This window comes from Anastrepha ludens, chromosome X, assembly GCF_028408465.1.
Source record: "Anastrepha ludens isolate Willacy chromosome X, idAnaLude1.1, whole genome shotgun sequence".
Lineage (NCBI taxonomy): Eukaryota > Metazoa > Arthropoda > Insecta > Diptera > Tephritidae > Anastrepha > Anastrepha ludens.
Window position 1 is genome coordinate 11,031,538 of NC_071503.1, and position 144,179 is coordinate 11,175,716.

General features: G+C 37.6%; 1 protein-coding gene across 3 annotated transcripts; it reads right to left on the reverse strand.

Moving 5' to 3' along the window:
- Nucleotides 1-15,037: 15,037 nt before the first annotated feature.
- LOC128869295 (uncharacterized) lies at nucleotides 15,038-77,126 on the reverse strand. 3 transcript variants are annotated; one of them, XR_008455253.1, is made up of 3 exons: nucleotides 76,945-77,126; nucleotides 15,674-16,804; nucleotides 15,038-15,585 (listed from the first exon to the last, which is right to left on the reverse strand). XR_008455253.1 is itself a non-coding variant. In XM_054111823.1 (2 exons), the coding sequence occupies exons 1-2, from the start codon at nucleotides 76,966-76,968 to the stop codon at nucleotides 16,370-16,372; spliced, it is 459 nt and encodes a 152-aa protein (XP_053967798.1). In that variant the 5' UTR covers nucleotides 76,969-77,126; the 3' UTR covers nucleotides 15,622-16,369. The 3 variants fall into 3 exon arrangements, 1 of the variants encoding a protein (XP_053967798.1); XR_008455254.1 differs by having other exon boundaries at nucleotides 15,660-16,804; XM_054111823.1 differs by lacking the exon at nucleotides 15,038-15,585 and having other exon boundaries at nucleotides 15,622-16,804.
- Between the last annotated feature and the right edge of the window lie 67,053 nt (nucleotides 77,127-144,179).

Sequence of the window (144,179 nt, forward strand, 5' to 3'; positions counted from 1 at the left end):
AGAAGGATCTTCTGACGAATATTAAGATTCTGATAACGATGAAGATATAGTACCTGCATTGGAAAAGGAAAGCAGTGTTCCTATGTAATATATTAATATATTACAAGGATAGAGTTATTAAGTGGTCAATGGAACCAGTTGGGCACAATAGTGGCAGGGTCAGAATAGAAATATAATCCACGGAAGACAGGGAGTTACTGCATATCGTATTTCTACTATAAAGGAATCATTCGATTAATACTTTACGTACCAACTAAAGCAAATTATAATACAATTCAGCAATATAGAGGGCGAAAAAAAAATTGGACCTGGATATGAAAAAATAGATGAGATAGAACTCGATGCATATTTGGGTATTTTAATTTTAGCAGGTAGTTATATCAATATAATTTTCCGTATTTATGGCTAAGATGAAGACATAAATGTATTTTTTTACAGGAGTATATCGTTCACACGGAGAAAGTATTCGAAGCCTCTGGGATGAAGTGCACGGCCGACTAGTATTCCGAGGAATGAACGACACACTTGCGCCGATTCGCGATTTCTATGAGAAGTTGGTGGCTAATTTACCGCTACTTTTTGTTCCATACGAAAATATTACAGTAGACGAGCTTTTAATTCATTTTAGGGGCAGATGCTCCTTTTTAGTTTACATGCCAAGTAAACCAAGCAAATATGGAATGAAAGCATGGGTAGCTGCGGATGTGCGTACAAAATTTTGCCTTAATTTCCAAATGTATTTAGCTAAGGAGTCAGCTTCCGCTCCACCGGAACGGAACCAAGGCCAGCACGTTGTGTTGATCTCGTTAGTGGGTATGAAGGACGGAATATTACAACCGACAACTTTTTTACTAATCGGGATTTGGCACTGGAGTTGCCAGATATCATCAATTTCTACAACTCTACAAAATCTGGAGTGGAAACTAATGAACAACTTGTAGAAACATATACTTGCAAGAGACAAACTAATCGTTGGCCTGTAGCAATTTTTGCAAACATCGTAGATATCTCAGCGTTGAATGCCTTTGTATTATGGACAGAAATTAATCCTTCGTGGAATGCAGCAAAAACATATAAACGTAGACTTTTCCTCGAAAATCTTGACTTAGACCTTGTTCATGGGGAAATTGAACGCAGAAAAACGCTACCAAGAACTCAACCGTCAGCAGATATTGTACGCAATATGAAAGCGGACGCAGAGCAACCAAGCACTTCGGCAGGAACTGTTCCGAAAAAAAGAAAACCTAGTCAGCGAGCCATCTGTGCAGTTTGCCCTAGCTCAATTCGTCGCAAAACGTACGAAAGCTGCACGGTTTGCAAAAAACCTGTTTGTCCACAACATCGTTCAACGGTTACGGTTTCAAAACCCTATTGTTTGGATCATTCAAATTAAAAAAAATGTATCTAATGTATTTAAATATGTATATATAACAGCTTAATAATCCATAAAACTAATGAATTTTAAAAATCTATTAAACAAAACACAAGTAAGGTCATTTCGTGACCCGAATATCACATGTGTAAATTTTTTTGAATGTAACAGAAGGGTTAAAGAGAGAATTCATTGTTCTCATTTCTGTTAAAAGTGAACGACTTAAACGCAGTCCCCTGTCAGCTGTTACGATCAAGCTAATGAGAACCCCATGTAAATGAAAAATTCCTTCCTTCCGTATCGTAGATTTTATTTCACGATATTTAAAAAATCCCGTAAAACCCTGTCAGCTGAGTGCTCTCTCACCACACAGTGTTGCCAAGCAGTACATTTCGAAATCATTTACAAAATAAACTTAGAAAAATTATAACTTTTTGTTAAAATGGCTTAAAAATACTGTTGAATAATGTTAATTATAGATAAATGAACTATTTGCATTTGTTGGTTTTTGGCTTTGGTTTATTAAACAATGAAAAATTGTAACTGATAACGCTGATGTGTGAAAAAGAGTTTAAGCAAATATATCAATGGCAACATTGTGTAGATACAGCCAAACACATACACACACAAACCGATGTATTGTGTAAATATGTAATTAAAAGAACGCAGTTGTTCGCACGGGATGAGTTTTTGTGCTCGTTAGAGGCTGTGGTAAGGGACTGCGTACGGCGCTCACTGTTTTCAGCATTAGACTTAATTTTTGGCCATTCACACTATTCGTAGCCCGAGAGACTTCTCTATTTATCATATTAGCGTTCTCTGCACTGAGCAAGCGTATGGTAAACATACAAGAATGATAGAAAGAAGATTGCGCCCATCAGAGCGTACGTGACGTCACGTTTGCAGAGTTGTGCAGTATTGCCAACCATTTGCTCTTCGCAATAAATTTAGTGCTTTTTTATACCGAAAATGCGACAATTTTTAAGTTTGGTGTTTGTTTCTTTTTGTTTTTAATTTAAGACTACCGAGACTTTAGGTTGAAAAAAACTGTATTATTATACAAAAGAAGTTTAAAAAAGGCCACTCTGAGAAGATTTTAGTGCTAATGAAAATTTGTTTACTCTTATACAATAAAATTTGATAATTTGAAAGTGCAGATTTAATTTTTGGCTCCATTTAAGGCTATGCAAAAATATTAAATGCCCCTCTCTCAACTCTTTTTTAAGATTGAAAACCTTTTTACACATTTTAAAAAGCCTTTGAATTTATTGAATGCGAATTGAAACCATAGAGGTGTAATCGTTTCTTCCGGTCATCAATTCTTAGTGAGAGATAGAGCATCAAGAGGTGTATTCATAGTAAAAATAAGCAACAAAATACCAGAAAATACTAAAGAAACCATACTGACATTTTTACAAAAAGAGTACCTTATCTAGTTACATAACTTCAAATATAGCAAAAAAGTCGTTTCCTTAACAAAAGAATTTCGCTTAACAAAAAAAACTCATAAATTAAATTGTACATAAGCATAACACATTTATTTAAAAAAAACGCACATTCTACAGACAATTTGTCACGCATACAAAGTTCTTACTTAACACAATACAAATTTCGTGTTTTATTTTCTTTAAATGGGCATTTAGTGCGTTTTTATATCCAAAGCTAGGCAACTCTGCAGTAGCGAGATAGAGATTTGACTGCCGAAAGCAGAAGAACACCAACAATACCGGCAATCGCGGGCAATGCCACCAGATGCTAAAAAAAAGTAAAGCTAAATAAAACTGAGTGAATTATTTAAATAATTATTAAAAAATGTATATTTTACAAAGTTATAAACATGACATTTTAATTAGAACAGCTAGAAAAATGTCATGAAGAAAGAACTAAAACTCCGAGACAAAAAATAATAAAAATAACAAAAAAAAAAATGCTAAATCAAGTTACGAAAATGGTAATCTGGCCATACTGGAGCTAAAATCACGTAACTAGTTGTCAAATTCGCTGAGCGCAAAGTAACGGGACCACGATGGGCGCCATCTCATTATTCTTTGCATCATGGTAAACATACATACGTATGTGCATACATAGATATGTATATTCATGCGTATATTTGTATGTACGCAGAAATGTAACATATTTGATGATGCTCATTTTTGTGGGACTTTAATATAAAATATTTTATAGTTATTTATTTAAATATTTATGTTGCATAAGAGTAGATAATTTTATACCATGCATTACCATTAGACATCCCTTGCTCCGACTAGGAGTTAGGGGACCTTATATAAAGCGCAGAAAGTCTGCGTACACCTTACAAATGTTTTAAATTTATTAAAAACACAATATAAATTTATAGTTGAAAACATATTTATTTATTCTTTCATTACATTCTTAAGTTACATAACCAAAAGAAAATAGCGAGATTCCTCACTTCATTGTGTATATAGCGTTAAGTAATTGTAACAACATGTAAATATAGCAATCAGAAGGTCTGCGTACAATTTTGAAACATATGGAAAAGGTTTATAAGTAATGTTCGAATGTACGTAATGTATCATGTAATGTACTATAATAAACGAAAATTAATATTTTGTTGGAGAGCCACGATGCTTTAGGACTTCACTCAATCTTTTTGGCATTGAATTTACTAACTTCTCTGTTTCCTCAGTTGTAATCTTCTCCCATTCTGCCAGCATAACACTTCACACTTACTTGTCATTACATGCTAAATTTACCTCTCTAGCCTTACTTTCATCTGAAAAAATGATTTGTTTCGTAGAACTCTGGAAGTTTTCTTTTATACGCAAACTCAATTCGATTTCTTCTGTTCACAAGTGAAGTAAACTGCTTTCTTCGAACGACTCTACCATGATATCTGGCTGGTATGTAAAACTTTTGTAGCAGTTTCCGCACAAACACTTTTTTTTTTGATGTTTTTGATGATATAATTCGAGGGGTAATCTTTACCATGTTGATTATGCCCCGCTCTTCTTGGACGCCCAGACCTGGCCTTAGATTTAAAATACCGGGTTGCTCCAATTTTTGGAAAACTATATCCATCTTCCCACAACTAAGTTCGCTAACCGATCAATTATAATAATAAATAATGAAAAGTGCACAAAAGTTAAAAAAAACCTAATAAAGTTAAAAGAAATGAAATGTACGCAGACTTTCGGGTTGCTATTTGTACATGCTTCTGTAATTAGTTACTGTTATGTAAAGAATGAAATGAGGAATATTGTTATTTTGACTTTGTGACTTAAGAATGTAATTAAAAAATAAAAAAATAAAATATGGTTTCAATTATAATTGTACAGGGTGGCTGATGAAAGCCGCTACCAAAAAAAATTGAATAACTTTTTTTCTTTTTAAGTTATCTGTTCCATTTTTGTTTTAATTTGCAGATTGATCTTTAAAATTTATTAAAATGGATAACTGGGACACGCAAACAAGAATTTGGATAGTCCGCCGCTATCACGCACTGGAGTCCGTAGTTTTGGTACAGAGAGAGTACAGGCGGATGTTTGGCGGCGATCCCCCGAGCAGATGGACCATAATGAGACTGGTGAATAATTTTGCTGAGCAAGGAACAGTCGCAAGAAGGCCTTATCATCGAAACCCACCAGTTCGGACGGAGGAAACGATCGCTGCTGTAGCTGCAGCTATACAAAGCAATCCAAGGGTTTCAACAAGAAGCTTATCTGCTCAACTTGGTGTCAGCCGACAGTCTTTGCAAACAATAATGCACAAAGATTTAGACTTATTTCCCTACAAAATTCAAATGGTTAACAAACTGAATGCAGCAGACTTGCCGATTCGCTTGGAATTTTGCCAGAAGATCCTGCAAATGGTGGAAGAAGACCAAAACATGTTAAACTGCCTTTTCATGTCTGATGAGGCCCATTTCGATTTAAACGGCAATGTGAACAAACAAAATTGTCGAATATGTAGTACTTCTAACCCACTGATACTCCACGAGACGGAATTGCATCCTCTTCGCGTGACAGTGTGGTGTGCGGTTTCTTCACGCTGTATTGTCGGGCCTTATTTTTTTGAAGAAAATGGTCACACCGTTACGGTTACTGGATACCGTTATTTGAAAATGCTGAAAGAATTTTTCTATCCAGAGCTACGCCGAAAGAGAATTCCTTTCAACTCTGTGTGGTTTCAACAAGATGGGGCAACGTCTCACATAGCCCAGACTGACAGAGTTGTGACGAAAATTTCCGAATAAACTGATTTCAAGAAACTCCGAATTTCGTTGGCCCCCCAGGTCGCCTGACCTTACTGCACCTGACTTTTTCTTGTGGGGTTTATGTAAACAAGAAGTTTATAAAACAAAGCCAACAAATTTGGATGAACTAAAACAATCCATTCGGGCAACAATTGCGGCTATTCCTGTCGCAACTCTCAAAGCAGCAATGAACAACTTTTTACTAAGATGCCGCACTTGTGTCAACGAGCATGGGGGGCATTTAAATTCAATTATTTTTAAAACTAGTTAAGCTACATTTAATAAAATTTAATGACCTTCAACTTGAAAAAAAAATAAATGAATTCCATACACTAAAAAAAAAGTTATTTGAGTTTCTTAATGTAGCAAAATTCATCAGCCACCCTGTATATTAGGTTTTTAATCAATTTAAAAATATTTGTAAAGTGTACTTGTGTCGAATGAATTGAATTTTACTAAAACTTTGTTCTTTGGTGGGCTGAATCCTTAATATTCGGGTTCATTTTTTATTAGCACGTTGTCAGAAAAAAATGTACATGTAAACAAATATACTTATACACTGCAGATCTTAATTAAGTACTTATCTTTTCGAGAGAACAAAGAGGAATGGATTTAAAAGTTTTAATAGTACGAAATGTCAAAGACGTAACTTTGTTTTGATGATGTAGCGCAGTTGACACGCAGCACCTAAACAATCACCATTCGCTGCGACTGACTCCAGTCTGTCGCGCATTTAAAAAACATATTTACAAAACTTAACGGTTCACCACATATTTTTATCTCGTCTTATGAATGGCGTTTTATGACTGGCGCGTACACTTTTGTTAGGTGTTTTGCCGAGCTCCTCCGCTTATTTGTTGTTCTACAAATGGATCTACAGTTTTCAGCAGTTTCTAAATTTGGCAAATTGTTTTTACGAGGAGCTTTTTAATGGCAGAAAATCACTCGGAGGTTTGCCATTGCCTGTGGAGAGATGGCCGCTATAGAAAACACTTTTTCTAGTATGTGATGTTCACGCACGGATATTCGAACCTACGCACTCCCCAATGGTAGTCATGCACCATTCCATTCGGCTACGGCGGCCGCCAATGAAGTGCCTTGCTTTGAGAAATATGCACTTGTGTTTATGAATGAAATTTATTTAATATACTAAATTATTAATTTAAAGGTTAGAATCAAGTTCACTTATATGCAATAACTATGGTTTAAGTTATCTATCATTCCTCTTTATAATAGTATTCTAACATTACTGTTGGATCACCCTAATGGCATTCGCAACGAATATTAAAATGCTCAAATATTCACTCATAATGTAAACCAAAACATTAGATGACATTTGTTAATTACACACTTTAAGATTTATCAGCACTTGTTATTTGTGAAAATATGCAGGCTTTGTTTTTCTATAAATATAAGTAGGCTTTGATTCAAACATTTTTTGTATAGGGTTATTCATAGGTGCGCTTCAACTTTTTTCCGATAGGGAGGGCGAACGACGCAATATTTTTTATTTTTCGCTTGTCATTTGTAAACTTCATTAGTATACATTTCATCATGGAACGCTACACACTTGAGCAATGATTGCAAATCGTGCAAATTTTTTATGAAAATAATCGTTCTGTTGCTGCTACTTTAAGAGCATTACGGTTATTTTACGGTCCATTTAACAAGCCGTCCCGTTTTGGGGCTATGTGAAGTCATTGGTCTACAGTAACAAGCCGGCGACGATTTGTGAGCTCAGAGCCAATATTGAACGCGAAATTGCTGGAATTTCGGCCGATTTATGCAAAAGAGTGGTTGAAAATTGGGTTCAACCATTGGACTTCGTAAAACGTGCACGCGGTGGTCGTGCAAAAGAAATCGAATTTCATACTTAAATGTATATGTTCAAACTCAATAATAAAAAAAAATTTGTTAAAAAAGTCAAACCGTTTGTGTTTTATTCAAAAAAGTTCAAAAGTTGAAGCGCTCTTACTGAAAAACCCTATATATAAAGGGTAACATTTTTGAAAATATATTGTAAAACGTAATTTGAAGTGTTGTAAAAATCAACTACAATAATATTTGGTAATTTCTCCTCAAGCTGCAAGATTTTGGTGTCCTTAGGCGTTATTTTTCTCGTCGTTTCGTTTCAAGCTGCAATATTTTGGAATTACTGGCCGTCGAAGATCTGGAAGTACAACAGCGACTCCTTATCTAGTCAAATTTTCACAAAAGTCAATACACTTCGAAAGGCTACAATTCATCAAAACCACATAAGTATCTACATCTAAGCTAACGTTGCTCTGCTCTCATCTTCGCTTGTTGCGCTGCCTCCGTCATTACTCGACTAGCAGCAGTTCTCCTCGTTGCTAACATTAGCGTACTCCATGAGATACTTGAACAATCAATTAGGGCAAATGGCAAATAGGCAACATAAGGGACTATCAAACTCGCAATAAATGGAACGAGTCACTCGATTACAAATCGCTTCCAACTTCGTTCAAATGTACTCAGGTTTTAGAACGACATTGCCAATTTTTACATTCATCAGAATTTTGCAAGCAAAATTGTGGGTCGAATCATCAATCATTAATAATCATAATTTGCTGTAGCGAATTGAAGTTGTATTCTCTCTTCCTGCTCCAAGCATAAACTTACTGATTGGCCTCAATTTAAGGAGATGACCTCAAATCAGTGCTTCGACACAACGAAAAGCTACGTATCAACTGCCTAAACAATGGGAATAGGATAGGATGGCCCAGTGTCCATCAAAACATTGCTGTCGCACTAACTACAAGGACCACCACACGATGCTACATTATGGCAATTCGTCCCAAGCCACTTCGTCGACATAGCAACCAGCATCCATAACGCAGAACTCGTATTCCACTCGACCGGCTTGGCAACCACCAGACGTATACCGAAGCTCATTCTTCACAAGCAACACATTCGCATTTGGGAACATCGGAAAATGAGCAGGTGATAATCGCAACGGCAATAGTTTTAGTCAAAGACGTAATAGGCTCCTACAAACACGGCAGGACTTTGCTTGACTCTTGCTCACAAGTGAATTTTGTCACGGACGATTTTGCCCAAAAACTTCGTCTCGGTCGCGAAAGGCTTACGCCACTATAACCGTTAAGTCACCGACTTCGAACTTCATACTATTACTACAATTCGGTATAGAAAAAGCGGCGCATTGATCTCTTACTTGGAGCAGAAGCATTTTTCGAAGCATTGCAATCGGTCATATCCAGGTTAGGAGCCAGCTTACCAACATTGCAAACGACATTGTTCGGTTGGATTGTTTCTGGCAGATATAGGACAAGGTCAAGCAAATGCATCTGCTAACCTGATGTTATGTGAGGACTTAATCGGCGAAAATCTACAGCATCTTTGGAGACTTGAAGCTGTCGAGACACCAGCCAAACTGGTACAGCCTGAACACAGTATTTGCGAAGACCACTTCTTAGCCACCACTCATCAATACGAATACAAAAATCTTGGTCACATGTCTTTTGTGATAAACCCCAATATGGATGAACCTAATTGTTTTATATCACGTCATTGTGTTCTGAAATCAAGCAGCGAATCGACAAAACTTCGCATCGTGCTCGATGCTTCGTGTAAGATGACATCGCAAAAATCATTACATGATTTACTTTTAGCTTGACAAACAATTCAACAAGAGCTATACATACTGTTGCTACGATTTCGCTTATTTCGATACGTTATTACTGCATAACGGCGGTCGCCGTGGCCGAATGGGTTGGTGCGTGACTACCATTCGGAATTCAGAGAGTGAACGTCGGTTCGAATCTCGGTGAAAGAAAAATTAAGAAAAAGTTTTTTCTAATAGCGGTCGCCCCTCGGCAGGCAATGGCAAACCTCCGAGTGTATTTCTGCCTTGAAAAACTCCCCATAAAAAATACTTTCTAGAGTTCAATTGGGATAAGTCTGTGCCACAAAACCTACAACACGTTTGGGGCAAATATCTATCGTCACTCAATCCATTAACGAGGCTTGCGGTGCCTCGCTTTTGTCTACAGCCGACCATGTGCAATCTCCAAACTCACGTCTTTTGCGAACCATCTATTCGGGCATAAGGTTGCTCATTGTACATACGCACCGAAGACGCTGATGGAAATATTGGGTATATTCAGAAACGCATTATAATGCGCAGTAATTGCAGTGTTGGCAGCACTGCCAATGTGACAATTCATGCAATTGATAGATTTGCTGACATTTTGCAAATAAATTTGCTGCATGTAAGAACGCGCTCTGCAGTAAAATGGAATTATTACTAGGTTTAGTAGCCGACGAGATGCATGTGAGTCAAAAACTGATAATTTTTTGATTAAATTTAAGAAAAAACCGCGTAAAGCTTAAAAGAAGGACTTATTTTGTAAGAAGTTTATTATTAAAACGCACAATACCGAAAAACATATCTTTTTCTGAAACAATAAAATTATTTGCCGAGGATATATTTTTTCTCATTTTCGAATAACTTGGTCCACTTTTGAGGTAAGTAGTCGATATCCAGTTGAACCAGTTTTTAATAAAATCATTTTATGCAGTGTTTAAAAGCCGCCCTAACTGCATTTTGGTTAACTGAATGGACCGGTCGTTATGGGAAATCATTCGAAAAATGTTACATTATATTAGAAAAATGTTACATATAGGCTAAGTTCAGAAACGCATTATAATGCGCAGTACTTGCAGCGCTGGCAGCACTGTCAATGTGACAATTCATGCAACTGATAGATTTGTTGAAAAATTGCAAATAGATTTGTTGCATTTATGAACGCGCTGTGCAGTAAAATGGAATTGTTACTTTGGTCATGGACGATGTATGTGAGGAAAAAACCGATAGTCTTTCATTAAATTTAGGAAAGAAAAAAAAAACCGTGTAAAGCTTAAAAGAAGGACATATCTTGTCAAAAGTTTAATATCAAAACGGAAAATACCCAAAAATAAGTTTTTCGAGACTGTGCGGTTGTACGACTTGAAGTTTGTGGAGAATTTGATGGCTCAACATCATTAGGTTCCGTTAATATCGACATCGGCAGCTCAACTGAGCTTTGTAAATTTTGAGTGGGCACATTGATTGAGTGCCTGGTACCATACACCTCATCAAAGTCTTCGTAGTGAAGCCATGATGTTGACTATCTACCGGATGTATTGTTTCTTTTTTTATTCGCTTATATGTGATGAGTAAATTAGAAAATTTTCGCTGGGCGATGTTTCTATATATTTTTAAACCTTTATTAACTTTTACTTTATTTCATCTACGACCTTAGCCCAGAGCACGCTCTTTTTCCTCCTTCCCGACGTGAACTCGTTCTCCATGCTCAGTCGGACTCTGAGCAGTAATTTTATCTCCGATGTACTAAAGTAATCACTAAAACCAAGAAAGGTATAATAAAATAAAGCTTAAATATCGTATTTTTCATCAATTTTTGTATTAAAAGCTAAAATACATAATTAAATACCCACTTTTCATCAGACATTGTACTAGCTTATTTATTGGCAGTGTGAAAACTTTTGATACAAAAATTACGTTTAAGAACGCGTTGCATTTGCAGTACTGCCATATTTGCATTTTTGAACGCACTGCTCACTCTGAAATGGTATGTTGCGCATTATAACGCATTGTTGAACATACCCATACATTACATTATGGAAGTTATGTAATAGCAGGGCCACTTTCCGGCAGCTTTCGGATCGCTTTGATATTGCTAAGGGAGCTGCGCATTATCTTTTCAACAAAACATTTAAAGAAATATGTGAATTGAAAAGCGAAATAAAATAGTCATGTGTTGAAGAGCAACAAACAATTATGACTGAGTTCGAAAACAGCAGAGAAAACCCGTTTCCCTTTGTAATTGGTTGCTTAGAGGGAACACACTTTAATATATCTACGCCAAGTGAAGATACTATCAGGTACTATGACCGGAAAGGGAAATATTCCGTTCAAATGCAGGTAAATACTCCGAATTTATGACTCTCACCGTTTCTAAATCAATAGCGTTTTTTGGATGCGTTTATGTGCTATCCTGGAAGTTGCCACGATGCTAATGTCTGGAGAAGTAGCCCAATATTTAATGGCATAACATCCGGACAACAACAGCTAGCACCAAGTGCAATAATATTGGGTGACTCCGCATACCCTCTTTCAAAATCCTTGATGGTTCCTTAAAGAGACAACGGAAATCTCACCAGGGAAGAAAAGAGATTCAACACACGTCTGTCTTCAGCACGCGTAATTATAGAGCAAGGGCTTTAAAAAAAATTGAAGATATTAAATCATATAGATACAGTGCACTCGCGGTAACTCGAATAGCCGCTAAGTCGAACGACGTGCTAACTCGAACACATTTTTTCCCCTATTGACTTCTTTGTAACTCGAACAATAAAAAAGCGCTATAACTCGAACAAAAAAACAAATTTATTTGTACACACATTCTTTTCAAACATGTACATTTTGTACATACATACATATGTAATAGTATATGTATATAAATTATATCTATACTAGTGTATTGTCCATATGAATATTTCGACGTTAATATCCCGTTAGTTTTATGGGAACAACATCTTGCATTGACCAAATTGCTTTAAATTTGTCATTTGTAGTGTAACAGTGCACGTGAGTAATGGATCGTAAAAGGTTGAAGTGTTTAACATTAAAAGAGAGGGCTGAAGTCCTTAACAAAATTAAACGTGGACGTAGTGTTACTTCTCTAGCGAAGGAATATGGGGTAGCCAAGTCCACCATAAGTCTTATAAAAAAGAAAGATAAGCAGATAAAAGCAGTAAACAACACGTTTTTGGGTCTTGGGAAGAGGAGAACTTTAAAAGCTTCTGAGTTTCCTAAAATGGAAGCCGCTTTATACAAATGGTTTCTGTCCCAAAGAAAAAAGAATTACCCAATAAGTGGACTCATCTTGAAAGAAAAAGCGAAAGCTTTTCATACCCAGTTGTGTGGGGAAAATTCTACATTTTTTGCCAGTGACGGGTGGCTTCAAAACTTTAAGAAACGTTATGGAGTACGCTTGTTAAAAATTTCTGGAGAAAAACTGTCATCACAGCCAGAGCTGGTAGACCCTTTCAAAATGGCTTTACAAGAAAAAATAAAGGAAATGGAGATATGTGCCGACCAAATCTATAACGCCGATGAGTCCGGATTGTACTGGAAACTTCTTCCTGAGAAAACTTATGTTTCGTTGTCGGAAAAACAAGCACCGGTAAGAAAGTCTGAAAAGCAGCGTTTTACATTTATGGCATGCACTAACGCTACCGGCAACCATAAGCTTAAACTTCTCGTTATTGGCAAAGCAAGAAATCCTCGTGTTTTCAAAAATTTTAACTGTCCGGTGGAGTACAAAAATTCCAAATCAGCCTGGATGACTTCGGCGATTTTCAAAGACTGGTTTCATAATTCGTTCGTGCCGCAGGTAAAATCCAGATTCATTAAAACAATTTTTTTAACCAAGTTAAATGACTCTAATATTTAGGTAAGAAAATATTTGAAAGAGGGGGGACTACCTGAGAAGGCTCTTCTTCTAATTGATAATGGAGTCGGTTAGAAAAGGAAACTGTATCCAAATGTTGGAAAAACATTTTGAGTTTTGATAACTTAGGTGACTCTGATGAAGATAATATTCCATTGAGCGTTTTAAAAAAACAATTGTTGGAAGAAAACCAGATAGTAACAGACTCTATTCTTAATAAGCTTAACAATTTAGCCCCACAGGTATTCTGACTGGAATATATGTTTTAAAACTTTGACTTCTTTATGAAAAACATAATTTACAGGTCGAATTTACGCTTCATGATGTTAACAAATGGAATGATGGTGCCGAATTTACCGACACAGAAGAAATAATTGAAACTAGTGATTCTGAGTCTGAGTTTAACAACACAACTGAGACATGTGAGCGGATATCATCTGAGGAGGCAGTTAGCTCTATCAATAAGGTAATTCAGTGGGCCACAACTGAACAAGTAAGCCCCGCAAAGGGTAACACTCTTCAATTGCTGCGTGAAAAAGCCATATTCAACATTGCTGCAGGCAAGAAAAGACAAACACACATTACAACTTTCTTTTCGGCCTAACTTTTCTGTTAAAGCTGACTTTTTTGTGTAACTGACACAAAGACTGCCAAATATTTGATGAAAAATATTGAAACGAATTAATTATTTTAAACATATTCATGTTCATGTCCATATGTAAATAAATAAATAAATTTAATTGAAAAAAATCGATATCGAAGACTGTTTTTTTAACATAGCACACTCAATTGATAAGTCGAACAAATTCGATAAATCGAACAGCGCCTGTTTTAATTAGTTCGAGTTATCGCGAGTGCACTGTATTTCAAGCCTTACAAGTATATCAGATGTGAAAAAAAAGATACTAGCTTGTGCTATTTAAGGGAGGAAACCGGTTTAGACCGATCAAAAAATCGTGTTTCTTATTGCATAAATCGTTAGTATAACTACTCAAGAATATGTGGTAAAAATTTTAAAGCGAAATTCGCATTATTCCCGATTCTATGAGCACTTAAGTGACTGCCCGTCGGTTCCACACCATAGCGCGCGTTAGTTAGAACGACGTTCTTCTCGAAACTACTTTTTTTCAACTGGTGGGCACTCTATAGACCAATCGTTATAAATTTTTTTCGGAGTATTCTTTATTCAATCCTAATCCATATGAACCTAATTTTGGGATTGTATTATCATTAAAAATATTTTTTTTATGCAAAATAGATGAAAAAATATGGTGTAAAAAAACTACTTTGTGTTCAAGCGCCTCAAAAGCATGCAATTTTCAATATTTTTTTAACACAATTAGGTTCATATTCTTAGGAAATATGTTGTTAATAAAAAAAATTGCTGTTGATTTCAGAGAAAAATTGCAACTTCAGGAATTCCCACCAGCAAGACACTCGGATGGCGGTCGTCCATGGACAGCACGCTCTAACGCCACTATCTCCCGCGGAAATAGCTTCAAAAAAATTTAAAAGTGTACCCAAAAATATAAATAAAATATCTTCTAAACTTAAAGAATTTCTGATTATTCCTTCTTTGTTCAAAAAAGTCTCGAAAAATACCAAAAGTTTTGGCCTCCTAAGCCGGTTTCCCCCCTTATCACAATTTCATTTTAACGACAGGTAATCCTTCAGAACGTACCGATGAAATGGCAATAGAGCAACAAGGCAACATATAAGCCTCCAGTGAGTTGGAGACACATCAAAATTCTTCAACATGGTCCTCCGAGGAAGATATAAATGGAATCGACAGAAGAAGTTATTTAACAACTATTTTTTCCTCATAAACTACCTTTTTTTGTAATGAACACAGTATTGAATTTCTTAATGTACTTTAAATTTTATTTAATTCAATAAGACAAAATATATATTACTTCATATATAACGATGCGTTAATTCAATTTGAAAAAGGTACTTTTCACAGCTTCGTTCGATATAATAAGAAAATTAAAAATAAGGTAAAAAAATTATTTGTTGAGCCATTTTTATCGACTCATCTTGTAAAAAATTCATCATTTCGTTGTTTTCATTTCTTCGAGACTGTCCGTTTCTACGAATTGGAGTTGGTGGAGAATTTGATGGCTCAACATGATTCCGTTCCGTTAATGGCGTCATTGACAGCTCAACTGAGCTTTGTAAATTTTCAGTGGGCACATTGATTGAGTGCCTGGTACCGTATACCTCATAAAATTCCTCGTAGGGAAGCCATGATGTTGCTTCCCTACCAGATGCATTATTTTTTTTTATACGCTTATATGTGATTAATAGATTAATTTCGCTGGGCGATGGTCCTGTGGATCTTCATGTCTTTATTAACTTCTTTTATTTCTTCCACAACCTTATTCCAGAGGACGCTCTTCTACCTCCATCCCGAGGAGAACTCGCTTTCCATGCTCAGTCTTACTCTGAGCAGCAATTTCACTTCGGAAGTACTAAAATAATAGCTAAAACAAAGAAAAATATAATGAAATATAGTTTACCTATCGTGTTTTCCATATATTTTTCATTATGAATATACCCATTGTTGTTCACCTGCTTACATCGAAGCTATTCGTGCTCCAGTGAAGAAACAATCACTTCCGTAACGCAAGCTTTGCGAAGCACATCTTCTCGCTCAATTATACAATAAAGTAAGGAACATTTTTCAGCCAAACTCACTTTCACATACTTTTGGCCCGATTCGCAATTAGTCCTTCATTGGTTGCAACAACACTCGGCGATATTGTCAATGTTCAAAAGCCCGGTCGAGATTCGTACCCACTCAATAAAATCCCGCAGACTTGGTATCGCGTGGTTGCACTGTAGCTGACGTAAAAACATCGAACTGGTTTTCAGGACCTTCGTTTCTACGTGAAGATATGGCGATAATGAAATCATCAACGTCAACAAGCGAAAAAACTTTTTTGCTGTCGTTGTATATTAGAAACTAATTACATCCTACAAATAATCGAAAAATTAGATCATACAATCGCTGTCTACGTCTCGTTGCTTGGATGTTTAGGTTTAGCGACACATGCCGAAGGAGATCCCGACCAGCAACTTTTTCGCCAACATATCAGGAACTGCGACATGTTTTATATTCTATCATTCGGATAATTCAACAGCAGCATTTTACCGACGACTTTCATTTGCTAAAAATAAATCTTCAATTAAAATCAGCTTGCAATTTTTAACACTATTTTAAGGCAATTCAACCAGTTTCGAGCTTATTAAGGTTGGTGGTCGACTTTATAATGTCATACTCTCAAAAGCTTCGAATTGTGACAAAATATGTTCGCCATTTACATCTGTAAATTCACCATGCAGGTCCCAAGGCATTGGTAGCCTTAATAGGCACCAATTCTGAATAGTTAATAGGTCCGTCACAATGGGTCCGTTGCGGCATCGAATATAACTGACAGCGAAATAGAATATGTGTATTTGAATCGAAGACGCCACATACATGCCGTATGGAAAACTTTCCATCGGAACTAATTCATCCCCGGAGCAAAGAACAGCCTCCAGCATAACTACGAACAGAAACAAAAGGAAAAGGGACGAGGATCGTCTGGATGCATTGTGTGGTGCTGTTAGTGACTGGTTGAAGAAAGATGCAACTTCAGCACCGCAACGCTGGTGTTGGACACCTACCTGGTAAAGCATTCGGAAGATGTCCAAGACATGCTGAAAATTGAAATTTTAAATTTAGTATCGAGTGGTGGGCAAAATGTGTGAATGTGGTTTGCCTTTTATTTGTTTAACAATGGAATGTGAGTGTATATATGTACTATATGATACTGAAGTTTTTATTTTATTTTTTTTATTTAACATGTTTATGTGAATTGTATAAATGAATGAATTGCTTTTTATATATTTTATCTCATAATTTTTTAAAATTTTTTGAATTAGGTTTATAATGAAAATATCGCATTGAAATGATAGTAGTCTTAAGTAAATAAATGAATGAACATAAAATAATGTTTTAATAAAAAAAAGGAAAATTTCAATTGTAATAAATAGTATTTTCAAATACGCTGTATGAATGTGTTAAAAATGAAACTCCAGTCTTATGTTTCTAATTTAGTAGTCCAGTTTCTTTGATTATCTGAAAAAAAGAGGTTGTCTGTAAAGTCGGTTTACTGACGATAGTTTAACGTGACAACGTCATAAGAAAATACTGATGTAATGGTTGCAATTTTCAAAACAAAATTTTAATTTTATTTGTTTGATAGATATTTTGTATGGATATAGAGAAGGAGGTAAATCGAATCGGAATGGAATAGGTCGAGTTACATTTACACAAACGTGAAAAATTACGAAACATTTATCAAATTCATGAAAGATATGTTCAATTTCGATTGTGCATCAGACGTTAATAAGTCAACAACACGAAGAGGCACCATCATCGATTTGACTTTTTCAAGAAACATTACACTCGAAACACTCCCTTTCATATTTCCTACTTTTCCTCTCATCGTCCTATTCTTAACAGAGAAATGGTTCATTACCATGCACACAGGAAGAAGGCATATGCAAATACAAATATGTGAATTTATATCAGTGCTGTCCATCCCATAGATCAATTGATCACACGTATTCTTACTCTCCATCGTTCAGTCGTTAGCAAACCAGCAACGAATAAACACCAAGTTTGTCCGCGACACTTAGTGTATGCAATACAATGCCCTGTGAGAACTTTTTTATGCTGGAAAATGCCTTTGGCGACTTGCAATGCCTTTTATGTTACAAGTCGTTCAAAGAAGGCTATAGATGTAATATCAAAAGGCATTTCGATTCCTCCCACAAAGATATACAAATTTTAGACAAAAAAGCTAGTCAGGGTTATATGAAGGAAAAAAGTTAGACTTTTTGGAAAAATTCGCAAGATGTCGAACGTTGCCGAACGCGGAGCCGATTGTGCTCTTTGTCGTTCGTTCCGCGTTCTCGCTTGCAGTTCAAGCAATTTACATTAGCTTACATTTGCTTGCGTACAGAATGGATTCGTACATTTGATATGTCCAAATGACTTGTATGCATCTTTACATATAGATTTGTTATTTTTGTTTGAAAATTGCGCGAAATTGTATATGTATATGCATGTTTATCTGTATTGGCATAGGACATATGTATATTATATATATATATATAGAATTGGCGCGTACATATGTACATATATTAGTCTATGAAAATTGCACCAAAGTATGTGTATGTATGCATGTTTATATACATATATTAGTATACAACATATCTTATAAGGTATGTGGTAAATATTACCATACATTTTTTCCTTCATATATAATAATGAAGTAATAATAAAAACATTAAAACAACAGGTATTATTAACAACTAGTCACTAATTATAAATCCGGTAAGGATGATGATGATACACTTGGTTTTATTTTAAATTCTTCAAGTAAATCAAATTAATAATAATCAATACGAAGGCATATGCAAATACAAATATGTGAATTTATATATATAAATATGCGCATATACATATGTACATATTTATGTATGCTCACTCAAGTAGGTGTGCAGATGTCGAATTTTGCCGAATGCGGGGGCCGATTGTGCTCTTTGTCGTTCGTTCCGCGCTTTCGCTTGCAGTTCAAGCAAGGTAACGACGATGAGCAAGGTAACGACGATTGAGCAAGGTAACGACACATTTTTTCGTGCTTGCAGCCGGCTAAATCGAATTATAAGACGTTATCACGTCAAAAATATATAAATTTTAATCTGATATTATAAATTTGTAATATCTTGTTCTTAAAGTTCAGCTTACTTCTAATTTATTCGGTCCTTCTTCGAACTGGGTGGGATGCAACATATACCGCCAATTCATCACTTAATTTGAAAGAGTTTCGGGAAGCAGTATTTGATGTTGTTCGTCTTGCCCTTTGTAAAGGAGTCGAAATTTCGCTTCGGCACTTCCCATTCGTCACTTCAATGCCGTCACCTTGGTCTTCGTATTCTGGTTGACAATAACTTCCATCATGCATCTTCAGAAAATTATGAACAAGCTTTAACAATCTTTTCTGCGGATTTGGGACTCATTTGCAAGGGCAATAGTAAAATTCTCTACCTGCATGCTAAAATGCCAAAAGCATTTTCAATAACCCGACGGGCTCGTGGCAGACATTTATTAAATACTTCTCTTTCTGCTTGCAAGTTATTTCGTAAATGTGAGAAACAATTTTGTTACGTAATATGAAAACGGTAGTATAAAATCTCATACGAACCTGGATATGGTTTCATGAAATATTTTCTCAATGGGAAAGCATAATCCCGAATTTTTTTTTCCATTCATATGGTTTGTTTTTTTCCGGGGTTTCGGGGTTGTCTCTTCGGGGAGCCCCTGTTAGCCTTAAACGGTAGGCAGGGCAAAGTAGACGATCCTTCTCTGACTTTCGTCTGGCTACCAAAATACTAGAGCGCTATGGCGATCCAAATGTATATCAGCTATCTGAGAAGCATTCTCCAGGAGGATGTTTTCCTCGAAAAGAAGCCCAGGATTGGTGGCGGTCTGCCTAAAACGTTTAACGAAGTTGCTAAACAGGCAGGTTCCATCACTCTTGGAGTTTTGGACAACGGCAGGGAGGAATGGAAGAGAGTAGCGTCCGCCATATCTGCCGTTTTTATGAAGGTAGTAAGGGAAACCCTGGACCTTCCCAATGCTGTAAGCGTGCCGGATGGCATTACGGCACTTTTGAAACGATAATTTGCGCTGACAAACGGTCGGCTTCCATGTGCCGCGCTTCAGTGGCCTTGGTGGGAGAGGTATGGAAGGGAGCTAAGATGAAGGCGGTGGACAAAAACTATCTACCTATGCGTCCTCGAACATGTGTCTGGCTCCCTTCTGAACCCTCTATTTTAGAGAAAAATTTCCGTTATTGCAAGCCGAAACTTTCCACACACAATTGGAAGGTGGTTAAGGTGGAGAGGACTGAGGGACCCTATCAGCAAGCGCTTGTTTTGCTGAATGCAGATTTTCTTGGTCCTCTCGCTGAAACGAATAACCTATGGTTTCAAAAAAGTAGTCCTTAAGGTCTACCAAAGCGATGTCAGAGCGGATAGCCCTGCACATCCGGAGGTGCTGGGAGAAGAAAGGCACACAGTTGAGGAAGGTCCTGTGGACATGGAGATAGGATCCGTCCCGTCGGAGGTTGACAGTGCTGGTGACGTCCACTCATTATCAGTGTCCTTCATAAGCTCCGGGTCATTCTTCGACAGGGCGGAGGAGGAAAGGCTTCGCCTCGGAGAACGAAGACACCGACATTGGCGGGCTGGAGAGGATTATCGAAGATAATTATTCGTTAGATAAATCTTCAGCACTCTAAGGTACTGATCCAGGAGCTGAGGCTGAGCAGTAGCGGTATTTCTGGACTCAGGACGTAAAGATATAAAGTGATGGCACGTAGCGCGTCAGATAAACCAAGATCTTAATGCATTTATTTTGCCTAATTTCAGAAATGAAGACATCGAAACTGTGAGCCAGGGGGGCTCATGAGGTGGAGCCACCTCCGATGATGCTGAGGGAAGCCCTGGCTGAAGCGAGACGCAGGATAACCAGAGTTATTCTAGGCACAGATGCAAAATCCCACCACACCTCGTGGGGTAGTTGCAACATAAATGCGAGAGGTGAGTCACTTTTTGAATTTATTTTAAACAAGGACTTGTTATTTGTAACAGGGGCAAGGACCCACTTTTATTACTGCAATCAGGAAAGAGGATCTCACTCTGGCCTCCACTTTATTGTTACACTGAATCTCCGCATGGAGTGTTCCTAGCACCCACTACTTTTCGAACCATAGGTATATTCAATTCTCTCTCACTGAAACCCGGTCAAAACGATCTTCCTACAGGCATCTGAGAAGAAGGGACTGGGATACGTATAGCAGAAATCTGCCGAACCTTCTCCCCGAAGCACCAATGGAAAATCTAGATCTCTCGTAGAGAGTGACCAATGATCTGGTGGAGATCTTCACTTCAGCTTGTATTAAAGCTCTCGAAAGCTCTTGCTCGCTTAGAATACTCCCTACGAAGAAAAACCCGCCTTGGTGGATAGGTGAACTTTCTGAGCATAGGGCTTTGTGCAGACGTCTATTAAATAGGGCTTAAAAAATTAAGTCTCTCTCAGGATGGGAACTGCAGAAAGTAGGGTTAGGAATGTATAAGTCTGAAATTAGGAAGTCCAAGAGGGACTCTTGGAGAAGCTTCTGTGGAAGCGTGGAGGGCTGTCATGATTCTTCAAGGTTTAGACGTATACTCACGACGAGCTCCGCGCCCTTGTGATACCTGAGTGACGAATCGGGACGTTGGACGATGAGTGGCGAAGAATTCACTAAAATTACTTCTCGACGCTCACTTCCCGACGATCCAGCATCTAATAGCACCAGCCTAGGAAGTACACCAATCTTTCTTCGGAACCGGGGCTAGCTGCTGGATAAGCGTCATTGGCTCCTTTGGACCCTTCAAGTTGCCTGATCCTGATGACGTCATATCTCTTTTCTCTTTCTTGCTGAAACCCCTTGAAAGACTGATTGACTTGCACATAAGAAACGAAATTTCTAGGGGGCGCTTGTCGCATACCCAACATGCTTACTCTAAAGACAGATCAGTGGAATCTGCCCTGCATACAATTATGAAAGATATTGAGGGGGCTCTTAATAACGTCTTTCTGAGGTCAATCTCTAAATCTCTGTGATTATCTCGGAGATAAGACACCCTCTCAATATCTTCGTCACCTGCGTAGTCTAGTTCCATACATCAATGAGGAAGTACTAAGAGCAAGTTGGCTCTCACACCTGCCCGACTAAATCGATCAGATCAGATCAGATCGGTTTCTACCGCAAGTTCAGTTGGCAACATTTGCTGGTACCACAAAAAGTTTGGTAACCTCGCTCAAAAATGCGTACCGGTTTGCAAACTAGCGGAAAGCAAATCAGAGAGTCGTTAGCGGTGGAAGGCGTCTCTCTTCCGCCGTCGTACCGGCTCCTCATCACAGACCGACCCTCGCGCACTCAATTTGTGGTGGACACGGGCTCCGAAGTCTCAGTTTACCCCCACAGAGGTAGCACCACTACGAAGGCGGCGACTGGTTACCAACACATAGCAGGCAATGGAATGCCTATTAATACATTCGGTGTTCTAACAATTAATTTAAACATCAGCCTTCTCAGAGCACTAACATGGTCCTCTATAGTAGCACACGTTTCGCGCAAAATTATTCGCGCTGATTTACATTGACATTACGGCCTCCTCGTGGACCTGCAAAATCAACGACTTATCGACGAAACTACTTGACTATGCACTACGGGCACATCCAGGAGCGTTGATATGCAGTCAATTAAACTTCGACAACCAAATAAATCATCAAAATTCTGGCAACTGCTTGACAAATTTTCTAAAGTTACACGCCCCTATGGTGCACCTACTCACATTTCACATACAACGCAACATCACATAAAAACAACACCCGGTGTTCCAGTCAGTAGCCGCGCTCGTCGATTAGTTCCAGATCGTCTAAAGATTATTAGGGCTTAATTTGATAAAATTATCAAATTGCACATTGCAAGACCATCAGATATCCCATGGTCATTTCCACTACATCTTGCACTGAAAAAGTTTGGCGAATGGCGGCCATGTGGCGATTGTTTGGCTGAGCTCCTCCTCCTATTTGTGGTGTGCGTCTTGATGTTGTTCCACAAATGGAGGGACCTACAGTTTCAAGCCGACTCCGAACGGCAGATATTTTTTATGAGGAGCTTGTTCATGGCAGAAACACACTCGGAGGTTTGCCATTGCCTGCCGAGGGGCGACCGCTATTAGAAAAAACGTTTTCTTAATTTTTTGATCTTTCACCGAGATTCGAACCGACGTTCTCTCTCTGAATTCCGAATGGTAGTCACGCACCAATCCATTCGGCCATGGCGGCCGCCAAAGGTGTCGAAAATAAATTTCTACCAACCCATTTTATACCGGCTGAAAGTTTTTTCATGTATTGTTGACATTTAGTAGAATAAAAAAAAAAATAGTTAGCTGCGCGGTAGAGGGGGGAAACACGTCAGCTGAACAGGTGAACTGTAAAAAAAAATTGAAAAGTAAAACTACTTTATGCCGATTGAATATTTTTTACATAATTTTGGACACATATGAAAATATAATAATGATGGTCAGCTGCGTTTATATTGGTGTATAATTGCGTTCATACATCTCGGCGGCGCGCGGAGTTTTCAATGCTTCGGCTTTATTTTACAGATTCGCCTGTTCAGCTGACGCCTACACCCCCTCTACGGCGCAGCTGACTACTTTTTTTATTCTACTAAATGTCAACAATACACAAAAAAAATGTCAGCTGGTATTAAATGAGTTGTTAAACAATTTTTTTCGACACGTTTCGCAGCATTTCACGCACGTACATACCGCTACTGGACCAGCTGACGGTTGGTTTCGTCATCCATTGGATGGCGTCTGCCTTCAGAATTAAAATCAGTCGGCATGAAATGATGAGGTCAAAATGACCCCTGGCTCCCGGACTATATACCAGATCGGTATCCAATACGATGCCTTGTGGATTTTACGGCTAATTTACACGGTACGTCATACTCGTGACATGCCGTTCATTTTCGCATACATCGAATATCTACTAGTGGCATCAGAAAATGAAACCGAGAACAAGCAACACTTGCGAGTCGTACCCAACGTCTTCAACGATATGGATTAATCATCAATGCAACAATAACTCGTTTAGGTCTTAAAGAAGTAGAACTCCTCTGACTATTTTCGCACACGGTATAAAACCGCTCGCAGATCGAGTTATAGTAATCGTCGACTATCCTCGCCCTTCAACTTTATAGGAACGATAAATTTTTACCGCAAATTTACTAAGCGTGCAGCGGACCAATTGATTCCACTTAATATTGTAATTTACTCAAATAGTCCAGTCAAAAGAAGATTTAACTTAGTAATTTTAGGAGTATGCGAGTTTATGGTTTTATTATGTAAAGCCCATCACTGTGAACTTAAGTTTGAGTTTTCGGGGTCGGGGGTTGTGTCCCGCGGCCGCCATCTTGGAAATAAGGGTGCAACTGGTTTTTTGCGATTATCTCGTGAATTTCGAAAGTTACGAAAATTTTTGTTAAATACTTTTTTGTAGATAATAATATTATCTACAACTTTCATTCAAAACTTTTTATTGTAAAATTAATCATAAAGAAGTTATAAACAAAATTACGCGAAAAATTAAGGGATGAATTTTTTTCAAGCGTAATAACTTTTTTTTTATTGATTTTATGGAAAATATGCATCAGAGCTTTTTTATAGAGCATTCTTTTGTAAATATTTTTGTCCATAAGTTTTTTTCGCTATCTTTATTTAGTCTTATGATTTCGAGCTGCTAAGCGGAGCAACCATTACATTAGCGAAGCGCGTACATGATTACACAGGTCGACAAAATTTAACCAACATTCAGACCCAGAAACCAGACCATATATTTCCAAAGGTTTATGATGCGCTGAATCCAAATCTGGCCTCAGAATTGCTCTATCAGCTCTGGTTTTTGAGATATCCTAACCTAAAAGTGCAAAAAACACCGTTTTGCCCATATTTGAGGTTATGTAGCCTTGCAGATGTTTTCTTTCACCAAAATTAAAGGATGGCATCTTTAAACACAAGCCTTCTTTTTCAAATGGCGTTGAGTTTGCTCAAATATCATTTTTTTTCGCTGAGATATCGCATTTTGAAATTTTCATGTTTCTAAATTTTCCTACACCTGAAAATCGATTGAGATGGCATAGACATGATATAGTCGATTACTAATTTTCTTGAATTGAGTCTTATTTTTCTTAAAATTTTGCCTCACACCATAAGTGTGCTAACTCACACTATCTAACCCACGGGTACCGAGTCAGACACAGCCCTAACCCCTAGAAACCACCCCTACCATACCGCAAGCAAGTGTAGGGGTGTGGTGAGTCAGCATACTTATGGTGTGAGACAAAATTTTAAGAAAAATAAGACTCAATTCAAGAAAATTAGTAATCGACTATATCATGTCTATGCCATCTCAATCGATTTTCAGGTGTAGGAAAATTTAGAAACATGAAAATTTCAAAATGCGATATCTCAGCGAAAAAAAAAATGATATTTGAGCAAACTCAACGCCGTTTGAAAAAAGAAGGCTTGTATTTAAAGATGTCATCCTTTAATTTTGGTGAAAGAAAACATCTGCAAGGCTACATTACCTCAAATATTGGCAAAAACGGTGTTTTTTGCACTTTTAGGTTAGGATATCTCGAAAACCAGAGCTGATAGAGCAATTCTGAGGACAGATTTGGATTCAGCGCATCATAAACCTTCGGAAATATATAGTCTGGTTTCTGGGTCTGAATGTTGGTTAAATTTTGTCGGCCTGTGTAATCATGTACGCGCTTCGCTAATGTAATGGTTGCTCCGCTTAGCAGCTCAAAATCATAAGACTAAATAAAGATAGCGAAAAAAACTTATGGACAAAAATGTTCACAAAAGAATGCTCTATAAAAAAGCTCTGATGTATATTTTCCATAAAATCAATAAAAAAAAAGTTATTACGCTTGAAAAAAATTCATCCCTTAATTTTTCGCGTAATTTTGTTTATAACTTTTTTATGATTAATTTTACAATAATTTTACAATATATTTTACAAAATTTTCGTAACTTTCGAAATTCACGAGATAATCGCAAAAACCAGTTGCACCCTTATTTCCAAGATGGCGGCCGCGGGACACAACCCCCGACCCCGAAAACTCAAATTTAAGTTCACAGTGATGGGTTTTACATAATAAAACCATAAACTCGCATGCTCCTAAAATTACTTAGTTTGCTATTTTTTTTTGTCTCTTTTGACTGGACTAAAAGGATCAAAAATCAGCGGAAAAACGGATCAGATTGCCCGAAAACTCATTTGTGGCATGTAAGCAGGCTCTCGCTAACGCAACGTTCTTGGCACACCCTATTCACATATACTTTGAAAGTGGTCGCTAGTGGACGTGAATTTGAAAGTGGTGCTTAATTTTTAAAATATCAGTGGTGTGAAACGCTGAAATTAAGAAAATAATTGTGGGAATGTGCATCTAAGTGTGCTTTAGTGAGCCTGCTGAAATATGGAAAGAAAAATAAGCTAAGTATAATAAATATCATTTAATATTACTTTGCCATTTGTTCCCTCTACATAAATTGTTTTTGTATTGAAATGTTACCTATTTCAATTTCAGAGCCTTCACAAAGCCTCTCAGTGCTGAGAGAATGCATAACGGTGGTAAGTAAAGGCGGCAAACAAAACAAAAAAAAAACTAAAGTAAAACATGAAAAAAGCCAATTAAGCGGTCACATCTCTTTCTATATTTACTCCTCTCGCTGAACCTGGCAGTAGTAAAATTTGCTATAGCTTTCTTCAAAATTCTGTTCTTATTGAGCGGTCAATTATACTATTGTTGGTACTGTGTAGTCAATGTTGTGTTTGTTAAGTCAATACCTCACGTTTAGGCTTATGCTGAAAACAGTGAACACCGTAAACGCAAGCTCGACTCAGCTGTTCCGATCAAACTAATGAGAACCCCATGTAAATGAAAATTTCCTTCCTATCGTAGTACCGTAGATTTTATCTCACTATTTTGAAAAAAATCCCGTAATACCGACTCAGCTGATTGCTCTCTCACCACACAGTGTTGTCAAGCAGTACATTTCAAAATCATTTACAAAATAAGCTTAGAAAAATGATAATGAAAAATTGTAACTGATAATGCGGATGTGTGAAAAAGTGCGTAAGCAAAAATATCAATGGCAACATTGTGTAGATACAACCAAACACATACACACACAAACCGACAGTTGTTCTCGGGGGTGAGTTTTTGTGCACGGCAAGGGACTGCGGTAAGGGATTCCGTGCGGTGTTCACTGTTTTCAGCATTAGTCTGCCTACTTCTTGTTTGCATCCTTACACATACATAAGTTTGCCAGCATTACTATATACTCACTCTAAAATAGCATGATAACCAAGTACAGCTTGTACAGGGTGGACCATATAGCGTTTGCTTTTTGAATCACTATTTTTTTGAGAATGGTAACACAAATGACACTTGAAATGTGTTTATAATTTACTTAAAGGTTTGACATTTACGAAATGGGACGCTATACGCTTGAACAAAATTGGGAAATATTGAAAGCCTATTTCCAAAGTGGTGAGTCTTCTTCTTCTTTTCTGATTTTCACATCGGTGTCTACGTCAATAAGCAAAATTGTCGGATTTGGGGCTCAGAAAATCCACACGTTACTGTAGAGATGGAAATGCATCCACAACGAGTCACAGTTTGGTGCGGTTTTTGGTCTGGCGGCATCATCGGGCCATTTTTTTTCGACAATGAGCGAGGAGCCGCGGTTACAGTAAATGGCGAGCGTTACCGTGACATGCTCAACGAGTTGATTCCAAAAATTGAAGAGGATGACATGGACGACATTTGGTTTCAACAGGACGGTGCAACTTGTCCCACTGCCAAAGTTACACTCGAACTTTTGGCTACCGTTTTTGAAAACCGAATAATCAGCCGAAATTCCGATATCAATTGGCCGCCTCGGAGCTGTGATTTAAGCCCGTTGGACTATTTTGTGTGGGGAGCCGTTAAGGACAAATGCTATGCGAACCATCCAGAGACGATTGATGCTTTAAAACACGAAATCGAAGTTGCCATTCATGAAATTGGAGCCCAAACAATCGAAAATGTCTTTAAAAATTGGGTTGATCGAATGGCCTACTGTAAAGTCAGTCGTGGCAGTCATTTGAACGATATTATTTTTCATTCATAAATGACAATGTTCAATCTTCAAAATAAAAAAAAAAGTTTGAAAAAATATTGATTAGTTTTTTATAGCCGATTCAAAAAGCAAATTTTACATGGCCCAACCTATATTTCTATTTTAAAATTTGTTTCTCTCGTACACCCATACGTACATACGTAAATATGTTTATATACAGCAGTGCTGTCCAGAATGAAAAATGTGAGTGTATAAGTGAGAACGAGAGAATGGGAGCAGCCCAGTAGGAAATTTAAACCAAAATAAATAAATATTGGAGTAGAAAATTTGGAACGTTATGTAACTCCTCTTATATATTTGGGTTTGTAAATCTATATTATATCTCTAATAAAATCTTTGATATGAATACTTTCGTGGCAGCTTCTTAATAAAAGTACATTCGACAAATTCGAAAAATTTTTAGACAAATGTTTTTAACAAAAACACCATCTATAAAAGGCCGACCTTGTTTAGCAATATATAGGCTGATCATGGAAGAAAGCTAAGCTTTCATTTTTATATTTAATTGCTTAACAACTTCCTCATTTTCTACTTTAGCCAACCACCCTTAGAATTTTTCCAAAAAGTCTAACTTTTTTTCTTCATATAATCCCTGACTAGCTTTTTTGTCTAAAATTTGTATATTTTTGTGGGAGGAATCGAAATGCCTTTTGATATTACATCTATAGCCTTCTTTGTACGACTTGTAACATAAAAGGCATTGCAAGTCGCCAAAGGCATTTTCTAGCATAAAAAAGTTCTCACAGGGCATTGTATTGCATACACTAAGCGTCCCGGACAAACTTGGTGTTTATTCGTTGCTGGTTTGCTAACGACTGAACGATGGAGAGTAAGAATACGTGTGATCAATTGATCTATGGGATGGACAGCACTGATATACAGTGACGAACTGTTGTCCAAGTAACGCAGTAGGCGTCGTGCACGACATCCCGGTAGGAAAAGTAGCTAAAGTAGTATGCACTATTTATAAGATCTGCCTGTATACCGCTTATACCGCTTCAGTTACTGTAGTTGTGGTTGGTAAAAAAATATATATATTGTTCGTCTTATCGTCATCACCGTGTTAACTTAGTGGTCAATATTGGGTTTGTTGGGTTTTCTATGTAAATTCCTCACGTTAAGTTTAGTAGTACTAGGTTGTTACTTCTAACTCTTGATCGTGTTCATATGCGCACATAGCGAAGCATGTATACCGCTTAAGTCGCTGAAGTTGTTGTAGGTAAAAATACCATAATAGCGCTTTCGTGCAATCGAAAATAAATGGAATCAATTTCGTCAGCTGCTGCGCAAGACACAGTTTGACTACAGTGCAGTACGAACAACTTCTTCAAAACATTGTACTGGAAGCTAGTGGGAAATTGCCTTTAATAATAGCAGGGGATGTCAACGCAGTCATGCTATCATAATGGACATCCCTGAAAGGAGGCTTAAAATTGCACCAAAGCCAACACGTCCAAAGTGGAAAGTCGAGGTGCTTCATAGCGAAGCCCTAAAATATATGACTGAGCAACTTCAACCGCCTGCTGGTTCTGCCGAGAATAGGACGAAACTCCTAGTATGACCCAGGCGAGTAATGCGGCAACACACTACGGATGAAACGAAAACATCAAATCAGTAAGATCTCAATGCCTCCGCTCTAGACGCAAGTTGCAGCACAGTAGAGGGAAACCTGACTTTGTTGAAAATGTTCAATATCTTAGATCAGCCAGGCCTCAAAGATCGGAAAACATTTTGCCATCCTGCATACAACACGAAGCAGACGACATCCCTCGTGTCACCGAGCAAGAGCTCCAAGCAGCGTGTAATAAAATAAAGTCTAAGAAAGCTCCAGGTCCAGATGGCATACTAAAAAGAGCCCTGAAATTATGAATTTCTAAACGTCCAGACATATTTCAAGCAGTATTCCAAACCTGCCTTAACGAAGGCACTTTCCCATAGAGGTGGAAGAAGCAAACACTTGTGCTTTTACCCAAAGGCAACAAAAAGCTTGGTGAACCCGAATCTTACCGACCAATATGTCTACTAGACGCAATGGGGAAGATTCTGGAGAGAATTATTTGCGACAGGTTGTCGTCTTGCGTTGAAGACTAAGCTGTTCTATCCACATACCAGTTTGGTTTCAGGAAATCCCGCTCAACAGTAGTTGCTATCAAATGCGTGGTAGATTTAGCAAAGGAAGCCACTGAAGGCAAGAGATGGCGCGGTGGGAAAAAATAATACTGCGCTATGGTAACTCTGGACGTTAAAAATGCTTTTAACACAGCTAGCTGGCAGCGTATACTAAAAACCCTCGCAAAAATAGGGTCGCCTAGTTATATAATCAATATAATTGAGAGCTGTTTCAGGGATCGTAAACTGAGGTTTAGAAGTGACAAAGGCGTTGAGGAGTATATCGTATCAGCAGGGGTTCCTCAAGGATCAGTTCTGGGCCCACTGCTATGGAACCTAATGTATGACGGGGCTCTACGACTGGATATGCTCCCTAGAACTAAAGTCATTGGATTCGCGGATGACATCGCGATGGTAATGGTAGCAAAACATAACCACGAAATTGAGAGGATCGACAGAGAATCAGTAAGCAGGATCAGGACTTGGGTAAGGTCTATGAAGCTGAGCATAGGACCGATGTAGTTCTAATAAGCAGCAGGAAGATAGTAGAAACTATAAGTGTAAATGTTGGGTCTGTAACCATTAGTTCGAACCCGCTCTAAAATACCTAGGAGTGCTGGTTGACAGCCGTTTAAACTTCACCTGGAATACGCTGTGAAAAAGGCATCGAGTCTGCAGTCCTGCCTGTCGCGAATCATGCCAAACAATGGCGGACCTAGCCCCAGCAAAAGAATGCTATATAGCGGGGTAGTCAGCTCGGTTCTTTTGTATGCCGCACCGATATGGGCTGATGCACTGAACTTAAATAGCTTAACAAAAAACTGACAGCCGTCTATCGGCTAAGCGCTTTGCGAACTATCTGCGGCTTCCGTACAATTTCGGACGATGCTTCCTTCCTTATAGCAGGGCTAGTCCCCGTAGACATTTTGGCGAAAGAAATGCCAAGAGTGTATATAAGACTGTCTGAACACGACGGTAGAGCAAGTCGTAAAACTATTGCAGAAGAAGAAAGGTGTTGTTCGATCGCCCACTGGCAAGACCGGTGGAACAGATCACCGAAAGGTAGATGGACGCATGGGCTAATACCCATTCTTACGACTTGGTTAGAACAATGGGGAAATAAACTCCCACCTAACCCAATTTCTTTCAGGGCACGGAGTATTTTGAAAATACCTCCACAGATTCGGCCATGGCAGTTCCCTACTCTGCCCAATCTCCACGGATAGGTAAGAAGACGCGGACCACGTCTTGTTCCAATGCCCACGCTATGCTCCCGAAACTTGTGGTATATTAAACGGAGAAAATATTATAGATTTTATGCTTAAATCGAGCGATAACTGGAAGCGAAAATGCGCGCATTCAAAATAAAGGGTGGTTAAATTTCAAGGGCCGATGTTGAGTGTGAACCACACCTAAACGTCAACGACCCCGTTGGACTTCTTTCTTTGGGGTTATTTGAAAGAAAAGGTGTACGTCGATAAGCCAGCAACAATTCAAGAGCTAAAGGATGAGATATTTCGGCACATTAACGGCATAGAACCTCAAATATATCTCAGCGTCATCGAAAATTTGGACCATCGGATGGAGGTGTGCTGCCTTTTTTTCCATAAGTAATTGAGCCATACCAATAGTATCATAATAAAGAGAAATGACAATAATTTCTTAAAAAAATCGTAAAAAAACTGTATTTTATTTAACACAGGCCCTTGAAACTTAACCACCCTTTATATCCATATGTATCGAATAAGGATCCAGCGGCTACGTTGGCTGGGTCATGTCGTCCGAATGCATACAAACGCTCCGGCTCTGAAAGTACTCGATGCGGTACCAGCTGGTGGTAGTAGAGGAAGAGGAAGGCCTCCTCTGCGTTGGAAAGACCAGGTGGAGAAGGACTTGGCTTCACTTGGTGTGTCCAATTGGCGCCGATTAGCACGAGAAAGAAACGACTGGCGCGCTTTGTTAAATTCGCCAAAATCGCGTAAGCGGTTATCGCGCCAATTAAGAAGAAGATCTAAGACACGCGGAGGTTCGTACACGAAATAACTAGCAGCCTATGAGTTAACCAGCCCCGTGAGGTAACTCCTTCTTGGAAAGTTCCGCGGGGAGAGTGGTAGATAATGGAGAGGTGTTTAGTACGTAGGTGTAGCTGTGAGGCTACAAGTCGTGCATACTGCTCTTCCGGTATAGCAGTACTCATGAGAGTTCCCTCTTCATGGGCGTCATCCCAAAAAAAACACCGTATTCACCTACCTAGCAACCACTCGCCTTCAAACTACTTAGATCGTCAACTCAACGCAATTTATGAAGCAATTCAATATATCCGCCGCATTTTTTAAGAACGTTGCATTGTTATATACACGGATCACAAACCCATAATGCACGCATTCAAATAAATGCCGGCACGTGCCGCACCATGTCAATTCCGACGACTCGAGTTTATAACAAAATCGTTGCTGACGTCTTATCTCAAGTCGATGCCATTCACGTAGTAGTTACGTTCGTAGAACTCACACGCGCCCAAAGTAATGACGCAGATCTCCAGCAATTATTACGACGCACACTGGGCCAGAAGATCCGAGTGAGTTTCCAAAACTCTTTTTTCTTAGGAAAAGGCCATAAAACCGATTAAAACCACGTTTATTATAGTTTTTTAACTCTATGAATGCGAATCTGAAGTCAAAATTAAAAAATTCAAAATGGCGGATCCAAAATGGCGGACATAAATTTTAAAAAATCCGTATTTTTTCTTCAAACTCAGAATCTAGAGGTTTAGAACAATGCACATTACGAATATAATGTCAACTTTGAGAAATTCAAAATGGCGGATCCAAAATGGCGGACATAAAATTTAAAAAATCAGTATTTTTGTTTCAAACTCAGAATCTAGGGGTTTAGAACAAAGAAAATACGTCTAGAATTAGCTGTACTCATACACACAGGATACACCGCGAGGAGGATTCTAGTACGATTTAGTATCCCAATTTTTTTTGTAATTTTTGTAATTTTTAATTTTTTGTTGTTGTAATTTTTGTAATTTTTAATTTTTTTTAATTTGACTTAATTTTTGAATCTGCATTTAAGCTCAATTTATTCAGAATCAGAAGTTTCTTCTTCTGATAGTTCAAGTTCATCTAGAAGTTTGTGAACGTCATTAGACGCAATCATTTCATGATCGCGTTCGGCCTCTGTTTCATCTTCCGATTCATATTCGTCTTCATTTGCACTGGCACTGCTATGATCATTTTCCATATTTTGAGTATCTAACAAAAGTAACTGTTTAACTTCTGCTGAAAGTGGTAAACGTCTTCTGTTATTAGCTCTAGACAACCTGTTCATACTAGACAGTAATGGATCAGAAGTATCTAGTAATCGATTAAAGAGATCCTCTAAGTTTGTTTTCCTATCACATTGTCTACTGTGCCTGAGTCTGAAGTTTCTGTAATCTTTGTTTCTCGATTCAGATGCCTCTTCTCCATATACACCAACTGGTAAAGTACAATGTCTTATTATTTCTCCAGCATGAATCAAGATTTTATGAAGAGTTGCTGGCATTGGATACCAAGGATACAAGGTAACATACAAGCTGGCAGTGGTTAAGCAGAATTCTTCAAATTTTTCTGTGTTGATTGGTAGCTGACAAGAAAGGCAAACTAAAATAATTTTCAAATTATTTACGAACTGGCAATCAATCTTTAAGCATTCAGCAAAAATCTCTGCATTTTGAAATGCCTTACGTGCGGAATTTCCGTCGTTAGTTGTACCAGAACCACCTGCTTTTGGTATGTCAACTAATAGTCCCAACTTTTCACGTAGAATTTTTTGAATTTCAGCTTTCCGATCTGCAACAGGTTTTTTATCCTTAGGCGTACTTACCCTCCATTTCTTAATATTAATTCTGTAAGCTATATGCAAACAACATTCATAAAATCGAATCCACGCATGTAATGGGCTAATACCATATTGAAGTGCATTTTTATCTGGAAGGAATACGCTTGTTTTTTTACTAATATTTTTTAGATCATTGAATTGTTTTGGAGTTGCCTTACAGATTGGACAGCATTGTGATGATTTCGTTCCTGTTAAAATATTCAAAATCTTCCCATCAACTAAAGTCAAATGTAAAGAGAAGTGAACATTAATTTTGTGACTCATATTAATAATGTTTAAGACCTGCAGGCTGTTAATCTGGCCATCCATTTCAGTTTTTTGGGACAAAACAATGTCTGCTGATTCTTTAACAAATTCTAATTTAATAGGTCGACAAAACCGTGGAGATTGTGAATCATGATTGTACCAAACAATGTGTCCATTTTGAGATGTTAATTGTAAAGGGATGAGAGTAGTAGCAAAGATTCTTTCATCGTCAAAATTGTCGACTTCTGAGCTATTTTCAAAAGATTGCTTGTATCTAGAGTGTCCTGTACTTCCGTCAAAGCCCCAAGAGCAAGTTAAGATTAATTCTATTTCTGTTAAAGAATTTGTATCCATGATTTTCAATAAAATTTGTTCTTGCATTTCCACTATTCGACTACCAGTATGGTTCAGTAAAGACTGCAGACAAACTTTTGCCTCGTGTTCATTGATTTCAATATCATCTTTTGTAGGTCTTAATATTTTTTTTGCCTCTCTAACTTCATTATAAGCAGGCCAAATATCAGCTCCGGATAATTTACATTCGTGTCGCATACTAATATAAATATCCTTAGATAAATATTTATCAAGTAAATAATTTAAAGCCTGTAATGGAGTTTTCTTTATAATGATATTTTTTTCACTATTCACAATTAATTGTCTTATATTTAAAGCACTAGCAGAGCTCTTTTTAAGTTCATCAAGTACAGCTCTAACATCATGCTGTTGCATCTTATTAGCTGCATGTCGAGCAGCCAATATGAGTCTTTGAGGATCATGGCAATTAATAGAACTAATTGATGCAACCTCGCGTCTTTTGGATCGATCTGATTTATCAATATAATCCAGAGACATTCTACCAGTGCTTGTTTTAACTTTTTGTGGAATGAAATGAAGTGTCATAAATTCTGAATCAAGCCAAACTTTATTCTTTAGAATAAATCTGTCAGTCTTTCTACTTGCTGCATTATATTTACTTTTATATTTTGATTTTAAAGTTTGTAATTGGATCTGCATCTGGGGATTTTAAAATTAAATCAAGAATCTCTTTTTTTGTGATTTTCATTTTAATGAGAAAAAAACAAAGCAATTAAAACAGCGTTTGAAAATGCTCTACTCTGGCGGATTTTTCAATTTTGCTCTTGCTCAAGTCAAATTAGGACTCCAAGTTATGACTCTAACTGCGCAACAATCAGAGTCAGAGTCATAGTAGAAACATAATTGCGTCGTAGTTTTATACAGGAGCTCATAGTCACTAAAATAAAATGCGCAGTAGACCAAAAACAGAGATTGAACTTTGTTCGCTCTCGCTCAAAATATGACATCGCGAAATGACTTCGTAGTACTGCAAATAGTCGCTCCGCAGTTTTCGTGTACAAAATAAAAACGGGGGTGGGGGCGCACATTGACCGAACGATCTGCTGAGAGTCTCTCACTCTTTGAGGTACTGGACAGTTCTGGATCTTTCTGGACAAAGTTCAATCTCTGTTTTTGGTCTACTGCGCATTTTATTTTAGTGACTATGAGCTCCTGTGTAAAACTACGACGCAATTATTTTTCTACTATGACTCTGACTGTTGCGCAGTTAGAGTCATAGCTTGGAGTCCTAGTTTGACTTGTGCGCTATCAGCTCTACTCTGTAGCTGACAATGTTTAACTACATAGTTAGAGCAGAGCATTATTTGGGGTACTACTGCTGCTCTGAAGTAGTAAATGCAAACACTGAATTAAACTCGATTTTCCCTCGGTAGTTTTGGCTCAAACATTAATGGGTCAGAATTATTTGAGATTTCTCTCACACTAATATCGATATTTCAGACATGTTTATGAAAAGGCGCAAAAAGGCGCATATATACCTTATTTAATACTTCTTTACGAACAATTTGGCATAAAATTTAACTCATTTGATAGGGGAACTTCGGGGAACTTTGTTTTCAAAATGTTAAAAAAAAAACTTATTCAACATAAATACACATGGTTTCAATTATAAATTATTTTTTGATATCCATAAAGAAAAGTTATGGACGCTAATAACATCTTGAGTAGTATTTTTCACAACAACTTATTGATAAACATTGTTTGAAAGTGTTAAAAATCGAACTAAAACTTTGACTTTGAACTGTTACATAAAAAAAACTAATTGATAAAAACTAATGAAACTTCATAATTTGGAGTAAAAAATTACTCAAAATAAGATGATGTTATAAATTTCCTGTTTAAATTAAGTCGAAAATTTTTATTTTTGGCCACTCACTCGGGTCTTCTGGCCCAGTGTGCGACGCTGTAACATTTCATTGGAATTACACAAAATCAGAAGAATAACGCAGATGTTGCCGTCCACAGCGACATATCAACAGGTACAGTACGACCTTACCAAATTTTCGTCGCACTTCACTTAGGCGCACACCCACTTCGTCGAGCTTCCAGACGTCTCATAGCAAACAGCTACGTTTGGCCATCAATCAACAAGGATTGCATAAGCCAAAGCTTGCATTCAATGCCAGCGCAACAGAATTGTGCGCCATACAGTTTCACTGATCGCGATTTTTCAACCACCGTCGTGTTGATTCGAGCACATCCACATAGATTTGGTGACACTTCCGTTATCAAAAGGGCACATCCAATGCCTCTCAATCATGGACCGTGTGTAATCCAGCCGCCACACCACTTATTGACGGCTCTGTGGATCGAGTAGCACACGCGCTCAAGCAAACATGGGTATCCTATTTTGGCGTCCCACTTCGGATAACTACCGATCTTGGAGCACAGTTCGAGTCAGATCTTTCAAGAAACTCGCTGACCTTCTCGGTTTGAAACATCAAAGAACAACAAGTTACCACCCACATTCTAGTGGACTTGTTGAATGCTTTCATAGTCAACTCAAATCTTCTCTTATCTGCCACGGTGAAAGTTGGTACGATGCGCTTTCTGCAGTGCTCCTTGGACTACGTGCTGCATTTAAGGAAGACATCAAAGCAACATTAGCTGAAATGGTTTTTGGTTATCCTATACGACTCCCAGGTGAATTTTTAGCACCATAAACTAACTAATAGAAAAATACTTGCTTTACTTTATTTCCAACACTTTACTTCTAATGAAAACTGAATTATTTATTATGTTTCGTTTATTCGCTTACAAGTCTAATTTCCAACTGAATACTCCATGATTTCAAGCTAATCCTAGATCATGTATTGTAGCCAAAAAACATTTAAACATATTTTTAATCCCATCATATAGTTTACAGAATGTGACAGCTGTTGAGGTGAAGGCCGCTGACGCTGTCAGCATCACAATTGCTTCTATCTATATGGCACATGATCGGCCAGCACCGCTCCTGCTACCCAGATGCGACGCCAACGCGAGGCATGCTTTGTGGGGAAGCTCTGAGACGAACGACCGAGGTGAGGTCCTTTTCGGATCACAGTTGATCCTCTACGATTTGGATCTTAAGGTAGATCCACCCTTACCGTATCGAAATCCTTTAAGAACCAACTGGAAGAGGTTCGAAAATGTAGTAAACAACAGGATAGGAGAGATTCCTATCCACCAAATCACTCTCACGGAAAGCCTTGAGGGTAGGGTCATAACAATGGAAAAGGCAGTTAGTAGGGCCTACAAAACGTCCTGCCCCATAAAATTTAGTAAAAAAACTTTTTCTCTTTGGTAGAGCAGTGAGCTCTTAAAACTAAGGGAAAAATGTAAATCAACGTTTAACCTCAGCTACTCGACGGATGGGAATTGTACAGAGAAAGTCGGAGACAGTACAAAAAGCCAATTAGGGCCGCCAAGAAAGAGAGCTGGAGGGAATTTTGTTCGTCAATCGAATCCACCAGAGACTCTGCTAGGCTCAGCCGTGTTCTTTCCAACGACCATTCAATGGCTTCTTAGGTCAAGAAACCTGATGGTACTTGGACTTGCGACAAACTCAGTTAACCTCGGAGCGAACTGATTACATCGTCCCAACCGTAACTTTCAACAGGAATTTTGCGACTCCCTTTCAATCTAAGGAGGAATGGAATAAGGAATCCTCACTAAACAACTTCGATACTACAGTCTATACAGGAGGTAGTAAAATGGATTGCGGAGTTGGAGCAGGTATATGTATATTCTCACAGACTTGGAATTGAAAAATCTGTGCATCTCCCTAATACCAACAGTGTCTTCCAGGCGAAAGCTTGTAGGCTACTAATCGCAGATTTCTCTTTTAAGGGCAATAAAGCTATTCTTTTGGATAGCCAAGTGCAATCCAGGCACTGGAGTCGGCTACAACAACCTCTAAAGTGGTGGAACACAGTAGGAATAGCTTTACCACCTTGAATGAAAACCATAAAGTTACCTTAATCTGGGTCCCGGGACACCGGAACATTGAAGGTAACGAAAAAGCAGATGAACTGGCAAGAGGGGGATCTGCCAATAATAACGTTCTTGCAGTACCGGTATTCACACCACTAGATGCAGTCAAGGATATAATTTCCCTAAAATACCGTCGAATCGCGGATTGTAGGTGGAGAGACCAGACGAAATGCAAAATTAGCGGGCTTTATGGCCCATCTACAACCTCTAGCAATCGTCGAGGTTAATAAACATGAAACGACGGGAACGCCTGTAGACTAACGGCAGTCATAACTGGATTTTGGTCTATCGGAGAACAAGCCGCCAAAATGGGCATCCCTCACAGCACATACTATCATAGTTGTAAATAACCGGAGAAAAAGGAGACTACCTTCTATTTCCTCTGTGAATGCCCTGCCCTATAGAAGGACACAATGTTAACCCTGGGCAAACCGCTGTTCAAGAGTCTCGAGCAACTGTCTGGCTTAGACGTCAGTAGCCTAATAAGGTTCCTTAACCGCCCAGATAGGATATAGTCTTGCTGTAAATAACTGTTTAACAAGTTGGTAACGAGGATGTGGCAACAAAATGGTGCGGAAGCGCTAGTTGGATTCTGGATGAACTATCGTAATTTCTAGTCCTGGCAGCTGGTATCATCTGGCGAGTTCTGTTGTAGCAGAAGCTTACTAGTCACCTGTCGTCTTCGTCTAGCTCATATAGCGGTAGACCCAGAAGGCGTGCAATCTCCCTACTTGAGTTCGCCATCAAGTCTAATTCATGTTTTTGTTTTGGCTTCTCGTTCGCTATTGTTCCCGGTCGGTTCGCGAAACTTCGCGATTTTAACAATACTATGAAGTGCTATTTCATGGGAAACCAACGCAAATATCGATTGACCGGCTCAAACCAGTTTTCTTTTGTAGTGACGATAACAAACACCGAAGCAGTAATCTACCAGGAAATAGCCAAAGTTACAAAAATAAATCGGGATCGCTGATCCATTTACCATAAAACAAAGAAGTGAAAGAAAGAGTACGCTTCCAGGGTCCTCCAAAATAAGAATTCAAAAATCTTTGTTCACACAATTTAAAAAAGGAAAAAGATCAGGGAAAAATTTAAAACACATCGAAAAATTACCATTAAGAAGCCAAAGAGGAAATCGTAGATTTTCAAAGGCAAAAATTGAAAGTTTACGCCGCTAGACTAGCAAAATAAAAGGAGTCAAACATAAGGAAGAAACAAAACAGACATTGAAACACCAACTAAAGAAGAAATTACTAACTACTGGAAGAGAATATGGTCAGTACGAATGCAACACAATGAATCTGCCTATTGTATTCAACACGAACAACTAAGGCAATAGAAGTTGCAATCGCAACAAACCTACATGACAACAATAGATGATCTTAAGGAAATAGTAAAGAAAACACACAATTGGAATCGGAATCGATTTTATACACAACCACTGGTATAAATATCCCACATCCATACACTCTCAATTAGCAATAAATGACGAAATAAATCATCCACATAAATTACCCGACTTTCTAAGAATAGGTAAAACTTATATCAAACCAAAGAATACTGATACAAGAAACCCGTCCAATTACCGACCCATCACGTGTCTTCCCATATTATACAAAATAATATCTGCTGAGAGGCCTCCTTAAAATAACTGAGACAATACTGCAGATTTAAAAACGAAATATGGAATTAGTAAGTGCAGATCATAACACAAAGAAACGCCTTCTGAAACGCTGAAAGAGGAAACGTTAGAAAACATGGAAGCAAACGAGTCATACAAATACTTAGGATTTCAACAGAGTACCAGAATAGACTACATTTTAATAAAGAAACAACTATGCAGGCAATAACAAAAACGCCTGATTCTAATACTTAGAACACATCTTAACTCTAAAAATATTACCAAAGCTATAAATACATATGCTATCCCAGTACTAATATTCTTTTGGAATTTTAAAATGGTCCGACCATAAGATTTTAACAACATATATTAGAAAAAACCACACGAAAACACCTAACAAGTCATAGAAAATTACATCCTAAGGGTGCGTGCATGTCAGAGATGCGATAAGCGATAAGAGCGTCGATAAGAGCGAAGCGTAGAAAATTAATGAATGTATTTTAATAGAAGTGTGCATGTCGGAGCAGCGCGCTAACTCACTCTTCGCTCGCTATCATCGATAAGAGCGTAGAAATTGTAGGCTAGTAATTTCTTCGCTATTATCGATGATGGACACAGAAGATTTTATAAGTGCAGTATCTTTAAAACCAGCAATTTGGGATCAAAAAGATCCAAATCACCACAACAGGTTCATTTTGGATAAATTGTGGCAAAGTATTGTAGCTGACACATGAACTGGTTAATAAATCAATACCTATTTATATTGAATGTCACACTGAAAACACCACGGCTAGATGTGATGACAATGCACAAAACAATGAATATCCGATTTAGATTCACAATATTCTAAATGCTTAAAATATTTCATTTTTTTTTTTGTTATTTACCAATGAATATGTTAATTTTTCTCCAATAAAATTATTCGTACGTATGTACCTTATTGTAAGCATCAATCGCTCCTCTTGCAAGATTGGTCTGTTGTGGCAGTTTTGCCAATTATGCTGCAGTCGATCCGAAATTTGAGACAGAATATAATCGAATGTATCGCTTGTCATTCTCATATATTCGAAAAACTTTTTTGGATCCTGTCTCAAACTATTATAGAGATGGTGAAATTCTCGGAGTTCTAGTCTTGCTTGGTTTATAGGATGCGCCGAAAACTGGCGTTTTTCCCTTACAGTATTATGTAGATGATAATATGCAGCAGTTGGCGTCAACAACAACATATTTTCTTCCTCTGAATCACTCATTATTATAAATATTATAGCTCTTCACTTTTCAAAACTTAAATTGCAAATGCAACTAACGCTCTTATCGCAGCTCTGTTTTATACACCACACAAAACTAAAGCTCGACGCTATGCTTTTGTCGCTGCTCTTATCGACGCTCTTATCGCTTATCACAGCTCCGACATGCACGCACCCTAACTCATGCATACAAAGAATAGCCCTACCCACAACGGAAGGAGGTAGAGGGATCATAGATTTTCGCAACCTACACTAAGGCGTATCTATACAAGGTGGTATCACTAGAAGAACTGACTAATTCGCCTTGGGCGAATTGGCCTTGCTGTCAAAAATTTGTGCCAAGGCGAATTTGTTTTGTTTACATATTTCTTTGTTTCTACATTGTTATTCAAAATTTGTAACAGCTATATTGAAACGCAAAAAATAAAGATTATGTTAATTATTAATAAAGATCATAGTATTGAATTTTCATTTCGAATGAAAATATGGTGAAGTGTATATTGTGCGCAAAAACAATGGTAAGGAAAATGAGTTCTTTTTTCCAAGTACCCAAATTGTTGGAAGCGCGTTGGTGTGGAGTAAAGGCTTTTGCATGCAATCAGCAGCAAAACAGAGGATATGTGAAGTGATCTTAGGGCATCAGATATTATAACGTGTGGGGGAAGGAAGCACTTGTTGCCGGACGCTGTACCATACCCTCAACCGTTAGAAGGAATTCAAATAATGGATAGTTAAAGTACGCTCACAAATGCATTAATTACCAGTAAAACCATAACATTAATCTACCCGTTCACATATGGAAGATTACCTGCAAAATTGACAGTTAGCTGTCAATACTGTTGTGTAAGGTTTTTCTTCATAGGCATTATTTTGGTGGAATTATGTCTAAGAACGTGTTTTCTTTGTCGGCATCCATTTTATTTAGTTTTTACTTTGACGTTTTTCTTTACACGCGTAAAAATTACGATCTAATACACAGAAAACAAAGGGTTGCATGTCAAAAAGTATGGTTATTATCTAGGATATTTTATAATCTCAGATTTTAGGAGAGACATTTTGTATGGGAAATCTCGTTTTTTAATTACGGATTGGGAGTTATGCACGTAAAGTAGATCATCTACTTTTATGTGAATGTAGTATTAGAGTAAATGACAAAGTGATAAGTTTTAAGTTCACAGTTTTGATGTAAATATAAAATTTTTTTGAATTTAGTTCAAGTTTCTCGAACATTAACTTCTCATCCATACTCATGCAGGTTTCGAATGTTTATTCCTCTGCCAAGTATGTGAGTTAAAAGTAATACTTTGAAACGTGCTACATAATTTTTTAAAATTCAATTAGCCTGCCTGTTTTAGTTGCTGAGAAAACTCTAGTAGTTGTCGAAAATAATAAAAGACAAACTGAGTAATAATACGTTCCCGCTTTAAAAGCGCGATTTTGTCCTCCTTTTACTTATTATAAAATGTAATATAGAATTTCCTATGCGTATTACTGCCATAATTTCTTGCAATCTCAGTAAACGTCGCATATGGATTTCCTCCAGCTGTTTATTATTAGCACCCAATTAAATTAGCTATTCCTTCTCCTTGTATTTTCTTCATATTATTATATTAATAACTAGCAAACCCGGCCCCCTTCGCTGGGCACACTAAAATAGAATAGATATGGTTTAGAACAGAAAATATATGGTTTTCATATTATTTATTTCTTTATTCTTTATTCAAGCGCTTTGGCATAAACAATATTTTTTGTTTTCTATTTGTTTTTGAGTAAATATAAAATATAAATTGAAAATCAGGAAAAAAGAAGATTGTTTTTAAATTTCGAATCAACGCAAATGAATAAACAATCGTCTTTTTTCCTGATCATCCATGAATTTTTCGTTTCAATTTATATGTTTTATTAAGCATTGGAGCTTTTTTAACCATTATCCATTTATATTTTTCAAAAAAAAAAAACGAAAAAAATTGTTTTTTCCACGAACACATAATTTCATTCGGATTTCACATCAAATTCTCAAATTTCGTAAGAAATTATTCACTGTTCCAAAATCCACTCCAAAAAAATTCACAAACAATTTTTACATGTTGCACTTACGTTTTTTCCTTATGGCATCCAAATCAGAAAGAAATATTGACACATTGTAACTCACACTGTCAATTTGACAGTTCAGTTCCGCCCCAAGCGTTACAAAGGTAAACGACATTATGGCTGGCTCAAAAGAACGCTGTACCCGTTGACACTGCTCCGAATTACAACCAAACTTTACGAAAGCCATTTTCAATACTTACTTAACAATGTGCATAAGTTTGGTTTAATTCGGTGCAAAGACACGGCGGGTCCACGTTTTGGCATATATTTCGAGACCCTAGTCATCAATAGGTATGAAAATTACCCCGTATTAAAGCACTTATCAACAGCTTCCATTCGATACCCATATTGTACATACACATCCGAAGGTTACCCGGGTCAACGTTTTGACCTATATCTCGAGACCCCATCTACCAATAGGTATCCAAACTGTACGGAAACCATCTTCAATACCTCCTTAACAATGTGTGTAAGTTTGGTTTAATTCGGTGCAAAGACACGGCGGGTCCACGTTTTGGCATATATTTCGAGACCCTAGTCATCAATAGGTATAAAGATTACCCCGTATTAAAGCACTTATCAACAGCTTTCATTTGATACCCATATTGTACATACACAACCAAAGGTTACCCGGGTCCACGTTTTGACCTATATCTCGAGACCCCAGTCACGGAGCGGCATGAAAAATACTCTGTATTAAAGCATTCACCTACAGCTTCAATTTGATATCCATATTGTACAAACACATTCTAGGGTCCACGTTTTGGTCTCTATCTCGAGACCCTAGTCACGGAGCGGCATGAAAAATACTCTGAACTAAAGCATTCACCAACAGCTTCCATTTGATACCCATATTGTACATACACATCCGAAGGTTACCCGGGTCCACGTTTTGACCTATATCTCGAGCCCTATCCACCAATAGGTATCCAAACTATACGGAAACCATCTTCAACACCTTCTTAACAATGTGTGTAAGTTTGGTTTAATTCGGTGCAGACACGGCCGGTTAGCGAACACACACAAAAAGTTGACTTTATTTTATATATAAGATTTTTTTCAGTTTGTGTCCGAAAAATCCAAATATCTTACGGAACCCTATTTTTTTCCAAAATAAAATGTAATCCATGTTACTCCTGGATAATGTAGTTTTCGAATGGTGAAAGAATTTTTAAAATCGGTCCAGTAGTTTTTGAGCCTATTCGTTACAAACAAACAAACAAACAAACAAACAAACAAAGTTTTCCTCTTTATAATATTAGTATAGATAATTTAAGAAACCAAAAAGACCGAAGTATTCCACCAAAATAATTTCTATGAAGAAAAACCTCTCAAAGCATTATTGACAGCTAATTGAAGATTTTGCAGGTAATCTGCCATATGTGAACAGGTAGACTAATTTGGTGGATTTAAAGGTGATTAATGCATATGTGAACGTATTATAAGGGCACATTAACAAATGGGTGTAGCGTATTAATTACCCCCGTTTTCTTCAAACATGGTTATATCTTTGGTATTTTGGAATCCAACATGCCACTGGAAATTTCACAGTTAAAAAAAGAAATTAAACAGTATAATTATGAAAATACACGATTGAAGAGTCAACTAGAAGAGGCGGATACAGTAATGATAAATATAAAAACATATTCACAAAAGGACAAGTCAGAAAAATGGTCCCACCCAGTAGGTTTAAGCTTTTCCTCCTTTGTTGGGATAGAATACAAATTTTCAACTGTAAATGTATCTTTTTATAATAGCTAAAAAAGTGCAATGGTCGTGGAAAGACATTTCAAATGCGATATGCTTACATGCAGCAGGACTAAGGGCGTACAATCATTTGCACGAAAAGCGGTTTCCGCTTCCCCATGTTTCCACATTGCAACGATGGTATCGCACAAGCGATGTAAGCGAAGGTATTCTAACTGCGTTAATTGAGTGTATGAAACACATGTCTGAACTAGGTAATGATAACAAAATGTGTGTTATTGCTTTTGACGAAATGAAAGTAATCGAAGCATATGAGTATGACCAGTTAGAAGACTATGTCAGAAAGCCTGCAAATTATGTGCAAGTTGTAATGGCACGTGGGTTGCGGAAATCCTGGAAGCAGCCTGTATTTTTTTATTATGATTGTCAAATGACTGAGGACATTCTACGTTCTATCATTTTAGCAATGCACAGACTTTCGAATGGTAGCGACATGGAATCTACCAATCGTAGACTTTGGAAAGATTTAGGCGTGACAGAAGGTAAGATTCGTTATCAAACTAAAATGAATTAAAAAAAAGAGGTTGTCTGTAAAGTCGGTTTACTGACGATAGTTTAACGTGACAACGTCATAAGAAAATACTGATGTAATGGTTGCAATTTTCAAAACCAAATTTTAATTTTATTTTTTGTGTGGATATAGAGAAGGAGGTAAATGGAATCGCAATGGAATATGTCAAGTTACATTTACACAAACGTGAAAAATGACGAAACATTTATCAAAATCATGAAAGATATGTTCAATTTCGGTTGTGCATCAGACGTTAGTAAGTAAACAACACAAAGAGGCGACATCATCGATTCGCCTTTTTCAAGACACATTACACTCGAAACACTCGCTTTCATTTCCTACTTTTCCTATCATCGTCCTATTCTCAACAGAGAAATGGTTCATTACCATGCACACAGGAAGAAGGCATATGCAAATACAAGTATGTGAATTTATATACAAATGCACATATATATACATACATATATATGCTCACTCAAGTAGGACAGAGCCAGATGTCGAACGTTCCCGAACGCGGGGGCCGATTGTGCTCTTTGCCGTTCGTTCCGCGCTCTCGCTTGCAGTTCAAGCACTTGCTTACATTAACTTGCGTACAGAATAGATTCGTACATTGTATATGTCCATATGTTTTTTGTATGCATATTTACATATAGATTTATTATTTTTGTTTGAAAATTGCGCGAAATTGTATATGTATATGCATGTTTATAAGATTTGGCATTGGACATTTGTATATTAGACTATGAAAATTGCACCAAAGTATATGTATGTATGCATGTTTATATACATATATTAGTATACAACATATCTTATAAGGTATTTGGTAAATATTACCATACATTTTTTCCCTCATATATAATAATGAAGTAATAATAAAAACATTAAAACAACTGGTATTATTAACAACTAGTCGTCATGAATTATAAATTCCTTAAGGATGATGATGATACACTTGGTTTTATTTTGAATTCTTCAAGTAAATCAAATTAATAATAATCAATAAGAAGGCATATGCAAATTCAAATATGTAAATTTATATAGATATGCGCATATACATACATATATATGCTCATTCAAGTAGGACATTTAAACTAAAATTAATACTTCCTAAGCAATACTGCGAAATCTTGGAGTCGTACTTATCAGAGCGCTATTTTCGAGTCAAGCAAGATGATGCTTATTCAAGTCTTCGACAAATAAATGCAGGAGTACCTCAAGGCAGCGTTCTTGGGCCTCTGCTGTACCTTATCTTTACACATGACCTACCGTCTGATCCTAATTATGTCACAGCAACGTTTGCAGATGACACCGCCTTGATTGCAGTTGGTAAAACTGAAAACGAAACGACAGCCACATTACAAACCGCTTTAAAAAAGATCTGCCAGTGGACTTATACATGGAAAATTAAACTTAACCAAACAAAATCTGTACACGTAGTTTTCACAAACACAAAAATACAACATATTCCACTATACATAGATGATTAACAAGTCCCATACTCAAACTATGCGAAGTACCTAGGTATGACACTTGACTGCAAACTTCGATGGAAAGAGCATGTTAAGAAAAAGAGGAAGAATTGGACATCAAACTCAAAAACATGCAATGGCTCATGGGTAGCAGATCAGCTCTCACGATAGAAAACAAGCTGTTAATTTACAAGCAGATACTAGGGCCAGTATGGAGTTATGGTGCGCAGCTATGGGGGTGCGCCAGTCAAAGTACGAAAAACGAAATCCAACACTTCCAAAATAAGGTCCTTAGGTGCATTGTCAAAGCACCATGGTACTGCAGAAGTTCCGACATTGAGCGCGACCTCAAAATAAACTCCGTTAACACTGAAATCGCAAAGATTGCAGTTGCCCACAAAGAAAGACTATTAAACCACATCAATGAAGAAGCACTTAATTTAATTGAAACCAACGGATTAATACGAAGGCTCAGACGCACTAAACCTAGCGATCTCATACCTCCATGTAGAGTGAAAATTGTGTAATGTTATCATAATTAAGTTGCTTGTTAGTCATTTGTAAATATTTATGAACTAGTTGCAATAAAAAAAAACAAAAAAAAAATTTAAGTAGGACAGAGCCAGATGTCGAAAGTTGCCGAATGCGGGGGCCGATTGTGCTCTTTGTCGTTCGTTTCGCTTGCAGTTGAGACAAGGTAACGACCAATGAGCAAGATAACGACGATTGAGCAAGATAACGACGAATGAGCAAGATATCGACCATTGACTAATATAACGACACATTTTTTCGTGCGTGCAGCCGGCTAAATCGAATTATAAGACGTTACCACGTCAAAAAGAGCTATATTATAAATATATTATACTATACTAGCTTTAACCCACGGCCCCGCTCGCGTAGAAGTAGTTTTGAGGGATTTAGGATATGTATATAAAAGAATTACAAACAATAATTTCATAGAAAATAATTTTTTATTAATAACCATAATATTACAATACCCGGCATCCGTTGCTAGGCCTCGTTGAATAAAATCAAAACAACCAATCAGAAAAATATCAAGCAAAATTATTTTTATTAATTTTCTATCTCAAACCGTTTTTGAACTTTGCATTTGGGTCATAGTTGAACAAGCTTATGCGGATTACAAAGTCTAGAGTGTGCTATAAATAGTGGGAAATAGGAAAAACTAAGATTTTTTAGATTAAATTTAAGCAAATATTCGATTTATAGTGACGAATGAGAGTGGTGGCGCGGCCTGGGGGCTGTGGGAAGGCCTTTCCATCATAAAAACATGCCTATAACCTTCATTGGATGAAAATATGAATGTATAAAAGTTTTTAACGTCATTTGGTGTTGTCGTTTCGTAGTGATGCGCGGACAACGTACAGACATTCACCTTTATAGTATAGATTTAGATAAGCCATGGTTCCCAAACCCTGCAGATGACAACGCAAAAGTTTTCACGTTTGCGGATGCTCCAAATTTATTAAAGCTTATATGTAACCACTTCCTAGATACGGGCTTGTTATGGAAAGGTGATATCCTGACAAAGCGAACAATTTGCGATTTGATGATACACACAAAACAGACAGATCTATTCATAGCATTTTAGCTCACTGATGAGCACCTTTCAATGAAAAGAATAAGTATGTATTTAGATACACATAAGCCCACTACTTCATAAAACCAAAACTAAATTTTAGGTAGGCAAAAAAGGTATTTTCGAGCACCACAGACTGCTGAATTTACAATATAAAACTTGTTAATGATTGATTTGATGTCATGAATTCAAATATAAATACTTTTGGTTATCCTGGAAAGGTATTCCATATTATATAGGGATCTTGTATTTAAACATCCTTTTTAACAATTATGTAATTACTAAAGGAACCTTTTGAAACAGCCATTTCGAGCCAAGTATATGTAAGTGCTAGCAAAAATGAATAAACTCATGTCACCACCAGCTATTCCCTATAAAAAGGGTTTAGAGTGGTTCCAAAAAGGAATTTTAATGACGAACAGAGCGCTGGTTATGCTTTTCCGAGATGTTGGCAAAAACTCAAATATGGAATACATTTAACTCGCCGGCTGAATTAAGATGTACGCGAGCATTTCTTGGGGGCCATCCGTAGCAATGGCGGTCTGAACGATCACTCGACTCCACAAGAATTCAAATACAGACTGCGAAAGTACGTCTTACGTAAAATATTTAATGCCATTTTGAATTTTAAATATCAATTTCAATACTGAGCTTTTGCAAAGCACTGGCAATGATGCAGGCGACAGAACTGAGTGGTTGATTTCCACGGAATCCTCACAGCTGTCGGACACAATTGATAACCTCACCACCCAATTAAATTACTCAGGCGAACTTGCTGCAGACGTAGATGTGGATCACATCCGGATGATTGTGGAGCTCTTCAGGAAGACGCGCTGGAGTACATTTCTGGATACATCATCAAGAAACTGCACCTTGAACAGCATGAATGTACGGAACAGTGATTTACTTGGGTGGATCAGGCTCCGAAAGGATTCTTGAAAAAACCATCAGCGCTCTTTTTAAGCAAAATTCAAAATTTAGACTCCGTATTCCACATAAGTGGAACTCTCTGACGAAATAAAACGCTTTTTCATCAAATGCAGAATTCATTTTAGGCTTAAACTTTTGAACAAACAGCTTAAGATTAAAAAAGCAAAACAGACGATAATGGGTTACAAAAAATTTCTCAAAATTACCCTATGACGTGGTAGGCGTAATCAATTAATTAACGGGAAACGCCACTGTGAAAATTCAAAAAAATCGATTTTTTTTGCATAAATTGTTAGTATAACTACTCAAGAAAATTTGGTAAACATTTTAAAGCGAAATTCGCTTTATTCCCGATTCTATGTGCACTTAAGTGAGCGCCCGTCGGTTCGGCCCCGTAGCGCTGACGATACGATGCTTTATTTTAAACGCGTTTTTCTCGAAACGACTTTTTTTGATACGGTGGCAACGATTTCACGAAGGCAAATGAACCAATTTTAATTTATTTTTTTCAAAATTTTTGTTATCGCATTGGCTATCGTTGTAAGTAGCCGATTTTCGAAATTTTGAAAATAACTATTTTTTTGTGCCTGTTGAAAATCAAAAAAATGGTGAAAAACACACACCGAAATTCAAATCACCAACATTTTGTCCAAAAAAAAAGAGAAACAAAAACGGCTACGTAGAATATAGCCACTATTATGTAGATTAATACAAATTTTGGTTGTTTGATTTCCGATGATTATTCATTACTGCATCGCTGCCACCAGATGACGTCATTTTTTTTTAACGCGTTACGTTTATTTACATAAATTTGTCAATTTTCAATATTTTTTAATAAAAATTTACATCAACATGTTTAATACATATATAAAAAAATGCCTTTTGTACGATCCTCGAATACTCATTCGTACTTACAATGGACCATTTGAAGCGCAGTCGCGATCAACGTTTGCATGAAATAATCTTCAAACATTAAATTATATGGGCTGTACTATCGATTTAAATAAAAATAATTCCATCAGTAGTTCCATCAGTGTTTTACCTGCGTGGTAATGTGTGATGTGTAAATGTCGAATATAGAGCTCCACGAAATGGCATTTTCCCGGCAATAAGATAGGATGTTTATGAAAATCTGGCAAGTCTGCCAGCTCAAGACGCCCACCCACTAGTAGTAAAAGAAAGGCAACATAAATCTGCAGACACGGGTTGAGAAATTTAAGTGGTCAAGATATTGCTTTGTTTTGGTTGATCAGCCGTATTTCGTCAGCGAAGTGCTGTTGAAGTGCACTTGCTTCAAATCTTGAGGCGATAGAGTTCTTTTGTCGAAGTGAGTTTGAAGGGATATGCTTGTTAATTGATGGAAACGAAAAAGCCAGGATTTTTCTCGAGTAACTTCTTTGATGTAACATAAGTTGGATTTTTGTAGTCACGTCGTGCAGACGTGTTGAAATAAAGAACCACATATATGTATATGTATATATTAAGAAAGAAAAGCACGCGTGGATGGATTTACAACGAATGACTTAAACTTTATTTCAGGTTTTGACAAGTACATGAAAGGTTGCCAGATTTGATAATTACATCAATAGTTTTAATACAAATATTTAGTACTGGATGATGTTAGAATTTACATTTTGATATACATTCTCAACACCCCCACTATATCAAAATTCCAAACAATACAAATAGTGTTAAAAAGAAATCAATATGGAGCAATACCAAGAATTTGCATAAATTTATAGTGTTTTATTTCTGACAATCCCTTAGTTAATAAGTCTGCAGGCATGTTAGCAGTTGGCAAATATTTAGTTTCAACTAGACCGTTATTAATTACATCTCTGATAAAATTATACCTTACATCAATATGTTTTGATCGTTTATGAGATTGATGGTTATTTGCCAGTTTTAATGCACTTTGGCTGTCATTATACAATATTATCATGTTGAAACAACCTGTTAATTCATATTCTAAATTTCTTAAATAAATGGCCTCTCGACAAGCTTCTGACAAAGCCATATACTCTGCTTCACAGCTACTGAGAGCAACAGTCCTTTGCTTTTTGCTCTCCCAAGAGATGGCAGATCCAGATTTAGTAAAACAGATGCCAGTATAAGAACGTCTATCAATGCTATCACTAGCCCAGTCTGCATCTGCATACCCCTCTAGATCTGTTCTCTCTTTAGAATATCTTAAACAATAATGATTTGTTTTTAACAAATATTTTAAAATTCTCTTAGCATAATTCCAGTGAACATGTGAATAACAATTATTAAATTGACTTAGGTAACTGACTGAATAGGCAATGTCTGGTCGTGTCAAAACTGCCAGATACATCAAATTACCTATAAGTTTTTGATATGGCAAATGATCTTCACAAATATCAGATTTCTCAATATTTAATTTAGTCTCTATCGGAGTACTAACTGTATTACATTCAGACATGTTAAACTTTTTAATCAATTGCTCAATATATTGCTCCTGGTCCACTGTAATTACATTTGCATGTTTATCAATATTAATCCTCATACCTAAATATTGCTTTACCTGACCTAAATTTTTAATCTCAAATTTTTGTTCCAAGGCTTCAATTAAAATATCAGTTTCTGACTTATCATTTGAAAATATTATGAAATCATCAACATAAATTCCAACAAAAGTTTTCTTACCATTACTATGATTTTTTATAAATTATAAATTTTCTAAATTATACAATGTTTCTTCGACTCTCTGATACCAGGCCAGTGCAGATTGTTTTAAACCATACACAGCCTTTTTTAATTTTAACACTTTACTGGAATCTTTATCAGGAAAACCGTCAGGTAAATGCATATACATACTTTCTTTTAAATATCCATTAAGAAAAGCTGTTGTAACGTCTAAGTGAGTAATGTCCATATTGAACTGAACGCTTAATGCAAATAATAGGCGCAAGGTTGAATGTCTAATAACCGGCGAGAATGTCTCTTGGTAGTCCACACCAGCTTTCTGCGTATAACCTTTGGCCACTAACCGTGCCCGATACCTCACATTACCATCGCAATCATATTTTCTTTTTAGGACCCACTTACACTGCACTACACTAGCATTTTCTGGAGCAAAAACAATCTCCCATACTTGGTTGTCTTCGAACGACTCCAACTCCTCTGCCATCGCCTGCAACCACTGCTGCTTCTCTGGACCACTGATAGCATCTTCATATGTCGGCTCGTCCTCCCCTGTGGATCTAGTACAAATATTAGCAACACCGTACCTTGAAGGCTTTTTCCTCTGTCTTTTCTCTTTTATTTCATCAACTAGTTGAGGGGCTTGTTGTGTATTATTGGATTGCGAATCATTTGTTTTTTCAGGTGTATTATCGATTTTTTGCAAGTCATTATTATATTCTACACTCTCTGCATCCCGGAATTCTAAGTCACTAGAGCTTGATTCACTGTGATAATCTAATTTCACCACAGATTCAACCATTGAATCCCCCACTGAATCTGTGTTCTCTATAGAAACTGTAACTATTTCTTCTTTCTTTGGTTTTTCCTTAATCACAACATCTCTACTGGTTGTAATTTGTCTTTTGATTGGATCATAAATTCTATATCCTTTTACATTCTCACTGAAACCAACTAGTATATGTTTCTTTGATTTTTTATCCCATTTCGTTCTTTTTTCTTTTGGTATGTGAGCCATCACAGTGCTTCCAAATATACCTATATGTTCTAAGTTTGGTTTAATTCCAGTCCACGCTTCATATGGAGTCTTTTCATTGCCTGAAGCTACTGACCGGTTTTTTAAATAGACAGCTGTGTTCGCAGCTTCTGCCCAAAATGTTTTGTCCAAACCAGCATCGAAGAGAAGACATCTTGCTCTCTCTACAATGGTTCTATTTGATCTCTCACTTAGCCCATTCTGTTCGGGCGTATAAGGATTTGTTTTTTGATGTATGATGCCTTCTGATTTCAAATAATTCTCAAAATCATTACTGCAATACTCCCTCTCAAGATTTTTATATTTTTATTATGAAAATTCTCCACCACGCACTTAAACTCTTTGAAATAGTGTAATACTTCATTTTTTGTTTTCAGAAAATAAATAAAGGTCATTCTGGTATAGTCATCAATTAATAATAGGAAGTATCTTGCACCGCCAATCGATTTGGTCTCCATTGGCCCACAAATATCAGAATGAACAATTTCTAGTACATCTGTTGCTCGGGATCCAGTACTGAATGGCAATCTTGACTGTTTGCCTTCACAACATATCTCACAATCTAATTTGCTTATTGTGAACGTGTCAGGATAATCCAGCCCATTCACTAATCCGCAACGCTTCATTTTGTTCATATCATTGCTATTTATATGACCAAGACGCCTGTGCCACGTTTCACCATTCACTATGGTAGATGACGATGATAATAAACAATTCTGTGTTTTTAGATTCAATTTGTAAACACCATTAGTTAAGTTCGCTTCAGCAACCAATTCGCCTTTATTATTTTTAATTAAGCATTTATTCGTTTCAAAGACGACACTGTTTCCATTTTTTATTAACTCACTGACTGATAACAGATTTGTTGTAAGACTTGGCACACACAACACATTCTTTACTGTTATATCAAAATCGTAATTTGTTGTTATTTCTACGTCACCGGAACATAAAACAGGCACCTTCATCTTATTTGCAATTATAATTTCATGAAATGAAGATGAATACTGGGGATTTATCAACCAACTTTCATTCGCGGTCATGTGCGCACTCGCACCTGAATCAATGTAAAAATCAGTTCTACTGAATTCGCCGCTCAGAAATACAACACTAAAGGCATTACTTTGACTTTTGTTTTTGTCCGACCCTTTGGCCCATTTATCCTTTAATAATGGACACTGATTCCTGTAATGACCAGTATTTTTACAATGGTAACAAGTAACTGTTTTTGTGTTCCTTGTTTTATTTACATTTGAGGTTAAAGTATTGTTGCTATTTTTACATTTCTTCTGCCAGCCTTTAACGACAAATGCGGAATTGCGCTCTGTTTCACTCACATCAACTGATTCCATATCAAGTAATTTAGTTTTGATGGTGTCGGTAGTTATTTGAATGCCCGAATGTTCTACGGCCATAATCATAGGCATAAATCGCTCAGGTAAACCGGCTAGCAACAAAGAACCGATCCATTCGTCACTAATGGCGAATCCTGTTGCTCTTAAACGTTGAGACGTTTCCACTATTTGTGTCACATAATTCGTCATATTTTCACTGTTTTCTAACCTTATGGATATAAGATGACGAAGCAAACTAATTCTCCTCGAAAAACCTGAATCGTCGAACAAAGCACGCAGCTTTTCCCACAACTCTTTCGTAGTCTTAGTTTCCTTTATATGCACATATAAAGATGAATCAATCGTCAAAATCAGCTTAGCTCGTGCTTTTGTATCTGCCGCAACCGCTGCCGCCTCGGTTCCTTCTTCTTTGATGAATTTGTCAGCGCCTTCCAAAACTAATAAATTTTCTACAGCGAACGCCCAATCCTCGAAATTTTCGCGCCCTTTCAGCTTTGGCACATTTGTATGATAACTGGAACTCATTTTTCTGGCTTGCACGATATATTATAAATACCACTATTAACACGACTTTTTATTATAATATATTTTACTATTGCTCTGGCTTGCACGATATAAATACCACTTTTTATTAGATTTTACTTTTACTCGTAGCCCATAACCTATTAAGAAAGAAAAGCACGCGTGGATGGATTTACAACGAATGACTTAAACTTTATTTCAGGTTTTGACAAGTACATGAAAGGTTGCCAGATTTGATAATTACATCAATAGTTTTAATACAAATATTTAGTACTGGATGATGTTAGAATTTACATTTTGATATACATTCTCAACAGTATACGGCCCTTATTATGAGCAACATTCGATCTTCGACTGTAGTCGATAGTGCTGATCGAACGAATTTTCATTTGGTATTATGGTGCTCATTCGTTGAAGAATAGGACTATTGTGAATTTCGATCGCTCGACGCATTTACAATAGATAATTTTTTCTCAGCTGATACAGCAAATCAAAATAAAAGAACAACCGATTGTGTTGAAATTCTTTGCTAACAACATTTTTAAAAGCTAAAAAAAGTATTTTTTTGTGAAAATGAGTACAACGGAGTTGTGGTTCGACGATTCATCGGACTATGAAAGATTAGTGGAACTAGCTAGAAGTAGAGAACAGTTGAGGGGCGCATCCAACCCCCTAGAAATGACTTCCACTGAGTAAGATTAGAATTTTCAAAATGTGTTGACGTACTTAATATTACAGAAATTTCCTTACAGATTTTTATAGAACTTTAGATTATCTAAAGAGGCGTTTATGAACCTACTGTCCAGTAAAGAAAACCAGTTGCAGCAGTGCACCCGATACAAATCCATTCGAAATATGTTAAAGCTAGCCACAGTTCTGCGATTTTGTGCTCAGGGATCGTACCAATTGAGTATTGGTAATGAAGGTATGCTAGGACTTGCTCAACCCATTGTGTACGAGATGCTGAAGATATTGAAGTGGAGTCAAATAACGGAGAAGCAGAAAACATAAGAAATGAAATTTTGAGAATATTATAGAAAAATCTAAAAAGTATTAAATAGAAACCTTTACGCCACAGTTTCTGTTTTATTTTTGTTATAAATTTTCTTTATTCAATTATTCGTCATTCGAAAAAAATATGTATTTCAGTTCCTCTACGTATTTCAGCCCATACCTGGCAAAGGGAAAACAAAAATGTATTTCTATAAACATCACAAAAAAACCATTATTAAGATTAATCCATTTTGCTGCCGTTCTCATTGGTGGTCCCAAGCAATTCAGCTCCGTTGTAAATTCCTCCCATTTTTTTGCTGCTTGAACTTTGGTGCAAATCCCTTTTGCGAATTGTGGATTCGCCTTTCTAATTGTTGTTTGGTACTCACGACTTTCGACCTGCATAAAATTAACAAAATTAGTATATATTTATTATTTGGTTACTATAAAACCATAAATAATCGCAAACAACTTACACTTTAACAAGTTTTCCCACATTACGCTGCACAATCGAAAGCAAAATTGCATTCGACTCTAAATTCGGTAAACAACGAAAATTTCGATAGGGTTGCACCGCTCATAATACCAAATTGACATTCGATTTTCGATCTTCGACAACCAGCGAATATCGAAGATCGAATGTAACTCATAATAGGGGCCTACATGTATGCAAGATCCTCTGATTCTTAGTTGGGCGTCTAATGGTAATATGTGGTAGGTATAAAATTATCTATGTATGTTTATGCGATACACGTATTTAAATAAAATAATTTATATTAAACCCCTAAAAACGTCAAAAATTGGCAAATTCAAATTTTGCCTTAGCATCGAGTATGCTTTAGTTGTGCGTACATACAAACGTATGCATGAATATAAGTAAATCTTTATGTAGGTACGTTTACCGTACGCTTGCTCAGTGCTTAGGCAAACACATATAGACATCGCACTTGCTTTGTGTCACACTCTTTGTGTGTATATGAGCAAAGGCTACGTAGGCATAGATGACTAGATGTGAAACTCTTTTTCTCGTGAGAGCGCTGAAAAATGTGCATTTTTTATAACATTTTCCAATATTGCCACACCGGTAGAAACATGAATTGGGTATTTTTGAACCAAAGGTCTGGAATTTTTAGTTTCCACACCACCATTGAGGTTAGTATTTAGTGTGCGGTTGCCCAATAGCCTTATATCACTCGTAAACACCTACATATACTAAAAATAAGCTCAATCCGTATGAAATATGTACATAGATAAGCCAACAATTTAAAAATTTATATGTAAATGAAATTATTTAAAACTGATATACATAAGTAATTTAATAATAATAAAGTTATGAACCCAAAAACATAAGTTATAATTAAAAACATGACGTACTGCGATTTTTTAATATAACACAGAAAGTGGGTAACAAAAAAAAAAAAAATTCTCAAACAACGAACAGAATAAGTTAAAGCAGATTACTTTTAATCTTTGTAAAATATCTCACACTCAAATTAAATTCCCTTACCTTTTTTCACCTTACCGCTTTTCACTCATAGAATATTTACGTATATACAAATTTACAGACATAAACCAGCATACAGATTTCAATAAAAGTGCATGTATGTACGAGTAAAATGTATTCATATGCGTATGTGCATAAGACTAATTAAAGTAGAAGTTGAAAAGGATATAAGAGGCTTTGAAAAATTCTAAAACTCCCTTCAATTTAAATTATTACGTTTAATTGAATTAATTTTAAGACAATCGTTTCAATCGGGTAATTTCTCCATTAAGCAAAAACGAACTGCTTTCGTTAGTTATTTTTGGCGCGTTTTCGCTGGCAGCCCGCCATTTCGCCTAACAGCTGTTCAAAATCCCATAATGTGTGAATGCTGCCAAGTTTTGAAATGTCCTCATGGGCGCGCTCTCTCTCAAAATTAAGAAGTTTCACATCTTATTATCTATGACGTAGGGCTATAGTTCCTCGTCTGTACAGTTTGTCACCCCAATTTACCCTTCCTCTTCTTTCCACCCGACCGACCGTATCAACATGCCCATTTGCCACAGTATAGACAGATCATTGTGGCGAGTTATAAAGACGACCAATGATGGCTTTGCTCGTATACACAAAGAGTAAACGATGCAGAGTGCTGCGACTCAATATACAGTGAGTCAAAAAAGTATTGGCACAGTCGAAAAATCAAAGTTCTCATTGCTATAACTTTTTTTCTAATGAAAGTATAAAAAAATAGATAACGGTATTTTCTAAATGTATTTATTTCTTAGGTATCTGAACAAAAAAAATTCATATCGACATAGGTTTACAAGCTCAACCTTGAGAGGTAAAATAAGGCACAAATTCACATCAAAATAGTATTGGCACATTCTTTATGTTAGCTTATGCTTTGGCGTTGTAACGGTAAACTTCCGTTATTTTCCCTCTAGCTTTTTACTTATTCGTGCGTTTTAGGAATTGCATACGATCCGTTTTGATCACGATTTCAATGGACAAAGACCAAAATGACCCGTGGTGCTGAAATTTCTCTAGAGCTACTTCAAGTAATGATAAAACTGTATTTAGAAAAAAAAATCCTATCGCGAAATTGGCAAACTTGTCGATAAACTATGGTCCAGCGTTCCGAACATCGTTATGCATTATTGCTGTATTGGCAAAATAGCTCCGGAGAGCAGATCTGGCCGCCCAAAAAAATTAACCGAACGGCAGGAGCGAATTGTGGTGTCCACGGTGGCACAAAATCTCAAAACTTCGGCTGTCAAATTCTGCGAGATTTGAAATCAATTTCAACTTGTTCGGAATACACTATATAAGGCTGGGTATCATGGTCGTGTTCCTCGACGCAATCCCTTCATTTCGAAGGTAAATAAGAAAAAAAGGCAACAATTTGCTACACAGTATTTAAATAAACCCGACGCTTCAAGAGAACAACCTGCTTAAAACAGTTAAGCGCGGTGGAGGAAATGTGATCTCTTGGGGGTGTTTCGCGGCATCTGGTGTCGGAAAGCTCGTGTTCATAGATGAGATTATCGATAAGCATGTGTATCACGACATTCTTAAAGAAAATTCAAGTCCAAGTGTCAAATAACTGGGCCTTAATGGGACAACTTGGCAATTTCAACAAGATAATAACCCAAAACATTCGTTTTATCTTGTGCAGGAGTGGTTGATATACCATTGCAAACAGCTTAAAATAAAGTACAGATACCACGATATTCCATGCGGAGCTCTTCGCCATAATGGAAACAGTGGAAATCATATGCAAAAGAGGGTTCGAGAAAGTAAAAATGAAAATACTTTCGAACACCCAATCTGTTCTCAAAGCCTTGAATAGCTACACATTCAAGTCAAAAGTCCTAATAGAGTGCAACAATGCACTCAACAAACTAGCCACTCATAATCAGGTCTTACTGATTTGGGTACCAGGACATAAGGGGCACGAAGGAAACGAGAAGGCATACGTTTATGCCAAAAAAGAGACAGGAAACCAAAAAAAAAAAAAATATCCAAACAATAATCAGGGACACTGGAACGGTACAAGTGGCCTTAATGACTCCAATAAGCTTTTGAACTTCAATGCCAACAAAGCAAAATCTGCCCTAACCCTAGATAAAGGGGCTTCTGTGGAGCACTTACAGGTAACTTTGCCTTTAATATACACTTTAACACAATAGGGTTATCTAGTAAAAGATCATGCAGTTTCTGCTGTGATGAAGAGGAGTCTATGGAGCACTTAATCACCAACTGTGAGGCATTAGGCCACAGCTGACACAGTACCTACTAGAGGAGGAAGACCTACAATTGCTCCCTCCCAAGGAGCTGGTTAGATTCCTCGTTGCACTAAATAATTAAGTAATTAGGGGCGTCTAATAGATCAATCTGGTCGCAGTGCACAAAGGTATTAGCCTAACCCGAGCAACCATTACCATTACCGAGATATATCTTCACGTATGGGATTATTCAGTTAATAAAAAAATGCACGAAATATGTATTATAGACGTGAAGTTAGACTACTGCTTTTTTCTTTGGTGCAGTATTTCTATGTTTATATTGTATATATTGTATATATTATATATATATATATATATTTATATATATAATTGGCGCGTACCCCCTGTTTGAGTGCTTAGCCGAGCTCCTCCTCCTACTTGCGGTGTGCGGCTTGATGTTGTTCCACAAATGGAGGGACCTACAGTTTCAAGCCGACTCCAAGCGGCAGATATTTTATCAGGAGCTCTTTCATGGTAGATATACACCCGGAGGTTTGCCATTACCTGCCGAGGGGCGACCGCTATTAGAAAAATGTTTTTCTTAATTTTGGTGTTTCACCGAGATTCTAACCAACGTTCTCTCTATGAATTCCGAATGGTAATCACACACCACCCATCCGGCTACGGCGGCCGCCTTGTTGTGTTAATGCTGGTTCCTAAAGAAACGAAGTCTTTCAAAACCTCGAAATTATAACTGTCAACAGTGACGTGGGTGCCGATTCGCAAGTGCGCCGACTGTTTGTTTGATGACAGGAGGTACTTCGTTTTGTCCTCGTTCACCACCAGACCCATTCGCTTTGCCTCTTTATCCAGTTGGGAGAAGGCAGAACTAACAGCGCGGTTGTTAAGGCCGATGATGTCAATATCATCGGCATACGCCAACAATTGCACGCTCTTATAAAATATTGTGCCTGAGCGATTAAGTTCAGCGGCTCGTACGATGCTCTCCAACATCTGGTTAAAGAAGTCACACGACAGGGAGTCACCCTGTCTGAAACCTCGTTTGGTATCAAACGGCTCGGAGAGGTCCTTCCCAATTCTGACGGCGCTGCTGGTGTTGAGCAACGTCATCTTGCATAGTCGGATTAGTTTTGTGGGGATACCGAATTCAGACATCGTGGCATAAAAGTAACTCCTTTGCGTACTGTCGAATTGAGTTTTGAAATCGACGAAAAGATGGTGTGTGTCGATTCTCCTTTCATGGGTTTTTTCCAAGATTTTGCGTATTGTGAATATTTGGTCCATGGTAGACTTTCCAGGTCTAAAGCCACACTGATAAGGTCCAATCAGTTAGTTGACGGTGGACTTCAGCCTTTCGCACAATACGCTCTCTAGAACCTTATAGGCGATATAATATAATAGAAGACTAATCCCGCGGTAACTGGCACAGACTGCAGGATCGCCCTTTGTACGGATTGGGCAGAGCACACTTAAATTCCAATGTGCAGGCATGTTTTCATCCGACTATATTTTGCATAGGAGCTGATGCATGCACCTTACCAGATCCTCGCCGCCATGTTTGAATAGCAAAGCCGGCAGTCCGTCGGCGCCCGCGGCTTTGTTGTTCTTTAGCCGCGTTATCGCTTTTCTCTCCTCGCCATGGTCGGGTAGCGGAACGTCAATTCTGCCGTAGACGATTGGGGTATCGGGTTCTTCACATTCTCTGTGACATGCCCAGCTATCACTGTTTAGAAGGTTCGAGAAATGTTCCCTCCATAATTTAAGATTGCTCTGTACGTCAGTCACCAGATCGCCGTCTTTGTTCTTACAGGAAAACGCCCCGGTCTTAAAACCTTCTGTAAGCCGCCGAACTTTCTGGTAGAATTTTCGGGCGTTGTTCCTTTTGGCCAGCATCTCAAGCTCCTCGCATCTCTTTTCCTTTTTTAGCTCTCTGTAGCGATACCACATAGCTCGCGTTGCGCCCGATCGCAGCGTGGCTCAATAGGCAGCATCTTTTCTTTCTGCGGCAGCATGACATTCCTCGTCGTAGCAACTGTTTTTTCGGGCTCGACGGACTCCGATTTCTTCTTCGGCGGTGGTGCGTAGGGAACGAGAAATGTTGCTCCATTGCTCGTGTATGTCGGTTTGTTGGGAAGTGCTTTCTGAGAGCAGGAGTGAGAGTCGAGTGGCGAATCTTCTGGCTGTCTGTTGTGATTGCAGCTTTTCGTTGTCGAACATTCTTTGCGTTGGTAAATGTACGTTTTTTGCTGCACAGAGGCGTGTGCGCAATTTTGCTGCAACAAGGTAATGATCCAATTCGATGTTGGGTCCTCGGATCGTACGTACATCTAATACACCAGAAACGTGTCTTCCATCTATCACCGGCGAAGTCGATCAGACTCTGTCCGTTATCGGATGTTTCTTTGTGCAGGCTAAATTTTCCGACTGTGGGACCAAAAATTCCCTCCTTGCACACCCTGGCGTTGAAGCACGATTTTTATGTCGTGACAGGGCAGCGCTCATAGGAACGTTGCAAGCGCTCTTAGAAGGAATCCCGTCGGGGCGTGGGCGCAAATGAGCGAGATGTTAAAAAAACAGATTTTGATGCAGATTATTGCGAGACGCTCGTCCACCGGAGTGAACGACAGTACTTGGCGACGAAGTCTCTCTCCCACAACAAATCCGACACCGCCATTTCGTTTGCAGTGGTCGTCATCAGTAAAGGTAGTTCTCATCCGAGGCTTTGTTGCTGTTTTCATTGGGGGGGCTTTTTAAGTGGTGGGTCCCAAACCCAGCGTACAACCAGCTATCCTGGAATGCTTCGCCTTCTCACGTTAGCTCACTCCCGAACGGGTGTTCGGAAGATACCCAGAGGATGCGTGGGCTAATCCCGGACGTTGTGAGCTGCTGGAGTCGTATGCAGAAGAGTCGTCCTGGCCACCCCCAAGTGAATGGCGATAAGTAACTTTCCCCACTTGCGTGGACTTCTACACATGGAACCATCCTCCTTTATTGATATATTATGTGTTGTTAATTGATTTTAGTAAAATTAATAGGAAATTTTTGTTCCTGTATTATGTTTTCAAAACATGGGCTTGTTCAAGGTCATTGACTAATTAATTAAATTGTCTCATGACTTATTAATTAGAGGATTCCTTGTCATGTTGGTCTCCTTGCCGCGGGGATGAGGCTTAAGTGGTGATTTAACCCCATGTTATGGAGATTCATTTCCCACGAAGAGGGCAGCTTCATATAGGAATTGGGTATCCACACATCCGGAGAACGGCGGAATGGGTGGCCACCCAAGTACTATGTGGCACCCAAGTACTATCCCGACAACCTGGGAGAAGGTATAAAATGCATTTCTTTTTCGTAATGTGGAGGCTAACAAAGGATATTTCTGCTCGAGGTAACCCACTTTCGGGAAATCATCCCGTCGAGCAATCGACGGCTCGGGCATCGGATGGGCAGGCCCGAACCTCACACTCCCCTATGACCGGAACTGACACCCAGGGTTCCGGAGGAAGCGCACTACTAGTGGTGAAACATGGCACATTGTCTAGGCCAATGGAGAGCCGAGTGAGTGTGAGCGATACACCGTCACCGAAACGATCCGAAGCAACTGAACAAGTTGTGGAGGATGTGGAGATGGGGGACAATCTCTCAGTAGACTCAGATAGATCTCTGGTACCGAGTAAGTCTTTGACAATGGTCAAACCTGGTGCGAATCAGGTAAGTACCGGTAAAAAGACTGAAGTTATTGGAGATTCGAACGCAGGTGTTGGTCTATCCGCAAGGTAGATGAAACGAAGAAAACAGAAGGCGAAGAAAGCCGAAACATTAACTAAGGTAAGTACTCCAGCTCCGTCAACTTCGACCCCTGTAATGGAAACGGGAAAGCGTGGCAGAACAAAAGATTCCTCTGTAACGTTGCACTTTTCCGGAAACGAAACGGGGTCTGTGCCAACGACCGGGAAGAGGAGAAAGGCAAAGAAGAGGAAAGTCGAGAGACGGAACTCGGAAAGGCCTGCATCCTCGACCCAATCCAAGGCAGACAAAACTTTGCCGGACAAGGCAAAGACTAAGGGACCTCAAATGTCGAATGGAACTCTTCCGTCAACGTCTGGCGAATCATTCGCGAGAATGGCAGCAAAGGCAATGACGGTGGAGATACATACCGACAAACATGACGGTCTACTTTCGAAAGGGCAACAAGACTATATTGACAGCTATCTTTGGAAAGCTATCGGAGAGTCGAAAGACGCGCCGACTTTCGAGGGTAAAAGCGTGGGGGACGGCATCGTAAAGGTGCACTGTTCCAAAGCTTTTTCCCGAGAATGGCTGGAAAAAGAGATAGCAAAATTTCCAGCCTGCGAAAACAGCAAAGTTCATTCTTGTTGAGAGTAGCAAGGAAAGGCTGGTACGAGCGAGTGTCTGGATTCCGGGTCCTTCCTGTAGTTCAGCAGAACTCCTCACATGCATCCGCAAAGATCTTGACACGACTCTCTGGAGAGTATACTCGTGCACCAGGCAGAAATCCGCTACCATTTCGGAGGCGGGTTCCCACCTGGTACTGGGTATCGATCTTGGGTCCCTCAAGGTGCTGAAGTCGAAGTACGGGTGCCGCCCTCACCTATATCTGGAGCGAATCCATTTCCGTGTCCAGGAAAAGGGGGGGGACAAAGCGTAAATATACTCAGTCCCATAACTGAAGTAATATTTACACAGATAAATCTGCAGCATAGCGAAGCGTCTACGGCTCTCCTGTGCCGTAGGCATACAAAACTGCAAACAAACCCACACATAATACTTATACAAGAACCATGGGTATGTCACAAGCGTATCTGTGGTCTAGGTGCTATGTAAAGAGGAGGAGACAGGCTCATTGAGGCCTTGAAAAGGATCTGCCTGTCTTGCATTTGGTAATATACCATCCCAATGGCGACGCGTAAGAGTAGTATTAATTCCGAAACCAGGAAAAGATGACTATTCCCTAGCAAAAAGTTTTAGACCAATCAGTTTTTACATCGTTCGTGTTGAAAAGTCTGGAACGAGTGGTGGAGAAACATATTCCAGTGAAGGTGTAGCCGAGAAGTCCACTTAGTAGAAATCAACACGCTTACCAGAGTGGAAAATCATGTGAATCAGCCTTACACGATCTTCTTAGCAAGAAAGCTGACGAATACACAATGGACGTGTTCCTGGACATTGAGGGAGCTTTTGATGTTGCCCCTTTCGGCTCGATATGTTCTTCTGCCGAACGACACGGAGTTAATCAAACCATTGTAAAATGGATATATTCCATGCTCTCTGAGAGGCTGTTAACCGTGGGTGAAAGCAGTCAGTCACAGTCAAGGCCAAGCAAGGATGTTCTCAAGGGTGTGTTATTTCTCCGCTGCTGCGGTGCTTCGTCGTAGACTCTCTACTAGCGAAGAAGTAGGAACTCGGTTTCATGTCCAAGCATATGCGGACGATGTCTGTCTTTCCCTTAATCCGAACAAAACAACCATAGTCTTGTTTACGAGAAACCGGAAATTGAATGGATTCAGTCTTCCAAAACTGAAAGGTTTGACACTTGGTCTTACCGATGAAGTTAAATATCTAGGAGTAATATTGGATAAGAAGCTGACTTGGGAGACACACGCTTCACTGAAGATGAATCGCGCATTAAGTATTTTTCAGCAATGCCGTAGAGCCTTTGGTAAAACCTGGGTTCGGAAACCTGCTGTGGTCCTATGGATATACACAGCACTTATCAGACCAATCATCACTTACGCTTCTGTGGTCTGGTGGCGACGGAGCATGGTTAAATCTACAATCCGGGAACTATACAGGCTACAAAGAAGTGTATGTTTATGCATCTTGGGAGCCATGAGTACAACATCTGGTGATGCCCTAAATGCTATGCTTGATTTGCTCCCCCTGGATCTTAAGATACAACAGGAGGCAATAAAAGCAATGTGTAGACACCATAAATATGATTTCGGGCACGAAGACGAAACTTCGGGACACAGAGAAATTTTTAAGTTGCTATCTGAGCAGTATCCACTGTTTTTGGCACCTAAAGACGACCTGGTACCCACAGGTTGATTTGGAAATAAATTTGAAGTCAGATTTCCACTGCGTGAGCAATAGAGCAATCCAGAATGCATGCAGGGCGATTTGACGGATATTTTCTTTACCGATGGGTCCAAGAATGAAATAAGGTCTGGAGCCGGATGGTACTTAAACGATAGTAATAAGTGTCACTATGCTGCTATGGGGGAAATGGCAATAGTTTTTCAAACAGAAGTTTTTGCCATCCTGAAAGTAGCCGAATGGATAATCGAGATGAGATGGCGCGGGAAATAGATTGGAGTTTTCAGTGACAGTCAGGCTGCACTGAAGGCCCTGGAGGGTGCGAGGCAAACCCCAAAGATTGTTCAAGAATGTAACAAGAAGCTTAATTCTGTCGTGAGATAAAACAGGCTTGTACTTATATGGGTTGCAGGACACTCCGGTGTTCAAGGAAACGAAATTGCCGATGAATTGGCCAACTGTGGATCAGCGGTACCGCCACAAGGGATCAGCGAGTATGTAGGCAATCTACATAAAAAGCGATGGTCCTGTCTAGAACTGCAAAGTGTTTTGTGACAAGCCCGAACAGAAAACTGTCAAACATTCTACTAAAACTTAGAAGGAAAGACGTTCGGTTGATGGTCGGTATCATTTACTGGACACAACCCATGGGGTCAGCATATGACCATTGAGGACTCAATGTGCCTGTCATGCTTGGAGGAGGCGGATAGCAGTGGGCACTTTCTCTGTGAGTGTCCTGCCTTTGCTAGAGTACAGCTACGAGTTTTGGGTTCCGATGTAATGAGAATGAGTAATATTCATTCTCTAAAACTGGAGGATATTTACAGATTTGCCAAAGAATCTGGAAAATTTTAACAGGACTAACTATAGCTATCTCTGTCTCTATTCTTTCCTATCTCTTTCTCTGATGTTTTTATCTTTCCCTCCTTGACTATCTACCCCCTTTCCAGAGCTTTAAATACAATGGGCTTTTTAGCCTGAGTGTTTTAGGAGCCACCAAATCTCCTGGTGCTCCTTGGCTCGACCTTTTCAAATTTCAATTAGAGGATTAATAATCTATATATAGGTATAAAACTAAGTCGGGTTTGTTACAACACTTATAACTCGAGATCTGCTAAACCAATTTTCATGGTTATTGATTCGTTGGATTTGTCTCCGCCCTGAATAGCAGAATACATCTTAAAAACAATGAAAAATCGATATGTGTAACGAATACTTAATCTTAAAAACAATGAAAACTCGATATGGGTAATGAATACTTAATCATTTCAATAAATGCTCATTTGTTTATTAGAGTAGAATGGGGTAAGATAGGTATGGGGGCACAATAGGTAGGTGGGGTTTTCGTCGCACTGTTTTTGCAGAGGTCACTCGTCTTATGTGAATTGAATACGTGGTGGGGAACAACGTTCGCGACTGTCATTTCGGCCGTCACCATTGATTAGTTATCCTAGTTCTGGCGTCGTTTAGTTTTTTGTGAGCTTTTCTCCGACAAAGCATTTTTTTTATTCTACGGAGCAGTGCATTTAATGTATGTAAATATTTGTCAGGTGAGTTTTATTTTACGTAGAAAATAATGCTGAACACGAATAATGTGTTAGTTTTTTGATATTTTTGTTTTTAAAAAAAATATCGACACTAACATAAAACATGTGCTTGGGGGCACTATAGGTCAGCCGTCTGGGGGCATTATAGGTCACTACTTTTAATTGAATAAAATAAATTTTAAATGTTTTTGCAGCAAAATGGTGCATAATTATGTGCGAAAAACGCCGAAACGAAGTGAAGAGGACGTAAAAAACGCAATCGCGGAAGTCCGAGATGGCGCTAGTGTTCGATCAGCCTCTAAACAATTTAAAATTCCGTTCGAAACATTACGTGCTCGCGTGATGAATTAAAGAAAAATTTCTAACTTTTATAACATGTGCAGCGTTCATACTCTATAAATAAAAGTTAAAACGTTACTTTCCAAGCCATGTACATTGTTATTTTCCCCTCACATATAGTGACCTATCGTGCCCCCCGATCTTAAAAATATCGAAAAAAAGTACCTTTGTCTTATTGAATGCAGCTTCCAAAATATTTAGCCAAACATAGGTCAGTATAACCAGAATGTTAGCAGATAAATAACCTTTCAAAATCTTGCTTATTTTTCAAAATCAATGCAAAAACACCGTAGCAAGAGCTCTCCAAAAAAAAATGACCTATCTTACCCCATTCTACTCTACATGTCAAACATTTGTTGTCAAATCCTGTCAATAGTGTAAATGTCTTTTTGTAAATTGTCTTTATTGTCTATAATTTTTCTTGATAAGCTATTGTCTATGTCTCGAAAGTTCAGACGCTGTTATTATATTTGGTTGTTTTACGTGGTTATTGGAACAAAGAAGGGCCTTAATTCGTGCTTCTCAAACACAAAAGCAAAGGGAGGCAGCCAGTGAAACGGCTAGGTTAGAAACGAGAAATCGTCGAGCTAATCGTACAGATGAACAGAGAACTAATCTTCGAAGTGCAAGAAGAAATGGTTCAAGTATTGATTTGAATCGAGCAGCGTTTCTATATGATTGCGCCATCGACTACAGCTTACATCGTTTAGTTTGCATTGGTCCAATGGACGTTGTTTGCCAGCATTGTGGCGCATTGAAGTTTACTGGTGAAACGCCTGGCTTGTGCTGCCTAAGTGGTAAAGTGAAATTGCCATTATTGGTCCTGCCACCAGAGCCATTGTGTTCCCTGCTTTGTGGCGAAACACTGGAATCACGACATTTTTTAGCGAACACTCAAAAATACAATGTCTGTTTCCAAATGACTTCATTTGGGGCGGAAATTATCGAAGAATACGGATATAATCCGACATTTAAGGTAATTAAATTAAAAACTTTATTTTCGATGATTGTAAAAAAAATCTGGAATGTAGTTTGCTAGATTTCTGTATTTGTCTCTAAAATAAAAATGGCATGTTATTATTTGAAAAAAAAAAGTGTTTGTAAATCTAACTATAACTATGGCTTTGACTTTACAGATTAAAGGCCAGATTTGCCATCGCATTGGATCATTGCAACCTATTGAAGATGCACAGCATAAATTCTTGCAAATATACTTCATGGGCAATATGGAAGAACAACTTGACCGGCGTCAAGCGATCAACACAGCTACGAAAAGAGCAATTCTCCGAGATCTGCAGCAAATGCTTAATGAACATCATGCATTGGTCAGGCTGTTCAAGACTGCTTTAGAGCGCATGCCAAGTGATGACTATAAAGTTGTGATCAGAGCAGATAAAATACCAGCTGGAACACATGAACGCACATTTAATGCTCCAACAATCGATGAAGTAGCAATCCTGATTGTTGGTGAAAAAATGGAAACACGTGATATTGTACTTACACGACGAAATACTGGGCAACTACAAAGGATATATGAAACACACCGTTCATATGACGCGTTACAATACCCGCTGATGTTCTGGCGAGGAGGCGATGGATATCACTTTAATATCAAAATGATTAATCCATTGAATGGTAAGATCAATATCATTGTTTTCATTTTAACTTGATATACATTTTATTCTGTTTGCTTTTGGTACCCAAAAGAAGTTGTCACTCCTAATTTAGTAGAGAGTAAGAGTCGTTAACCTATTAAGGGTTCTAAAATACAATTTTTACTGTATTTGTTTCAGGTGAGGAAACTACCAAGAAGGTTAGTTCGATGAATTATTACGCATATTGTTTGATGATTCGTGAAAATTCTGACAATTATTTGTTGCGATTTCGTCGACTGTTTCAACAATATTGCGTTGACATGTGCGTTAAAATCGAAACGGAGCGCCTGACTTTCATTCGGTTGAATCAAGCTAAATTGCGTTCGGAAGAGTATATTCATTTACTTGATGCAATTAGCACAGAAGGAGATTCAGAAAATGTTGGTCGATTGACTATTTTACCGGCGGCATACATAGGTAGCCCGCGTCATATGCATGAATATGCCCAAGATGCAATGACATACCTATGTTCGTTATTATGGTCGGCCAGATCGATTTATTACATTTACATGTAATCCGAAATGGATGGAAATTATTCAGTTGCTGCTTCCCGGACAAACATCAAGTGATCGACACGACATCACCGCATGTGTTTTCAAGCAAAAAATTCGGTCACTGATGAATTGCATTGTTACTGGGATTACTTGGGATTACTCGATGCTGGATGTATTCAGTCGAATGGCAAAAACGAGGCCTACCGCTCAGTCATGCTCACATTCTAATTTGGTTAGTCGAAAGAATTCGGCCAGATCAAATAGATGACATCATATGTGCGGAGATTCCTGCTCCTGAAACCGATCCAGACCTACATGATGTTGTAATCACGAATATGATTCATGGACCATGTGGCACTATCAACCGCCAATCAGCGTGCATGGTCGACGGCAAGTGTATCGGCGTCGATCGCCCGATGATAATGGTAGAACTATCACAACTAAAGTGAAAGGAAACGATTTCGTAGTTGACAACAGTTGGATTGTTCCGTATTCGCCACTTCTTTCCAAAACATTCAAGGCACATTGTAATGTTGAGTATTGCAATTCGGTCAAGTCAATTAAATACATTTGCAAATATGTCACGAAAGGGAGCGACATGGCGGTTTTTCTTATCCAAACATCCAATATCAACGATGAAATCACGCGCTATCAAGTTGGTAGATATGTGAACTGCAATGAAGCAATTTGGCGAATATTCTCATTCCCTATTTACGAACGTCATCCCACTGTTGTACATTTGGGGGTGCATCTAGAGAACGGTCAGAGAGTATATTTCACAGCGTCGAATGCTGCTCAACGTGCCGAAACACCTCCAGCGACAACACTGACCAGTTTCTTTGCGATTTGTCAAAGCGATCCGTTCGCACGAACGTTGCTTTACTCGGAAATGCCACGTTATTACACTTGGAATGCTACATCGAAGAAATTTCAACGTCGAAAGCAAGCTATGCAGTTCCTTGTCATCCAGATATGCGTTCTACTGATGCTCTTGGTCGTATTTACACAGTTAATCCGAAGAATGATGAATGTTTCTATTTGCGGTTGTTGCTGGTACATGTTCGAGGGCCAGCATCATTTGAATCACTACGAACTGCTAATGGTATAGTGTGCCCCACATTTCGTGCAGCACGTCAAGAGCTGAATTTGCTTGAAAACGATACTCATTGGGACACCACAATCGCTGAAGCAATTATTTCTGCATCTCCAAGTCGGATGCGCACATTATTTGCTATCATCATTTCGACATGCTTCCCATCGAACCCACGTGAACTGTGGAACAAATACAAAGATAACATGTCAGAAGACATTTTACATTGAATTCGTGTCAGCTCAAGAAATCCCGATCTTGAGGCGAATGAGGAGATGCATAACCAGGCTTTGCTCTTGATCGAAGATATGTGTTACCTCATGTGCGGCAGTTTGTAAGTTAGGTTAGGAATGCCAACGCCAGATCGCGGAATGAATGACGCATTTAATAGAGAATTGGAACGTGAACGTGAATATGATCTACATGAATTAATCCAATCAGTTCAAACGAATGTACCACTGTTGAATCCTAAGCAGAGGGAAGTCTATGATACACTGATTAATGCAATTGATGATGGAAATGGTGGGTTATTTTTTTTGGATGCCCCCGGTGGAACTGGGAAGACATTCCTCATGTCATTGATTTTGGCCACTGTACGTGCAAGATCCGAAATTGCGGTTGCAATTGCTTCTTCTGGAATAGCGGCCACATTGTTAGACGGATGCCGTATGGCTCACTCAGCGTTAAAATTGCCGTTAAACCTTCAAACTACTGAACAACCGACATGTATTGTAACATTTCGAAACACTCCGCAATAGCCAAAGTTTTAGTAGCATCAAAAATCATCATATGGGACGAATGCACAATGGCGCACAAACGCGCATTGGAAGCATTAGACCGAACATTAAAAGATCTGCGCAATGACTGGAGATGTTTAGGTGGTGCAATGATTTTATTATATTTCGATTTCCGACAAACACTACCAGTCATTCCAAGATGTATTACTGCCGACGAAATAAACGCTTGCCTCAAAGCATCAGATCTGTGGCGATATATAAAGAAACTTCAACTGTCTGTAAATATGAGAGTTGCATTGTTTAACGATCTATCTGCTGATGATTTCTCGAAGCAATTGCTGACTATCGGTAATGGCCGTGTTCCTGTTGACGAATGGAGCGGTTTGATTTCATTTCCTCCAAATTTTTGCAATTTCGTCTCATCAAAAGACGAGCTTATCAATAAAGTATTCCCGGATATCATTGCTAACCACAAAAATACTAAATGGTTAAGTGAACGAGCAATTTTGGCGGCTAAAAATGAAGATGTAGATGACCTCAATTTTATAATTCAAAATCAAATCTTAGATACTTTGTATTTATTCAAATCTATCGACTGTGTAACAAACGAAGAAGAAGCCACTAATTATCCAAAAGAATTTTTAAACTCCTTGGATGTGCCTGGTTTACCACCGCACAATTTACAAATGAAGGTTGGCCCGGTGGTCATCATGCTTAGAAATTTAAACCAACCAAAACTGACCAATGGAACGCGTTTGGTGATAAGAAAACTGATGAGCAATGTGATTCACGCGTCGATACTTAAAGGAAAATTTAAAGATGAGGAAGTTCTTATTCCAAGGATTCCGGTGATCCCAATGGATATGCCCTTTGAGTTTAAACGAATTCAATTCCCGATTCGTCTTGCCTTCGCCATGACGATCAACAAATCACAAGGCCAATCCTTGACTATTTGTGGCCTCAATCTAGAAAATTCATGTTTTTCTCATGGTCAATTGTACGTGGCATGCTCACGTGTCGGGAAACCATCCGCTTTATTGGTTCTTTCGCCTGACCAAAAAACAAAGAATGTCGTTTACCACAAGGGGCTTGAATGAAAATCCGATTAATGAATTAATTCGAGTGTATCCCAATCTGCACAACATAGTTTTCAATTAATTTTTTCTGACATGTGTTTGAAGTACTTAATTATTATAATTTTTTTAATTTTTACTCTCTTTCATAATTTTTGTATTCATCATCATTCATCATTCATCATAATAAAATACTTTTATATTTCTACTATATTAATATTATTTTGTAACATTGTATTACGTTCATCAAAGCCTAAATTAGTTCAGCTAAAAGGTAACACGACATTCATTGACTGTTAGGCGGTACGAAGTTCGCCGGGTCAGCTAGTTTCTACTATATTAATATTATTTTGTATCATTGTATTACGTTCATCAAAGCCTAAATTAGTTCAGCTAAAAGGTAACACGACATTCATTGACTGTTAGGCGGTACGAAGTTCGCCGGGTCAGCTAGTATAATATAAAAAGTAAACTACTGTTAAAATTTGTCCAACTAATACATAAGGATCTTTTACAGATCGTGCTCCAATTCATGTCAATAGAATTACAGTAACTACTATTGTATAATTCAACATAGAATTTTATTAATAGGATGAATTTGAATCCATCCAAAGTTTCTTAGATGATAAAATAGTAGTATTGCCAGAATTGCAATTGATAGAACTAATGCCTGCTGATTTGTTAGGAATAGAACGTAAAATTGCATATGCAAATAGAAAATATCATTGGGGTTGAATATGAACTGGGGTTACTAAAGGATTAGCTGTTTAGGTGTTTGAGCTGTTGAAGTCACACCTAAGCTGTTTGCCTGAGGCATTTCTGCCTCTGAGGTCCCGTCTTTAGGGTCTTGAGTGAGGGTCCATTGGCTCGTTCCATTTGAGAGCTGCTCCTTCTTCCTTGATTGAGGTACTTGGTTGCTTCTTACGACCTCTTACATACCTTATCTCGAGGAAATTCTAACCTCTGACCCGCTGGGGAAGAGGTATATCTTAATTAAGTATAAATCTTCTATAAGGAAAGCAAAAAGGAAGGATTTGAAATTTTTAATAGTGCGAAATGTCGAAGACGTAACCTTGTTTCAACCTAATGACAGCTCATCATTGTGCGCGCATGAAAAACAGCAGCACACATATGTATGTAAATATGTCTTATAAGCGCCCACCAGAATGATGGCAGTCGTAGCGAATGCTGAATTTTCTTACGATAAAATTCAAATAAATCTCTTACAATAACTCTCCGAGTTCGATCACTGGATTGTTGAATAAAACACAAAAATTAATGGCAACACACTTGCTTTACTTTATTTCCAACTCTTTACTTCTAAATGTCCACGTTCAGCTTAAAACTGAATTCCTCTATTACTTTTCATTTATTTACTCACAAGTTTAAGTTCCAACTGAATACCCCATGCGCATGCATCTCGGCTTATATACATGTGCTTAATAATTATCGTAATTTCTAGATCTGCAGCAGCTTACTAGTCACTGTCGTCTTCGTCTAGCTCATATAACGGTAGACCCAGAAAACACACACTGTCTCACTATCTGCTGTTGCCATCAAGGCTAATTCATGTTTTTGTTTTGGTCTCTATTGCCAGTCGGTTTGTGAAACTTTACGATTCTAACAATTTTATCTACATAAATAAAAGTAGAGGTAGGTTCTCCCTTGCTTACATACATTTACATAAGTTAATAATTAAAATATTCACCTTCATAAAGTTCAATACCCCTGGTTGCAATTCAATTGCTGACACAAGTTTTTCATTTTAATAAATTTCAATACTTGTCGCAATTCAATTGCTGACACAACAATTGCTGACACAGTTTCGCTCGCTCCAGATTTAATTATTTTATTAACTCAAAGTACTGACGACCTAAAATAAGCTCTCGTTGCATTCAACGTGATGATTGCTGCTCAATAGGTTAATATAAAGTAGATAGTAAATAACAATGTAATAATTAGTATTAATGAAAAAGTCCGATTAAGAAGACATAGTCTTCCTGCAAAAATGTAACAATTAGTATTTATGAAAAAGTCCTATTAAGAAGACATAGTCTTCCGGCAAAAATGTAATAATTAGTATTAATGAAAAAGTCCGATTAAGAGGACGTAGTCTTCCGGCAAATAATTCAATAATTTATTAATAAAATATATAGTGGACATAGTCCACTCTTTTTAAAATAAATAAAGATATAGAGGACATAGTCCTCTCTTTTTAAAATAAATAAAATTAACAAGTATTTTATTAATTCATATAAATAAAATACCGCAAGGCAAAGAAGAGTACATCATTGGCCAAAGAAGTTTGGTATCAATGCTGGCAGCTTCAAAATCAAAGCAATTTGCTTTGTTGAAAGTCAGTCCCACAAATGAATAATCTAAATTGATAGCACTAGACAATTTACAGACATTCGTCCAATCAGTCCAAGGCATATTTATACAAGGTAATAGCAGTTGTACAAAAACAAAAAGTTACATGCATTTTGTTCTTGTTTTTTTGGGCACAAGTGTCAAAATAATTATTTCCAAGGCGAATTGGATTGTGAATAGTAAATAAACGCAAACAACTTTTTTCATAATGACAAAGTGTTCGATTTTGTTATTAAATGAATCAGCAGAGCAGATAAAAAGAAATTTGCGGAGAGATAAGTGTAAAAGTGTATTTTGAATATTATTAATATCTTGCAGACATAAACTATACATGTGAATCATCATCAACATTTGTGGGTCTGCGTTGGGGTGATGTGCATGTAAATGCAAGTAAGCAAGGAAATACTTCCTATATGCAGCACCTGCTATGAGGATTTTATAACTCCAAATTGAAAAGCTGCCGAAAAGCTAGTGAATAAAGGGATACTATAAAAATTTTCGTCAAATGTTATTTGAATAAATTAAAGATGAAAAACTAAATCGATTGTTTTTTCTATATCAGTTGTGAAATTCTTTATTACGTTAATATCGTTAAACTAATAATTTATTACAGACTGTGTATATACAAAGGAAAATAAAATGGTATTCTTAAAATACAAAAGAAGCACATAATTTATTTCTGAACAGTTTTTCGAATTAGCCATATTTTATTTAAGCTTAAAGGTTTACAAACTTCTTTTGTCTTTTTTATTACAATTTCTGTACTTAACTTATAGAATTGATGTTGACTATGATGAACTATACTATGATAACTATATGAATTACATTCGTTCTGTACCACACAAAGCTAGCGTTATAATAATATAACTACATGCACACATACATATATATATATGTACCAAATGGACACGTGGGTATGAGGAGAACACATATGTATATAAATTGGTTTACATGCAGGGGTAAACTGTTTGCTAATTTACGAATTAAAAGTGGATTTGTTCGCATATAAAAAATTAGTTTATTTCAAACTAATAACTATTTGGATTTTGGATGTAATTATTTGCGCTTCATGCTATCCTTACAATCGGGCACTGAATGGGGCCGTCTTTTGCAGAAAATGTGTCCTACTCGCAAATGCGGATATATTCTTTAGTGCCATAACATTGCGAAAAGATATTTCAATATTTTTTTTGTTTTTTCCGTCATCGTAAGCACCAATCTATTTGAAACAGTGTCCATTTACCGCAAATAAGCAACCAGCCATTATTAGTGCTTTAAATTGACATTTAAATTGTTCATCTTCATTCCGTTGATTCATTTGTAATGTAACCCCCAATTGAAGCCACTACACACCAAAGGACTTGCGTTTTATTCAAACGTGTTGGGACTAATTAAATGCATAACCTTCACTGGACAAGAGGCTCAGCCTGCTGTTCATATTTTAGTATAGGAAAAAGAAAGGAAAGGAAAAAAGAACCCATTTTGCTTACCATCGTTTTGCGCACAATACACATTTCACCATATTTGCATTCAACAATGCAATAATATGTACTATGATATTATGTACGGATAATCTTTATTTTTTGTGTTTCAATATAACTGCTACAAATACTTTGAGTAACAATGTAGAAACAAAGAAATATGTAAACAAAGAAAATTCGCCTTGGCACAAATTTGTGACAGACATGCCAATTCGCTCAAGGCGAATTAATTAGCTCTTATAATGATACTACCTTGTATAGATATGCCTTGAATCAGTCGTTGCTCAGACGAGAACGATACAACTTGATCGTAGATTATGTTGATTTTTTTCGTATATATGATATATCGATAACACCATCTCTTCTTGATTATCTATTTCAAATTACCTTAAAACCAGTTCACGGTCTGATATTGGCTAACCCTCTCAAATTTTTTCACCGTGATGGTATTGTGGGTGTCGAATGGACGTTCAATGATCGGCTGCCGGTCATCTTTGTCGGTATATCAATATATATAAAAATGAAATGATGTTCGTTTGTACGCATTTTTTTGGGCCGATACGAGGCCAATTTTATTCGTTCTTTTTTCATATTATAGGGATCCACTAGGGGAAGGTTTTTAGCAAAAAAAAAATTTTTTTTTAATATTTTCTTCATATAAAAAAAAAGAAAAAATCAAAATATTGTACAAATAGTATTTTTAGTGAAAATTGCCGCAGAACTTGCTCGATTCTTAGATTAAGTTTCGAATAAACATTCGTTTTATAGGTATGTACAACTTTTTTTGAATAAATATGCGAATTTTTCGTTATTGTGAAACGATTTGTGTCGTGTTGCTAAGTTGCAAATTTTTTTCGACGGAGAGTAAACATAAACAACAACATGTTTATTATACAATCATGAATAATGTTAGCCATGGAACTGGTGGCTTGTATTTCTTGGATGCTCCTGGGGGAACAGTAAAGACCTTTTTGATTTCATTGATATTAGCAACAATTCGATCAGATAATAACGTTGCATTGGCACTCGCTTCTTCCGGAATAGCGATTACCGAAAATTGAATGCACTGACAGTAGCGGACAAATACCCTATACCTGAAATAAATGAAATAATCTCGCAACTAGGAAGTAGCCAATTCTTCTCTGTTCTCGACCTGAAAAGCGGCTTCCACCAAATTCCTTTGAAGGAATCTGACATGGAAAAGACAGCTTTTTCAGTCAATAATGGGAAGTATGAATTTACAAGACTCCCATTCGCCTTGAAAAACGCACCAGCCATTTTTCAGCGTGCCCTTGATGACATACTTAGGGATCACATTGGAAAAATCTGTTATGTCTATATAGATGACATAATATATTAGTACTTGGTAAAGACGAACGTAGCCACTTGGAGAGTTTAGAAACCATTTTCCGAATACTCGAAAACGCTCGAATGAAAGTACAGTTGGATAAGTGTGAATTTTTTAAGGACGAAGTAGAATTTCTAGGTGTAGTAATATCATGTAATGGTATGAAGACAAATCCTAATAACCTAAAAGCCATCCAAGATTTCCCTTATCCCAGGACGTTGAAAGATCTGAGATCATTTCTTGGATTATCAGGTTACTATTGACGATTTATACGAGACTACGCTAAATTAGCAAGACCACTGACTTCGCTCCTTAGAGGAGAAGACGGACGAGCTTCAAAAACTAATTCCAGAAAAAAGTTAATCACGCTGAATAATAATGCCAAGCAAGCTTTCCACCAAATTAAAACTTCATTAATATCTGAGGAAGTTATACTCACATACCCAGATTTCAAAAAAGAATTCCATCTGACAACCGACGCATTAAACTATGGTTTAGGTGCTATTTTAGAACAATCAGGTAAACCTATTACGTTCATATCTAGATCCTTATCAAAGACAGAAGAGAATTACGCCGCCAATGAGAAGGAAATGTTGGCGATAATTTGGGTATTGAACACGCTACGGAATTATCTCTACGGTTCAGCCAAAGTAATAATTTACACCGACCACCAACCCCTTACGTTTGCTTTAAGCAATAAAAACCATACCGCAAAAATGAAAAGGTGGAAATGCATTTTAGAAGAGTATAACTATGAAATCTACTATAAACCTGGTAAAACTAATGTCGTTGCAGACGCTCTTTCAAGACCACCTAAATCTGAGGTAAATACCCTCACGACAACCGACCATAGTGACGAAAGCTCTGCTCATATCCTCATACCTGCTACAGAAGCCCCAATAAACGCATTTAAGAATCAGTTATTTTTACTAATCGGAAATGAAAACAACTACTCTTTTGAACTGCCTTTCCCCAGTTTTCACAGACATACTATAAACAAAACACACTATTCCACCCAGGACTTAATAGACATTTTTAAACAATGTTTAGACCCAGCTCTTGTTAATGGTCTCTACACAACAGAAAATATTATGGGTAAAATTCAAGAAATGTATCCACTACATTTCAGAAACATTAAAATCCGTTTTACACAAACTTTATTACAGGATATCACAAACGAAACCGAACAAGAAGATATAATATTAACAGAGCACCAACGGGCCCATAGAAATAGCCGCGAAAATAAAACTCAAATTCTAAAAAAATACTATTTCCCTACCATGTACTCCAAAATAGAGAAAAAGGTCAACTTGCCTTCAGCAAAAATACGATAGACATCCCCCAAAGCCAGAAATCCAAGCCACACCGATTCCACAAAATCCTGGAGAAATCGTCCATATAGACATTTACTCCACAGGAAAAAGGTTTATTCTCACTTCTGTTGACAAATATTCCAAATACGCACAATTAAAAATAATCCCATCCCAATCAGTAGAGCACATACAAGATCCAATACGTGAACTAATGATTGCATTTGGAATTCCCAAACTTGTTGTAATTGACAATGAGAAATCACTGAACTCTGCCTCAATTTCATCACTATTGAAGGATCAAATGAACATCGAAGTATATGTTACACCGCCTTACGCTAGCACGACAAACGCTAGAAACATTTTTCGGTACCAGAGATACCACAGACCCCCAAGAGTTAGAAAGACATAGACCACAAAATATAGAATTACTTACAAAGAAGCAAATAAAGGACCTTGGCTATCACAATAAAAACAGGAAAAAAACGAAAGATTACTCCGTAGGTGAAGAGATATTTGTCAAAATAAATGAAAGATTAGGCTTTAAACTATCATCAAGATACAAGAAAGAAATAGTTGCAGAAAATAATAGGACTACAGTCAAAACCCAATCAGGCCGAACTATTCACAAAAGTAATATCAGAAGTTAACCTTACCACCCAAAGCGTACTTGGTTCACCGTTAAATCCGTAAAATCGTTAAAAATGCCATAGGCGTTCGATCTTTAGATAGTAAGAAAAATCGTTAAAAATGCCATAGGCGTTCAATCTTTAGATAATAGAAAAAAACGTTATAAATGCCATAGGCCAACGATATAAATTTAAAAATTAGATAAATAACTATAGGTCTATAATTACAACCTTTTTACAGTACCCTTGCCGCCATGGCTTACGCAGAAACCCAAATCCTACAATAGATTATACGAACGCACAGCTTATAACCTTGAAGGATGGAACAGTAAGAATACAGGAAGGAACATTTAAAATTATTCATATAATAGACACGAGACAGTACGACAACTTAACGAAAGAACTTGAAAATACTATTGCACAAAATATCCAAATCAACCATCCATTACATCCTTTCCTTAACCACGAGATAATCCAAATTCACACACTTCTTTCTAAACTCACCCCTCGAATTAAATATAAACGTTCATCAGATTTTATAGGCACAGCATGGAAATGAATTGCTGGTAACCCAGACCACCATGACTTAGAAATCTAAAGCGTTTTTCAGTAAGAGCGCTTCAACTTTTTTTTTTAATAAAACACAAATGGTTTAACTTTTTTAACTAATTTTTTTTTATTATCGAGTTTGAACATATACATTTAAGTATGAAATTCGATTTCTTTTGCATGACCACCACGTCCACGTTTTACGAAGTCCAATCGTTGAACCCAATTTTCGACCACTCTTTTGCATAAATCGGCCGAAATTCCAGCAATTTCTCGTTCAATATTGGCTCTGAGCTCACAAATCGTCGCCGGCTTGTTACTGTAGACCAATGACTTCACATAACCCCAAAGAAAATAGTCTAGAGGCGTCAAATCATACAGCGCGGCGGCCATTCGACCGGTCCATTTCTGGAAATAATGCGCTCATCGAACTTACTCTTCAACAAATCAATTGTAGCGTGTGCTGTGTGGCTTGTGGCCCCGTCCTGTTGAAACCACATGTCGTCTAAGTCCATACCATTCAATTGCGGCCAAAAATAATCGTTTATCATGTCGCGGTATCGATTTCCATTCACAGTAACGTGGCGATCGTTCTCGTCAACGAAAAAATATGGGCCAATTACGCCGCCGGCATGTAAACCGCACCAAACAGTGATTTTTTCGGGATGCAACGGTGCCTCATGAATCACGTGTGGATTGCTTTCTGCCCAGTAACGCATATTTTGCTTGTTGACAAAGCCATTGAGCCAAAAACGAGCTTCATCACTGAAGATGATTTTTTGGAAAATCATGCTCTTAAAGTAGCAGCAACAGAACGATTATTTTCATAAAAAATTTGTACGATTTGCAATCGTTGCTCAAGTGTGTAGCGTTTCATGATGAAATGTTTACTAATGAAGTTTACAAATGACAAGCGAAAAATAAAAAATATTGCGTCGTTCGCCCTCCCTATCGGAAAAAAGTTGAAGCGCACCTATTGAAAAACGCGCGCACCTATTGAAAAACGCCTTATATATATAAAAATTTAGCCGAAAAAAAGTGTGCGTTTGTCCAGGGTAGTCTCAGCGACGCGTGTAAGGAAAACAATGAAACTTTCACACATTGTTGGCGTTGCTTGGGCAAAGGTTTCTGTGAAGGTTGGTTGAAATCCGATAACGCGTGTGTGTGCGGTGCGTCGGTTAAGTGAGTGTGTTTTTGCTATTTGTCGCACGTATTTTTTGTACCTCACATAGCATTCATTAGAATTGAATACATTTTGGTCGTGTGTGTCTGGGCCGATTATTATGAAATTTGGTATATATATATATTTTTCCACGGTGAAGGTTAGTATAATATGCTTATTGATTCCACTCACCACCAGGTGGCGCTACCGAAGGCCAAAAGAGGACCCGGGTAACCCTAGGATGTGTTTTTACATTGTGGGTATCAAATCAAAGCTACTGATGAGTGCTTTAGTACAGAGTATTTTTTAGATCTCGGAGTGACCAGGGTGTCGAGATATAGCCGAAAAAGTGGACCAAGGTACCCTTGGATGTGTTTGTACAATATGGGTATCAGATGGAAGCTGTTGATGAAAGCTTTTAAGTGAAGTAATTTTTACTGCCCGTTTCCGGGATAAAGAAAGGAGATGGAGCTGGAGATGGAAGAGGAAAAGGAATAGCTACAGGAAGAGGAAGAGGAAGAAAAAGAGGAAGACCACTTATTATTAAAAATTTAAAAAAATATTCTAAAAAAATTTTAAAATGTTACATATACGCTTATTATATAAACGTCAATCTGAAGTCAGTTATAGTGAAAAATTCGTTGTATCATTGCCGGCATGATTGTTGATCGTTTCCTTAATTTTTTGCAGAAAGGTTATGCTAATATGAGATTTTACCTATATCATTCATACATTATATTTACGTATTGCCTGTGTACTCACAAGTCACTGGAAGCTCTTGATAGGACATTACGAGATTTACGTGGTAAAAATGAAATGTTTGGTCGTGCCTTAATGCTGCTGGCAGGTGATTTTAGACAAACACTGCCTGTTATTCCTCGAGCAACTGTAGCAGATGAATTGGCTGCATGTTTGAAATCATCATATATGTGGAGACATGTTCAAATACTCAAACTAACTACAAATGTACGTGTTCTAATGCAAAATGATCCATCAGCTGCTGAATTTTCACAGCAATTATTGGATATTGGAAATGGCAAAGTTCCTGTCGATAATTTAACTGGCTTAATAACTTTACAACCAAACTTTTGTCAAATAAGTCAAACGAAAGAACAGTTAATTCAAAGTATTTTCCCAAATTTGCCTCAAAATTACAAAAGTCATGATTGGCTTAGTGAATGAGCCATCATGGCTGTGGTTTGGTCGTGCCTTAATGCTGCTGGCAGGTGATTTTAGACAAACACTGCCTGTTATTCTTCGAGCAACTGTAGCAGATGAATTGGCTGCATGTTTGAAATCATCATATATGTGGAGACATGTTCAAATACTCAAACTAACTACAAATGTACGTGTTCTAATGCAAAATGATCCATCAGCTGCTGAATTTTCACAGCAATTATTGGATATTGGAAATGGCAAAGTTCCTGTCGATAATTTAACTGGCTTAATAACTTTACAACCAAACTTTTGTCAAATAAGTCAAACGAAAGAACAGTTAATTCAAAGTATTTTCCCAAATTTGCCTCAAAATTACAAAAGTCATGATTGGCTTAGTGAATGAGCCATCATGGCTGGCAAAAATAATGATGTGAATGAAATGAATGCGGCTATTTTGGCTAACATACCATGTCCAGAACAAACATATCGATCCGTTGACACTGTTACAAATCAAGATGATATTGTAAATTATCCCACTGAATTTTTGAATTCCCTTGATTTACCTGGATTACCGCCACACATGCTAAACTTGAAAATAGGAGCACCGATTATTATGTTGAGAAACATAAATCAACCACGACTATGTAATGGCACTCGATTAACAGTTAAGAGATGAATGAATAACGTCATTGAAGCAACAATTTTGAATGGAAAATACTCTGGTGAAGACGTTACCGCATACCGCGAATACCAATGATACCATCGGATATGCCGTTTGAATTCAAACGTCTTCAATTTCCTGTTCGCCTTGCATTCGCGATTACTATTAATAAGTCACAAGGCCAAACTTTATCAATTTGTGGTAGTGATTTAGAATACCCATGTTTTCTCATGGCCAACTTTATGTTTCATGCTCAAGAGTTGGTAAGCCATCGGTATTGTTCATTTATTCAACAGCGCATGGAAAAACCAAGAATATTGTATACCAAAGAGCATTACAATAAAAAAAGAGGTTGTCTGTAAAGTCGGTTTACTGACGATAGTTTAACGTGATAACGTCATAAGAAAATACTGATTGAATGGTTGCATTTTTCAAAAGAAAATTTTAATTTTATTTGTTTGATTGATATTTTGTATGGATATAGAGAATGAGGTAACATTAACATAACATAATATACTTTAACATAACATAACATAACATAACATAACATAACATAACATAACATATATTAATATAACATAACATAACATAACATAACATAACATAACATAACATAACATAACATAACATAACATAACATAACATAACATAACATAACATAACATAACATAACATAACATAACAAAACACAACACAACACAACACAACACAACATAACATAACATAACAAAACACAACATAACACAACACAACACAACACAACACAACACAACACAACACAACACAACACAACATAACATAACATAACATAACATAACATAACATAACATAACATAACATAACATAACATAACATAACATAACATAACATAACATAACATAACATAACATAACATAACATAACATAACATAACATAACATAACATAACATAACAAAACACAACACAACACAACACAACACAACACAACACAACACAACACAACATAACATAACATAACATAACATAACATAACATAACATAACATAACATAACATAACATAACATAACATAACATAACATAACATAACATAACATAACATAACATAACATAACATAACATAACATAACATAACATAACATAACATAACATAACATAACATAACATAACATAACATAACATAACATAACATAACATAACATAACATAACATAACATAACATAACATAACATAACATAACATAACATAACATAACATAACATAACATAACATAACATAACATAACATAACATAACATAACATAACATAACATAACATAACATAACATAACATAACATAACATAACATAACATAACATAACATAACATAACATAACATAACATAACATAACATAACATAACATAACATAACATAACATAACATAACATAACATAACATAACATAACATAACATAACATAACATAACATAACCTAACATAACATAACATAACATAACATAACATAACATAACATAACATAACATAACAAAACACAACACAACACAACACAACACAACACAACATAACATAACATAACATAACATAACATAACATAACATAACATAACCTAACATAACATAACATAACATAACATAACATAACATAACATAACATAACAAAACACAACATAACACAACACAACACAACACAACACAACACAACACAACACAACACAACACAACACAACACAACACAACACAACACAACACAACACAACACAACACAACACAACACAACACAACACAACACAACACAACACAACACAACACAACACAACACAACATAACATAACATAACATAACATAACATAACCTAACATAACATAACATAACATAACATAACATAACATAACATAACATAACATAACATAACATAACATAACATAACATAACATAACATAACATAACATAACAAAACACAACACAACACAACACAACACAACACAACACAACACAACATAACATAACATAACATAACATAACATAACATAACATAACATAACATAACATAACATAACATAACCTAACATAACATAACATAACATAACATAACATAACATAACATAACATAACATAACATAACATAACATAACATAACATAACATAACATAACATAACATAACATAACATAACATAACATAACATAACATAACATAACATAACATAACATAACATAACATAACATAACATAACTTAACATAACATAACATAACATAACACAACACAACACAACACAACACAACACAACATAACATAACATAACATAACATAACATAACATAACATAACCTAACATAACATAACATAACATAACATAACATAACATAACATAACATAACATAACATAACATAACATAACATAACATAACCTAACATAACATAACATAACATAACAAAACACAACATAACACAACACAACACAACACAACACAACACAACACAACACAACACAACACAACACAACACAACACAACACAACACAACACAACACAACACAACACAACACAACACAACACAACACAACACAACACAACACAACACAACACAACACAACACAACACAACACAACACAACACAACACAACACAACACAACACAACACAACACAACACAACACAACACAACACAACACAACACAACACAACACAACACAACACAACACAACACAACACAACATAACATAACATAACATAACATAACATAACATAACATAACATAACATAACATAACATAACATAACATAACATAACATAACATAACATAACATAACATAACATAACATAACATAACATAACATAACATAACATAACATAACATAACATAACATAACATAACATAACATAACATAACATAACAAAACACAACACAACACAACACAACACAACACAACACAACATAACATAACATAACATAACATAACATAACATAACATAACATAACATAACATAACATAACATAACATAACATAACATAACATAACATAACATAACATAACATAACATAACATAACATAACATAACATAACATAACATAACATAACATAACATAACATAACATAACATAACATAACAAAACACAACATAACACAACACAACACAACACAACACAACACAACATAACATAACATAACATAACATAACATAACATAACATAACATAACATAACATAACATAACATAACATAACATAACATAACATAACATAACATAACATAACATAACATAACAAATTACCCCGTATTAAAGCACTTATCAACAGCTTTCATTTGATACCCATATTGTACATACACAACCAAAGGTTACCCGGGTCCACGTTTTGACCTATATCTCGAGAACCCCGTCACGGAGCGGCATGAAAAATACTCTGTACTAAAGCATTCACCAACAGCTTTCATTTGATACCCATATTGTACATACACATCCGAAGGTTACCCGGGTCAACGTTTTGACCTATATCTCGAGACCCTATCTACCAATAGGTATTCAAACTATACGGAAATCATCTTCAATACCTACTTAACAATGTGTGTAAGTTTGGTTTAATTTGGTTCAAAGACACGGCGGGTCCACGTTTTGGCATATATTTCGAGACCCTAGTCATCAATAGGTATGAAAATTACCCCGTATTAAAACACTTATCAACAGCTTTCATTTGATATCCATATTGTACAAACACATTCTAGGGTCCACGTTTTGGTCTCTATCTCGAGACCCTAGTCACGGAACGGATGGAAATACTCTGAACTAAAGCATTCACCAACAGCTTCCATTTGATACCCATATTGTACATACACATCCGAAGGTTACCCGGGTCCACGTTTTGACCTATATCTCGAGACCATATCTACCAATAGGTACCCCAACTATACGGACACCATCTTCAATACCTCCTTAACAATGTGTGGAAGTTTGGTTTAATTCGGTGCAAAGACACGGCGGGTCCACGTTTTGGCATATATTTCCAGACCCTAGTAATCAATAGGTATGAAAATTACCCCGTATTAAAGCACTTATCAACAGCTTTCATTTGATACCCATATTGTACATACACATCCGAAGGTTACCCGGGTCCACGTTTTGACCTATATCTCGAGCCCTATTTCCAAAATAAAATATAATCCATGTTACTCGTGATGTAGCTTTCGAATGGTGAAAGAATTTTTAAAATCGGTCCAGTAGTTTTTGAGCCTATTCATTACAACCAAACAAACAAAGTTTTCCTCTTTATAATATTAGTATAGATATGGTAAATATTACCATACATTTTTTCCTTCATATATAATAAAAAAATAATAATAATAACATTACAACAACAGGTATTATTAACAAACTTGGTTTTATTTTAAATTCTTCAAGTAAATCAAATTAATAATAATCAATAAGAAGGCATATGCCAATACAAATACGTGAATTTATATATGTACATATGCGCTCACTTACATACATATATACGCTCACTTAAGTAGGGGAGAGCAAGATGTCGAACGTTGCCGTTCGTTTGCTTTGTTTGCTTTGTCGTTCCTTCCGCGCTTTCGCTTGCAGTTCATTCAATGCAATGAGCAAGGTAACTACATATGAGCAAGGTAACACTAATATGAGCATAACATAACATAACATAACATAACATAACATAACATAACATAACATAACATAACATAACATAACATAACATAACATAACATAACATAACATAACATAACATAACATAACATAACATAACATAACATAACATAACATAACAAAACACAACACAACACAACACAACACAACACAACACAACATAACATAACATAACATAACATAACATAACATAACATAACATAACATAACATAACATAACATAACATAACATAACATAACATAACATAACATAACATAACATAACATAACATAACATAACATAACATAACATAACATAACAAAACACAACATAACACAACACAACACAACACAACACAACACAACACAACATAACATAACATAACATAACATAACATAACATAACATAACATAACATAACATAACATAACATAACATAACATAACATAACATAACATAACATAACATAACATAACATAACATAACATAACATAACATAACAAATTACCCCGTATTAAAGCACTTATCAACAGCTTTCATTTGATACCCATATTGTACATACACAACCAAAGGTTACCCGGGTCCACGTTTTGACCTATATCTCGAGAACCCAGTCACGGAGCGGCATGAAAAATACTCTGTACTAAAGCATTCACCAACAGCTTTCATTTGATACCCATATTGTACATACACATCCGAAGGTTACCCGGGTCAACGTTTTGACCTATATCTCGAGACCCTATCTACCAATAGGTATTCAAACTATACGGAAATCATCTTCAATACCTACTTAACAATGTGTGTAAGTTTGGTTTAATTTGGTTCAAAGACACGGCGGGTCCACGTTTTGGCATATATTTCGAGACCCTAGTCATCAATAGGTATGAAAATTACCCCGTATTAAAACACTTATCAACAGCTTTCATTTGATATCCATATTGTACAAACACATTCTAGGGTCCACGTTTTGGTCTCTATCTCGAGACCCTAGTCACGGAACGGATGGAAATACTCTGAACTAAAGCATTCACCAACAGCTTCCATTTGATACCCATATTGTACATACACATCCGAAGGTTACCCGGGTCCACGTTTTGACCTATATCTCGAGACCATATCTACCAATAGGTACCCCAACTATACGGACACCATCTTCAATACCTCCTTAACAATGTGTGGAAGTTTGGTTTAATTCGGTGCAAAGACACGGCGGGTCCACGTTTTGGCATATATTTCCAGACCCTAGTAATCAATAGGTATGAAAATTACCCCGTATTAAAGCACTTATCAACAGCTTTCATTTGATACCCATATTGTACATACACATCCGAAGGTTACCCGGGTCCACGTTTTGACCTATATCTCGAGCCCTATTTCCAAAATAAAATATAATCCATGTTACTCGTGATGTAGCTTTCGAATGGTGAAAGAATTTTTAAAATCGGTCCAGTAGTTTTTGAGCCTATTCATTACAACCAAACAAACAAAGTTTTCCTCTTTATAATATTAGTATAGATATGGTAAATATTACCATACATTTTTTCCTTCATATATAATAAAAAAATAATAATAATAACATTACAACAACAGGTATTATTAACAAACTTGGTTTTATTTTAAATTCTTCAAGTAAATCAAATTAATAATAATCAATAAGAAGGCATATGCCAATACAAATACGTGAATTTATATATGTACATATGCGCATATACATACATATATACGCTCACTTAAGTAGGGGAGAGCAAGATGTCGAACGTTGCCGTTCGTTTGCTTTGTTTGCTTTGTCGTTCCTTCCGCGCTTTCGCTTGCAGTTCATTCAATGCAATGAGCAAGGTAACTACATATGAGCAAGGTAACACTAATATGAGCAAGGTAACACTAATGAGCAAGGTAACGACACATTTTTTCGTGCGTGCAGCCTGTTAAATCGAATTATAAGACGTTATCACGTCAAAAGTAATAAAGTAAATCACATCAAACGTTTTTTAATTGCTACTACTATTTAAAACTTCTTTCATTACTATTCATGCGCGAGAATTTTTATAAAAAACACACAGTATTTTTCGGCTTAATTTAATTAATTAATCTAGATTTTTTTAAAGACGACCAGCGGAACGGGCGGGTTTTCGCTAGTAATTAATAAAAATATTGGAAATTTACTAGAAAATAACGATAGACAAGTAATAATAAACAAAAATTTTTTAGATAAAATAAAAGAAGAGCTTATTAATATTGAATACGCCTTACATTGGGCAAAATCAAATATTGTTAATTCATTTATATTGTCGAATCTCGAAATAAGCACAATTGAAAAAATTATTGGAAAAGAAAAAATACCTCACATTAATATTGAAAAAGAACTAGAATTTACCGATATTAGAATAGCCTCAAATGGCACTTCTATAATTTAAATTCTAAGCTTACCTACTACTAATAAAGAAACTTGTGACAAGATAATACTCAAAGGAGTAAAAAAGGAAAATAAAATTCATAAAATTGATTATGAAAAGATATTAAAATGTAAAACGAAAATATACGGACTAAAAAATGAATGTAGAGCATATAATAAAATAACAATATGTAATGAAAAAGATGTTATAGAAATTAAAAATAATAGCAGTATTAGTAATCTTATAAACAGTAGACGCCCAAATTGCACGCTTATCAACGCTGACCACATTAGCAACCTAGAAGAAGTACAACCCGGAATACTATTTTTGAACAATTATAATGGTTTAATCGAAATAGATGGCAAATCAAAAGAACTGAATGGAACATTCATAATCCAACACCACAACTCCACTATCAAAGTGCAAAACAAAAATTTCTACGTACATGAAATGAGTAATTTACAACCTCTTCCACTTGTTCTACAAAAACGAAACCCGAAGACGCCATTTGAAGAAATATTATCCTTGCAGATGATGAAAGGTCTCCAAATACAAAACTGGCCAAATTAAGTAGCACTTACGTAAAATTCGTTTTTAATTAGGAACAACAAATGTTAACGCTGTAGGCTAGCTTAGCTACAACTACTTTTAGACATGACCATTAATAAAATATGTATTTAAATTTTTTCTATTTAGTTTTTATTTCATTTGTAAATCGATTTCCCATTTCGTTACTTATATGTAAAAATTGAATAAATATCAAAATATAAAAAATAAAATATATAAAATTATAAAAATATCATTAAAAATCAAGTATTCTAATTTCAATAGTGGTTATTAGTATCGTTATTAGAAAGAGCAAATCATTTAAAAATATACCGACTATTTAATTAGTTAAAACTTTCGTTAAAATATTATTAAATTCCTTCAACCAAATGAAATTAATTCCTTCATAGAGAAATGCTTCATATAAGGGCGAAAAAAAACGAACGCGCAAGCATAAATATATATATTATATGTATGTATATTTTTTATTCTAATTAAGCTTATACAATGTCAATAACTATTATAAAGGGTCCGCCATATAACTTTACGGAACTAAAAATGCTATAAAAAAGAAACTACTCAATATTTTTCCAAACTGTTTTTTTTATTTTGAAGTACAATCCTTCCGGTTAATGATGGAACACAACTTCATTCATATGGCTGCCTCGGCTAGTCATGCACCATCCCATACGATCGGTTCAATTTTTCAACACATTTTCGATTGTATGCGGCTGTATTTCCGCTATGACATCGCGTATGTTGATCTTCAGTTCATCAATTGTTGCTGGTGGTGCTCTCGGCCACAGCAGCAATATTTTCGGGTGTACGCACGGTTTTTGGTCGGTCACGCGTTGGTTTGTCAATAAGCAACCCAGTTTCTCTTACTTTTTTCGCAAAGTAACGCACATACGCTTCATTCGGTGCTTTTCTTCTTCCCATTGCCGTACGTAATTTTCGTACACATTCTGCAACATTACCATGATTTTCAATGTAATGTCGCAATATTTCCCAGCGTTCTTTGAGCGTACACACAACCATTTTCGTTCAGCGGAAGAATAAAACTAATTTTCTGTCAAATCAGATGGCAGCTAGGTGTTACCATTCTTCAAATAATACCTAGTTCAAATCCGTGACGATAGATAGCAGGCCCTGTATAAATTGGAGTTGTCATGCAGCATCACAGACTATCAGCTGCCCGGGAAGTATCAATGGTTGTAAATCCTTCTGAGTAGGTCGGCGTCTTTTAGGAATCTATACATTGTTCTTATGTTTTCTTCAGATGGGTTCATAAGAAATGAGATGGGGTCAGTTTCAGCGAAATTCTGTTGTCTTTTGGCATCGCAAATTAGATGGAAAACGCTTGATGAAGCATTACAGAAGGGACATACATAGGTTGGTCCGGCCCCTTTCTAGAATATGAGCATGTGTGAGTATGGTGTGTGCGATTCGCAAGCCATATAAAAGCTGTGAGCATGTTTATTGGTATGGATGAAGCGTAGTGAGGGTTGGTCCGGGTTGGTTGATTCTGGAGTAATCTATCCAATCAAGGGCCAGTTTGGTGCGTCCTTTTTCGTTAACTAAGCGATATATGTCGCTCTTGAGGAAGAGGCTGGATGTGACTGTCGGGATGTATGTGGTGTCTTTGGCCATTTTGTCTGCGTAGTAGCGTGTACTGCTTTGGAGTCGTAAGTTATTTACTTTTGCGAATGTGGCGCATTTGTAGATAGACGATTTTAATTTTGGAAGACGGTTACGAAAGCTAGCTGAGTAGCAAGCGTTACGAAGCGTCAAAATGGTGCCCCTGGTGAGCTTTGGGTAAAGTTTACAGATACTTTCCTCCATGTTGTCTTACAAGAACGGTAGGCCGGATTCCGCCGAAATGCTTTTTATGGGTGACGTGGAAAATACCCGAAGCGCTCTTCGAATAGCAGTGTGATATGGCACCGCAAGCATTTTTTGATTATTGTATGATGGCTGTAGATTTCAAGAGCGTAGTTGATTACATAAAGGATAGGAGTTCTTATAACGTTGACCAGCAAAGCTAGGCCAATGAACAAACGCTTGGATGACAGGTATTTTACAATGTTTGAGTTCGTTATCAGTCTATCTCTGAGGTACTGAATGAGTACTTGCTGGTATTTCAATGAGTACTTGCTGTCTAATACAATTCTAAGAAACTTAAGAGATGTGAGCGCGGAATATTTGTATTGTTGAATGTGGGTATTGGGAAACTACAATTATGTTTTTTACAAATATGTAGAATTTGGATTTAGTATAGGAAATGGAAGCGCCCGAGGAAGAGAACCATGAGGATAAACTTGAGAGGATTTCCTCGAAAGTATAAACTGTCGAGTTAAGGTCTGAAAATTTTGAAAATAGGAGAACGTCATCGGCATATGTTTGGTGCTAGATATTGGGGAAGTTAGACTTGATAGAGCTTATTTCGTCAAATATTATGGTGAAGAGAATAACCGATAGGGGTAAGCCCTGAGGAGTACCGTTATCAAGATGTAGAGTGGGGGAGAAAATATTAGAAATAAGAACTTTGATTCTGTGTTTGGAAATAAAGGTTTTAACAAAGTTGTAGATGCGAGGCCCAACCTTTCATTTCATGAGTTGCCTTCAGATTACTTGTATACCAATACGACCGAAGACCTTTTCAAAGTCGAGTGAAAGTAAGGAAACATGATTTTTGTTAGATAAGGCGTCAGATATGAATTGATCTAGATGTAAGAGTGCATCGATAGTGCTTTGGCCCTTTTTGAAGCCTACTTGATTTGGATGGATTAGATTGTTGGAATGAAGATACCAGGAAAACCTAGTAGCAACAATTTCTTTCCAAAAGTTTTCCCAGGCAAGGCATAAGTGAGATGCGGCGGTAGCTGGCGATTTCGCAAACAGGATTTCTAGGTTTTAATATGGGGGTTATAGCGCTTTTTTTCCAAAGTTGGGGGAAGAAGCCAGTATGGAAAATATTGTTGTGATCGACGATGAGGCGGGAGAGGACGAGAGAAGGGAGGTGTCTAATAATGGCGGAGGATATTTTGTCTATACCAGGAGTTTTACCTTTAACTGAGAACAGATCAACTTTTAATTCGAGTAAGGAAAGTTCAGAGTCAAGCCGTTTGGCTGAAGGAGATAACTGATGAGTGGGAGAGTGAGTATAGGATAGTAAGGGTAGTTTGTTAGCAGAAAATTCTAGGGAGAAATTGGAGGGGCTACTGAAATTATTATCGAATTCTATGGGATTGTTTTGAGGATGTAGTATGATAGATTGCCTCTAGGAGTGTTTAAGGAAAAAATGGAGGAAAAAGAGGGCAAACCAGATAGCCTTTTGATATTAACCCAATTTTTTTTCGATTCGGAAGAGAAGTTGATGCTGCAAGTGAATTTCTGGTCACATTTGCCAATTTTGGCTTTGCGTCTGAAAAGAGCGTTTGCTTTTTTATAGGCGACAAGATTTATACGTGAGCGGTTTCGTTTAAACTGTTGCCATGTTCGTTGTTTATTTAGCCTTAGTGCCTAGAGTTCGTTGTTCCACCTGAGGGGGAATGGTTTGACTAAAGGGTTCGGCACTCGAAGTGTAACCAATTAAAAAGGTCATAAATTAAGATTGGAAAATTACTAAATTACAATTCAATGTATGGCCCAAAGAGAATAATCCAACGGACTCGCGTCTCTTGAATTTGAGAGTCATTGTGTGGACGTTATGAAGTTCGGAACATTGTTTTTTAGTCATTCCTGGATCACTCGAGCTTTGTGAGAAGGTGCCGAGCAGCTGCAACGACCATGGTCTGCCACCGAAATATTTGTCTACCCACAGCGTCAAAGCAACCTCTAGAATACTTTCCCGATAATATTTCGCATTTACCTTACAATTAGAGAGCGCCCATCTGCAGTTACAGTGGCCTAAATCATTACCTGTGGCGGATGCTGACTTCTGGTGGCCATTCGATGACTTAAATTCTCGTATGAGCAGTCGGTCAAATACACCCTATCGTTTTGGGAGTTTACGAATTGCTAAATTTGAAAAATTTTCTCGTCAGAAAACACAATGTTCGGAAATTGACCGCTTTCGGCCAAGCGAAGCAACTCCTTCCTCTCTCAAGTCTGACTTTTTGCTACTTTGGTGTGAGCTAATGCGCCTTTTGGATCTTATAAGTCTTGACTTTGAGATCCTTTTTCAGTATACGGCGTCAGATATTTTCAGTTTTTTCGCCATTTGATTGGCACTTCGTCGGGGATTTCGCTCAAGTCGCTTCTTCACTTTTTGAACTATTTCTTGTGAAGTTGCAGTCTTTTGATGACCACCTCCATGACGTTTCGCGATGTTATGTGTGATGTGTGATAAACAAAAACTTTCTTTACTTTATGATTTTTCAGCCAAATATAATGGAATCACACTATTACGTTTGACATCCATTACTGATTTCCTGTTTTCGCGCTTACTCTAGGCAAAATACTTCCGCGCGCCTGCAAACAACAGACAGCTGATGCACCGGCATAAAAAGGAGCTCTGGTCAGAGGGGAAGAGAATACAGATGCCGGTTGAAGTGAAAGTTTGATTGGGAGTATTATAAGCGCAAGTGACTATGATTTTATTGGGGGAAGGAATTTTTATGGAAGCGGAGGAGATATTTGAAGAAAGTACGGGGAGGGTATTATGAGGAATATTTCTTTTAACTAGGATGGCGATTCCGTGTTTGCAGGAGCTATTGCAAGGGAGGTTATGGAAGTGACCGATATTAGCTTTGGAGGTATGAGCTGAAATATTGTTGGGGAGAAGGGTTTCATTTAATAGTATCAGTGAGGGATTAAGTGTTTTATTTAATAGTTTGGGCTTGATATAATTATTAAAGTAGATGCTTTCCATTTCAATTCAACCGGGCTATTCGGGTCATGTTCTTCGATTTCGATGTAACTTAAATATGTTGCTCTCTGGTCGAAATAATGAGACACGTATTTTTTTGTTCGCCCGAAAAAATTTTTTTTCAAGAGTTATCGGCAATTTTGTTTTTCGCCTCAAACTCGATTTTTTTTAATTATATAAGAAAAATTTTTTTTTAAATGCCCATAACTTAGTCAAAAATGAACCGATTTTAATAATTCTAGGTTCAAAATGATCGTAATTACTTGCACAAGCGACTTCATGTAGAAACAATTGCAAAAAAGTAGTTGAAATTTTTTTATTTAGCAAAAAAGAAAAAAAATTTAAATTTTTTCAAAATTCAATATTTCAAAAAGTGTATTTTTTTTTTTTTTATAACTTTTTCCAAATCAAAAAAACATCTCAAACTTTAATTGAGCTGCATGCCTAGTAGCTAAAATGAGTTGTTTTTGAGTAATGAATTTTTGAGTAAACACCCTGTTTCGCACTTTTTGTTTTTTGCAAAATAAAAAATTTTCAACTACTTTTTTGCAACTATTTCTACATGAAATCACTCGTGTAAGTAATGACGATCATTTTGAACCCAAAATTATTAAAATCGGTTAATTTTTGACTAAGTTATGGGCATTTAAAAAAATTTTTTTCTTTTATAATTAAAAAAAATCGAGTTTGAGGCGAAAAACAAAATTGCCGATAACTCTTGAAAAAATTTTTTTTCGGGCGAACAAAAAAATACGTGTCTCATTATTTTGACCAGAGAGCAACATATTTGAGTTACATCGAAATCGAAGAACATGTCCCGAATAGCCCTTTTGAATTGAAATGGAAAGAATCTATATAAGAAAATTTTTTTTAATTGCTCATAACTTAGTCAAAAATAAGCCGATTTGAATGATTCTGTGTTCAAAATAATCGTAATTACTTACACGAGCGACTTCATTTAGAAATAGTTGCAAAAAAGTAGTTGAAAATTTTTTATTTTGCAAAAAACAAGAAGTGCGAAACAGGGTGTTTACTCAAAAATTCATTACTCAAAAACAACTCATTTTAGCTACTAGGCATGCAGCTCAATTAAAGTTTGAGATGTTTTTTTGATTTGGAAAAAGTTAATATATATATTAAAAAAAAAAAAATACACTTTTTGAAATATTGAATTTTGAAAAAATTTCAATTTTTTTTCTTTTTTGCTAAATAAAAAATTTTCAACTACTTTTTTGCAATTGTTTCTACATGAAGTCGCTTGTGTAAGTAATTACGATCATTTTGAACCCAGAATTATTAAAATCGGTTCACTTTTGACTATGTTATGGGAATTTAAAAAAAAAATTTTCTTATATAATTAAAAAAATCGAGTTTGAGGCGAAAAACAAAATTGCCGATAACTCTTGAAAAAAATTTTTTTCGGGCGAACAAAAAAATACGTGTCTCATTATTTTGACCAGAGAGCAACATATTTAAGTTACATCGAAATCGAAGAACATGACCCGAATAGCCCGGTTGAATTGAAATGGAAAGCATCTAATGCAAATCGCCAAAATAGTTTTAAAAAATAACTTAGCTTTTGTATTTTCGTATTTGTACTTTTCTTTTTTTTTACTTTTAACAAACTTTTAAACAAATTATGACTTTCTGGTTTTCACCATTTTAAAAAGCCTTCCCTACACTATTCCAATCAACAAAAAAGTGAAAAATGATTTTTTGACACGTAAGGTACCTTTTCATAGACCAGGTCACATAAAGTGTAATGTGGCAAATTATAGTGAAGTTCCAAAGGACATTTTGAAGGCAAATAATTAGGAAATTATTATTTCCCGAATAATTTGGAGTTATAAAGAGTGTTCCTTAACACCTCACTAACATCTCCACCAAGTTTCATTAATAAAGACATACTAGTTTTCCAAAAATTGCCCAATATACCTTATTCTAAATTCCAGCCGCAGAACGTCCATAGGGGTGTTGGGATATCTGCCTTTAACAGCAATTACTAGATCATCTGCGTATGCAGTGACGTGGCAACCCCCTCTCTCCAGGGTCAGCAATATGGAGTTTACCGCCAAAATCCAGAGGACACCACCTTGAGGTTTGCCTCTGCAGACCTGTCTGCTTAGAGTAGTGATGCCTAAATTAGCCTAGAAGCCTTATTGCTTCTATCAGGGCAAGAACGTGTGGTTCAACTCTAAAGTCTTCTAAAGCATCTACTATATCGCTCGCCTTATATTGTTGTAGGCGCCTTCTATTTATATCTACGAAAGCAACCATGTAAAACCCTTTATCTGATAAACATTTTTCCACCAACCCGACAAGCGAGTGTAAGGCGGTTTCTGTAGATTTCCGCCGAGGAGAACTTATTTATTGGTATAACGCCCCGTATGTACTCGTCCACTATTCTCTCTAGAATCTTGGAGAGAAAAGACGTAAGACTAATTGGTCTGAAGCATTTGGGGTTAGTGTGTGAAGACCTGCCAGCCTTGGGTATGAAAAAAAATACCAGTCTAACGGTTAGACGCGATAGAAGTGAAACCTTCCGTAAAACAAACTGAGAGAGAATGAGACGAAGCAGCATTAGGAGCGGGATAATTATAGGTTCATTATAATATTGCTATAAAGTTCATATTTTATTTTCTTCATTTTATTATTACTCATCCTAAATGTTTTCAATTTCAACAAATGATACGAGTGTGTTTGTCAACATATCTTTGAAATACCGCGTCAATTCTTGTTTTTGATCTCATTCTCTCTCAGTTTGTTTTACGGAAGGTTTCACTTCTATCGCATCTAACCGTAAGACTGGTTTTTTTTTTCTGTCGAAATTCACGACACTTTTCTGCATTATTTTTCGGCATAATTGCGGTAAATATTTAAAAATGAAAATATTTACGAATATAAAAATACGGACGCAATACAGCACACGCGGTTGCTATTATGAGCGTCGTAACGCGTATAATACACAGACGTACTAACATACACGCAAACATTCGTAGGACGCTTGGTTTGAATTTTTTATACATATGTATGTATGCTATACTATGGCCTAGCCTATGTACGTACATACATATTTGTGTTCTGAACTTCCAGCAAAACAATGCTTATTAATATACACATATGCATCTACATACAACCGCACACACAGGCCACTCACTTTATTCCTCAAAATGCGTATGGCGTCCAAAGCTAAAATTCTATGCCTAGCGACTACAAGAACAAAATGCATTAATAGGCGCAGGCGTAGCGGGCATCATCCTAGTTGCCATAGCGCTGAACAGTCGCGGCGGCGCCGAACAGTTTCAACTATTGTACTGTGCAACAAAAACTCATCATCAAAAAATTGATTTATAAATTCGAGCTCATAGTTCTAAGAGCAAGTACTTTCATTCATAAAACGAGCCGCCCATATGCTAATTTTCTCGACAATTCGAAAATAGTCAATATTGGAATATTTCGCGTAGAATTATTTGCCAATATTCAATTTTTGTCAAGTCGAGTGCCCGCGGCTCCGTAAATATGTTTGCTCCCATATATGTATGTAAATATATGTTTCTAAATGCTCGACAACCGCAGCTACCTGTTCAAGGTTACTGTACATTAGGCCGGGTCGATTTGTGGGAAGGCAAAAAAATCGCCCATTGCTCTGTGAAAATCATATTCTAGGGATCAGAATAAGAAATTTTGCCGAAGGAACTATACCTCTAAAACGATTTCTGATGTCCCCCAATATGGGTCGAACTTTTTAGTTTCTTTTCTATAACTTCTATAAATTTCTTAAGAGAAAAAATAGATAATATTATAAATAAATAAAAATAAAGAAAAAACATAGCCATTTAGCTGATTTTTTCATGCAAAGGCCAAAAATGGTGATATTTTGAAATTGGGGGACATCAGAATTCGTTTTAGAGGTATGGTTCCTTCGGCAAAGTTTCTTGTTTTGATCCCTAGAATACGATTTTCATAGAGCAATGAGCGATTTTTAAATCGACCCGCCCTACTGTACATGCAATGCTGTGCCTATGAATGTGCGCTGTGCCTATGAATGCGCTCTGGATTTCTTGAGAAATTTTACCGTATGTTTTGCTGTGGCGAGGCACATATGTACATACACACAACATATACACATATATCCGCATATATACATACATATATAAATTCACAAATTTAAATTTGCTTATGCCATCCTTCTGTGTGCCTGGTAATGAAGCATTTTCTATACATACATATATATACGTATATCTTTTTTCCTCTTCTTTTTGGTGTCGCTTTTTCGTTTCATCGAGTCTCAAATCACTCCCAACAATTCTAAAGAAGTTTTCACTTCAAAAACTTTTTTCTCCCTTCAGTCTAGCGGAATGTGGCCTCGCTACTCCCCCACAGGGTGTTATGTGCATTTCCATCACTGGAGATAACCAGGTGTTTTTGTTCAGAGCTGCTTCTTTCACGAGCGCCCGAACCTCATCCCGCGGGCGTCTTTTTCATAGGCCATATAGGCGGAGGCTAACCAAAAGCCGGTTTTCCCAAACTCAATGCTTGCCGCCACCAAGTCGCCGATACTGAGCTGTGGAAGCAAGAAAATATTGATGTTATTTCTAGCTAGGATGCAGCTACGAATCTTACATGTGTGTTGTACGGCAATTAGTTTGAAACCCTTCACTCCAAGTCCGCAGATTATGTTGCCGCATATCCATGGCTCTTAAATGAGGGCTACGTCTAATCCACCGCCAGACAAGCGGACGGAAAGGTGCGCGGACTCAAGTCTAGACTGTTGGAGATTAATTTGGATCAGCTTCATGTGAATCTGTCCACTACCTCTCCACCGTCGTAACATCAACGTCCTTCTTCGAGATCTCTCCACCCTCAGTTTCAGCGAGGAGGTCCTCTTCGTTGAAGAGCGGCCCCACACTGGTCAGCCTCTCAGAATCGGTTGAGCTTTGACTGCAGACCAACCTTTCTTCCGTATCGCTACGCAAGCCGGCTTTGTCACTCTCCGTCTGTCTGAGTCCGAAGCTGGCTCGTCGTTGCGATAGATCCGAATAGTGGCGTCAACAAACCCGAACCTTACAACATTATTTTTGTGTGCCAGTGGAGGTAAACTTCGGCGATAACCTCCTCAATCCACCTCCATTTTTCCTTAGGAATGGTCCCTTCCTCCTCTCCCTTGTCAATGACGGCCAATATCTCACACTTTATGGCCACCTACTTTTTGCTTTTTGGCGACCTTTTCTTCCACTTTATCTGGGGATCATTGCCTTTTAGGAGTAGTACCCGCCGATTTTCTCAAGTCGGATATTATTCACTTTGCCCGTTCCAGCTATTTAGACTGTTCTTCTGTTAGCTGCTCTGCTGCTACCTCTCCTAGCCTAAATAAGACCGTATTGGCCGCCTTTGTTTCGTAGTAGCTTTGCTTAGAGGGACGAACATGTTTAGCCAGTCCCCCCTGCTCTACATTTGTACTCCGCCTAGAGGTACTAGGCCCTTCTTTGGCAACCTGCCGGTTAAACCTGAAAGTAAGGGCCGACCCCCGTCCCCTGAAAGAGGTTGAGGTCAAATGGGGATGGGCGAGCGGAGTTGATCCCGAAACTTCAGCGGTCGTTCGCTTGGAGACCGGTTTTCCCAAGCCTCCTCGCCCCCTGCTTCCTGCTGCAGTAATCGTGCTGGGACTGGCCCTATCGCTCAAGCCAGATCTATCTACTATTAATGGCGGTCTGACTACTACCTTGCTCGCAGCTGTGGCAACAGTCAGGTTCATCTTCGTCGGTTTTTTGGGAGGACCGTCCTCCTTGAAAGAAAAATATTTCTTTAAGTTCATCTCCATTTTGGTCCCACGAGTGTCGGACAAGGGAAGTCCGCCTGTATAGAGATCCCTGTGCACAGGTAAGGCTAGATAGAAACGGAGTTCGCCAGGTATCCGCAGCACTCCGTTCGCGACCGGGCTATTTTTGATCTGGGTCCCCAGGCAGGCTGAACTTCGGAATTGGTAGTATTACACCTTGTTCCAACCCAGAGCTTTTTCAAGAAGTTTGCTCTTCCGATCGGCAGAACTTGGTCATGGTTCAAAAAGGCAGCCCAAATCATAGGAATGGCGTGAACTCGTTCAATACTGGAATGTACGTAAACGAACCCACTACCATCCAATAATAAGGTCTGATTAATGTTCGGCTAGGCCCCCGCACCACGACAAGGTGCCAACCTTCGCGGAAGATTGGCACAGTATACTCTGGAGCATTCTACAGGAGAGAGATGTTTGGGAGGGAGGTTGCAAACCACGCAAACTGGAGTATTGGTGCAGCGTTGGGCAATTTTTGCAGCACATGGGATTGGGAAAGTAGGGACGGACGCCAAGGGCTCGCCAGGCGACTTCTATTCGGCTAAGTAGTCTGTACTTTTTGAATGTTAATAGAACCGCACTAGTAATAACACGGGAACCTTTTTATAATCGAGTAAATTTGTGCACTGCGTGTATACGGTCTTTGAGGCCGTCAATTATTTTGTCATCCGGAAGGTGGCAGATGAAGGAGGCGTAAATCATACCCTTGACGGAGTTTCGTGTGGCGTGAAGAGTAACTTCAACCTCGCCTGTGCCGGGAAGGTGTTTTGTTGTTAAAAATTTTTCGTCGATTTTTTGATTTTTACGAGGAGTAGAAGACTGCCATTGTGTAATGATATGATGTTGTTTACCTCTTTTCTAACTGCTTGTATACCTTTGTATACAACAAAACAGGAGGCGGATGCAAGTGTTTTGTTAGCATATAGAGACTTGATTATTAAGTACTTCGGGTCATCCTTTTTTTGTTATCGGAAGTTCCGGGAAGCGATCCAGCGTTGAATATTCGGGCTTTTTCCTTTACGTTTTCTGGACTGAAAACAATAGGGTTCGCCCAACCCAAATTCTGTAAGTTGTGAAGGTTGATTTAGTTGTATATGAGTGTGTACATGTGTGTGAACCGTATGCGATAAAAAAAGATCAACAGAACGCGGTACAAATAGAAAACTTCGAGCGATCAAACGCGATGCTTTGTTAGGTTGCGCGAAACGTTAGTGTGCGAATAATACAAAGTAACACAAGCGGAAAAAATGCGACTGTACGGGTTAGCAGTTTGGTTGCGACCTTGATGCATAAATATAATATATCTTTATATAATGCATACAAACTTGCGCACAGGCACCCAGCAAGATGACATATGCATATACAAATATGCGGTTTTATATACGTATGCGCCTGCGTACTCTTGCCACAGCAAAGATATTACAATTCGCTAAACATTTTCAAGGAATCCAGCGCACATTCATAGGCACAGCATAAGAATTCTAATATTTAAGAGGGAAGGTATGTATTAAATTTTAGAAATAAAAAGTGCAAATCGAGTGAATAATTTTAGTTTAACGATTTGTGGCTTTGGTCCCTGTTGTTATGAACACTAATATGTGTGAATACAACTGACAGAAGAAGAAGTGATTTGTTCAATATTAAATGTTTGGCATTTGGGCTTCATCCGAAGGCTGAATGTAAAGGGTTTTCCAATAACAGGTGTTATTTTGAATATCTTGCTATTTCAGTAGATGTCACTTTTGAAGCTGTCGTTGTTTGATATTTGACAAGTAGAAACTACGCCATTAATAAAAATGGAAAGATACACGCTTAAACAGCGCATTGAAATTATTAAAATTCACTATAAAAATGGTGAAAATTTGGTAGAGACGGTTCGTAAAACTTGAAAATTGTTGAGTCATCATGAAGCACCTTGTCGGATCGGAATATAGAAATTGGTGAAAAAATTCGAGCTGTTGGGACAAGTTAGTGATGTGAAGAATAAAACCCGTGCACGTCGCTCAAGAACAGCCGAAAATGTTGCTGTTGTAGCCGAAAGTCTTGAAAAAAACCCAGGTTTGTTCATTCCTCGTCGTTCTTTGGAATTAGGCATTCCACAAACGTCATTACACCGTATTTTGGGTCTTAAGGCTTATAAGGTCCAGTTAACACAAGAACTCAAGCTGGTCGATCATCAACAACGTCGTGTCTTTGCTCAATGGGTCGTTTGGAGTTGGGAGTACTGAGAGTTCAGAATACAAATATGTACATACATATGCTAGGGCATCATGGGCGCATACGTACATACTCGTACATATATGTATGAATATGAATTGGCATATGTTAGGTACGAATTCGATCAAGTACCCGTATGATCGCCTAAATATTGAATGTAATATAAGTTTAGAAAGGGTTTTCCAATAAGAGATGTTGTTTTGATATTCAACGAAAAATGCTATTTTTTAATATAAATGATCGAATGTTTATTTCATTATAAAGGGAAAGGTGTCCAGTTAATAGTGGAGAATAACATCAGGCAAATGACCACCACGACTACGCTGACAGGGCAATATCCCTTTGATGAAATTTTCCATAACCGAATTGCAAAGTGGCTGCCCTATGTCCTCGATAGCCTCACGAATTCCATTGTTGAGGTCTTAAATCGACCCTGGGCTGTTGGCGTAGACCTTCTATTTCACGCGGCCCCACAGAAAAAAGTCATAATGTGTTAAATCGCAAGATCTCGGTGGCCAATTGAGATCACCTCTTCGAGAAATAACACGGTCCGGAAACTTTTCCCTTAAAAGATCAATGATTTTGGTTCTTATGTGGCACATAACGCGGTCTTGATGAAAATAAACGTTGTCCAGATCAATACCATCCAATGCCGGCCATAAAAAATCGTTAATCATCTCCATTATTTTCAAAATAACGCCTGTTATTGGAAAACCCTTTATTATAAGGCGATGCGTCGCGAGGTAGGTCATTGTTGTTTCAATACATACATATGTATGTAACACTAAAAGATTTAAAGATACAATTGCACTTTTGTACAAACCTAACTAACACAATATACATTATATTTATATACGTACTAGCTGTACCCGGCGCGCGTTGCTACGCCAACAACTAATAAAATAAATTTAAAAAAAATAACTTTAAAGAAAAATCAGTACACAAATATTCAATTCATTCCGAACCATTTTATTAATTTTGTTTTTTCGAAAAAATTGTGACATTACAAAGTGTAGTTTCAATTCGATGTTTATTGAAGTGCTGTGGGAAACACAATATTTCTTGTTTTTCCATCTGGTGCGTAGCCGAATAAATCAGAAGGTTTTCCGACACGTGAGCAAGCCACATAGAGCTGTCCATGTTAGAAGCATGGATTCTCCCAATTTAATCCACGCACTTGCAGCGATTGTCCTTGTGCTTTGGTAATAGTCATTGCGAAAGCGAGTCGCACCAGGAACTGTAAACGTTTGAACTAGAATGGCATATCTGTCGGGATCATTGGGATACGTGGCAACAGTACGTCTTCCCCTTTGAATGTTCCAGTCAAAATTGTTGCCTCGATAACATTGTTTATCATTTTCTTGACTGAGAGTCCGGTTCCGTTGCAAAGTCGTAGTGGATTTATGTTTAGAAGAAGAATGATTTGTACGCCAATTTTCAATGTAAGAGCGTGCGGCGAAATGTCTGGCAAATCAAGCGAATTCAAAGACTCAGTTGGATAGTTGACAACCTCGTCTTGTTGTCGTTTCACTGGGTATTCCATGCTGAATTGTGAAGTTGGTGGTATTGACATCGATGTTTTTGGCTGCTAATATAGCACGCGTACTGCGCCATTGATGGTGTTTGTAGTTTTGTGTAATGTTTAGGAAAACTTGTTGCAACAATTCGTCGATGCTTTCTGTGATCTCACAGAAGTTTGCTGGCAGGGTGATACATTGTGTAGATTCATCAATTTTCATTCGCCCATTTCTAATATCCACTACTTGTTTTGCAAAATTTTCAGCCGATGCATCCCGTTGTATTTGTACACGCATGTTAGTTTCCAAAGTCAATTTTTGTAAATGACGCTATAGAATTGATAATTTAAGACATGCATTAAGTTCAGCAGCGGGTGTTGAACGTGGTATAATGGGCAGTTTTTGCCGAAAATCACCAGACAGTAAAATGAGTGCGCCACCGAAGATCCGTCTGTTTCCTCTCAAATCTCGCGGTGTACGATCAAGCGCTTCCAATGCTTGTTTGTGAAACATTGTATGTACATTCATCCCATATGATAATTTTACACGTTTGTAGTACTTTTCCCACTCCAGAGTTTTTGCTGATGTTGCATGTTGGTGCCTTAGTGTTTTGCAAATTCAACGGCAGTTTCAATGCTGAATGCGTTGTTCGGCCACCATCCAAAAGAGTTGCCGCAATTCGAGCTTTGTTCTGTGATTGCACGCATACTTCTGTCAAACGCAATGCGTTGTTCTGGAATCAACTGCGGTAGATTTGTTCTAACGAACGTCCCCAGTTCGTCAGAATCATAGTGTGTTTCTCGTTGCAAATCACGATCGAAAAGGTTCTTTGCAGGTCGGTTTGGGGCAGGCATTCCCAATTGCACCAGCGCCTTGTTAGCGATTGTCAAACATATGTCTTCAATCAAAATCAATGCTTCATTATACACGTTTGGTGTGAATTGAATGTCCGGATTTCGATTCGCAGCGCGCGAACGATGTAGAATACATTCTACATGAATGAATATATTCTACATCCTTGTATTTTTCCCAAAGATCTTTTGGATTAGATGGGAGGCAGGTTGTAAATATTATGGCAAATAGCGGGCGTATTTGCTGTGGTCGAGTAGTATTCGATGCATCAGCTGGTGCAGTGTCCCAATGTGCATCATTTTCAAGAAGATTTAGTTCCTGGTAAGCTTGGCGATGAGAGGCGCACAGCTGACCGTTGACTGTTCTTAAATCTTGGAAGGATATTGGTACATATACATATATTGATCAGGATCAATCTCAGATAGAAGCATTCTTTATTGTTCGGATGAACAGTGTACAGACGACCCAATGCATCACTGGAATATGAATCTTATATATAGTTACATCTATGAACATGTCATATTCGTTTCCTCTGTGTAAAAAGAGATGGTCATACTAATTTTTATGACAAACGGTTGAACGGGGCAGAAGTTGCTACTCTGCAGCGGCACCTGGTGGCACGTGGTATCAATGGGCATATTCTACAAACCTTCTCCGTAGAAAAATACATATATTTACCAATTTTTATAATTATCGGTCCAGTAGTTTTTGAGTTCATCGATGACATACAGACAAACAATCATTTTTATATATAAGAAGATATATGATACGAGGGGTGCCTTTTATATGTCGGGATTAGAGAACAAAAACAAATTTTAATCATCGAAAATCACTTTATTGTTTTTCAAAATATTCTCCATGAAGATCTATACACTTTTGCATGCGTTTGAACCGATTGTTGAAGCACTTTTGCCACTCTGAATGAGGTAACTCCAAAACATGCATTTTGAATGCCGCAACCGCTTCTTCAGGTGTCGAAAAACGTTGACCTCTCAGTTTGTTTTTTACGTACGGGAATAAAAAGAAGTCATTCGGTGCCAAGTCAGGACTATACGGCGGATGACCCATTAATTCGATGTTTTGGGTGCTCAAAAATGCAGTTGTTTGAGCCGATGTGTGAGAGCTCGCATTGTCCTGGTGAAGAGTTATCCGTCTTTGGCGATTGGTTTTCCTAATTTCTTGGAAGACAACTGGCAAACAAATGATTGTGTATCACTCAGAATTTACTGTTCTGCGTTGTTCTAGTGGTACGGTTGCGACATCTCCAGTTTTTCCGAAAAATCAGGCGACCATTTGCTTGGAAGTGCTTCGTGCGCGAACAACTTTTGTTGGATTTGGCTCATCTTGAAACACCCATACAGTCGACTGCTGTTTACTTTCGGGCTCATACGCGTAAATCCATGATTCATCACCTGTCACGATGTCATAGACGTGTTGCGAAGCCCCGCGATCGTATTTTTTGAGCATTTCCTTCGACCAATCGACACGAGCGTTTTTTTGAGCGATTGACAAATTGTGTGGGATCCAATGCGAACAAATTTTTTTTGACAGTCAAATGTTTATGCAATATTGAATGTATGCTGGTCCCACTAATGCCTAAGATTGTCTCAATCTCGCGATAGGTCACATGACGATTTTGCAATATCAGTTCGCGCACAGCATCAATGGTTTTCGGAACAACAACTGATTTTGGACGACCTTCACGAAATCCGTCTTGCAGTGAACTACGACCACGATTGAATTCACCATACCATCGATAAACACTGGTCCTTGATGGAGCTTCATCGCCAAAAAATGAATTAAGTTCATCCATGCAATGTTGCTGAGTTAATCCACGTCGAAAGTTGTAAAAAATAATCGCACGAAAATGTTCACGATTTAATTCCATTTTTAGACCGAGATGAATCTTTTAAGTTACTGTAAACAACACAAATAGCGCTGGTATTTCAAAACGTTCTGAGTACGTAAAAGCCAAAAAGTGTCAAACTTTGCGATACAGCTGTCAGTTGCCAGATCGCAACACCAGGGTTGCCAAATCCCGAAATATAAAAGGCACCCCTCGTAACGACCCAATTCGTGAATTTCGTCAAAGAACCGATAAAGCTGCGCCTATTCGTGATATATGGAATATCGTGAATGAAAACCTCAAGAATAACTATGATTGACGAACTATTTCCATATCGAGGCCGAATTAAATTCACACATTACATTCCATCAAAACCGGCGGAATGGCCCAAAAAAATTCCAAGCAAAAAATCCATTCCAAGAGAAATTATACCGTGGCCGATCAGAAGGGGAAAATCGTGAATTTTGTCAAGGGAAACATGTAATGGTACAATTATGCAACTAATATGCGAACAGTGGTCGTACAATAATAGCCGATAAGTTTTTCGCTGTATTGAATGGAGCTAAGCGCCACGCTGCCATAGGAGTTGCATTAGTAGGCACCATACCGTCCAACAAACGCTGCATTTCACCAAAAATGAAAAAGAACAATTCTCGCCCAATGCTTTCGTCATTCTTTGGTTTTCATGAAAACCTTGTTAAAATCAACAGATATGTACCACAAAAGAATAGAGCGATTAATTTACTTTCTACCATTCTACTTTTACCAAAGATTGTGAAGGCGAGGCAAGAAAACCGTCGCCAATTATTTATTATAATGCACACAAAGGTGGTATCGATTGCATTGATCAAATGGTCACATATTTCACATCAAAACGACGAACCAGTCGATGGACCTTTGCCTTCTTTTGCGACATGTTGGATGGCATGGCATTAGCAACGTTCTGTATTTGCAAGGAAGTTTATGGGCTCAGAAAAAGTGATACGAGACGAAGTGTTTCGATAAATTTATCGAACACATTGGTCCTTGCAAACATCGAGAATGACTAATTCAGCCGTTATTTCTCAATTCACTACTCGTTTGGCTATGGAATCACTTATCAACAAACAAATTACTATCTCTTGGAGTATTGTAGTCCACCAACCAACCGGAGCAGATACTCTCAAAATGAAGAAATCGTCGTCTTTGTCTACAAGGAGGCGAAAAGTTTCGTCAAAAAACTCGTTTGTATTATATTGTATGTCAACAGCACCCGAAAATCTCTTATACATGTTTGGCTTGCTTTCCACCGAATTCACAAATAAATATCATTTCATATTTTACCATAAAGTTCATTGTAATCAACTTTTTTTTCTTCAACCTTCTTCGAAATGAGTCAAAATAAAGACCAAAAAAAAAATTTTTTTTTTTCACAAGCCAAAATATTTTCAACGATATTCTTCTGTAGGTTGTGCTTAATGCATGCCAAAAAAGGTAAAAAATTAAAAATGCGATTCCCTGCGGAGGGTTAAAGCATCATTAGACGAAATCCGCTATCGAAAAGAGAAACTCATGGATTTGCGAACGACCTAAGATAACGCTGAAAAATAAGCACTCAACTATAAAACATAAATGGAGATTAAGGGACTTATTATTATATAGATTCGGTTGTTAAGCAAAATGAATAAACTTGGATAAGTCGAATTTTTATATAACATGAATGCTGACGACCAGCGCACCAAATTAAACAATTATTTTGACTAGTCTCCCCAAAGGAAAATTTGTTTTAATTCCCCGAATTCCCAATATTTCATGAAATTGCCCAATAAACTACACTTTGGAATTTTAACAATTCACTTTCGGCTTACCTTGTGCTTTTCAATGACAATTAAAAAGCTTCTTCTTCTTCTTAATTGATGCGATAACCGCTTACGCGATTTTGGCCGAGTTTAACAAAGCGCGCCAGTCGTTTCTTTCTGGGGCTAACCGGCGCCAGTTGGACACACCAAGGGAAGCTAAGTCCTTCTCCACCTGATCTTTCCAACGCAGAGGAGGCCTTCCTCTTCCTCTGCTACCACCAGCTGGTACCGCATCGAATACTTTCAAAGCCGGAGCGTTTGTATCCATTTGGCCGACATGACCCAGCCAACATCTGCGATATTCGCCGTTGCCAATGTGTAAAGGTCCAAAAATCCTACGCAGAATCTTTCTCTCGAACACTCCAAGTGTCTCTTCATCGGATGTTGTCATCGTCCAAGCTTCTGCGCCATACGTTAGGACGGGCATTATGAGAGCCTTGTATAGTGTTAGTTTTGTTCGTCGAGAGAGGACTTTACTGCTCAGTTGCCTACTTAGTCCAAAGTAGCACTTGTTGGCAAGAGAGATTCTACGTTGGATTTCAAGGCTGACATTTTTATCGGTGTTGATGCTGGTTCCTAAATAAACGAAGTCTTTTACAACCTCAAAATTAAAACTGTCAACAGTGACGTGGGTGCCGATACGCGAGTGAGCCGACTGTTTGTTTGAATACAGGAGATACTTCATTTTGTCCTCGTTCACCACCAGACCCATTCGTTTTGCCTCCTTATCCAGTTTGGAGAAGGCAGAACTAACAGCGTGGTTGTTAAGGCCGATGATTTCAATATCATCGGCATACGCCAACAATTGTACGCTCTTATAAAATATTGTGCCTGAGCGATAATGTTCTGCGGCTAGTATGATGCTCTCCAACATCTGGTTAAAGAAGTCAAACGACAGCGAGTCACCTTGTCTGAAACCTCGTTTGGTATCAAACGGATCGGAGAGGTCCTTCCCAATTCTGACGGCGCTGCTGGTGTTGAGCAGCGTCATCTTGCATAGCCGTATTAGCTTTGGAGGAATACCAAATTCAGACATCGCGGCATACAAGTAACTCCTTTCCATACTGTCGAGTGCAGCTTTAAAATCGGCGAACATATGGTGTGTGTCGATTCTCCTTTCATGGGTATTTTCCAAGATTTGGCGTATTGTAAATATTTGGGCGATGGTAGACTTTCCAGGTCTAAAGCCACACTGATAAGGTCCAACCAGTTGGTTGACGGTGGGCTTCAGCCTTTCCCACAATACTCTCGTTAGAACCTTATAGGCGATATTTAGAAGACGAATCCCACGGAAATTGCACAAATTGCAGGATCGTCATGGTTGGCTAGCGGAACGTTGACCCCGTCGTCGATGATTGGGGTATCGGGATCGAGTGGCGAATCTTCTGTCTGTCTGTTTGTCTGATTGCAGCTTTTCGATGTCGAACATCCTTTGCGTAGGTAAATGTACGTTTTTTGCTGCACAGAGGCGTGTGCGCAGTTTGGCTGCAACAAGGTAATGATCCGAGTCGATGTTGGGTCCTCGGATCGTACGTACATCTAATACACTAGATGCGTGTCTTCCATCTATCACAACATGATCGATCTGGTTTCGTGTTTTTCGATCAGGGGACAGCCAGGTAGCTTGGTGGATCTTTTTATGCTGGAATCTGGTGCTGCAAGTCACCATGTTTCGGGCCCCGGCGAAGTCGGTCAGCCTCTGTCCGTTACCGGATGTTTCGTTGTGCAGGCTAAATTTTCCGACTGTGGGACCAAAAATTCCCTCCTTGCCCACCGTGGCGTTGAAGTGGCCAAGCACGATTTTTACGTCCTGGCGGGGGCCAGGAATCTTTGGTCGCATCGTCCTTCTCTTCCGTCGGGGCGTGGGCGCAAATCAGCGAGGTGTTAAAAAATCGCTCTTTGATGAGGATTATTGCGAGACGCTCGTCCATCGGAGTGAACGACAGTACTTGGCGACGAAGTCTCTCCCCCACAACAAATCCGACACCGAATTTGCGCTCCTTTACATGGCAGCTGTAGTAGACGTCGCAAGGTCCTATGGTTTTTTTGCCTTGCCCCGTCCATCGCATCTCTTGGATGGCAGTGATGTCAGCCTTTTCAATTACAATTAAAAAGCTACAAGGAAATCATTTTAAAATAACAGGAATAAATATTGGTATTGAACAAAGATGGTAGAATACATGGTTGCGGCTTCCCAATTCGAACGAACAAGAGGAAGGGGGATTACTTGGTTTTGAAGAGGCGAAAGCAATAGAAACTGTTTGGTTGTTATATGCACATACACGCACATTCTTGCCACGGCGTCTTCGGCATAAAAAGGCAAAAACCAGCGTTTGAGCACGTTATGCTCATTTGTGCTTCACAATTTAATACACGGTTTTTATTAGTTGATTCAGTTTAAATCTCACATATCACAATACCAATGATCGAAAAATGACAAAACGTTATTTGAGGGTTTTTGCAAGACATTTGAATGAGTTTATTTCTATGTTCCCATGAAAAACGAAATCTTGTTCAATTTATATTTTCAAAAAAACTTAAATGCACATTCAAAGATACATATATTTGAATATTAAGCACCAACATTAAAAATCAAAATAAATTTGATTACAGAACAGAAACAAAATATATACATCTTAAAATGACCTCACAACTTGGTATGTGCGTTCTAGTATATTTAAGACTTTATACAAATTTGATAAAAATGTTCACTAATGTTTTCTGTTTAAACTGATTTTAGGCGAGAATGCATGGAGCGTACAAGAGTTTTGGTATATTGATATACATATCTTACATATAAAAATGATTGTTTGTCTGTATGTCATCGATGAACTCGAATACTACTATACCGATGATTATAAAAATTAGTATATACATACATATATGTATTTTTACACGGAGAAGGTTTGTAGAATATGTTCATTCATAGCACTCGCTACCAAGTGGCGCTGTAGAGTAGCAACTTCTGTCCCGTTCAACCGATTGTCATAAAAATTAGTATGACCATCTCTTTTTACACAGAGGAAACGAATATGACATGTTCATAGATGTAACTATATATAAGATTCATATTCCAGTGATGCATTGGGTCGTCTGTACACTTTTCATCCGAACAATAAAGAATGCTTCTATCTAAGATTGCTGTTGATTAATATATGTACATGTACCAATATCCTTCCAAGATTTAAGAACAGTCAACGGTCAGCTTTGCGCCACTTATCGCCAATATATAGATAGAATATATTCATTCATGTAGAATGTATTCTACATCGTTTGCGCGCTGCGAATCGAAATCCGGACATTCAATTCACACCAAACGTGTATAATGAGGCATTGATTTTGATTGAAGACATATGTTTGACAATCGCTAACAAGGCACTATTGCAACTGGGAATGCCTGCCCCAAACCGACCTGCAAAGAATCTTTTCGATCGTGATTTGCAACGAGAAACACACTATGATTCTGACGAACTGGGGACGTTCGTTAGAACAAATCTACCGCAGTTAATTCCACAACAACGCATAGCGTTTGACAGAATTATGCGTGCAATCACAGAACAAAGCGGTGGAATGTTTTTCAGAGATGCGCCCGGTGGTACAGGTAAGACTTTTCTTCTTTCACTAATTTTGGCAACCCTACGGTCACAAAATAATATTGCACTGGCTATTGCATCAGCTCGAATTGCGGCAACTCTTTTGGATGGTGGCCGAACAACGCATTCAGCATTGAAACTGCCGTTGAATTTGCAAAACACTAAGGCACCAACATGCAACATCAGCAAAAAATCTGGAATGGGAAAAGTACTACAAACGTGTAAAATTATCATATGGGACGAATGTACATACAATGTTTCACAAAAAAGCATTGGAAGCGCTTGATCGTACACTGCGAGATTTGGTGATCTTCGACAAACACTGCCCATTATACCACGTTCAGCACACGCTAATGAATTTAATTAAAATAAAATAAATAAATAAATTGATGAATCTACACAATGTATCAACCTGCCAGCAAACTTCTGTGAGATCACAGAAAGCATCGACGAATTGTTGCAAAAAGTTTTCCCAAACATTACACAAAACTACAAACACCATCAATGGCGCAGTACGCGTGCTATATTAGCAGCCAAAAACATCGATGTCAATACCACCAACTTCACAATTCAGCATGGAATACCCAGTGAAACGACAACAAGACGAGGTTGTCAACTATCCAACTGAGTCTTTGAATTCGCTTGATTTGCCAGACATTTCGCCGCACGCTCTTACATTGAAAATTGGCGTACCCATCATTCTTCTTCTAAACATAAATCCACCACGACTTTGCAACGGAACCGGACTCTCAGTCAAGAAAATGATAAACAATGTTATCGAGGCAACAATTTTGACTGGAACATTCAAAGGGGAAGACGTACTGTTGCCACGTATCCCAATGATCCCGACAGATATGCCATTCTAATTCAAACGTTTACAGTTCCCGGTGCGACTCGCTTTCGCAATGACTATTACCAAAGCACAAGAACAATCGTTGCAAGTGTGTGGATTTGGAGAATCCATGCTTCTCACATGGGCAGCTCTATGTGGCCTGCTCACGTGTCGGAAAACCTTCTGATTTATTCGGCTACGCACCAGATGGAAACACAAGAAATATTGTGTATCCCATAGGACTTCAATAAACATTGAATTAAAACTAAGCTTTGTAATGTCACAATTTCTTCGAAAAAAAACAAAATCAATAAAACGGTTTAGAATGAATTGAATATTTGTGTACTGATTTTTCTTTAAAGTCATTTTTCTTAAATTTATTTTAGTTGTTGTATAAAATATATCAGTTGTAATGTATAATATATGAAATGTAATATATTGGGCCAAAATTTTGAATCGAGGATGGGGCATTGCTGCTCGAAAAGTGGGCAAAGCATCCAAACGCCATAAAACTTCCGCTTTCTGCATATTATTGTGTCTTACACGCATGGCCAAAAGATTACCCATAAATGCATCCAGCTTAGTGCTAGTCAGCCCAAACTCTTTCTTTTGCATATGGATGTGATTCATTCCATTTTTGAATGGCTTCACTTGCATATCGATTTGTTTCCGAAATGATAATGAATGAAATATTGGGTATAAAAAAATTCTTGAATACTTCAATAGAAACGGAATTTTAATGCCTTAGCCCGGAACGAAGTCGAATAATATTGTGTTGTCGAATAGCAATAGCAGCATTTGACTCATTTTCCTTCAACTTTGTTCCATCTCTGTCGTGGAAAAACTGTTCGTCAGCACCTGTTTCTGGCACAACCGTCGATTCAATCTATAAATCGTTCTCAATTCTTTTTTGCTGTCAAGTATTTCATTATTTCTTCCAGCTCAATATCGGATGCATCTTCCTCAGGTAAAACCGGTTTATATGTGAGCAGGTAAGTAAAATGACCGTAAAATATTATAAAAATATAGATTTACCACGAAAAAGTAGAAAACAGCAGGTATAATAGTCAAAATACATCATGTTCCCAGCCGGACCCGAGGTGCCCAACCGAAGATGTAACTTTTTAAATCCTTTTTTTCGTCCTGTTCGAGGACCCTTTTTGAAAGATTATATCCATAAATGGATAGAAATCGAAAATTTATAAGCTAACTGGAAGCTCAAAACCTTAACTATAATAGAAATATGTTATAGTACGTTCACATATAAGTAGATGATCTACTTTTTCGTGCTTAACTCCCAATCCGTAATTAAAAATTCAGATTTCCCATACAAAATTTCTTTCTCACAATATGAGAATATAAAATATTTCTAGATAATAATCATACGAGTACTCTGCTTAGATTCGGTAAAAGCGCTGACATCCTACATGATGTCTACTTTCAGTATTCATAGAGGTCGGTCTCCATCTGGTATCGCTAGGGATCAAAAGGTCTATGCGTGGCTTATAGCCAACCAGGCTAACCTAACCTAACCTAATCGTACTTTTCGGCATACAACCCTGTGTTTTCTGTGTAATAGATCATTATTTTTACGCGTGTAAAGAAGAACGTCAAAATTAAAACTCAATAAAATGGATGTCGACAAAGAAAAAAGGTTTGTAGAGATAATTCTAATAAAATGTTTGTTAGGTATTATTAACTATGCATTCATACCTATAACAGAAAAAAAACGGGTATCCATAAACGTATATCCCCTTATCACTTATTATAAAATGTAATATCGAATTTCGAATGCTTATTGCTGCCATAATTTTTTTAAACTTCAGTAAACGTCGTTTACAGATTTCCTCCAACTATTTATTATTAGCAGTCAAATGCGCAATTAAATTAGCTATTCCTTCTAGTTGTGATTTCTCCATATCGTTAATAATAATTAAATAAACACCGCAATATTCCACCAAAATAATTTCTATGAAGAAAAATCAATTACTTTGCCAACTTTGCAGGTAATCTGCCATATGTGAACGGGTAGACTACTTTTGTGGACTTATTGGTAATTAATGCATATGTGAATGTACTTTTAAATTCCCGTTCAAAGTCGAAAAAGGTCTGGCCCGACCCGGGTGTCCAACGGAGGATTAAAAGGTAAATGTACTTAAATACGTTATATTACAAAACGGTTCCGATGCTTTTTAAATTACAGAACAAGTGGCAGCTCAGTCATAATTTGCGTGATATCTACATCGTAATAGTTAATTCAATTAGACTGTAATTTACCTCTCTGCCTTAAGAGTTATTTGGCAGCGCCATACAAAAACAATTTTTGTTAAAGCTTTATTCATTATTTTGAACGCATTTTATTCCATACCCATATGCTAACCTTGAGATACATTTTAGTATTGATTTGAATTTTTGTATTGTTGAAATCAATCCCTTAGGGTGCGACCAGAGTGAGCGCTGAAAGCCGAGCCGAGATTGTCAGTGCGATAAAGATTGTCAGTGCGATAAAACTGATTACATACAAGTCAATACAAATAAGCTTGTGTATAACACAGTGAACGCCGACAAGAGCAGAGAGCAAAGCCGATGAGTGCGAGAAAACAGTTTCAAAGCGTTTTGCGCGCTTTTTTACATTGTTGATGTTTACTTTTTAGAGTGCAGTTGTGTTTTTTAATGGTTTAAAAATAAAAAAAATGGATATCGATCAAATAATATGTGAAATTTTTCCCGGCCAGAATGTAATCAAATGTTTCAATTTTCATTCGGGTATATTGTTGAAATTTAGCGCGATATTTTCTTAAATCATTATATAAATGATAAAATTCACCAAATTCATTCCTTTTTAGTGTAATTGGATGTTTTCCAAACTCTTTTGTGTTAATAATTGCTTTAATCACACTAGGAGAAGCAAAAAACTCTTCATCAGATGAATCCATTATCGTGTACAGCAATTTTATAAACACAAATGAACAACAAAACTAAATGACATAAGAGCAAAACACATGGAATAAACAGAATTTCAGCGCTGATTCTCGCATTCACTGTGTTATATACAAATTTTCTTATCGCATGAAAATAAGCGTCAATAAGCTCGGCTCGGCTCCGCTCGGCATCAGCGCTCACTCTGCTCGCACCCTTAATTAAAAAAAAGGGAAAAATTGATCAATTGTTATTGTTATCAAATTTGTGCTAAGTTGCTATTTTGCACTAAACTTCATGTGGCAACATGCTCAATCCTTTTCAGCTATTTTCCTATTTTCATAACAAATCTATCGTTTTTTTAGCTGGTTTATGTATAGATTTTAAATTTTCTTTAGTTTTAGTAGTCAGTTTGAAATCAAGTTTTCTTGACTTCTTGAAATAAATAAATAAAAAAATTTGGATACCTCCGATGGGTATTCTTTGGAATTCTCATTTTACTGAATCTAGTTGATTAGCGGGAAATCTTTTTCAGAAATATATTAAAAATAAAGATCATACCTTTTTGCTTTGATACCCATATATCAGTACTTCAATTAATTTATTTATTAAATTAAGTTAACCTTTTCAAACAAGTGGCAACCATCTAAAAATTTTTTTTAATAAGTTTTCTTCAATTTCTTTCATTTTGCACTCATACTGTCTTATTGTAATTGTTCATTAATCATTTATTTTATTGGATTTAATTTTTTAAACCGCTGTCAATCCTAATCAAAAATAATATTAAAAATTAAGATATCTCAATCCTTTTATCTTTATATATTTTTATTTTCATTATTTATACTTCAACTTACTTTTTCACATAGGTGACAACCCTCTTCAAAAATAATACACCTCTATTGCAAAATTTCACTGATCTTAATTTTATTAATTCTATTTGCAACTTTTTTACTCTTTTTAAAAGGTATGCTACTTTTCAATGCCGACCGTAAACTTTGTATGTGTCCCATTTTTGCAAATCCGTTTCATGTGATTCACAACAATTCAAACTCACGGAACCATAAACATACAAACTTTCCCATTTATAATACTACATATATTGTTGGCATTATTAAAGAAATAATTCTTCTTTAAAACTAAACAACATCTTAAGCATTTTTTCAACACAAATCTGAAATCAATCAAAGTAAGTGACCACTTTTATTTCATACGGTTACTAAACTTGAAATTAATATTTTGTAGCATCGTCATTTGTTTTTATAACCTTTCATATCTTTTTGCGAAATCGAGTTCCAAATTTCCTTGATTTTCTGTTTAAGTCTTTGGACTGCTATTTGCTGAATGGGATTGAAATCTGGACTCCATTCGTAAAATCCGTTCACGGATCGAAAACCATATGAACGAAAATAAATTGCTTGATACATATGGCAGATTAGCTCCAAAATTGGCAATCGGTTGTGAAGACTTCAAAACAGTCTTCAGGTATTTCTTCATAGAAATCGGTTTGGTGAAATATTTTAGTGTTTCTAGTGTGTTTAATTATTATTAACGATTTGAAGATAAGGCAAAGAGCAGCAATAAATAATTCAATTGTGCAATTTGCTGCTAGTAATAGGCAGTTGGAAGAAATCCGTTAACGACGTCTACTAAGGTTTAAAAAAGTTATGGCAACAATACGCATACGAAATTCGATATAACATTTTATAATAAGCAATAATAAGTCACACCCGTCTATGTACACACGCTTTTTTTCTGAAATATGAATGCATAAATAATAATATCTAACAAAAATTGTATTATAATTAAGTCTAAAAACCTGTTTTCTTTGCCGGCGTCTACTTTATTTAGTTTTTACTTTGACGTTTCTCAAAAACGTTTGACGTCAAGCTCAAAAAAGTAGATAATCTAGTTATGTACAATATATGTGAACCTATAATAAGAAATGAAGTTTTTCAAGTCGATTAACAAAAGTTTCATTGCATTGTTTTTGCTTTAAAAACTTATTTATAATCTAAAGAATACCTTTTCAATGTTTGAAGCAATAAAGCCAGTGAAGCGATGAGCGTCGAACGAAAGATGAGTAAGAACGAAAACTTTAATCGCGTTTTTCTCGAATTGTATTTACATACTACTATCTTGTACTGAAATATCCTTGAAGAGAAATGTATAAAGCAATTGTTAACCCAGCAAGCATTTAACTTAGGTTTTATAATTCATACTATTTATGAAAATAATGTATTATCGTAAAATTTATAAGTGGCCCTGGCAAAATATCCCGGGATTTTTATTCCAAGTGTTCAGTATTTGTAAAAATATATATGTATTTACAACTAAAAAAGTGCCTCGTTATAAAAATTGTTGAATCGTGTAATTTTTATTCAAAGTTTTCAGTATTTACAAAAATATATATTTAAAATTAAATTAACTTGTATGTATATATATACATTTTCAAACAAAAAAGTGTCGCAGGGCTAAAAACTCGCGATAAAATAATATTTTCACTACATTTTAAAATAATGATTTATCGATTCACGGCTCGATTTTGTATTCCAAATTTTCAGTTTTTATGAAAATATTATTTTATCGCGATTTTTTAGTCAAATTTTTCGGTTTCGCTTTATTCTTTTCTCACTATCGTTCCTTTGACAGTTCGTCCCGCACATTTATTTTACATGGTATTACAAACGTTTAACAGAACATTTGTAATAACAGAATTTTAATCAAATTCGTGGTATTATTGAGTAAAAATGGCTTTAATTCAAATCTTGAGTTAATAAAGAGTTTATAAGTGAATATTGTTACTTTTCTGTGTTTGTATTTAAGTAAAATAAGCGTCTGTAATAGGGCATTTTTTCAAGCTAATACAAAAATTAAGCATTTTTAGCGTTAATTATTACTATTAATACTTCATGGTAATTTATAAAAAGTAATATTAATCACTTCGACATTATAAGCAAATTTATCGTGGTAGCAATGGAAAGCCAACCTATAAACTAAAGCTAGTTGTGTTGACATTGAGTTGTGACTGTTATTTGACCGTCTAGTGATCGAACTCTTAAAAAATCACCCTTTACTTGGTTAAGGGTAAACAAATAAAACTAGTGCCTGATATTTTGGTAGTACTCTTTGTTAATTTCGCAAAAAGCTTTGTTAGCTACCGTAGTTGTTGATGGTAAAAGTAAAATTGCTAAATGATAGTATCATATTTTGGTATTTAATGAAACCTCGGCATCATAAAACATATTGAGAAATGCACAAAGGGCATTCTTGTACATATCTTATCAGACCGATAAACTTCAAAGCTTTCCAGCTTGAAATGTTTAAGTCTGGTATATTCTCAGTACTTATTCAATTCTTTATTTGTTATTTCTTATCGTTACAAAAACTGGTATGAACCGGTTTCAGTTGAAAAAGATATTATGCGTGTGCGCGGGTTATCACTCTCCTGGTTTTCCTAATGTTTCGATCCTCCAAAATCTTTCTGAGCTATTAGAATTTATGTATTTTAGATCTTCATCAGTTACGTATGATTATAATATACAATACAAATTAATGCTATGAATTACTTGATTGTTGTGTCGTGCTTCTGGTTCACCTATTAGAGAATAATTCTTATTGTGTTTGAAATGCAAATCTTCTAATATTGTTTTGCTTACAATCATCATCATCATCATCAAGTAGCAATTACAGCTCATGGTGAGCTTTAGCTTCATCCACAATCCTCTTCCAATCTGCACGGTTCATATCAACAGATCTCCAGCTCTTAACTCGAAGCTTTTTCAGGTCGGCTATTGCTTGGTCAAGCCAGGATAACTTTGGACGTCCTCGCGCTCGGGTCATTAGACAATTCGTTGATGAAAAAGATTTTTGGGCTCGGCTGTCTTCCATGCGCACAGTGTGCCCTAACCATCGAAGCCTTTGGGATTTAATGTATTGCACGACGTCTTCTCCCTGGCATAAGTTTAGGAACTCATCGTTGTAGCGTATTCTGTACTTCCATCGTTGCAGCGCATGGGGCCAAACATCCTTCGGAGTACTTTTCGTTCGAAAACTCTTAAGCTACTTTCGTCTTTGCTTGTCAATGTCCAGCACTCGCAGCCGTAGGACAGGACCGGTAGTATTATTGACTGGCAGAGACGGAGTTTACATTCACGTGTGAGCAGTTTGGACTCCAGCAATTTTGTGTGGGCGTAATATGCTTTGTTTGCTGCCATTATTACGGCTTGTATTGTGTCGTAACAACTGTTGTCATTTTTTATTAACACTCCCTCATATTTGAAGTGTTGAACACCTTCAAAGGTTAATGTCTTATACCCTTCAGAGAATTTTGTAATATAATTACTTCCTCGCACTCTTGTCTTTGACAGTCCTTTTTGTTAATTATTATTTTACAATTTTCAACTTTCAACATGTGTTTCAAAATTGTTTTCAATAATAAGATTTTTTGTATTATAGTAATGTGGTTGTAATATAGTAATCCGATTTAATTATAATAAAACCTTTTTGTTTTTCATAATTACAATGCATTTCATTTTTAAAGATTTGTCTAATACTTTCGTCTTGATATGGTTCCAAGTTCTTTAAATGGTCTTTTCTATGATATAAGTTATCGTTTAGTAGTATTACATTTTTGTTAGTTATATTTAATTGGTAGTGGTTCTTATTTGGTATAGGTTCGATATGGGTATCGAAATATAATTGTTTGTCAAGGTTAGGGATTGTACAATACATTCGTTGTATGAAGCAAGTATCACTTTTATATTTCTCATTTCTGTAATGGTAATATCGAACTGATTGATTTCTTCAATAGTTAGGATATCTCTTGTTAGAATTCCCAATTTCCAAATCTTTGAACAATGAAGTTAATATCTCTTTTGACGAGTCCAATTAAGTTCCGATTCTCTAATTTAGTAAGTCGTTATTGGCATTCCTTGAATTATACAGTAATTTTGTTCTGTGAGATGGTAATATTTTCCATTTGTCTGTCGAATTACGTATTTATCGTGATCTGAGCGTTAGAATTTATAATTCCATTATGTACATTTTTCTCAGAGAGTGATAGTCTATCTTCAATTTCTTGTCTATCAGTTATCATCCACATATTTCAAACCTGTTCCTAAAAGGTTGATTAGTCACACCCTTAAGTGGTGCTATAGCCGTTTACGCGATATTGACCGAGTTTAGCAAAGCGCACCAGTCGTTTCTTTCTCGTGCTAACCGGCGCCAGTTGGACACACCAAGTGAAGCCAAGTCCTTCTCCACCTGATCTTTCCAACGCAGAGGAGGCCTTCCTCTTCCTCTGCTACCACCAGCTGGTACCGCATCAAATACTTTTGTATCCATTCGCACCCATGACCCAGCCAACGTAGACGCTGGATCTTTATTCGCTGCGTTATGTCAATGTTGTCGCCGTTGCCAACGCGCAAAGGTCCAAAAATCTTACGCAGAATCTTTCTCTCAAACACTCCAAGCGTCGCTTCATCGGATGTTGTCATCGTCCAAGCTTCTGCGCCATACGTTAGAACGGGCATGATGAGAGTCTTAGCTGACATTGTTATCGGTGTTAATGCTGGTTCCTAAATACACGAAGTCTTTTAAAACCTCGAAATTATAACTGTCAACAGTGACGTGGGTGTCGATACGCGAGTGCGCTGACTGTTTGTTTGAAGGCAGGAGATACTTCGCTTTGTCCTCGTTCACCACCTGACCTATTCGCTTTGTTTCTTTATCAAGTTTGGAAAAGGCAGAACTAATAGCGCGGTTTTTAAGGCCGATGATATCAATATCATCGGCAAACGCCAACAATTGTACGCTCTTATAAAATATTGAGATTAAGTTCTGTGGCTCGTACGATGCTCTCCAACATCAGGTTAAAGAAGTTACACCACAGCGAGTCACCTTGTCTGAAACCTCGTTTGGTATCAAACGGATCGGAGAGGTCCTTCCCCATTCTTACGGCCCTGCTGGTGTTGAGCAACGTCATCTTCCAAATTCAGACATCGCGGCATACAGGTAACTCCTTTCCATACTGTCGAGTGCAGCTTTAAAATCGGCGAACATATGGTGTGTGTCGATTCTCCTTTCATGGGTATTTTCCAAGATTTGGCGTATTGTAAATATTTGGGCGATGGTAGACTTTCCAGGTCTAAAGCCACACTGATAAGGTCCAATCAGTTGGTTGCCGGTGGGCTTCAGCCTTTTACACAATACGCTCGCTAGAACCTTATAGAACCTTTACAAGTCTAATCCCGCGGTAATTGTCACAGATTGCAGGATCGCCCTTCTTATGAATGATGCATGCACCTTATTAGCTCCTCACCGCCATGTTTGAATAGCAAAGCCGACAGTCCGTCGGCGCCCGCGGCTTTGTTGTTCTTTAGCCAAGTTATCGCTTTTCTAACCTCGTCATGGTCGGGTAGCGGAACGTCAATTCCGTGGTCGACGATTGGGGTATCGGGATCTTCTCATACTCTGTGACATGTGCAGCTATCACTGTTTAACAGGTTCGAGAAGTGTTCCCTCCATAATATAAGATTGCTCTGCATGTCACTCACCAGTTCGCCGCCTTTCTTCTTACAGGAAAACGCTCCGGTCTTAAAACCTTCTGTAAGCCGCCGAACTTTCTGGTTGAATTTTCGGGCGTTGTTCCTGTTGGCCAGCATCTCAAGCTCCTCGCACTTATGTATTTCGGCCTCTCGTTTCTTCTTTCGGATAATACGCCTCTTTTCCTTTTTGAATTCTCTGTAGCGATCCCATATGGCTCGCGTTGCGCCCGATCGCAGCGTGGCTCTATAGGCAGCATCTTTTCTTTCGACAGCAACATTACATTCCTCGTCGTGCCAACTATTTTTTCGGGCTCGCCGGAATCCGATTTCTTCTTAGGAACGAGAAATGTTGCTCCATTTCGCGTGCATGCCAGTTTGTTGGGCAGTACTCACTGGGAGTAGAAGTGAGAGTCCAGTGGCGAATCTTTTGGATGTCTGTTGTGATAGCAGGTCTTCGATGTCGACCATTGTCTGCGTAGGTAGATGGACGTTCTTTGCTGCACAAAGGTGAGAGCGTATTTTGGCTGCAACAAGGTAATGATCCCAGTTGATGTTGGGTCCTTGGATCGTACGTACATCTAATACACTAAAAGCGTGTCTCCCATCTTTCACAACATGATCGATCTGCTTTGGCGTTTTTCGATCAGGGGACAGCGAGGTAGCTTGTTGTGTCTTTTTATGCTGGAATCTGGTGCTGCAGACTACCAGCCTCTGTCCGTCACCGGATGCCCACCCTGCCGTTGAAGCACGATTTTTATGTCGTGGCGGGGGCAGCGCTCATAGGAACGTTCGAAGCGTTCATAGAAGGAGTCTTTGGTCGCATCGTCCTTCTCTTCCGTCGGGGCGTGGGTGAAAATTAGCGAGATGTTAATAAAACGGGCTTTGAAGCGGATGGTTGAGAGTCGTTCGTCCGCCGGAGTGAACGACAGTACTTGGCGACGAAGTCTCTCTCCCACAACAAATCCGACACCGAATTTGCGCTCCTTTACATGGCGGCTGTATTAGACGTCACAAGGTTCTACGCCCTTCTTGCCTTGTCCCGTCCATCGCATATCTTGAATGGCAGTGATGTCAGCCTTTACTCTCACGAGGACATCAACCAGCCGGACAGGGACACCTTCTCCATTAAGGGGTTATATACCTTGTGGTCCGGTGAAATTAGCGAAAGTTGGGTTTTTTTTAAAGATATGTAGCAATAATTTTATTGTATAAAAGTTTTTATTATTGGATATTACAATGTTTAAAGAAAAAAAAAAGGCTTTGTTTGTGTAAAAATATTTAAAAATGGCGGAGTTATGGCGTTTTCCCCCAAGACCCTTTTTTTGGAAGAGGCTTGCGGTGGACGCGATTCAAGTCCACCAAGTCAACTGAAATCAAAAAATCGAAAAGATTTCATTAGTAAAGGGTTATATCTTCTTAGTGAACGATCAATATATTAAATATTTTGATTTTTGTGCAAATAGGAACATGTTTTTAAAAAACTCCACTTCTACAGTCCTAAAATTGGCATTAAAAAATTCATATCTGCAAAATAAAAATTTATACATAAAAAGTTGATCGTTCACTAAGAGGCGACATCAATTACGAACAATTTAAAAAAAAAGTTATAAAAATCGGTGGAATACTTTTTTTGCAATCGCGTCCACCGCAAAAGCATTTTTGGAAAAACACGTTTTTGAGATAATCGCGTTTAAAGTTTCAAGCGCCGCATGAGGCCGTACGCTCAGGACGTGACGACGCACAATTTAAAACGCTGTAACTTTCGATCTATTGCTCAGATCTCTATGAAATTTTTGGAAAATGTTCTCAAGGGATTGTACTTTACGATAAAGAAATAAAATTTGTTTTGATTTTTTTGAAAAACACAAGGTATATAACCCCTTAAGGGACCGGACATTCCAGGTGCATGCCCTCAAATCGTAATCCTTATTTCGTTTGCAGGGGCCGTCATCAGTATAGGGAGGTCTCATCCGAGGCTTTTTTAATCTTTTCATTGGGGGGATTTTTACGTGGCGGGTCCCAAACCCAGCGCACAACCAGCTATCCTGGAATGCTTCGCCTTCTCACGTTAGCTCACTCCCAAACGAGTGCTCGGAAGCTACCCAGAGGATACGTGCGCTAATCCCGGACGTTGTGAGCTGCTTGCGCCATATGCAGAAGAATAGTCCTAGCCACTCCCAAGTGAATAGCGATTAATAACTTTTCCCACTTGCGTGGACTTCTACATATGGAACTATCCTCCAATATCGGGGATTACTCCAAGATGTTTTATTTCTTGGGATAGCTGGATTGTGACTCCATTTAGCTTAGGTAGAACGAGTCCATATAGCTTCCTTGTTCTGGTGAAGAGGCTAAAGCCAGTTTTAGTGGGGTTTGCCGATAGCCCACTCCACAGCGCCAAGTGTCAATCATATCCAGAGTTTTCCGCACTTTCCTACAGATATTCATAAGCGAAGGGCCTGTTACCAAACCGGCAATGTCGTCCGCAAATGCTTGTGCGGAGATTTCCGAATCGTTCAAGGTGGTGAGCAGAGGCAATGGAGATAGCACACCGCCGTAGGGGCAACCTCTATTAACTCCGGATGACACCAGCAGACCTTCCTCTGCTCGCAACGTGACGATTCTTTGGGCCACCATCAAACGAATCCAATTCCCTAGCACTCGGTCTACGCCATGGCTACTAGCAGAGCTGCACATACTATTAAAAGTGGCATTATCAAACGCCCCCTCTATGTCTAAAAAGATGCCCATAGCGTAGTCCCTCCTGTCCATGGCCAGCTCTACCCTAGCAACAAGGTTTTGCAGTGCCGACTGGCAGGATTTTCCACTTTGATAGACATGCTGAAATGAAGAAAGAGGGTGAGCCTTCAGCGACTTCTGACGTATGCGCAACTCCATCAGTCGTTCGAGACTTTAAAGCTTTTGGGGCCAGTGTAGTCATCTCTTCTAGCCTTAGGGATGACGGAGGGTCGCCATCCTCCAAGATATATAGGTCAGTTCCAGGCATGCAGTGAAGATATTCTTCAAGACTGCAGTTCCGGACTCTTCGCGTTTTTTCAACATGGCAGGATATATTTCATCTGGTCCGGGCGACTTGTAAAAATGTAAAATAATAATAAGTCAAAAACATAATATAAACTACTACTAATCGACACAAAAATTTAACTACTCCTTAATACTTGTTAATAAACCAAAAAAAAAACCATTTAAACTTTTTCGAACATTTAAAAGTTAAAAACAGTAACTGTTCCTAAATTAAATTACATAAGAAGGTGCAGTTAAAATGGTAAAGTGGAAACAAAGAAGAAAAAATAAACAATAAATAAAATAAAAAAACAGTAAAAACTTTGTATGGTATGTTTTTACGGAATTTCCCAATCAAATAAATAATCATAATTTTACCAAATTAAAAAAAAATTATAATAATAGATTTTAATAACAAATTTATTAATATAAATAAATTATAACAAATTTGTATTGAAATGCACATATAGATTTATAATTGTAACTACTCTTGCCCGAACAAATTACAAATTGCAATCAAATCTTGGCTTCCACCTATTATAAAAGCCTTAATCAACGCCAATACCAATACATATGTACATACCTTTGTATATACATACATTGTATAAACACTGTATTGGAGTTTGGAATTAAATGCAAACATAAAAATAACAAAAAAAAAAACCAAGCAATAAAAACAAAGCATAGAAGTGAAAACAGCTAATGGAAAAAAATAAAGTAAAAACCAAAACACTGAAGTAAATTGTGTAAACATCATATAAAAGCAATACACATATATCAAGTCAGTCCATAAGTTTGTGCCTTTTTTAAAGGTGGTTTTAAAATTAATAAAAAGATGTTTAAAGTATTTATTAATCAATAATATATTTTCCCTCATTATTTACAATGTCAAAAAATTTGTTGTCCTTGGAGCCAAAATACGCTTCGATGTCCCTTTTTATAGCTTCTTTTAAGGAGTAGTTCTTGTTACTCATACAGGATTGAATTCCACGGAAAAGGTGATAATCACAAGGTGCAATATCCGGAGAGTGTGGTGGATGCGGCATAAGCTCCCATCCGAGCTCGTTCAGCTTGCCTAATGTTTGCCTTGCGGTATGAGGTCTTGCGTTGTCGTGGTGAAACAAAACTTTGAGTATATTCACAAAAGACGGTCAATTTTCGTTAAGTGCCTCATTCAGGTTTGATAGCTGATGGGAATAATAATCAGTATTTATCGTCTGGTTTGGTTCCAGAAGTTCATAATAAACAATACCGGCCATATCCCACCAAATAGACAGGATCATCTTCTTGGGGTCGGTTCTGGTGTTTCACGTTTGTCTAACCATTGGCGTTTGCGAGCAGGATTATTGTAAAGGACCCATTTTTCATCACCAGTAACGATACGGTTCAAAAAACTTTCATTTTCAAGCCGGAGCAGCAGCTGAGAACACACATTCACTCTCTGCAGAAGGTTGGCGACAGAAAGTCTATGCGGAACCCATTATCCCAGCTTTGAAACCCCTCCCAACTGAACCAGATGCCTATGAACTGTTCCATGAGATGAATTTAACCCCTGAGCCATCATATCGACTGTCAAATTTGGCTCAGCTTTCACGAGTTCGAGCAAGGCGTCATAGTTAAAGATTTCAGGACGACCAGCGCGCGGGGCATCCTCCGCGTCGCAGTTACCACTTCGGAATTTTCAAAACCACTTTGCGCAGTCCTTACACTCACGGTATCCTCTCCGTGAACAGTGTTTATTTCTGCAGCAACAGTTGTTGCATTTTTACCACTTTTATAAAAAAAATACAAAACATGCCTCTTATACGCGTTCGAAGATTCCATTTTATTTTTTAACAACACGTTTTTAACTATCCGCGATTAAAGTCACTTGTTGAATGCACAATATATCAAAGAAAATATAAATAGTTCCGTTATATTCCGCGAATAATTTTTTGTATGCAAAAATCGTACAAAAGTGAAATTATGGGTAAAATACGCACGAACTTATGGACTGACCTGATATTAAAAATAAAAAAAAAAATATTTGTTTGGGAATGTTTATTACATTGCTATTAAAAGAAATTCATTAAATTAATACATGTAAACTAAAGGTCTCAAAGGAAGATCCACCTATAACATGTAAGAAATAACTTTCCGCCTTAAATGTCAAACATACAACATCCGGTTTAGTACTTAAAGTAAACTAAGCAAAACAACAATTTTAATAAAGACATTTTTTGAAGTTGTGCAGAATTAAAAAGAAAATTTGAATAAATATACCCGTATAGTATGATATATATATATGCATATAAAGCTGTACCTATATGCATCGGTATTGAAGGAGTAGCGGTGGCTTGACGTTCCCAGCTGGTTTAATTAACAAACATTCCAGTGAATACTCAGAACAACATCTACAATAAATAAGAAAATAAAATATACATACATATAACGTTATGTTCAAAATTTAAAACTCATATGTTCTAAACTCAGAACTAGTTAAGGAATAATTTCATTCACAAATAATAAATAAAAATAGTTAAGTAAATTCTAAGTATAATTATGCAGGGCTGAACAAATCCAAACATATGTATGTATTTTAAGAAAAACAAAAGATAAACATATGTATTTTAGGATAACAAGAGATAAACATATGTTAAGAATAACAAGAGATAAACGTGTTTTTCCTAAACAGCAAACAAGGAAACAAATATACTAAAACAGATGAGGTATAAGTATAAATACGACTGTCAAATATGTTGGCAGTCAGTCCAGTATTAACATGGTGTTAAGAACTACCCTAAAATTAAATTCATAAAAATAAATTTTTATATATTCCAAAGACAAGCAAGTAACTATCTTCCAAGTCTTTAACTAACTCAAGACCGCTGAAACTATGAAAACTCCAAAATTCATAACTCAAAAGTTCTTGGTTCAGAACTCAGAACTCAAAAATTCAAAACTCAGGATTCAAAAACTCAAAACTGAAAGTTCCAAAAACTAAGAATTCAAAACTCAGGACCCAAAAACTCGAAATTAAAAACCGAAAATTCAAAAACTCAAAAGTCCAATAAAGGGTTCGGACTTCAAACTCAAAACTTGTTAATAATGTACTAATTGTATTCTATATATAAATTAACTTAATTTAAATTGTTTTGTATTTACGCTATTTAATGTTCAATTTCACGTAGGCCCGCCTGCATATTGAGGACATTCATTGATGTAGACGTTGATTAAGTAGTCACTACTCACCGTTCCAAATACAACCCTACCTGGGAGCTAAAAGAGCAACGGGACTCACTCTTGCGCGTTGATTATGTCCAGTCAGAAAACTAAAAGCATATATGACTAGATGCGACACTATTTTTTTCGTGAGAGCGGTATCAAAATGTGCAACTTTTACAACATTTCTCAGTAATGGCACACGTGTAAAAACATGCATTGGGTATTTTTGAAACAAAAATTTTGAGTTTTGCAGTTTTCACACCACTTCCAGCAGGCATGCTTTCATCTGATCACATTTTGCGTAAGAGCTGGTGTATGCACCTTACTAGCTCCTCGCCGCCATGTTTGAATAGCTCAGCCGGCAGTCTATCGGCGTCCTCGATTTTGTTGTTCTTTAGCCGCGTTATCGCTATTCTCACTTCGTCATGGTCGGGGAGCGGAACGACAGATCCGTCGTCAACAATTGGGCCCGCTACCCCTTCTTGACATCTTCACATTCTCTGTCATATACTCCCTCCATATTTTAAGCATGGTATGGTGTCTCCAAATCGCCGTCTTTGTTCTTACTGGAAAACGCATCGGTCTTGAAACTTTCTGTAAGCCGCCGAACTTTCTGATAGAATTTTCGGGTGTTGTTCCCATTGGCCAGCATCTCAATCTTCTCACACTAATGTATCTCGATCTCTCGTTTCTTCTTTCTGATAATACGTCTTTCTGCGTTGTTTAGCTCTCGGTAGCGATCCCCCATAACTCGCGATGCGCCCAATCGCAGCGTGGCTCTATAGGCAGCATCCTGTCATAATTACTACAACATAAAAAAGGTCTAATATTTTTCATTGACAGGTTGAATCTAATTCTGCCTGAAAAATTACCTCTGCCTCTGTTGGGTGAAATAAAATTCAGATGTAATGCCTTCATCTCTTAAAAATAACCAGGCTTGGGCAAAACCTTCATTTGACCAAAATCCCCACAAACGTTTTGAGCTACTTATGTTCAAAAGCCAACCCTTAATGTAAATAAAAGAAGAAGTCATGTCAGGCCCATGATCATCTTCTATTCTAATGGTTCTCAAAACTGCGTCAGCCTCGTCTAAAAATTTTATTTGATCTGCTGTTGATTAAAATACTTTGTTGGCAAAATAGGATCCAAACTAGAGCTGTAAATGTGTCCAAAAGTTTATTTACAAACAATATATATTCCGCGGTGTTGAAAATTGTTTACAAGAGACAAAGCGAATGCGCTGAGGCATACATATGTGGCTAGCATCCCAGAAGCGACTGTATAGCTCATAACCTGGGAAGCTAGCTGACACTCATTTTTGAAAACTATTTGAATAAAAATGTTTGTGCTTCAGAAAGTTTTAGAGCTTGTCACATTGTCACAACTTATTTAACGGGATGCAAAACTGACCTTGTTTTTAGGATTCTCTAAACAATTCCTAGTACATACTCCTTAGAAGGTATGAAAAATTGAAAAAAAAAATATCCCTGCAGCTAGTTGTCAGATACCACCTTCTATTGGTTTCCGCGATTACACTCAGGTCAATCGCATTGTATAACTCATTTAAAGGAATGCTTATGCCGTCCACCACTCGCGGAAGGTCCAGCTCCGAGCCTATCCTTGCACACTAATCGTCTCTTTCACGCCCCTTCACTCCAGAGTGCCCGAGAACCAAACTGCTGTGTTATGTTGTGGGATAAGCGAAAGCGACCTCCTGCTTTCTTTTACACATCTTGAATTGATGCGCGTTGAGGCCAGGCGCTGCTTGACTATCAACAAAAATGGTGAAGTTTGCTGGAGGTAAGTCTATCAGTCTTATCGTTTTTTCTGCTTGTTCTATAGCGTAGAACTCAGTTTGGAAGACGCTGCACCAGACTGGGAGTCTAAATGAGCCATTCAAAGATAATCGTTCGGCGTAAACTTCTGATCCAGTGCCATTGTCCGTTTTTGAGCCGTCAGTACAAAAATGGGGACCACTATCATCTGATACGACTTTGGTCGACCAATCCTACCTGTCGGGTGTTCGTATTTTATACTCTCTTGATCTCTCTGTTGATCTACGGTTTCCAGCTCCATTTTTGGCCAAATGTCCTCTTTCTTTTCCAAGAAGGTTTTGAGTCCAGAATTATTTCAAGGTATTTCCTTCGATAGGGTTAGTGTTACTCCATCTATAGATGGTAACTGAAAACTCGATATCTTATATCTTCTAGTGAACAGAACTAGTTCGGTCTTGGCTGGATTAACCATTCGACCGTTAGAGGTCGCCCACTTGTAGGGCTCCCTTATCGCTAATTACACGAGCCCGCTTATAGTCGAGATAAACATGACAGGGAACATCAGGATGACTACATCGTCCGCGTAAGCAACTATCTTGATCATTTTCTTGTCTCTTTCACAGTAACGGGGAGATAACACCCCCCTGTGGGGTTCCACAGGTAACTGTTTTCCCAGAATAGCTATGCCTAAGTTCGCAGTGATTATTCTGTTAGATAGCATATTGGCTATTCATCGAATAATCTTTTCGATTCGCATCAATATTGTTGAACGCTCCTTCTATATCCAGAAAAGTTGCCATAGTAAATTCCTTATCTTTAACATACTTATTTCTCTATTTTCCCACAACTTCGTGCAGTGCTGCTTCTACAGATTTACCGTTCTGGTATTTAGAGTGCTCTTGATGTGTAGGTCAATCAGCCTTTCTAATGTTTTGAGTAAAACCGAAGAGAGACTAATCGGTCTGAAATCTTTCGCAGGGTTATGGCCCAGTTTCGCTGCTTTGGGAATAAATACCACCTTGATCTTCTCCATATATTTGGGATATACCCTAAAGATAAGGATTCCTTAAAGATCTTAACCAATTATAAATTAATCACTTCTATTGACTGCTGTAACAGCATTGGTATAAACCTCTCTAGTCCTCCTGACTTGTAGGGTTGGAAGGAGCTTACCGCCCAGGTTACCTTAGTCTCACAGATAATCTCCCTTGCATGTTCATCTGGCTGTATTCCAACAGGACTAAAACTTTGTACGTTGCTCGTCCATTCTTGGCATCCAGAGAAGTGTGTTTGCATGAGATATTCAAGTGATTAATGCCCTGTTTCTGTGAAGCTGCCATCCGGTATTTGCAAATCTTGGTTTTCAGGCTTCATTGGGGAGAAATTTTCTAAGTCTTGAGAACTCAGATTGTTCTCCAGTTCTTCACAAAACCTCCTCCAGGAGTCTTCTTTTGCTCTCTTTATTTGCCTCTTATACCATAGGTATTGAAACTATTTCTAGTTTCTCTTTTCAGTAATTTGAGCTCCATGGTTTTGGAAGCCTGTTTACTGAACAAAATCAGTCAACAAATTGACGTTATTTTGGAGACGTATGTTATTTTCTCCTCTTCAGGGGGGGTCTAACTTAGCTATAAGCTTGGAGAACTTTGTCCAATTTGCCTTTCTTGGATTCCTATAGGGAAGTAGTTGTTGTTGTTGTAGCAGCATAAAAATTTCCCATATTTACATACGGGGAATGCTGCTGGAGTGACAGTCCATTGGACCAGGTCTCTGAGTACGTGCGATGGCGATGGTCTTCCTCTTCAAGCGGCAGGTATGCTGATGTAAATAGGAGGGTAGGGCCCCGCTCTGTTCACATACTGCCGTCGTCAGACCTTCGTTGTAAAACTGTGGGAAGAGAAATATGTTAATAAACTTGCCATTACAGTTTTTCCTAACTAAGATGTAACGTCTGATCTTACCTTGAGTGACAGGAATCAATAATGTGTTGTTGGGCTTGTCAAGGCCAGTGAATTTCCTCTGCACAATCAACGGTTTCTGTATTAGAGCCACCCGTGCTCCGTCCTCCTCCATAAAGAGCAGCAAGTCCTACGTTGCCGCCCTACAGTAATGCAAATTAATTTGCACCACCTTCACCGGCTGTTGTTTCATTGTTGCTCTTGTTTGTTTCTACGGTAGGACCACTTTCAGATGCCCTATCTTCTAACTCAATTTACCGTGCAGGTCTTTGAGGGTTTGCTTCGATCGTTGGGTAATGCTTAGCCATAGACTTTTGCCGTTTCCCTTACCCATTGCATGGCCTCTCACTATGGTTTTATCTTTGGGATGCACCTCTTCGTTTGACCTTTTATCAGTGAGAGTATAGTTTCATCCTCTATTAATGGAGGTGGGATCCACATCCTCAGAGTCGTTCGAAATTGTGCATCCTTCAACGGTACCACATCAATTTTGAATCCAGGCCATAGTTCGTCAAGGCCACGAATACAAGCATTAAGAAGCTCAAAGGACTCCTTGTTGCTGATTCTGAGCACGTTGACTCCTTTGTGCCATTTTACACTATCAAACAAGTCTCTGTTTTTATAATCGATAATGGCTACTTGTAGCTCCGGCGGCGAGGTTAAGCTAGAAGATGGCTTCATAGGCGTGTTCTCAGACGTCTGTTTATCATCTGATCTTTGGCGCTTTGACGATGTGCCTGCTGTTTTCCTTGCCAAAGCAGCAGCCTTCGAAGTCGAAGGTCTCAAGTCGAGGGCAGTCCCCGTTTCCGAAGCCTTTGTTCCGACTGAGACCTTCGACTTTGAAGGCTGTTCCAGCTTTTTCAAGGGAGATATAGTCTCGTTCATCTTTTTTATGCTGGGAGTTTCGCGTTCTACTACCGTCGTATTCAAAGCATATTGCTTCTCATACTTCCAAACGTAGTATGCGTGCTTCTTCCTCAACGCAGAAGCAAGCAGCAAATGTAAAATAGACATGAAACTTTGCATAGCAAGCAAGCAACAAACGGCTGAAAATAGCAGAAGATTAAAAAGGAATGTTAGGTGGTACCTTTGTTTAGTTTAACTTATCAAATTAATAATAAATTAAACTAAGAAAATAATGTAATACTTACATGTAATACTTTTAATAATATATAAATATATATATAATTGGCGTTTACACCATTTTTGGGTGTTAGCCCGAGCTTCTCCTCCTACAGCTTTACGCCGACTTAAGTGCGAATGACATCTTGAACGAACGAGTACGTTTACTCACTCGTTCAAATATTTTGTAATACGTTACGATATGAAGGGTATGTTTGCTCATGTCACAATGCAAAAAATGACCTTTTACGTCACAGGTAATAACATCACGTGCGTTAAGATTCGAGCTCTGAACTCCATGGCGGCCAATCTAAGACCTTCATATCATTTTGACGTCGCCAGGTTTAGAGTAAATTTTGTGGAATATACTGGAGCCTTCCCCAGAACTGGAAAAAGAAAACACTGCAGAAAGCTTATATTCTTCTAGTTTTGAGCTCTAACAGTCATAACCTAAACACATTCGTTAAGAGTCGAATAACACAATCGTCTTCCGAAAACCGCTATTTTATTTTTGGCGAATTTGAGTGGCGCCAGCATAGAAAGCAAACACACTTTTGTGTGCAACTGCATGCACGTGCAGATGTATATGTCCACGATTTATTCTATTTGTATTCACTTTCGTTTTTTTCCTCTTTTTTCTTGTTTATTTGCAGTACGAATATCCCACCCGTGCAATATTGTATTCTATTGCCATTGCAAAAAATTAAATACTGTTATTGCTCCACCAAAGTCACCTTCTATGAATTCGCCGGTTAGCGAGACATTATCAGTTCAAAGTGTGTATCAGTTTTTCCAAGTAAACATTAGCACATGTTCACCATAGATTAATATTTTATTCTTTTGCCAACTGAAAAAAAAGCAAATGTACCACAGGCAAATATATTAAACTCATAAACTGATAATGGCAACACAATTTGTATTATTTAATTTGAATGCTTAATCACTTTTTAACTCTTTGTACGTTTACACGTTCACACGTTCAACAAAAAATTTTCGAATCACTTTTGGCACTAAAAATTTGTACCTCTAAAACGAACTATTTAAAGACTTCCTCAGGCTTGAAACACATTGACCTCACATTTTTTTTCTTCCAATATGTGGAGCTCGCATTCTCTTGGTGAATGGTAGTTTGTCTTCGGCGGTGGCTTTCCTTTAATTCTCTGAAAACTACTGGCAAATAAAAGATCGTGTACCACTCAGTATTGATTGTTGTAAGTTTCTCAAGTGGTACAGTTGCAACATGGCCAGATTTTCCGAACAAACAGGCAACGCTTTTCTTTGAGGTGCTTCTTTCGCGAACAACTTTTGTTGGTTTAAGTTCGTCTTAGAACACTGGCGATTGTTGTTTAATTTTCGGCGCATAGATTTAAGATTCGTCATCAACTACAAAGTCATAGACGTGTTTAACCACCGCAGTTGAATTTCTTCAACATTTCTCTACCCCAATGGACACGGGCAACCAACGAAAGCAAATATCCTTGCCTACCAAATGTGCGTCCAATATTCAATATATGACCAGCATGCCTCTATATCACGATATGTCGCAGTCGCATGACGTTCTGGAGTTGTAAACTACCGTTTTTGGACGGCCTTCACAAAATTCATCCTGTCGAGTAATTAAGTCATAAGGTGAACATGTAAACTTAATCCGTTAAGTGTTGGAAATAGAGGAAAGCGAGTGGTGTTGCCATTAATTTTTGACTTTTATTTGAGAATCCAGTGATCGAACTGAGGAATGATTGTGAAAGATTTATATGGATTTTTCGTAACAATGTAATATATTATTTATCTACCATGGGTAAACAAAATAGAATGTATTCGAAATTTTCAATTGTTCAAAATGTCGATGACGTAACTTTGTAATAAGTAAACTCGTGCTTTTGTTTGCATCTTAGTGTATGCTTCTACACGCTCTTAACACACAGCAGCTAAAACAATCACGTTAGGTTAGGTTAGCCTGGTTGGTATTAAGCCACGCATAGACCTTTTGGTCCCTAGAGATACCAGATGGAGACCGACTTCTATGAATACTGAAAGTAAACGTCCTGTAGGATGTCAACGCTTTTGGTGAATCAAAGCAGAGCAGGGAGATTCGCTCTTGAGACTTCCTCCAGACCTTCAAACAGTGGGGCTTCCTGGCATTTTAATCGCGTTTTTTATTAGGCCGGGCAAACGCACAGAAGGTGTTCTAAAGTTTCCTCAAGATACTCTCTGCATTTGTCCGTGTTGGCAGTTCCTATCTTGTACGCATGTGCAGCCAACAGATTATGACCTGTCAGCATACCTAAGACAGTTCTGCAGTCTTTTCGCGAGAGAGTAAGTACGAATTGAGTAAGTTTTAAGTCGTTAGTTCTACACATAACTTTTGCTGTTTTGCATGTGGTCAGATTAGTCTACCTAGCTTCCACCCGCTTTTTCATGTAGTCGTCCATTTCGTTGTATATAGTATTTAGCGGTTTTGGTATGTCGTTCTCTTGTTCAAATGGTAGACTTTTTTCTATCTCATCTACTATTGCGTTTCCCATAATGCCTTTGTGACCAGGTACGCAATAGATATACAGACTTTTGTTTGGGGCCACCCTTTCTATGGCCTCCCTGCTTCGTTGAACATGTTTGGACTTAATACAATATGAGCTTATTGCTTTTATTGCTTTACTGTCCACTTATATATTAATTATTGAGTTCGTTCTTGTTCTTGTGTAGGCTAGCTCTGCGACTTTCCCAATAACAAAAACTTCCGCTTGGAAAATACTGCTCTGGTCTAGTTTTGGTCTGGTTTTGATCAGTAAATGCCGCCACCCACTCCATCTATAGTTTTAAAGCCATCTGTGTAGATTTGAAAAGTTCTATGGCCTAGTTTCATGCCTTTGTGCCATCCCTTCTCTTTCATTGTAGTGCGAAACCTTCTCTCCCAATTAAAGTATGGAGCATGTAATCTGTGCAACCTGAACTCCACTTTCCTATTGAGATGTGTCCGAAGGCTCTACAGGTGAATACTCCAGCAGCCATTAACCTCCCCGCGGATTTCGCTGCCAGATTTTCCGCCATAAGGTCAATAGGCATGCATAGGCATGAATATCATTTCCAGCGCAACCGTTCGAGTGGTTTTCGTCGCTCTTGTTATGCACAGAGCAGCGAGTCGCTGAATCCTTTCTAGTGGCATTAAGTATGTCAGTTTTCTTGTCGCAGTCCCCCATACTAAGGCCCCATACAGCAATATCTGTCTAACTAGCGCCGTCTAGCACCAATGCATCAGAGAGGGTGATAGAACCTAAGTAGCGCCCCGCATGCTTTTACATGCGTAAAGCGCATTACTGACCTTTTTCACCCTTTCCTCAGCATTGTCCTTTCACTGCAATTTACTGTCCAGTATTACTCCGAGGTACCTCACAAGATCTTTGAGAAGTAGTTCGTTGTTGCTAGCTTCGGGAGGTGCCACGCCGGGCCCTTATACTTCCTGGTAAAAAGTATCATGTCCGTTGTTTTCGCGATTGATGCGCGAGATGTTCAGTGGTGTAAAGTTTGTTGTTCATCATATTACAGATGGGGTCCAGGTACTTTCCCGTACCTACCTACTATAGCTATGTCATCTGCGTACGCCACTAGTTTTGGTGCCCCTTCGTCCAATTTCTTGAGTAGTTCCTTTGCTACAAGTAATCATAATAACGGCCCGACCTTGCGGAGTACCTCTGCGTGGATATTTGGTAACGCTCATATCGTTCCACTCCGCTCTTATCTTCCTCCTAGAGCATACTCCTTATATTCTGACGCCTTTTCTATGTTAGTCTAGAATCTTCTCTAACGTTTTCGGGAGAAGTGAAGTCATACTAATGGGTCTGTGTTCCTTCGAGTAGAGAGGGTTGTTTTTTCCTACTTTTGGGAGAAACACAACTTTTAGTTAGTTGTAAAAATTTTTGCAGTATTTATATGTACATACGTATGGATATATAGAAATGGCGATTTTTGTTAAAACTTTTTAATATTTTGTCTGCAAACAACGCACTCGAAAATATACATATGAAAAAAAACACAACTTTTGCTTCTGTATTTAAAAGTTTAGGTTATTTCAGGTTTCACTATTACATTCAAAATACGGATCTTAACAATTATAATTATAGTTATGTGACAAATTAATACATTAAGCGAATGGTATCCGTAGTGGTTGACATACGCCTCTTTATGACGTTTCGGGACCAAAATCGACACGCATGCATTCGATAGCTCAATGGTACCCCCAACACACGGTGAGATTGCTGAAGCAAACATTTCTTTTGACGCTTTACTTGGGTCACAGGAAACCTCACCTTTGCGCAAAATATGGAGGGGCTGACGGACGACTGGCTCATGGATATTCCCCATTTCACACCTACGGGTCGTTGATAACATCCAGTTGCAAAAAATCGCAGTGCAGCTAGAACCTAGTAATATAAAGGCAGATATTAGAATTGAATAACTTGAAGTTTACAAGATTTACCTGTTTTTCAGTCGAAATCGCTGTTATTCTGAAGCCTCTAAGATGACTGTCAGGCTGAGAAATTAGGTCCTCAGTCAAGTCTGGAGTTAATCGGAATATTTTTTGGAACTGCCCTGCAGCCAAAATGGAAAGGGTGGTCGATATCGTGGAGAGAAGGGTTCACTACCTCCTCTCTACACGATAAGTCATAAGCCAAATACTCAAAGGACATATTCGCTTTGTTTTAATAAGTTTTTGTTAATGTAATTTCAAAATTTTTAATTTTAACTACTTACTCTTGGTTTCTTGTTCAATTTTACCACAACACAATTTTCGACGTTTAGTTTGGGATAATGTCGATTTACCAAACAGCTGATTTTGTCTTATCGATATTCGTTATAAAATGGTTTACCGAATAGCACACTCGTTAAAATTGTGATCAAGGAAATATATATTAACAATGCAAATATCGTTAATATGTGTTAGTGAGTTGCATTACAGGTCTATGGTGGATCTGCCTCTGCCATTGTCGAAGGTACTCTTATCGCCACGATTTAGTGGCACTAGGTCTAAGCTACCAAAAGCTTCTAGGAGTGCTGCTTTGGGTGTTACTGAACAGCCCCAGTCAGTAGCCCATGCGCTAATATCACCTCAAACTAAAAGGTTTTCCAATAACAGGTGTTATTATAAATTGGATTGCGCTATCGAGTGATGATTTACGATTTCTTATGGCCAGATTCGGATGGTATTGATCTGGGCAACTATGTGCCACACACGTAACGAAACCATTGATCTTTTACGGGAAAAGTTTCCGGACAGTCTTATCTCTCGAAGAGGTGATCTCAATTGGCCCCTGAGATCTTGTGATTTAACACCTTCTGACTTTCTTCTTTGGAACCACGTGAAAGAGAGGGTCTACGCCAACAGCCCAGGGTCGATTGAAGACCTGAAAGATGGAGTTCGTGAGGCTATCTGGGACGTAGGGAGGCCTCTTTGCAATTCGATTATGGAAAATTTCATCAAAACGATATTGTCCTGCTGGCCATTTGCCTCATGTTATTTTCCACTATTAATGGCATACCTTTCCCTTTATAATAAAATAAACATCCGATCATTTATATTAAAAAATAGCATTTTTCGTTGAATATCAAAACAACACCTCTTATTTAAAAACCCTTTACTATCGGTGATTTCCCCCTGAAGGTTCTGGTCAATAGATCTACAGTGTGCTCAAAGCCATTGCCCAAAAAAATTACATTTATTTTGGCAATTACAAAACCTTTTTTCCGGGGCTGAGTCTAAAAGAAGAAGACGCCCATTCTGTAGCTATCTGTTTTGCACCGGTAAAGTGCTCTCCAGAATGTGCTCTGTTTCGCTGAACCCTTTGATTTTACACACAGCGCAGCTTGGATTTGCAATGCGTGTTTTCGCGATATGCTATTCAGCCCTGCGTCTACGACACATTTTACCTGTGACCATGTTTTGGCATGATTTCGCCACATGACTGATTTCCAGACACCGATAACATCGCGTTAGGATTGCCTTTTCACGCATTCGACATCGCTCCCATTCCACTTTTAGTTTATCAGCTTGCAACAAGTTTCTTGCCCCCTTGATGGGCAGTACGAGTGTCGCTAATTGCGTGTTATCTCAAAGTATCAAGTCAGTCCATAAGTTCGGTGTTTTTTAAAGGTGGTTTTAAAATTAATAAAAAGATGTTTAAAGTATTTATTAATCAATAATATATTTTCCCTCATTATTTACAATGTCTTCCTAACGTTTAGGCAAATTTATAATTCCCTGCTCAAAAAGCCAAAGCCTTGGAGCCAAAATACGCATCGATATCCCTTTTTATAGCTTCTTTTAAGGAGTAGTTCTTGTTACTCATATGGAATTGAAGTCCACGGAAAAGGTGATAATCACAAGGTGCAATATGCGGAGAGTATGGTGGATGCGGCATTAGCTCCCATCCGAGCTCGTTCAGCTTGCCTAATGTTTGCCTTGCGGTATGAGGTCTTGCGTTGTCGTGGTGAAACAAAACTTTGAGTCTATTCACTAAAGACGGTCAATTTTTGTTAAGTGCCTCATTCAGGTTTGATAGCTAATGGGGATAATAATCAGTAGTTATCGTCTGGTTTGGTTCCAGAAGTTCATAATAAACAATACCGGCCATATCCTACCAAATAGACAGGATAATCTTCTTGGGGTGAAGGCCATCTCTACGGGTCGGTTCTGGTGTTTCATGTTTATCTAACCAATAGCATTTGCGAGCAGGATTATTGTAAAGGACCCATTTTTCATCACCAGTAACGATACGGTTCAAAAAACTTTCACTTTGAAGCCGGTGCAGCAGCTGAGAACACACATTCACTCTCTGCTGAAGTGTGCGGAACCCATTTTCCCAGCTTTGAAACCTTTTCCACCTGAACCAGGTGCCTATGAACTATTCCATGAGATGAATTTAACTCCTGAGCCATCATACCGACTGTCAAATTTGGCTCAGCTTCCACGAGTTCGAGCAAAGCGTCATAGTTAAAGACTTCTGGACGACCAGCGCGCGGGGCATCCTCCGCGTCGCAGTTACCACTTCGGAATTTTGAAAACCACTTTTGCGCAGTCCTTACACTCACGGTATCCTCTCCGTGAACAGTGTTTATTTCTGCAGCGACAGTTGTTGCATTTTTACCACTTTTATAATAAAAATACAAAATATGCCTGTTATACGCGTTCGAAGATTTCATTTTATTTTTTAACAAAACGTTTTATAATTGCATGGACTCAATTGAGATTTCTGTAATAATTAAAGCCAACCACGATGCAAGACGCTTAAAGTACAACCTGGGAATGGTGTTGGAAAGAGGAACCATCAATAAACCCTGCCAAAACACTATTGTCCCCTTTACCGGGAAAGGATTTTAAAAATGTCCACTCTGGAAATAAATGGAATAGAGGTACCTCTAAAGGATGGATAAGCACAGTCTTAACACACTGATTTCAGTTATATAGTTATAACGGCGCATTGCCTAATCGGCAGGCATGCCCAGAGGAAGTGTGTGCAAACACATGACTTCTGCAGAAGTTGTCTAGATGAGGAAGAGACGATCCTGCACCTTTTGTGTCACTGTCCTGTTCCATCCAGACGTAAACTCACTATTTTATGTCGACAATCCTTTTATGAATTGGAAGACCTAATTCTGTCGAAATCAAGGATCTTCTAAAATTTTTGGAAAGTACACACTGGTTTTAGGAGAGATAAGGACAAGTTGCCTCAAGGCATCACAATGGGCTATGAGTCTAATTGTGTCCCATAATAGACAACCACTTCAACCGTACCTAACCTAAAGGGAGAGGTTAAATATCTAGGAATTATCCTGGATAAAAAACTTACCTGGGAGGCCCACCTCAACTCAGTATAAAAAGGACAACGAAAAACCTTTGAACAACAAAACAACTTTTGAGTAAATCCTGCGGCCTGGTTCTACACCCTATCCCATTTTATGGAGCATTGGTATGGTTGACAAGAATCAGTCAAATAACAGCTATATCAAAACTGTGCTGGTGTGCCTAAGCATAACAGAGGCTATGAGAACTACTCCAACTGCGGGCATAGAAGCGCTTTTAAATCTACCGCCGCTACACTTAGCAATACAAAAAGCTACTATGCAAGCACTCTACTCTCATATGAAAGAAAAATTTAAGCCAGGAGAGTTTACTGGACATCTAAATATCCTAAACAGCATGCATGATCCAGACGAATTACCACACGTACTCAATTTTACTAAGAGAAGAAAGTTATCTTAACGTCTAAGGAAGAACGGAACCCTGGCTACATGGCTACATAATGGCTCGCAAAAATAATGTACAGATGGATCCAAAATATTCCACGTGGTAGGAGCAGGAGTAGTGAGGCCTAGAGGACACAAATCTTTAATACTGAGAACAGATATCACAATTTTCCATGCGTAGCTTTTCCCCATAATGAAAACAAGGGAACTCGTATCCAAAAGAGGGTTTGGAAAAGTAAAAATTAAACTTTCGGACATTCAATCAGTCCTCAAAGCCTTATATAGCTTTATGTCTAATTCAGAAGTCCTTATAGCGTGTAACAATGCACTCAACAAACTGGCGACTCCTGATTGGTTTCCCTGATTTGGCTATCAGGACATGAGGGGCGGAAGGGCCATTTTTCGGCCTTAACAAAAGCAACCTAAAACATGAAACAAAAAAATGGATTCAAATAAATATCAAGGAATACCGGAATGGCACAAATGGCCTCAAACACTCACGTTCCTTAACTTAAATAACAACAGAGCAAAATTTGCTCTAATCCTAGACAAACAGGGTCTCATATTACTCTGTGGATTATCTAATAGGATTATCTAACATAGGATTATCTAACATTAGTTTCTGCTGTTTTGAAGAGGAGTCTATAGAACACTACATAACATTATGTCATAAAAGACACCGAATCTTGGACTCG

Excerpts from the sequence above, each read along its gene's own strand:
- LOC128869295 (XM_054111823.1), bottom strand. The coding sequence starts at position 76,968 with ATGTGTATTGTGCGCAAAACGATG. Across the intron at positions 16,805-76,944 it reads GTATTGTGCGCAAAACGATG|CATGTCTTGGACATCTTCCG; the intron begins GTAAGCAAAATG and ends TTCAATTTTCAG.